This window comes from Pleurodeles waltl, chromosome 4_2, assembly GCF_031143425.1.
Source record: "Pleurodeles waltl isolate 20211129_DDA chromosome 4_2, aPleWal1.hap1.20221129, whole genome shotgun sequence".
NCBI lineage: Eukaryota > Metazoa > Chordata > Amphibia > Caudata > Salamandridae > Pleurodeles > Pleurodeles waltl.
This window is the reverse complement of record NC_090443.1, coordinates 321,348,706-321,492,884: the sequence shown is the minus strand read 5'-3', so window position 1 is coordinate 321,492,884 and position 144,179 is coordinate 321,348,706. Positions and strand designations below refer to the sequence as shown.

General features: G+C 44.9%; 2 protein-coding genes across 3 annotated transcripts; both read left to right on the top strand.

Annotated features, from left to right (window-relative positions):
- The first annotated feature begins 49,765 nt into the window (after positions 1-49,765).
- On the top strand, positions 49,766-50,631 carry MIURF (mitochondrial elongation factor 1 upstream open reading frame). The gene is made up of 2 exons (XM_069231292.1): positions 49,766-49,896; positions 50,403-50,631. Exon 2 carries the CDS (start codon positions 50,419-50,421, stop codon positions 50,629-50,631), a length of 213 nt encoding a protein of 70 aa, XP_069087393.1. The 5' UTR covers positions 49,766-49,896; positions 50,403-50,418.
- Positions 50,632-55,297: 4,666 nt separating this feature from the next.
- Positions 55,298-110,328, top strand: MIEF1 (mitochondrial elongation factor 1). Of its 2 annotated transcripts, XM_069231290.1 has the most exons (4): positions 55,298-55,441; positions 76,689-76,869; positions 85,405-85,661; positions 109,296-110,328. In XM_069231290.1, exons 1-4 carry the CDS (start codon positions 55,298-55,300, stop codon positions 110,106-110,108), a joined length of 1,395 nt encoding a protein of 464 aa, XP_069087391.1. In that variant the 3' UTR covers positions 110,109-110,328. The 2 variants fall into 2 exon arrangements, with proteins under 2 accessions (XP_069087391.1, XP_069087392.1); XM_069231291.1 differs by lacking the exons at positions 55,298-55,441; positions 76,689-76,869 and adding an exon at positions 84,001-84,217.
- Positions 110,329-144,179: the final 33,851 nt, after the last annotated feature.

Sequence of the window (144,179 nt, the reverse complement as noted above, 5' to 3'; positions counted from 1 at the left end):
AAAAGAACAAATACTATTGTAATTTGTGAGATTACATGTAATCAAATACATGTCTTCAGCCTGTAACCTAGTGTGATAGCAATGCACTGCTAGAGTTCTACTGGCTTTAACAAATGTTCCCAATAAATAAGCCAGGTCTACCGCCTTTGTCATAATGTGTCATAATAAACAGACCAGGCTTATGGCATAAAATTTCCCTGTGCACTAATCTGGCCTATAGGTGCTATCATTGGCTTGTCACCGTAACCAACTCAGGCCTATTGTACTGAGTATAAACTTGCCCACAAGGCAACCATCAGGTAAGCAGTCATACCATTTTAAATGCATACAAGATTACAGTTAGCAAATGGCTTACCATGAATTCTCATGTTGCAAATCTTTTATACCCATGGTTTGTCAGAGGGAGCGGCCAAAATCAAAACCCTTGCAGAGCTTGAAAAATCTGTTATGGCAAGTCTTATTTGATCAGGTCGAGCTATGTTTAGGACTTACTCGCCCCTTCTGGCGAGTTGACAAAGAACAGGTGTTCTGTCCAGCTAAAAGGTGGAGGGGCAATAAAAGATGCCTTTAAATCTTGTTCTTATGTCACATTTGTTCTGTGTTCACAGACAGAGGTAAAAAATCAGTTTGTCTTTGAATTAATTTTCCTTCTGACTGCAGAGTTCCAGGACTTAGTAAGGTGAACTGTGTGACCTTCTGTAAGAAGGAAATAGGGTGTCAGGTTTTTCCTAACACACAACATTTAATCAACTAAGTCAACTGTGCAAACATTTCAAAATATATTTCAGTAATTGTGAAAGCCCCTTTTTATATTTCTTTGTGATGAAAAAAAATGTTAACAGGATGAAAACAAATCAGAATACTTTACGTGTTGATGTACAAGGATATGTTTTCTGAAATCCAATTTTCACACATTGTTAATACACTATATAGTTTTATCAATAAAGTTGCAAGTTAGTGGAAAGGTTATTGGACATTTCTTGGAAATTTACTGTGTGTAGATGACAATATGCTACTACATCATAGTTTAGTAATATAGCTAATGAAAGTGAGTGTTTAAACAGACTGAGAAACACTCCTGCCCTGATGGCAATGCTGTTAGTAAACGTAAAGAATTCATGGATGATGTGTCTCCTATATGTGGGCTAGATTCTTGTGATACATGCAGCAAACTTTAGTCTATTTAATGAAACAAAAGAGGTTTATTTGTACCGCAGAAATGCTGTGCCCACATATTTGAACATGCAGTCATATGTGAGAATGAAAAAAAGGTGACTCGTTAAACTATTTGCCTATGATCACACAATTTGAGACCCGCTTACGGGTCAAGTACATTACAGTTAGGTCAAGTAGATTATTTAACCCCTTGGGTTCCTTGGACGTAACAGATACGTCCTTGGCAGCACCGCTCGGGTGCCGAGGACGTAACCGTTACGTCCTGCTCCAGGCCCTCCTCTGGGCAGGTATGGAAGGGAAGTCACTTCCCCTTCCACCCTGCCCGCTCCGCCAGTGACGTCTGATGACGTCAGCGTGAGATCAGACACTGACCTCATCAGAGGTCACCCCCATTGCGCTGGAAGCTCAGCTTCCAGTGCAATCGTAAGGGAAATGAAAGCATTTCTCTTCCGATGGGGTGTGGGGAGCGAAGCATCAAAGGAAAGGAAAGGCGTTTCCTTTCCTTTGATGTCTTTCTGAGCATTTCTGCAGCCCAATCGCATAGGGATCGGGCTGCAGAAATGCCCGCTAGCCACCAGGGATTTTGCATCTGTACATGTAAACAATGAAGGGGAGCGACCCCTTTGGCAAGGGTCACTCCCCTGGGGGGCAATTTTTCATTAGGCCATTTCTGTACCCCCCCGGCCCCCAGGGGCACATTAGCCTTTTTAAATTAGGCGGATCTTCCTCTCAGGGGAGGCAGAAGCCACTGGACACCAGGGATCATTTACTTATTTATTTTAGACGTGGGGAGCGACCCCTTAAGCAAGGGTTGCTCCCCAGTGGGGGCAGATTGTTTTTAGGCCATTCCTGCCCACCCTGGGGCAGAAACCACTAGACACCAGGGATTTTTTATTTTTATGTCAATTTCATGCAAGGGGAGCGACCCCTTAGGCAAGGGTTGCTCCCCTGGGGGGAGGCAAATTTACTTTGGGCCATTTCTGCCCCCCTTTGGGGGCTGATCAGCCTATTTTAATTAGGTCAATCTGCCCCACTACGCATCAGAGATTTTTTTTTTTTTTTTTTTTTACTAATGGGGAGAGATCTGTTAGGCAAGAGTCGCTCCCCTGGGGGCAATTTTTTATTTTACGTCTTTGGGGGCAGAGCCTATTTTTCTTAGGCCAATCTGCCCCCAAGGGGGGCAGAAACCACCAGATGGCAGGGATTTTTTTTTTTGTGCCAATTTCACACAGGGGGAGCGACCCCTTAGGCAAGGGTCGCTCCCTGGGGGGGAGGGGGGAGATTTATTTTAGGCCATTTCTGCCCCCCTTGAGGCAAATCTGCTTATTTCTATTAGGCTGATCTGCCCCCAAGGGGGGCAGAAACCACTTAAGCACCAGGAATTGGAGTGTGAGTGTTTTGTTTGGGGGGGCAGCCCCTTAGGCAAGGGTCGCTCCCCATGGGGCACATTATTGTTGGCCATTTCTGCCCCCCTTGGGGGCAGATTGCCCTATTTTTTTAAGGCCCAAAGCCCACCAGACAACAGGGATTTTTTTTTTTTCGAAAAGAGAGGGTGGGGGTATGGCCATACCCCCATCCCAAATAAATGGGGACAAAATTGTTCTGCCCACTGGTGGGCGGATGGGGCAATTATCCTCGATCCACTCCTGGGGGGGGGGGTGAAGAAAACCTATTAGATGATAGGGAATAAAAAAAATAAAAAAAATAGTGGGGTGGTGGGTACCAACAAGTATGGGCATGGTTATGCCTCCACCCCAACTAAAAGGGGTAACAGTCTTACAGCTTTCCCCCCGCACACTAAAAGATCTTACCACAATGGCAAGCAAGCGGACATTTGATTATTTTGGGTTTTGGTTTTACATTTGGGCGATTAGAGCTTGTCTAACTTTCAAAATCAACCCACTTGGAATGGTGAGGGCTGCACTTTTTGGATGTGGGGACGCTGCCATGTAGAAAAATCTACGAGACCTAGACACATCTGAAAACTATCTGGGTGAGTCTAGGGTGGTGTGCTTCATTTGCACCCTGCAGCATTTTCTTACCCACAATGCCCTGAAAACTTCCAACTTTGCTTTAAATCACACATTTTCCCCACATTTTTGTGATGAAACCTTCCGGAATCTGCAGGAATCCACAAAATGCCTACCACCTAGCATTGTGGCATCTATACCGATAGAAATTCTGCTCCACATGTCAGCCAAAAAATGTTTTTTTTTTCAAACTGCTCTTTTCGACCTGCTTTGGGTCTCTCTCAATTTCGACATGTTTTTGGTTCTTCCCTGTCACAGGCACTTAGCACACCTACACAAGTGAGGTATAATTTTTGTCGGGGGAACATTGGGTAGTAGGAAATTTGTGCCGGTGCAGTGATCCCACACAAAAATGGGGGAAACATTTGATTTTTTTAGCAAAATTTGAGGTTTGCTGAGGATTCTGGGTAAGAACACACTAGGGGTTCCACACAAGTTATACCTCCCTGGACTCCCTCAGGTGTCTAGTTTTCAGGAATGTCTGGGTTTGGTAGGTTTCCCTAGATGGCTACTGAGCCCAGGACCAAAAATGCAGGTGCCCCCGCAAAAACAGGTAGTTTTGTATTTGATCATTTTGATGTGTCCACGTAGTTTTTGGGGCATTTCCTGTTACAGGCACTAGGCCTACCCACAAAAGTGAGGTACCATTTTTATCAGGAGATGTAGGGGAATCCTCTGTAGAAAAACGTTTGAGGCTCCCCTCAGATTTCAGAACTTGACAGCACCGAAATGTGAGAAAAAAGTATTTGTTTGCCAAATTCTTAGGTTTGCTAAGGATTCTGGGTAACAGAACCTGGTGAGAGCACCACAAGTTACCCCATCCTGGATTCCCCTAGGTGTCTAGTTTTCATAAATGCACAGGGTTGGTAGGTTTTCCTAGGTGCCAGATGAGCAAGAGGCCAAAATCCACAGCTAGTCACTTTGCAAAAAAAGGTCAGTTTTCTTTGGGAAAATGTGATGTGTCCATTTTGTGTTTTAGGACATTTCCTGTTGTGGGCACTAAATCTACCCACACAAGTTAGGTACCATTTTTATCTGGAGACTTGGGGAAATGCTGGGTGGAAGGAAATTTGTGGCTCCTCTCAGTTTCAAGAACTTTCTATCACCGCAACGTGTGCCAAATTATGAGGTTTGCAAAGGATTCTGTGTAACAGAACCTGGAAAAGCACCACAAGTTACCCAATCCTGGGTTCCCATATGTGTCTAGTTTTCAAAACTGCACAGGTTTGGTAGGTTTTTCCTAGGTAGGCTAAGCTAGAGACCAAAATCCACAGCTAGGCACTTTCCAAAAAGCTCCTCAGTTTTCAATGTAAAAATTTGATGTGTCCATGTTGCGTTTCCTGTTGCGGGCGCTAGGCTTACCCACATAAGTGAAGTACCATTTTTATTGGGTGACTAAGGGGAACACAGAATAGCAGAAGAAGTGTTATTGCCCCTTGTCTTTCTCTACATTTTTTCCTTCCAAATGTAAAAGAGTGTGTAAAAAAGACATATTTTTGAGAAATGCCCTGTAATTCACATGCTAGTATGGGGAACCCGGAATTCAGAGATGTGCAAATAACCACTGCTTCTCAACACCATATCCTATACACAGTATACAATGAAACCCCATTGCAAGGTGCAGCTCCTTTATTGGGTCCGGTGACCTAGGGTTCTTGATGAACCTACAAGTCATATATATCCCCACAACCAGATAAGTCCAGCAGACATAACAATATATTGCTTTAAAAAATCTGCCATAGCTGGAAAAAGTTATAGAAGAAAATGTGGACAGAAATGGTTTTTTTTAACATCAATTACAATATTTTTTTATTTTAGATGTTACTTTCTGTAGGAAAACCTTGAAGGATCTACACAAATGACCCCTTGCTGAATTCAGAATTTTGTCTACTTTCCGGAAATGGTTAGCTGTCCAGGATCCAGCATTGGTTTCACACCCATTTCTGTCACTAACTGGGAGGAGGCTGAAAGCACAAAAAATAGTAAAAATGGGGTACGTCCCAATAAAATACCAAAATTGTGTTGAAAATTCAAGTCCGCCTGTTCCTGAAAGCTGGGAAGATGGTGATTTTAGTACCACAAACCCTTTGTTGATGTCATTTTCAGGGGAAAAACCACAAAGCTTTCTACTGCAGCCATTTTTACCTATTTTTTTTAACGACATTTTTGCTGTATTTTGTCAAATTTCTTGGTCGCCTCCAGGGGAACCCACAAACTCTGGGTATCTCTAGAATGCCTAGGATGTTGGAAATAAGGACACAAATTTGGCGTAGGTAGCTTATGTGGACAAAACGTTACGAGGGCCTAAGCGCAAACTGCCCCAAATAGCCAAAAAAAGGCTTGCCACCTGAGGGAAAAAAGGCCTGGCAGCGCAGAGGTTACATTACTCGACCTGCAAGTCTAATAACATTTTTATGATTTTTCAAGGCCTGCATTGTGTATTATGGTAGTCTGTGAGACACCAAGGAACACAATACCCACCTGTAGGCTTTTCTACAGAGAAATAACAATCCAGCTTCAATGCCTTTTGACTTTAACATATTCTTTTCACGTTGAATACAACAGGCCTAATGCTTTTTCGTATTATTTCATGATAAAACAGATCAGACGTATAGCCATGATCATTGGCTCTCCACCATGGCCAGTTCAGTCTTGTCGTATTGAGTGTAAGCCTTGCCACAACTGAAAAGCGCAACAGAAGCACTCTTTTCAGTGTAAGCACACAACTTCAATCCAAACAAATCTACTCAGGGAAACCAATATGGGGGTGGAGCCTAAGTCCCTCTCTTAGCAGTGCAACAAAAGCTCTTTTTTGGTGAGCACATAAAGCCCAGCATCAGCTGCACTGTCAAGTCAGATGTAAACTGCGCGTGGATTACTGTAGTCCTGGGCATCAGCAAAGATGATGCTACTTTAAAGCAAAGCTCTCAGGTTACTCAGTACCATGCATGAATATCTCATGCAATCAAAGTGGTTTTCTCTGCATCTAGGATGTATAGTTATTCTACAAATCAAAGAATTCAAAGAAAATTCCTGGACTGGGCAATCAACTAACTACACAAGGAACTGGGAAACCTGAGAGCATGGAACCTGTGTGTAGGAAGTTGGCTCTGTATGTGCTATTTCAAAGTAAGGAATAGCATGCACAGAGTCCAAGGGTTCCCCTTAGAGGTAAAATAGTGGTAAAAAGAGATAATACTAATGCTCTATTTTGTGGTAGTGTGGTCGAGCAGTAGGCTTATCCAAGGAGTAGTGTTAAGCATTTGTTGTACATACACATAGACAATAAATGAGGTACACACACTCAGAGACAAATCCAGCCAATAGGTTTTTATATAGAAAAATATCTTTTCTTAGTTTATTTTAAGAACCACAGGTTCAAATTCTACATGTAATAGCTCATTTGAAAGGTATTGCAGGTAAGTACTTTAGGAACTTTAAATCATAAAAATTGCATGTATACTTTTCAAGTTATTCACAAATAGCTGTTTTAAAAGTGGACACAGTGCAATTTTCACAGTTCCTAGGGGAGGTAAGTATTTGTTAGTTTTACCAGGTAAGTAAGACACTTACAGGGTTCAGTTCTTGGTGCAAGGTAGCCCACCGTTGGGGGTTCAGAGCAACCCCAAAGTCACCACACCAGCAGCTCAGGGCCGGTCAGGTGCAGAGTTCAAAGTGGTGCCCAAAACACATAGGCTAGAATGGAGAGAAGGGGGTGCCCCGGTTCCGGTCTGCTTGCAGGTAAGTACCCGCGTCTTCGGAGGGCAGACCAGGGGGGTTTTGTAGGGCACCGGGGGGGACACAAGCCCACACAGAAATTTCACCCTCAGCAGCGCGGGGGCGGCCGGGTGTAGTGTAGAAACAAGCGTCGGGTTTTCAATGTTAGTCTATGAGAGATCTCGGGATCTCTTCAGCGCTGCAGGCAGGCAAGGGGGGGATTCCTCGGGGAAACCTCCACTTGGGCAAGGGAGAGGGACTCCTGGGGGTCACTTCTCCCGTGAAAGTCCGGTCCTTCAGGTCCTGGGGGCTGCGGGTGCAGGGTCTCTCCCAGGCGTCGGGACTTTAGGTTCAAAGAGTCGCGGTCAGGGGAAGCCTCGGGATTCCCTCTGCAGGCGGCGCTGTGGGGGCTCAGGGGGGACAGGTTTTGGTACTCACAGTATCAGAGTAGTCCTGGGGTCCCTCCTGAGGTGTTGGATCGCCACCAGCCGAGTCGGGGTCGCCGGGTGCAGTGTTGCAAGTCTCACGCTTCTTGCGGGGAGCTTGCAGGGTTCTTTAAAGCTGCTGGAAACAAAGTTGCAGCTTTTCTTGGAGCAGGTCCGCTGTCCTCGGGGGTTTCTTGTCTTTTCGAAGCAGGGGCAGTCCTCAGAGGATGTCGAGGTCGCTGGTCCCTTTGGAAGGCGTCGCTGGAGCAGGATCTTTGGAAGGCAGGAGACAGGCCGGTGAGTTTCTGGAGCCAAGGCAGTTGTCGTCTTCTGGTCTTCCGCTGCAGGGGTTTTCAGCTGGGCAGTCCTTCTTCTTGTAGTTGCAGGAATCTAATTTTCTAGGGTTCAGGGTAGCCCTTAAATACTAAATTTAAGGGCGTGTTTAGGTCTGGGGGGTTAGTAGCCAATGGCTACTAGCCCTGAGGGTGGGTACACCCTCTTTGTGCCTCCTCCCAAGGGGAGGGGGTCACAATCCTAACCCTATTGGGGGAATCCTCCATCTGCAAGATGGAGGATTTCTAAAAGTCAGAGTCACCTCAGCTCAGGACACCTTAGGGGCTGTCCTGACTGGCCAGTGACTCCTCCTTGTTTTTCTCATTATTTTCTCCGGCCTTGCCGCCAAAAGTGGGGCCTGGCCGGAGGGGGCGGGCAACTCCACTAGCTGGAGTGTCCAGCTGGGTTGGCACAAAGGAGGTGAGCCTTTGAGGCTCACCGCCAGGTGTGACAATTCCTGCCTGGGAGAGGTGTTAGCATCTCCACCCAGTGCAGGCTTTGTTACTGGCCTCAGAGTGACAAAGGCACTCTCCCCATGGGGCCAGCAACATGTCTCGGTTTGTGGCAGGCTGCTAAAACTAGTCAGCCTACACAGATAGTCGGTTAAGTTTCAGGGGGCACCTCTAAGGTGCCCTCTGTGGTGTATTTTACAATAAAATGTACACTGGCATCAGTGTGCATTTATTGTGCTGAGAAGTTTGATACCAAACTTCCCAGTTTTCAGTGTAGCCATTATGGTGCTGTGGAGTTCGTGTTTGACAAACTCCCAGACCATATACTCTTATGGCTACCCTGCACTTACAATGTCTAAGGTTTTGTTTAGACACTGTAGGGGTACCATGCTCATGCACTGGTACCCTCACCTATGGTATAGTGCACCCTGCCTTAGGGCTGTAAGGCCTGCTAGAGGGGTGTCTTACCTATACTGCATAGGCAGTGAGAGGCTGGCATGGCACCCTGAGGGGAGTGCCATGTCGACTTACTCGTTTTGTCCTCACTAGCACACACACGCTGGCAAGCAGGGTGTCTGTGCTGAGTGAGAGGTCTCCAGGGTGGCATAAGACATGCTGCAGCCCTTAGAGACCTTCCTTGGCATCAGGGCCCTTGGTACTAGAAGTACCAGTTACAAGGGACTTATCTGGATGCCAGGGTCTGCCAATTGTGGATACAAAAGTACAGGTTAGGGAAAGAACACTGGTGCTGGGGCCTGGTTAGCAGGCCTCAGCACACTTTCAATTGTAAACATAGCATCAGCAAAGGCAAAAAGTCAGGGGGCAACCATGCCAAGGAGGCATTTCCTTACACAACCCCCCCCCCAAACGAAAGAGGATGAGACTAACCTTTCCCAAGAGAGTCTTCATTTTCTAAGTGGAAGAACCTGGAAAGGCCATCTGCATTGGCATGGGCAGTCCCAGGTCTGTGTTCCACTATAAAGTCCATTCCCTGTAGGGAGATGGACCACCTCAACAGTTTAGGATTTTCACCTTTCATTTGCATCAGCCATTTGAGAGGTCTGTGGTCAGTTTGAACTAGGAAGTGAGTCCCAAAGAGGTATGGTCTCAGCTTCTTCAGGGACCAAACCACAGCAAAGGCCTCCCTCTCAATGGCACTCCAACGCTGCTCCCTGGGGAGTAACCTCCTGCTAATGAAAGCAACAGGCTGGTCAAGGCCATCATCATTTGTTTGGGACAAAACTGCCCCTATCCCATGTTCAGAGGCATCAGTCTGCACAATGAACTGCTTAGAATAATCTGGAGCTTTTAGAACTGGTGCTGAGCACATTGCCTGTTTCAGGGTGTCAAAGGCCTGTTGGCATTCCACAGTCCAGTTCACTTTCTTGGGCATTTTCTTGGAGGTGAGTTCAGTGAGGGCTGTCACAATGGATCCATATCCCTTCACAAACCTCCTGTAATACCCAGTCAAGCCAAGGAATGCCCTGACTTGAGTCTGGGTTTTTGGAGCTACCCAGTCCAGAATAGTCTGGATCTTGGGTTGGAGTGGCTGAACTTGGCCTCCACCTACAAGGTGGCCCAAGTAAACCACAGTTCCCTGCCCTATCTGGCATTTGGATGCCTTGATAGAGAGGCCTGCAGATTGCAGAGCCTTCAAAACCTTCCTCAGGTGGACCAGGTGATCCTGCCAGGTGGAGCTAAAGACAGCAATATCATCAAGATAAGCTGTGCTAAAGGACTCCAAGCCAGCAAGGACTTGATTCACCAACCTTTGGAAGGTGGCAGGGGCATTCTTTAAACCAAAGGGCATAACAGTAAACTGATAATGCCCATCAGGTGTGGAGAATGCTGTCTTTTCTTTTGCTCCAGGTGCCATTTTTATTTGCCAGTACCCTGCTGTCAAGTCAAAGGTACTTAGAAATTTGGCAGCACCTAATTTATCAATGAGCTCATCAGCTCTTGGAATTGGATGGGCATCTGTCTTGGTGACAGAATTGAGCCCTCTGTAGTCCACACAAAACCTCATCTCTTTCTTTCCATCTTTGGTGTGAGGTTTGGGGACTAAGACCACTGGGCTAGCCCAGGGGCTGTCAGAGCGCTCAATTACTCCCAATTCCAGCATCTTGTGGACTTCCACCTTGATACTTTCTTTAACATGGTCAGATTGTCTAAAGATTTTGTTCTTGACAGGCATGCTGTCTCCTGTGTCCACATCATGGGTACACAGGTGTGTCTGACCAGGGGTTAAGGAGAAGAGTTCAGGAAACTGTTGTAGGACTCTCCTACAATCAGCTTGCTGTTGGCCAGAGAGGGTGTCTGAGTAGACCACTCCATCTACTGTACCATCTTTTGGGTCTGATGACAGAAGATCAGGGAGAGGTTCACTCTCTGCCTCCTGATCCTCATCTGTTACCATCAACAGATTGACATCAGCCCTGTCGTGGAAGAGCTTAAGGCGGTTTACATGGATCACCCTCTTGGGGCTCCTGCTTGTGCCCAGGTCCACCAAGTAGGTGACCTGACTCTTCCTCTCTAGTACTGGGTAAGGGCCACTCCATTTGTCCTGGAGTGCCCTGGGAGCCACAGGCTCCAGAACCCAGACTTTCTGCCCTGGTTGGAACTCAACCAGTGCAGCCTTTTGGTCATACCAAAACTTCTGGAGCTGTTGGCTGGCCTCAAGGTTTTTGGTTGCCTTTTCCATGTACTCTGCCATTCTAGAGCGAAGGCCAAGTACATAGTCCACTATGTCCTGTTTAGGCTCATGGAGAGGTCTCTCCCAGCCTTCTTTAACAAGGGCAAGTGGTCCCCTTACAGGATGACCAAACAGAAGTTCAAAGGGTGAGAATCCTACTCCCTTCTGTGGCACCTCTCTGTAAGCGAAAAGCAGACATGGCAAGAGGACATCCCATCTCCTTTTGAGCTTTTCTGGGAGCCCCATGATCATGCCTTTTAATGTCTTGTTGAATCTCTCAACCAAGCCATTAGTTTGTGGATGGTATGGTGTAGTGAATTTATAAGTCACTCCACACTCATTCCACATGTGCTTTAGGTATGCTGACATGAAGTTGGTACCTCTGTCAGACACCACCTCCTTAGGGAAACCCACTCTGGTAAAGATACCAATGAGGGCCTTGGCTACTGCAGGGGCAGTAGTCGACCTAAGGGGAATAGCTTCAGGATACCTGGTAGCATGATCCACTACTACCAGGATATACATATTTCCTGAGGCTGTGGGAGGTTCTAGTGGACCGACTATGTCCACACCCACTCTTTCAAAGGGCACCCCCACCACTGGAAGTGGAATGAGGGGGGCCTTTGGATGCCCACCTGTCTTACCACTGGCTTGACAGGTGGGGCAGGAGAGGCAAAACTCCTTAACCATGTTGGACATATTGGGCCAGTAGAAGTGGTTGACTAACCTCTCCCACGTCTTGGTTTGTCCCAAATGTCCAGCAAGGGGAATGTCATGGGCCAATGTTAGGATGAACTTCCTGAACAGCTGAGGCACTACCACTCTCCTAGTGGCACCAGGTTTGGGGTCTCTGGCCTCAGTGTACAGGAGTCCATCCTCCCAATAGACCCTATGCGTTCCATTTTTCTTGCCTTTGGACTCTTCAGCAGCTTGCTGCCTAAGGCCTTCAAGAGAGGGACAGGTTTCTTGTCCCTTACACAGCTCCTCCCTTGAGGGTCCCCCTGGGCCTAAGAGCTCAACCTGATAAGGCTCCAGCTCCAAAGGCTCAGTTCCCTCAGAGGGCAGAACTTCTTCCTGAGAAGAGAGGTTCCCTTTCTTTTGCTGTGTTGCAGTTGGTTTCCCAACTGACTTTCCTGTTCTCTTGGTAGGCTGGGCCATTCTTCCAGACTCCAGCTCTACTTGTTCACCCTGTGCCTTGCATTGTGCTCTTGTTTTCACACACACCAGTTCAGGGATGCCCAGCATTGCTGCATGGGTTTTTAGTTCTACCTCAGCCCATGCTGAGGACTCCAGGTCATTTCCAAGCAGACAGTCCACTGGGATATTTGAGGAGACCACCACCTGTTTCAGGCCATTGACCCCTCCCCATTCTAAAGTAACCATTGCCATGGGATGTACTTTTCTCTGATTGTCAGCGTTGGTGACTGTGTAAGTTTTTCCAGTCAGGTATTGGCCAGGGGAAACCAGTTTCTCTGTCACCATGGTGACACTGGCACCTGTATCCCTCAGGCCCTCTATTCTAGTCCCATTAATTAAGAGTTGCTGTCTGTATTTTTGCATGTTAGGCGGCCAGACAGCTAGTGTGGCTAAATCCACCCCACCCTCAGAAACTAGAGTAGCTTCAGTGTGGACCCTGATTTGCTCTGGGCACACTGTTGATCCCACTTGGAGACTAGCCATACCAGTGTTACCTGGATGGGAGTTTGGAGTGGAACCTTTCTTGGGACAGGCCTTGTCTCCAGTTTGGTGTCCATGCTGTTTACAGCTATGACACCAGGCCTTTTTGGGATCAAAGTTTTTACCCTTGTACCCATTGTTTTGTGAAGAGGCTCTGGGCCCACCCTCCTGTGCAGGTTTTTGGGGGCCTGTAGAAGACTCTTTACTATTTTTAGTTTTGGTTGTCTCATCACCCTTCCCTTGGGGAGTCTTTGTGACCCCTTTCTTTTGGTCACCCCCTGTTGAAGTCTTGGACACCCTTGTCTTGACCCAATGGTCCGCCTTCTTTCCCAATTCTTGGGGAGAAATTGGTCCTAGGTCTACCAGATGCTGATGCAGTTTATCATTGAAACAATTACTTAACAGGTGTTCTTTCACAAATAAATTGTACAGCCCATCATAATTACTTACACCACTGCCTTGAATCCAACCATCTAGTGTTTTCACTGAGTAGTCAACAAAGTCAACCCAGGTCTGGCTCGAGGATTTTTGAGCCCCCCTGAACCTAATCCTGTACTCCTCAGTGGAGAATCCAAAGCCCTCAATCAGGGTACCCTTCATGAGGTCATAAGATTCTGCATCTTGTCCAGAGAGTGTGAGGAGTCTATCCCTACACTTTCCTGTGAACATTTCCCAAAGGAGAGCACCCCAGTGAGATCTGTTCACTTTTCTGGTTACACAAGCCCTCTCAAAAGCTGTGAACCATTTGGTGATGTCATCACCATCTTCATATTTAGTTACAATCCCTTTGGGGATTTTCAACATGTCAGGAGAATCTCTGACCCTATTTATGTTGCTGCCACCATTGATGGGTCCTAGGCCCATCTCTTGTCTTTCCCTCTCTATGGCTAGGATCTGTCGTTCCAAAGCCAATCTTTTGGCCATCCTGGCTAACTGGATGTCCTCTTCACTGGGGCTATCCTCAGTGATTTCAGAGGTGTTGGTCTCTCCTGTGAGGGAACCAGCATCTCTGACTATTATTTTTGGAGTCAGGGTTTGAGGGACCCTGTTCTCCCTAGATAGGATTGGTAGGGGGGAATTGTCCTCCAAGTCACTATCCTCTTCCTCTGAGTTGCCACCCTCAGAGGGGTTGGCCTTTTCAAACTCTGCCAAAAGCTCCTGGAGCTGTATTTTGGTAGGTTTGGGGCCCATTGTTATTTTCTTTATTTTACAGAGTGACCTTAGCTCCCTCATCTTAAGATGGAGGTAAGGTGTGGTGTCGAGTTCCACCACAGTCACATCTGTGCTAGACATTTTGCTTCTAAAAGTTGGAATACTTTTTAAGAATCTACAACTGGTTCTAGAATCTAATTCAAACTTTTACAAACTTTTAAACTCTAAAAGAAATGCTAAACAGGATCTAACACAAGGCCCTAGCAGGTCTTTTAAGAATTTAGAAAACTTTTCAAATTGCAAAAATGAATTTCTAATGACAATTTTGGAATTTGTCGTGTGATCAGGTATTGGCTGAGTAGTCCAGCAAATGCAAAGTCTTGTACCCCACCGCTGATCCACCAATGTAGGAAGTTGGCTCTGTATGTGCTATTTCAAAGTAAGGAATAGCATGCACAGAGTCCAAGGGTTCCCCTTAGAGGTAAAATAGTGGTAAAAAGAGATAATACTAATGCTCTATTTTGTGGTAGTGTGGTCGAGCAGTAGGCTTATCCAAGGAGTAGTGTTAAGCATTTGTTGTACATACACATAGACAATAAATGAGGTACACACACTCAGAGACAAATCCAGCCAATAGGTTTTTATATAGAAAAATATCTTTTCTTAGTTTATTTTAAGAACCACAGGTTCAAATTCTACATGTAATAGCTCATTTGAAAGGTATTGCAGGTAAGTACTTTAGGAACTTTAAATCATAAAAATTGCATGTATACTTTTCAAGTTATTCACAAATAGCTGTTTTAAAAGTGGACACAGTGCAATTTTCACAGTTCCTAGGGGAGGTAAGTATTTGTTAGTTTTACCAGGTAAGTAAGACACTTACAGGGTTCAGTTCTTGGTCCAAGGTAGCCCACCGTTGGGGGTTCAGAGCAACCCCAAAGTCACCACACCAGCAGCTCAGGGCCGGTCAGGTGCAGAGTTCAAAGTGGTGCCCAAAACACATAGGCTAGAATGGAGAGAAGGGGGTGCCCCGGTTCCGGTCTGCTTGCAGGTAAGTACCCGCGTCTTCGGAGGGCAGACCAGGGGGGTTTTGTAGGGCACCGGGGGGGACACAAGCCCACACAGAAATTTCACCCTCAGCAGCGCGGGGGCGGCCGGGTGTAGTGTAGAAACAAGCGTCGGGTTTTCAATGTTAGTCTATGAGAGATCTCGGGATCTCTTCAGCGCTGCAGGCAGGCAAGGGGGGGATTCCTCGGGGAAACCTCCACTTGGGCAAGGGAGAGGGACTCCTGGGGGTCACTTCTCCCGTGAAAGTCCGGTCCTTCAGGTCCTGGGGGCTGCGGGTGCAGGGTCTCTCCCAGGCGTCGGGACTTTAGGTTCAAAGAGTCGCGGTCAGGGGAAGCCTCGGGATTCCCTCTGCAGGCGGCGCTGTGGGGGCTCAGGGGGGACAGGTTTTGGTACTCACAGTATCAGAGTAGTCCTGGGGTCCCTCCTGAGGTGTTGGATCGCCACCAGCCGAGTCGGGGTCGCCGGGTGCAGTGTTGCAAGTCTCACGCTTCTTGCGGGGAGCTTGCAGGGTTCTTTAAAGCTGCTGGAAACAAAGTTGCAGCTTTTCTTGGAGCAGGTCCGCTGTCCTCGGGGGTTTCTTGTCTTTTCGAAGCAGGGGCAGTCCTCAGAGGATGTCGAGGTCGCTGGTCCCTTTGGAAGGCGTCGCTGGAGCAGGATCTTTGGAAGGCAGGAGACAGGCCGGTGAGTTTCTGGAGCCAAGGCAGTTGTCGTCTTCTGGTCTTCCGCTGCAGGGGTTTTCAGCTGGGCAGTCCTTCTTCTTGTAGTTGCAGGAATCTAATTTTCTAGGGTTCAGGGTAGCCCTTAAATACTAAATTTAAGGGCGTGTTTAGGTCTGGGGGGTTAGTAGCCAATGGCTACTAGCCCTGAGGGTGGGTACACCCTCTTTGTGCCTCCTCCCAAGGGGAGGGGGTCACAATCCTAACCCTATTGGGGGAATCCTCCATCTGCAAGATGGAGGATTTCTAAAAGTCAGAGTCACCTCAGCTCAGGACACCTTAGGGGCTGTCCTGACTGGCCAGTGACTCCTCCTTGTTTTTCTCATTATTTTCTCCGGCCTTGCCGCCAAAAGTGGGGCCTGGCCGGAGGGGGCGGGCAACTCCACTAGCTGGAGTGTCCTGCTGGGTTGGCACAAAGGAGGTGAGCCTTTGAGGCTCACCGCCAGGTGTGACAATTCCTGCCTGGGAGAGGTGTTAGCATCTCCACCCAGTGCAGGCTTTGTTACTGGCCTCAGAGTGACAAAGGCACTCTCCCCATGGGGCCAGCAACATGTCTCGGTTTGTGGCAGGCTGCTAAAACTAGTCAGCCTACACAGATAGTCGGTTAAGTTTCAGGGGGCACCTCTAAGGTGCCCTCTGTGGTGTATTTTACAATAAAATGTACACTGGCATCAGTGTGCATTTATTGTGCTGAGAAGTTTGATACCAAACTTCCCAGTTTTCAGTGTAGCCATTATGGTGCTGTGGAGTTCGTGTTTGACAAACTCCCAGACCATATACTCTTATGGCTACCCTGCACTTACAATGTCTAAGGTTTTGTTTAGACACTGTAGGGGTACCATGCTCATGCACTGGTACCCTCACCTATGGTATAGTGCACCCTGCCTTAGGGCTGTAAGGCCTGCTAGAGGGGTGTCTTACCTATACTGCATAGGCAGTGAGAGGCTGGCATGGCACCCTGAGGGGAGTGCCATGTCGACTTACTCGTTTTGTCCTCACTAGCACACACACGCTGGCAAGCAGGGTGTCTGTGCTGAGTGAGAGGTCTCCAGGGTGGCATAAGACATGCTGCAGCCCTTAGAGACCTTCCTTGGCATCAGGGCCCTTGGTACTAGAAGTACCAGTTACAAGGGACTTATCTGGATGCCAGGGTCTGCCAATTGTGGATACAAAAGTACAGGTTAGGGAAAGAACACTGGTGCTGGGGCCTGGTTAGCAGGCCTCAGCACACTTTCAATTGTAAACATAGCATCAGCAAAGGCAAAAAGTCAGGGGGCAACCATGCCAAGGAGGCATTTCCTTACACTGTGGTAAATAATACAATCCAAGCACAAGAGTTCACTAAGGTGCACATAGGTGCATTACATAATTCACACGCGCCGTTTGTTGCTTAAACATTTGCTACCAAACAGTCAATGTATTATGCCGTACAGAGACCATTTCAAGAAATGCAGATCGTATTTGCTTTAATTATGTCCTTTAAGAGAAGTTCTATTAAAAGTACTTAGTTCTCAAGCGCTCGCACAGTGCTACTGAAAGTTCTTGAAAAAAGTGTATAGACAGAATGGAACACTATATGGTACATGTAAATGTTGGTACATAATTAATGATGGCAATCAACTGGCATAACCTACACAGACCATCTGGATATTCTAATTGCTTGCTGCGTTGACAGCATTTCAACCTGTAATTACTTAATGGGTCATTATCAGGACAAATTAGTTTAACAGCATAAGCCAGGTATATCTGCAAGGGTGAAATGCTGTTAAAAGCACTACTTGATGTATATGTGCAAGGGCAGTAGGATGATGGACATCTGGGGCAGAATGTGCCATTCAATGACAGGGAATGTGTGGTGGCATAAATGGGGTCCGAAGAAAGGGATGAAGGGAGAACTGCAGAATGTAAACTAGAATTTGTTTATAGATTTTATTGATATTCAATTATTACATATAGTCATAGCATGAAAAGCCAGGGTAATTGAGTACATTCACTGTGGCAGTTATTACAAAGATATCTGGAAGTACTAGCTGTTGGACAACCAATCAACGACGTAGAGGAGGAGGATTTCCTGTTGTGGAATACAGCAACAAGAGGTGAGGACAGTAGGCACAACATTAACTATGTGCATCATAATTCAATTGACAGCTGCAAGAAATCCGAAAACAGCAAACAGTATGGTAGTAGATACAGAAGACAATCACAGCCCCGTTTAAATCATAATTTCCCCACTCGCCCCATACGGGTGTATGATAAGTGGCAGTGATATATCCACCTCAGCCTCCTCCTCCCCCTCTCCGGTTTCTGATGACGGGCAGTGGAGGTGGAGCAACCTCCACTTCCCCGCCGACCGCCAGTATGGCTTCTGGTGGCTCTCCGTCCGAAAAAGGACGGAGGGCTGCCAGCAGTCATAATACGCCATGTGGCAAACCGCCTGCACTGGCGGTCTTCAGCACAGCGGTTCCTCAGTGGTCTTTGAAAAAGACCGCCGAGGTCGTAATGAGGCCCCTGGTCTGGTACAACAGGGAATCAGTTCCCTATATATGTCTGAATGCGTGCTGCAATACAGCATGTCAATGTGCCCTTCTTTTACCAGTATTAAGGGGCCACGGGCCCAGCAAATGGTGACACTCCACTTTGCTAGCATCAATCCCATGGCCACAAGCTGTCTATCTGATTTTGTAATGTCTTTGTCCTATCGTAGCAGGGCCAGTAATGGATCTCTAGCCAGGGTAAACCCCATAATGGCCTCCAGAGGCAGAAACATCTCTTCCCAGAATTCCCAAACTACCAGGCAGTACCAAGCAAGATGCGCAACTCCAGCATAATCTGCCTTACATTGCATACATTGTGCATTCTCTTGCAGTCCATATCTAGCAAATCTGACCAGAGTGTAGTATTCCCTGTTTATATACATGAAGTGAATAAGTCTATGCCTACTGTTTAGGGAGACAGTCTACATGACCGAGCAACAATATTGCTACTGAATGTCTGTTATGATGAGTTGAAGGACCCTTTGCCAGTCTAATCGGATTTTTGTCAGGCTTGGCCTACAAGCCTCCTGCATGTAGGCACAGAGCCTGGCCACAAGACGGATAGGGATGTGCGACTGGTTAAATCTGTCAGCTTAAGGGGTTCCTGGCATTCCCCTAGAAGCCCATGCAGGGCCAGCCTAGCCCTATAATAGTGGAATAGCATCAATGGAGTAGGCGCACGGCATGAGCCATGACCTGGTCCCAACTACGCATCACCTCTCCACCAAACAAATCTCCCATGGTGTGTATGTCCAGGGAGCTAGTGGCTCACACTGCACCTCTCTCTTGCCCCAGCAGAAACCATAAACACCAGATTAAGTGAATGTATGGGGAATACAAAATTGCACCTGCTTGTCTGTCCATCAGGCTCCGCCATGCGCAAACCGTGACATTTAGGGAGTCAAAGACTTGGTACCAGTGCACTGGCTTATGGAAGAGTACTTGTGGCAGGTCAAAAGGGGCTGCCAAAACACGTTCCAAGCATAAATGAGAAAGATCCTGCTGGCCACACATCCAATAATGGGCAAAACTACTCTGTGTCGCGTGATAATAGGCTTCCAGATCTGATGCATTCAATAATGTAAACTAGAGTTATCATGAAGAAAAAGGTGGTGTTGAAAACCAGGGAACACAACAGTAGAGTGCAAGGTTGTTAGATTGGGAGTGTGAGATGAGGGAGAATGGGGACAGAGGTATAGAAGTGCAGTGGTAAAGTATCGAAGACACTTTGGAGGTCATTATGATTTTGGTGGTCTTTACTGAAGACCACCGGTCTGGCAGCCACCAAAAGACCGCTGCGGAGGCGGTAAATCGTCTGCCGTATTATGAGTCACAAACACAAAACCGCTAGAAAGCAGCCACAACTCTGACACCGCTAGGCCGAGCTATGGCGGGAGAGAGGAGCTCCACCACCCTTGCCACCACGCCAAGAAGATACCGCCCTCCAAATGACGACCCACAAATCAGCACAGCGGTCATTCAACAGCGGTAAGCCATTGGCGGTGTGGACAGCCGCGGTCCAAATACTGACTTCCTAACAAAACTACCCATCATTGGCCATTTCAAATACAGCACACCTGATACACATACAAACACCACACACAACCACACACACAAGTGTTAATACACACACACCGACACATTTCACAATCCTCTGCAACGGAAAACAATTGCCACACAACTCACAGCCACTCACAATAAGGAACTGCACATATTCAATACAGCCTCCTGTACACCCCAAACACACATCACACACCAGCACTGCACACAAACATGCACCGCACAATTGCACTATAGACCACTAGTACTCAATCTCCCATAACCACACACCCTCCACCTCCCACAAAACACACCACTCTCTGCACAACCAATTCACCACACACACATCAACATCACCATGTCCCCACAAAAGCACCCCCATTTTACAGATGAGGAGTTGCTTACCATGGTGGACAAAATTGTTAGGGTGGAGCCACAGCTGTTTGGTGCACAGGTGCAGCAGACATCCATATCCAGGAAAATGGAGTTATGGCAGAGGATCGTTCACAAGGTGAACACAGTGGGAAACTATCCACGCACAAGTGACGACATAAGGAAGAGGTGGAATGACCAATGGGGGATGGTGCGATCCATGGCATCACGACTGCAGATTGCCATTCACAGGACTGGCAGTGGACCCCACCTCCTCCCCCAGAGTCAACATCATGGGAGAAGGTCTTGGCTATCCTGCATCCAGAGGGCCAGACTGGAATCACCAGAAGAATTGAAAGTGGTAAGTCACCTATACTCCCCTACTATTACGTACACCTGTATCGCATGTGTCCCCGTCACTCACTCCCCAATGCACCCAATCCCACACTGAAACCCACCCCCTAACTACCCATACCAATTTCCCCTGCATGTCCACACCACTAACCTAACACCTTCCTCTGCACTCACAAATATTGGTAAAGCATGTTCAGCATGAAGCACTGCCAATCCCACAATGCATGATCCTTCTCTAACCTAAAAATAAACAACACCTATCCCATAGGTACACCTACATAGGAAAGAATGACAAATACTACTGAATAAACAGGTCCCAAGAGCTAACCAAGAAATGGCAATGTCAGTAATACAAAAATATTGATATTGTATCACATATCAGATGTAATTAAATAAATTAAACTCCATTCGCCACAAAGCAATAAATAAACTGCCTACTGCCAATGCCATACCTGTGGAGCAACCATCCAGCACCATGTCCCTGGTTATGCAATGTGAAAATGTGAGGCACATGTGAATATCTCTTGTTGCTGTCCACAGGTACCACTGCTAATGTCAGCCGGCAGCAGGTGCCAAGAACACCCACTCCTCCACCAGAAGAAGGCCCCAGTGATGACAGCAACTCTGGATGGTTGGATCTGGAAGATCTCCCTTGCCCATCTGGCACCTCTGGCCAGTCACATTCCACAAGCCTCACCCAGGCCACGCCAGACACCGCAACCACTGAGGCAGATACTACATCATTCACCCAACGCCCCAGAACTGTGTCCCTAGGACACATCAATCAACAGTGTACCCACCTGTAGAGGGACCGGAGTCAACACCTACCAGGCAAGAGGATGAAGGACCTGGTGTAAGTGGGAGTGGGCACACTGTTCTGGGGACACATGCACAGGAGGCAAGGGCCAGTGGGAGGTCATCTGTGGGGCAAGGGGTGGGGCAACCTAGGGACCGACTGCCCAGAGGCACTATCACAAGTCCTAGGAGCATACCAAAATCCCAGGACAGGATGGGCCAGGTACTCACCACTTTGCAGGAGAACTCTGCATGTGTCGTCAACCAATCTGCAGGCCCCTTCCACTAGCCAGAGTGATGGGCAGTCCTCTACATCTGCTGCAGCTAGTGGACTGGAGGCCCTGCCAGAGGACTCACAGGCCACCAGCATCCCTCCCTCTGTAGCTGAGTAACCCCCCACCCCTGCAAACGTTCCCTGAGAGCAAGACATCCTTCAGAGACTGTAGCCAAGACCAAAACCACTGCCAGGAAATGATCCTCTCCTAACATGTCTCCCTTGTGTGCTAGTGACACAGCTTGTTGACTTTGGACTGCCATTGCTCCATTTTCCTATGGCCCCATGGACACTGGACCTGTGCTACCAGCTGCTTGGGCCACTTCACTGAAGACTTCGTCCACTATCAGCCCACTCTTTTGCACTATCCCTTCCTTTTTGTAATAAGAATAAACACACTTAAACAAGGCTAATGTATTTCTGCTTTTATTCAATCACTATTCAATGTCTGTACTACTATGTGACAGTGTAAATGTTACTGAACATCAGTTTTTAACCAAAGTAGTGTCAGCTTGTTGTACTCTTTCTCAGTGTAGGTGCTTGCTATCATTCACCATCCACCAATCTTAGTGATAGCAGTCAGCAGCTATTCCATGGGTACACAGTAGTGGCCACTGCAATGTCTGATAAAGGGGTAAAACATCTATGACATACACATTAGAAATAGATTATTGTCAAACAACATGATCCTGTGTCATATACCATACTAGATTCACAGGCCTCATGTCCTACAAATACAGCACTGTAATGAACTGTCAACATTGCTACACACATCACACAACCTCAGTAATGGCCTTAGAATGCACACCAAAAATAGAGCCATGCCATGTTGTCTGTATGGCACACTCTCCTGCATGGCATCCAGTGCTGGGGAAACTGTCAGGAAGACCCTAATCACAGAGGTGAAGTGTGAGGCCATCAGTACGGCCATAACACTACCAACAGCACTTCCTAACTACAGAGGCACTCTGAGTCAAAAATGTGAGTTGGCCAAACCAATCTGAGCAAGCATACAGTTAAAACATAGCAAAGGCAGGAGTACAGTAACCCCATATCTCCCTCCTGGTGCACTAACCTCACTGAGATGACTGAGGCAGCGCAAACCACATTCTACTGAATTGAATATAAGAGCTGCTACAGTGCACCTTACGAGGTGATTGTAACAAACTCGACCACATACCTACCTGACTGTCATTGGAAGTACTGCTGAATCAGCTGAGTTCTGGTGTCCACATCATCTTACTCCCCATCTTCATCACTGTCTTCTGTTCCCTCTGCTGCCACTGGTGCATTGCAATGCCCCTCCTCTTCCAGTAATGGCACATGCCTTCTGAGGGCCAAACTGTGCAGCATGCAGCATGCCACGACTATCTGGCAGACCTTATCAGGGGATTAGTCCAGGATCCACCGGACATGTGCAGACACCTAAATCTTGCTTTAAGAAGGCCACAAATCTTTTCCATCACTCTTCTGGTCCTTCCATGTACCTCATTGTAGTGATTGTCAGGGTCTGTCCTCGAATTCCTCATGGATGTCAACAGCCAGGATAGGTTATGGTAGCCTGAGTCACCTGGGAATAGCAGAATAACATATAACATATGTATAATAATACAGAGGAGAAGGGAAAGGATAGATGCTGTTACAGACAGTGAAAACAAACATCATACCCACCAATGAGTCAGCCTCTCTCTCTCTGTAGTTGTGCAGTCAGGTGTGGAACAATGCTGTTCCTCATAATGTAGGTGTCATGCACAGATCCAAGGAATTTGGTAGTCACTCGTGACATATACTGATCAGAGAGGCACACCATCTGTACATTAATAGAATGAAACCTTTTTCTGTATACCTGCTCATTTATCCTGGGAGGCACCAATGCAATATGGGTACCATCAATGGCCCCAATCACATGTGGCCCATTGCATAAAAATCTGCCTTAACTGTGGTCAGTTCTACACCATGTGGGAATTTGATGTAGCTATCAATGTGTTTTAGTAATGCAGAACGAACATCCTTCAACACTAAACTGAACATTGGTTGAGACATACCTGCTGCCAATGCCACTGTCACGTGAAATGACTCAGTGGCCAAAAAGTGGAGCACTGAAAGCACCTGTACAGTAGTAGGAATCGTATTTGGATGACGATTAGTAGGCATGAGATCTGGCTCCAATTGTGCATACAGTTCTCTGATTGTCACATTATTTAGACAATAGGTGAGCAGTACATGTCGTTCTTCCATTCTAGCCAGGTCAACTAGGGAGGGTACATGGGTGCATTCCTCCGCCTCTGCATTGGTTGGTATCTACACATAGCAAAAAATACAAGTGTAACAAAGAAAATACATATTGAGCACCCATTTTATCAATCAATGCTAAAATATCATCCTCACAGGCAACCTATTAGCCATCTATTCTCTGGTTGCTCCTACATACTGACAGACCTCTAATACAACCCTCTTTTATTATATTGTATGTCTACATTAAAGAATGAAGGCATGTGAAGATATGTAGGAAACCATATAGTACATAACAGTTCCCTAGGTCTGACAGTTTGGAGCAGGGTATTGATTGCGATACAAATGGTGTAAGGCATTATCATTTCAGATGAGTAACTTCACAATGTGTAGGGCCTGGCATGTAGTGTGCCAGATTGAGCTATGACGCGCATATAATTGGGAGCAATGATAAATAATAGCGGAAAAGGGCTGCCCCCTGTCCTGCATGCAGAGGACAGATGGAAGTGTCCTCACTCCGCCGGCGTTATTCGTCATGGCACTAGACGGTCGGAACTACTTTGCAACTCCTCATTGGATATTACTGATGTCTATGGGGAAGAGGGGCCAATGAAGATCACCGCTGGAGGTGACGATGATCACCGCTGCGAACATGACTGCCATTTTCCTAAACCCATTTCACTTGACTCCTGACTGTCCAGCTATCAAGACCTCCACTGCGTGTGTCCAGTATCTGGAAGCCATAAGGACATGGTCTACAGGGGATAGGGCCCCAGCCTTCACACCAGAAGAACTTGGGAAGCTTATGAATGGGGTTGTACACCTGTATGGACAGTTGTATAGGGCTCCAGATAAGCAGGTTTTCTGTATAGCAGTAGCATGTGTGTGCATGCAGTATGTCCTTTTGAGACTGTTGTGTCGTGCAACCTTTAGGTGCACATAGGTACGTGCCATGTGTAGCATGACTGTGATATGTATACAGTATGTAGTTCATTGCTGTAACTGGTTGAGGAGTCTACATAAATGTGTCCTTATCTCTGTGTCTCCCATGCAGGTCAGCGCCAATCAAAAGAAGGGATTGTGGTGAGCTATTGCCAAGGAAGTGCGGACCCTGGGGGTCCATAGCTGGCGGAGCATCCACTGCAGAAAGCAGTGGGAGGACCTGAGATGCTGGGCCCAGAAGACTGCAGAGACCCAACTGGGGACATCCTCCCAATGAGGGAGAAGTGTCCATAGGACCCTGACTCCCCTATGTAGTGGTATGTGTGTTTTGGCCACTGACTTCGTGTTGCACTACTTTGCACCTGGCTTAGCTGGCCACCATCACATTAGTGGTCATCAGTTACAGACTCCATTTTGTATCCAGCTTAGCCTTAGCTTCACTGCCACGTTAAAAGCTGCAAGTGATTTTCCACGTTGTACAATGTGCATTCTGTCTTGTTTTTTATCGTTTTTCCCACCAAGGGCTTTGACTGATAAGAATGTACTCAGACGGCAGCCTTGTTTTGGGTTGGCACCTTACGATTGTGGTCAAATCCCGACGTGTTATTTTCAATGCTAGCCGAAAGCAATCAGCATTTTTTTGAATAAATAAACTTCTGTAGGGAGAGGGAAGTCTGGAATTTTCCTCTCTTGTTTGTTCAAAGAATAGGAGGCTGAGACCAGATGGACCGGTGTCAGAGTAGGTCTCAGGAGCATTCAGGACGCTGGAGTGTGTCATCCTTTCCGTGATGATAATTGATCTCTCTCTTCTCAATTGATTCTGGGATCTGGCGATTTGATGCTGATAGGAGAGAGATGAAGTAGTGTTGCCCTTGCTCATGGTGATGCATACTTTTTAATTCATTATTTGCTTTGCATTATAATATAGATACATATATTTGCTATGTATATTGCAGTGGAGAATCATTCATGTATGTTTTCATTTCATTGCTGTGACCATTTTTAAACGTGTGCTTTCAGCAAGCTAATCTCCTTTTGGGAACCTTGTGTAGTGAAATAATAAATGTCTTCTTTGGACTAAGAAGCGCATTCCAGAGATTTTTGTCAGTGCATGAGTGTTTCAGCTCGGTCATTAGTGAAAAGCAAAACACCCTATTGACCTACATACTGGGGATGGCCTACCCAGAGTTGGATGGGTGCTTGAGGGCAGCACAGCAGCCACAAGGGGGTGAGTACTCACAGTGTTCTTCATGTAGGTATTGAGTTGCATAGTGATTGTATAGTTTCTAATAGCTAGTGGATACCTAAGTAACCTCTGGTCGGGTTTGTAGCTGAGGTCCTCATTATAATGCTTACTGGGCTGTCTGATAGGTAGTTGTGAGTTAAGGACATGGCTACATTTGTAGAGGGCTACATCTTGGGACTAAAGTGAAGACTGGTGACTCTCACGTACTGCTGTTTCAACTAGCTATGTGGTATGTCCAGGCAAATGCAGGTTGTCCTGGGGTAAGTGAAGATGCCCTAAGTTAATTCCCGCACAATGTTTAGTGAGTAGTCAAAGTCTGCTGCTGTATCAGTGTAGTGTTGTTGATGGAGGATGGTAGGGGCTAAAAATTGTATGGTCTCTTGTTGTCAGTAGCCATTCGTGTGGTCTGGTGTTTGGCACAGCATACTGTATATTGCTTGTGTATTGTTGTTAAGTGTGGCTCAAAAGTGGCATAAGTGTTGTAATTGACCATATACTCCCTTTCTTTCTCCCCCACCCTCCCTCCTTGTCTTGTTCTGTCCTTGTGTGCATTAGCATCATTAGGTGAAGGAGAAGGAGCACCGGCGAGTGGGGAGGCTGCAGCCCACGAATCCAGGAGGCCGAGTCAACTGACGCTGAGGGGACCAGTGGATTGGAGGGCGAAAGGAGCACCACGTGGGAGACAGGAACTGCTAAATTTGACTCTGATTCCTCTCCGATGGAAGCTCCCTGGTGGTGGTGGACTGCTCTGGGACTACCCTAGCAACTACATCGTCTGCCACCCCCTTTACCAGCACCGCCCTCCCAGTAGCTCCCCACCGATTTGCCCGCTCACCCAAGAAGGTGGGCATCTCCTTCGCCGCAAGCACCTCTTCCCCTGCCCCAGTCAGCCCTGCTGCCTTTAATGAGGAGGTTATTGACTTCCTGAGATCCATCTCTGTGGGGCAGTTAACCATGGTGAATGCCATCCAGTAGCTGGCATCCCAGATGCAGCAAAGCAATGCCTATCTAGAAGGCATTCACGGTGCATTGGCTGGCCTACAGAGATTGTTTCAGGCTCTGGCCTCCTCTTTGACGGCAGCCAGTGTCCCTACTTCTTCCGTCCCCCCTCCAGCTACCTGTGCCAAGTCCCAGAGCCCTCTCCTCCCACCCATCCCAAGCAACCATCAGACCTGCATGCACCCAAGGCAACAGACAAGACGCGCAAAGACAAACACAAACACAAACACTACAGGTCACATCACAAACATACACACACCCAACACACACCATCAAACACACAAAACAGCCCCTGGCTCCACTGGCTCCCCCACCACCTCCTCCCTCACATTCACATCACCACTCATACCTGCCAGCACCCTCACTCCCAGATCCAGCCACAAGTTCAGCCTTGCCAAAAGTCACCACCATAGCAGACATGCCCCCATACACTACATCTGCACTGACCACCATCACCATCACACCCACATGCTGCACACCCATCTTACTTGCAGACACCCGCTCAACATACATTCACACAACCTGCCTATCTTCTCCCAGCCTCTCTTCCCCCCTCCTAAGACACAAACGCCCCCAATAAGCCACCCAACAGTCATCCACCTCACACATGCACACTTTGCATGCACCTACATCCAAGTCCAGCACACCTACATGTCCTACAACTAATCCTTCTACCTCCAATCCCAAACCTGTTCTAATCCGCCCCACTGTTCCTAAAAAACTTTTCCTTGCCCGCCTTGACCTGTTCCCTCCTCCAGCCCAACCCTGTGTTGTCCCTAAGCGTCACGTTTGCCTCCCCCACCCCAGTCCCTCCAGCTCCCAGTCCTCCCAAGGCCCCCCTAGTGTTTCCCATGTCCCTCCCCCAGCCAAAAAGCCTCTCTCTAAGGCAAAAACTGTACCCACTCCCACCATTTAAACCTAAGCCTAAACCCCTACCCTCTCCCAAACCAAAGCCCAAGGACTCTGCTTCCAAACCTAAACCCCCGCCATCACCCCACCCGCCTACCCATTGATGTCCTTGCTCAGTGGAGGCCATGAGGCTGTCAGGAGTAAAGTTGGGGCAATATCATGCCCATGGGTGCATATTGAACTTGTTGGACTGGTCAATGGCCCATTCTTGTAAATAGTTTTATTATTCATTCATATCCTTCTCACCTTCTAATACATCTGCCCAACTGATGACGATGGTGTCGATTTCAGTGATTTGTTCGGCCTTTAATTTTGTGAGCTTATGTAATTTCAGTTTTTTTAGCCGCTTTTTTTTATCCATGTGTATGCTGTGTGTGTGCCATGTGTGTTGTGAGTGGTGTGTGAGTTTTGGTTGTGCCTGTCTGTGATTTGTGTGTGCTTGTGGCGCTCTGTGTTTATCGGGACAGGTATTTGTGTACGTGTGTATATGTGCGTCGCAGACTGTAGCGTATGTGTGTGTTGCATGTGGGTGTGTAACTCTCTCCTTCCCTCCCTTGGGGGCTAGGCGGCTGTACGCACGGTTGTCGTCTTAGTCATCGTAGCTGTTCCAGTACTTGGATTGTGTGCAGAGCATTGGGAAGACTTCCAGTTCTGGCTCCATGTAAGTCGCGGACTCATCTGTGTCCCTGGAGGTGAGTGTCACCTTATATACTGCTCGTTTCCGCCAGGTTTTTCGTGGTGGTCGGTCTGCCCTGAAAAACGTGGCGGTCGGCTGACTCATAATATGGTGGGCAGTGAAATGCTTTCCGCCGGACTGGGGATGGCAAATGCTGTCATCGGACCGCACTGGCAGTGATTTGGCTGTGTTTGGGTTGGTTCCCTGCTGCAATCGTAATATGGCGGTCTTCACCGCCGGCCTGGCAGAGAACCGACCACCACCATGGCAGTCAGGTGACTGCCAAAATCATAACGACCACCTTAATCTGCGCCATTTGTGAGCCCCTGAAAGTACAAGCTCTTTCCCATTGTAACCCTGATATTTTAAGCAAGTTCGTGGCACAACTTTGTGAATTAATTCAAATGATTAAAGTCTGAAATATCTGGAGGAAGATTGTGGGTATACAGAGCAGAATGTGACTTTAGGTAGAAGTGCTAATGGGTGAAATAGGGGGATCTAAGGTATTTAGAGGCAGAACATGGGGCTCGGGCAATAACAGACTTGGTAGTTGGGTATTTGTGGTGGAGTTTGTTGAAGCTTGAGAGATGGTGGCATGGATATAAGAGGGGTAACACAAAAGGGGCAGGATAAAGCTGCAAAGAGCACAAAAATTAAAGGACAGAATGGAAAACTACTGAAGATGGGGCAAATGAGGGGTGCCAGATAGACTAAACGGGGGGAGGTGCAGAAGTAAGAGGTGATGTCTGTCACAAGGGTGGAGTATATGTGCCCATGTCAACCAGATGTTTAAGGTTCAGCAGCCAAAACACAGTATGCTTCTGAGGAGAAACACACATTTTATGGTAATATGGCCAAGACGTCTTCCTCTGGAAATAACAATTGACTTTTTATCCTAGTTCTTCATTGAAGAATCACCTCTGAATGATTAAACATCAGAATACCTTTACCTTCATTTAGAACCGCAGACTGCGTGTTAAATGATCATTTATTTTATGTTTGAAAATGATTTCAGAAAGAAAATGTGCGTCCTGGGTCTTGCCCAAAGAAAGTCAGAAATAGGCAATGGTGCATAATTGCATCAATATTTAGATATACAAATATATTAAAAGTTGGTACTCTTCTTTAAGGAATCCAGGAGTTCCATGTTGTCTTAATACCTAGCGAGGTCAGTTTAGGCAGGTTCATTTTGACTGTAAGATCCAAGTACGAATCCAGCCAATTAATTTCCATTTTGTCTTGGTGTACTTTAGGGGGTACTGTGAGTTGTTTATGAATTCAATATAGATACTTTTGATAACTTTGACTACAGTATTAAAACAGTAACCTTTCCTTCTCTATCATGGGATCTTTTATATGAATAAATATTAAAACAGAATGCCAAGAATTTTCTTTGGAGGCAGGTGAACTAGGTTAATAGGAAGAAACAAGTGCAAATCTAAATTGTACAGATGCTCTGGAAGGACCGCCAGTCCCAATATGGTGTATCTTCGATGCACAACCAGTTTAGCAAAGTTTTTTAATGGTACGGACCAATTTCCAGGTGAACCCTCTGCAAATCTCAGAGATAATGCCACTCTCATGAGGGCAGCTGCAAATGCTTTTCCTTGGGTGTTTTACATTTGTGGATTGGGCTAAGGAGCACACCGAATGACAAGTTGTATTGTAAATAGGTAGTAATGGGAAAACTGCCCATTTAACTCTGGAATGTTTTTAGGGTTTTACATCAGTGTGGATTGATCTGTAGTTCACAAATTGTAGTATATCTTCAGTATTATAAAGGTAATACGTCAGGGCTCTTTTAACATTTAAAGTATAAAGCAGCCCTTTACTGTGTAGATTCAAAATGAGGAAGGGGATGAAGAAAAGTAAGTAAGTAATACTTAAATAATCTAATTCTTGTAAAGTATGAAACTACTTTTAAGAGGAAAGAACATTGCTTTCTTAGTTACCTTACTTATAGGCATACACTGTCCATGGTGTATGGGTATTGAGAAAAGCTACCTAACATGACGTGTCAGAACTGGCTTATGCATGTGTGCAAAAAGAGGAGGGGGACATCTGTCAGTACACATGTGTATACATTAACTCCGATGGGAAGAGGGGAAACGGGTGGCAATTAAGTTCATACACAAGGAATCAGTTTAAGGCTCTGTTTTGGATGGAAACGTCTCCTGCGTGGTGACGATCCCTGTCGTGAGTGACTCTGCCACCATAACATCTGGATTCCTGGTATTGTTTCTTGGTTATGGGCGAACATGGATCGTATGTGTGCATCATAATCTAGGCCTATCCTACAAAATTGCAGTCTATTAAGACTGGGAGGGGCACACCAAGTTCTACTTTTGTGAAGGTAGGGGGGCTGCTGCTTCTACCTGGAGTTAAGTGACACTTGCACTGTGGTGGCTGCATACTAATTGTTGTGTTCAGTAGAAACAGTAATGTGAACAGGCCTTGTTACCTGTGCCACTGGAGTTGGGGCCTACTGGCCCACATGTGTAACGTTATGTGGCTGTGTAATTGCAACTTGGCTTGCATGAAGTGTGTGTGTACCTCCGAACAGCCTATGATACTTGCATGTGTACACTTGAGTGCCTGTGGATGGTACATAACATGAAGGCTTATAGGTTCTATTTAGGAAACCCAGGACCTGGAGAGGCTGGAGAAATGATGACACTCTTTGACTCCAGAAACAGTAACTGATCAGTGGGTCCTTGGCTGATTGTCATGGAGGTAGTGGAACTGGTAAGGTTTCCACTACCAAGGAATCTGGTAGAGAGGAATGCTTAGCCCTCTGAATCTTAATGGGGGATATTTGAGTGGAAGCTGACAGCCAGGTGTGGTCACTGGTTACTCTCTTGGCCTGTGCTGTGGGTCAATCAGAACTGAAGTTATTCCTGCTGTGGCAGACTGTCCTTTTGACAAAGGGTAATGCACAGGAGAGGACACCACCCTCAACAAAAATTTCAAAGGCCAGGCACTAAATCTCACATGTGGCTGGGTTTGGACTGTAAACGTGGGAGCATGTGGCCCATATTTTGTTCAACAGCACTGTCTCATCAGGAGAGGGAAGATAGCAAACACTTCTTGCTGCTGGAACCAGGACTTGGAACAAGTTGTACCAGTCTCCGATCTGGGTAAGAGGCCATGACCTGGGAGCAAAGAATACTTGCTCTGTGCCTGGAGCACCAGCAGTCTGTCTGCCTGCCAAGAACAGTGGCCTCTGTGAGGAGGAGACAACGTAATAGCCTGTGTGCCTGTCAAGAGCAGCAGACCCTGTGGGAAGGAGGAGAGAGCCTAGAGGGATCAATGCCCAGCAGGGATCCTGTCATGTAGATCCCCGTAAGTACAGGATAGGGTGCCCAGTTCAGTTGAGACCAGTGTTGCGAGAGAGCAGAGTGCTTTCTTGCGAAAGTCTGCTAACCTTGTCAGGGCTGCTGTAAAATTGGAGGCCATTGCCTGGTAGCACTGATCTTGTTGGGGTTGTCACCTGTGTCTGTGACGCCTGAGTTCCAAGAGGAGGACACTGAGACTGTTGGGGCTGTCACCTGGGGGATCAGACCTGATCTGAACTGCTGCCCATATCTGTGAACCCCATATGCCAGGAGGGGGCCACTAAAATCGTTGTGGTTGTCAATGTGTCCAAAGAGTACCCTGACCAGCAGATTGGTTGGGGGTAAGGTAGAAGCAGGGTCATAGGACAGTGTGAGGTGTGCTTGGGCTCAGCGGTTGTCCGTGCCAAAGGCTGAAAGATTTTCAAAGCGTACGCCAAACTTTGATGAACGTCACTAGTCCGTGCAGCACTTGGGGTCACCTCCTAAAATCTGCAAGGGATGCAGAATATAGCAAGGAGGAGAGGTGGGAGTGAGAGGACCTGCAGGGGTCAGAGTACTGCCAGGACAAGTGCTAGAGAGCTAGCCATGAGGTGCTACTGTGTGGATTATTTAGTGTGCTTTTTAATTTGTGTAATAAATGGTCACTAGAGGGTATTTGGTATTTTGAGTTCTGAGCCCTCTGATGTCCTGCACCTACCTCCCTCTGAACAGTCTTGGACTGCTCGCTCCATGTTATCACTGAGAGTCTAGTGCTAAAGGGGTAGTACCGGGCCAAGTTACTCAGGACGCATAGTAAACTGAACATCAGGAGTTAAAGGCCACAAACTTCAAGGTTAGACCCAATAGCTCCTACTTGCCATGTGGCCTTCTAGAAGGGGTTCTGACAGGTCCTTTAGGAATTCTGTAATCAAAGCGATGGCAAAAAAAAAAAGATGTGTGGGATGGACGTTTGGGCTACTCATTAATTGCATCCAAATATTACAGAAATGGGAGGCCTGATGTAACTGAACATAGAGAAGAAAGATTAAAGGTTCTGTTCTTAGGTCAATCAGTGCTGCTTTGGACACCAACTGCATAACCTCTGCCTCCTGAAGGCTTGCTGTAACCTGGAGAAAAGAGATATAGCTTTGTTCAGCTCGTGACAGAAATATAGCTTTATTCAAACTTCACAGCAGTTTTGTGTGGCAGGTTTGTGAAGTTCATGGTGGTGAAGGATATTGGACGCCACCATGGACAGAAGATGCACCCTGCATGGAATCCTGCTACTTTTGGGAATGGAGAAGAGGGACTCTATGCCATCAACACAAATGGTCATCAATGAGGATCAACTTCATTCTATTTTTACAGTTGTATTATGAACTTAAGGACAAAAGGAATTTATGGCAGATAATTGGCTTCTAACAAGGATACCAAAATAGTACTCCCAATGGATTTATGCTCTGTTAAGTTATGGATCATCATCAAACACAAGGTTTATTCGGTCATGGTTAAACCATCAAAGCATGCAGAATACAAACCATAAAAATAATCAGTTAAAATGCATTAATAACTAAAATCAAACTAATAATTAAGTATAATTACCTATTCAAAGGTAATGTCAGCTTTACCATTTAAAAACAGTTGGAGCTGTGCCAGCCAGCCACCAAAAAAACGTACTAACAGCAAATACAATTGCGTTAGAAGTGTCACATTTTAAAATCACAAGGACAATTTCATACTGTCTGATTACTACATTTGTACATATTAGGGATATCCAATTTCACTGAAAAGCAGCATATGCTGAATATAAAATCCTATTGAAAGTTAGTATCAGCCTTTCATTAAAAAACAGTTGTGCCTGTACCAAGCAGCTACCAAAAACTTGCTGCCAGCAAATACAATTGTATTAGAGGTATCACACTTTAGAATCCTGGGGGCAATTGCATACTGTCTAATTCACAAATTCCAGCCAGTTGGGTGTATCCATTTCTGTCAAGAAACAGCATATGTTGGACAAAAAACAGAATATGGTCGTCTGTCTCAGGAGCTAAACCACCGACTGGATAGTAATTTGACACTGAGCCATTTTTCAAACAGTTCGTAAAAGACTTTAACGGTAAACATACATATCGAACACGAATATAAAGACTCTTTACAAAAGGTTTAGAAATGAAGTCCAAGAAAGGATCAAAGTAAAAATCCAATTTAAGTTTTTAAAAAACTGATTCAAAGGGCACCCATTAGAAACATTAACACTGTAACTTTCCCAGATATATGCCCAGTAACACGATTTAAAAGAATTTGGCCTGCAGTTTGTTGATGCTACTTGGATTATCCCAATAGCGCCGAAGACCTAACTTCAATAGCCAGGTAGAAACATGTTTCAACTATGGGATTGTAGACACATTTTGTCTTGTCAAAATATCCCTAAGAGAATCTCTGTATTCCTTAAATTCAGGAGTGGTCCATAAATGGACCCAATATACCAAGGGTTTCAGTGCTACGAAATCAGAGATTCTATTTAGGCATATATTAATATAAATTGGAATCAGGGGTTACTGACTGGACACACAAGTAAAGATCTAACAAAGGTGTTTTCTGCATCAACCAATCTTTGGACATTGGAATAGCCCCACATCTCCACTCAAAAGGTAGCTGCCCTCTGCACTTTAGCTTGATAAGCATTAAGGGCGGGAGACATTACACTTCTACTAGTGCCTCTACAAAAGTGCAGGATAGCATTAGACCTATGCTGGATAAGAAGGGACTCTTAACATGCTGGTTTTCCCAACCAAGACCATCAGAGATTCTTACTCCTAGGTAGCCTTGGACTAAACACAATAAGCTTGGTTTGCCAACATTTAAATCCAAATCTCTTGCCTTACAGAACAATAGGAATATATCTATAAAAATCTGAAGCCCAGTTAGAGTCTTAGAAATCAAAAGAGAGTCATCGGGGAAAAGCAGTATGGGAATCTTTTGATTATTTAAAGTTGGTGCATAGTTTTAGCATGAAGACAATAATTGAACTATCTCATTTATATATGACATAAACAGAGTAGGTGCCAGAACGAATCCTTGGCAGACGCCACGCTGAATCGGAATATGATCAGTGAACTCTCCTTGACTACCCCATCTGACCTGCACATAGGTGACCATGAACATCCGAGCTACAAGATATACCAGGTTCCAGGGTATACCCCTGCTGCATAAGACCTCCCACAATTTCACCCTGGGTACCAAGGCAAATGCCGGCCGCAAGTCAACAAATGCCACGTACAGTTTCTTTTTGGCAAGGAATACTTACTTCCAGTAGAGAATATCTAAGCAAAATACTTGATCACATGTACTAGTCTTGGGCCTAAAGCCGGCGTGAAGGGAAGACACCACACAATTTGAATCAACCCATAGTAACAGCCTACCGAGAAACTGCCTAGCAAAGACTTTTTGCAGGTTGTTGATAAGACTGATCGGCCTGTAATTGGAGGGGATATTCGGGTCACCCTTTTTATAAAAAGAATTATTTCAGCCCCTCTCCAGGAGTTAGGAACAGAGCCACAAGCATCCATAGCATTAGATATCCTATTATTATAACTAGCCCAAATCAGTGGCTCAGTTTTATACAAATCTCTGGGAATTTTATCAGGGCCAGGTGCTTTTGCTGATTTTAGCAATGCTATGGCTGTATTAGATTCTCAAGAGGAGAAAACTATTGGGTCCCTTATACCATCCATACCTCCCATAACACTGTTATCCGAAGGTTTGGCTGGGATCAGTAGTGAATTTAACACTGGGTGGAGCATACAAATTGGTAAAATGACTGACCCAGCTCTCTGGTTGAATATGGCAGTGGTAAGATCTTGCGTTATCACAATTACCATAGGAAAGAATATTCCAAAAGGACCCATTATCATTTGACTTTATTGTCTCCAACAGATCCTACTAGATAGCACCCTCCCAGGTCCTCTTGGCCTGTGCAAGGGTGTTTTTATACTTCATTCTAGCTTCTCTTATCACCACCTGTGAACAGTTAATAAGAGCAGTTTTTAGGACCCGTTTTGCCTCTGAACATTCAGTGTTATACCATTTCTTTTGTTGGTTACAACCAACTGTCTGGAAGATACCTTTTTATAAACAATGTCATGTAGTTTGGAAGCACGTGCCTCATGAATAATACGAATAGGGATGTCTTCTACATCATAATTTTCATATTTAGATAGAGCCGCCACAAACAGGTCACACATTTCCTTATACAGGTATTGGTTAGACATTACTTTTGGCCACAAAACTCTTCGATGATTATTAGCTAATATGGGCTCAGGTACTTCAGTGCTACATCTGTTGTCTAACCTTTGGAGCACCTCTTCAAACAGTGCAAGAAGTAAAGAGTTGTGATCACTGTTGTGGCGGATGTCTACCCTCATATCATCCAACAATGGCTGCAACCTAACAATAACGCTGGTATAGTGGCCACGTTTAAACGTGGGAGCTCTACCCAGATCTGAGCAGATATGGCCATTACATGGTGTAAGCCCTCGTACCACACAAAGCGCGGTCAACTGGAGGGCAGCACAAGAGCGTAAATGCTGCGGTCTCCCCAATACCTGAGAAATGCCCCAGAATTCGTCCTCCGAATCGGTTCGATCACTACTGTATATAGAGGGTTCAAAGGAGCAATTAAAATCACCCGCTCCTAGAATCCTAACATGATACTGAGTAGATTCTACATGCCCTTCCAACTGAGCAAGAGTCAAAGACTCTGCTCCGGATGTAACTGATCTACCATACACTTTGATCACCCTCATCATAAAACCTGTAGGGAAGGTGAGCTGAACACCCAACATATCAAAAGAATTTATATTTACTAGAGAATGAAAACAATGTAGCTTATTGCTGAACAAAATATGTAATCCTCCCTTAGCGCAGCCACTATTCCCAGTAAACTGGGCCTCAAAGCTATATGTTAGAAAACCTCCCACAAACATTGGGTCAGTGGCCCAAGTCTCCTGGAGCAGACAAATATCATGGCAACTAACAAAGGAGACCCTCTCACTGTCTAGTAGTTTATTCTTCACACCAGCAAAATTCCAGGAAATGATAGATAACTTAAGGCAGCTATCTTCTTCACTGAACTCACTCTGTGGAAAGGAGGCTAGCAGGGCCCCATCTAATGTATGGCTGGCCAACCAATTCCCTGAAACACCCAGAAATTATACCTGATTACCCTCCCCATTTTCCATAATCGGGGGCTGAACTGGTGCCAAGCTCCCAGTCGCTGGGATCCCTTTGATACCTGTTGAGATATCAATAATTAGTCAATCAATGTCACTTAAAATTGAGTTCGCATTAGGATTTCTTGATTCCTCAGCTAGAATATGAGCACAAGATGCATCAAAAACAAGATCCATCATAGAATTGGCAGAGAATACAGCATTCGGTGGTGATATCTTCAATCTTATATCAGTATTTTGTTCTGCCCTAAGATTACAGGTACGCAATTCAAAATAAATAAGGTGGTTGACTAGCAACTTGTCCTTCAGTAGCAGAGAAATTAAGTCATAATCAGACTCTTCCATACAATATCTGGGTGTAATCCCAATATCTGATCTTATAAAGGAAAAACAATTTAGTTTAGACCTCACCCAATGTATGACCTTGTTAATCAAGGAGTCCTTATTTTCAAAAGACCCCAATGGTAATTTGGGGACCTTGACCATAGAAATAATTCTTCCAAAGCTTCCACCTTCTTGTGATTGTAGGTTGAGGTCTAGGTACCCATTACCATGCTGTAGGAGGCTGGCCTGGCTTGTAGGTAGTGGGTACCAATGGTACTTACACCTTATGCCAGGTCCAGTAATCCCATATTAGTAGAGTGTAGGAGTGTTCTAGCACCTTAGGCTGATAGAGGTAGCTATAGCAGAGCAGCAAAGGCTAAACTAGGAGACATGCAAAGTTCATGCAATACCACTTGTATCGTATAGGTACTATATCATAAGAAAGACAACACTCATAGTTACTAAAAATAAAGGTAATTTATTTTAGTGACAATGTGCCAAAATATCTCGGAGGATATACTCCCTTAGGAGGTAAGTAACATACACAAAATATACACAACTAACCAAAATCAGGTAAGTAAAACAGTCAGAAAGTAGTGCAAACACTATAAAACACAATAGGATGTACTAAAAAAGTGGAATACAAACCACGAATGCATCCCTAGGCAAGTGTAGTGTGTAGAGGGTCACTGGGAGTGTGAGAAAACACTAAGGGTGTGAAGGAGACCCCACCCCAGGACCCTGGAAAGTAGGAGTAAAGTACTACTATTCTCCCCAAAACACACTAAAATCGTGATAAAGGATTTTGCAAGGACCACAACAGACTGCAAAGCACTGAAGACGGATTCCTGGACCTGAAGATCTGCAAAGGAAGGGGACCAAGTCCAAGAGTTGCTAAAGTGTCCAGGGGGGGCAGGAGCCCACTAAACCTCGGATGAAGGTGCAAAATGGCTGCCTCCGGTTGGAAGAAGCTGCAGGTTTTGCAACAACGAAAGGAGATAGGAGGTTCTGACTGTGGAGAAGATGTCCCATGGCGTGCTGGAGGATGCAGAGTTGTTTCCTTGGCAAAATACTGCTAACAAGCCTTGCTACCTGCAAGAGTCGCGGTTGGAGAAAAAGGGTGCTGCCCGGGCCCAGGAAGGACCAGGATGTCGCCACTCAGGTGAGGGGACAGAGGGGGCCCTCAGCAACGTAGAGAGCCCACGGACAGGAGGGATGCACCCGCAAAAGTCCTTGAACACGGGTTCAAGAAGACTGAACACAGCGGTCGTCTCAACACTGCAAAGAGAGGTCCCACAACACTAGGGGTCAACTCAGGGAGTTGAGCTTCGCAGGACGGAGTGCTGGGGACCTAGGCTCGGATGTGCATGCAGGATTTCTTGGAAATGTGCACAGAAGCCCTTGAAGCTGCAGATCACATGGTGCACAGGATTACTGTCTGGGGAGGGGAGGCAAGTACTTACCTCCTCCAAATTCGGACAGTTGGACCACTGGACAGTCTGGGTCACTTGGGTCCACCACCTGTGTTCCAGGGGCCACGCTCATCAGGATGAGAGGGGACCCAGAGTAACGGTGAACCTGAAGTTTGGTGCCTGCTGGAGCAGGGGGAAGATTCAGTCGACCCACAGGAGATTTCTTTGTGGCGTCCAGTGCAGGGTGAAGGCAGGCAGCCCACAGGTCCTGCACCACCAGGAAACAGTCGAGAAAGCCAGCAGGATTAGGCACTGCTATGTTGCTGGTAGTCTTCTGGCTACTCTGTTGCAGTTTTGCAGGCGTCGTGGAGCAGTCAGCTGTTGATCCTTGGCAGAAGTCGAAGAGAGAAGTGCAGAGGAACCCTGATGAATTCTTGCAAGTTGTAATCTGAGGAAAAGCCCACTGTAGAGACCCTAAATAGCCCTCAGAGGAGGATAGGTCAGGTATGCACCTATCAGGAGGGGTCTCTGACATCACCTGCTGGCACTGGCTACTCAGAGGCCTCCAGAGTGCCCCCGCCCCTCTGAAAACAAGATGGCAGAGGTCTGAGACACACTGGAGGAGCTCTGGGCACCACTCCTGGGTGGTGATGGACAGGGGAGTGGTCACTCCCCTTTTCTTTGTCCAGTTTCGCGCCAGAGCAGGGACTGGGGGGGGGTTCCCTAAACCGGTGTAGACTGGCCTATGCAAGTAGGGCACCATGGGTGCCCTTCAAAGCATTTCCAGAGGCTGGGAGAGGCTACCCCTCTCCAGCCTTTAACACCTATTTCCAAAGGGAGAGGGTGTAACACCTTGTTCCCAAAGGAAATGCTTTGTTCTGCCTTTCTGGGACTGGGCTGCCCAGACCCCAGGAGGGCAGAATCCTGTCTATGGGGTGGCAGCAACTGTAGCTGCAGAGAAAACCCCAGAGAGCTGGTTTGGCAGTACTGGGGGTCCATAGTGGAGCCCCCAGGATGCATGACATTGGCTCCTGAATACCTGATTTGGAATGGAGGGACAATTCCATGATCTTAGACATATTACATGGCCATATTCGGAGTTACCTTTGGGAAGCTACATATAGGTATTGACCTATATGTAGTGCACGCGTGTAATGGTGTCCCCGCACTCACAAAGTCCAGTGAAAATGGTTTTGAAATAACATGTGCCTTATTTCACACAGGCTGCAATGGCAGTCCTGAGTAAGGGTTTGTCTGAGCTCCCTATGGGCGGCAAAAGAAATGCTGCAGCCCATATGGATCTCCTGGAACCCCAATACCCTGGTTACCTCAGTACCATACACTAGGGAATTATAAGGGTTTTCCAATGTGCCAATTAGAATTGGTAAATTTTGTCACTAACCTACAGTGACAAATTTCAAGTCAAAGAGAGAGCATAAGCACTGAGGTTCTCATTAGCAGAGCCTCAGTGACACAGTCAAGCACTACAGACAACACACACATAGGCCACAAACTATGATCACTGGGTTCCTGGCTAGCAGGATCCCAGTGAGACAGGCAAAACACACTGACAAATAGGGTTTTCACTATGAGTACTGGGGCCCTGGCTAGCAGGATCCCAGTGAGACAGTAAAAACACACTGACATACACTCATAAACAGGCCAACAGTGGGGGTAACAATGCTAGAAAGAGGCTACCCTCTCACACATGCATGCAGAGTTTATGTTTTAAAGTGCTGCCCAGGGTCCGACTGTCAAATTATTTGCACATTCCAAGGTATGGGCCCCGGCGGAAAAAGTAGTTCATTGTTGGGCAAAATTAAAATCCTCTAGATAGCCAGCTTCCTAAGATTGCAATCAGGGCACTCTGAACTTGGGACATTGATTCTTACTCTCAATAGTACTACTGGTAGCCAAGCTGCCCGGATCAGTGGTCTTACTAGAAGTAGCAGTTCCTGAAAGAATTGTAGTGGAGAGCACCTTAGGTTCCTCCGAAGCAGTGGGGGATTTATCCCTACTGCTGGTGTTAGAGAAAGTCATTGGCTCCATCGAACAGGAGCCCTTGCACCTACAAATTGGACCCTGCTTCCCGGTTATTTTTCCCAGAAGTAAATGCATTAAACTTTTAATATTCTCCCTGTTCTGATGCAAAGACAGCACGTCAGGATTTAGTAGAGCCGTCTGCGCACTATTATCAGGGACCCTTGTGGCCGGATTCTTGCACGGAACTAGTATTTCTTCAGGTATTAAAGCAGTTTTATCCACATTTTTCTTCTCCACCTCTAGTGGCCCAAACCTGTTAAAGCATGGAATAGTCGGTGCTACAATAATCTCAGGACTGACAGCATACGTGGGTGGCTCAATGTAATTTGCATTACTTCCCTTATTGCAATGCTGTGAAGTAGTTCCTTCTGATGAACTCAAAGACTCCGATGGGGGTAGGGCTTTGCTAATGGTTTTATCCAGTGATAAATTAGTAGTAGAAGGCTGATCCTCATTCCCTTTCTTCCCTGCCAGCACAGATTTTTTTAAACATTTCAGATATTTTGCTTACACTGGCCCCATTGGCATGGATAGCTGTGGTCGTATTGCTATTATGAATAGCCTCCACCTCTTCAATGAAACAGTCAGTGTCCTTTAGATTGCTATTTGAGCTGCCCTCGTGAGGTTGTGTGTTTTTGCCACTGGCGGGTCTTTGTAGAGTGAACATCTCTCTCAGGATGGTATCCTGGAACTGGTTACTCGCATTCAAAGTGTTGATATTTTATATTTTTTGTAGTGGCAGAAAGGTAATGATCTTGATCCCCCATCTGGGGAAGACAGCTTCCAGCGCTTTGAAGTGCAACACTGGTGTGCGCTCTTTCAGAAAATTCTGCTGGGGTGCCTTGGTGTTTTGAAAATGTGTATGTTGAATGATTATTATTTGGAGATGTCTGGCTAAAACCCAGTGCCAAACCCTTTATCCTTTCCAAAACAGTCCTAGATCTTGTCCATCCCTGTTTGGTCAAGTAATGCATTATCATGATTCTTTGTGTTCGGTTCAACATGGAAGCCAATCTTATAGAATCCACAAAACACTTGAAAGCTAATTGGACAGCTGTCATTTCTAGCATACTGCTCCTTGGTTGACCACCTAAGAGCCCGACCTTGCATTGAGGAACCTGTCACAATTGACTATGGAGAAAGATATTTTGAGAAGTGATTCTATTATGCAGCAGGGTGGATGCTGGAGTGTCAAGGTAATCTCACATAAATCCATTCTGCAGAACATGGTATCTGTTCTATTGTTCTGTGGTGTTGGTGCTCTTCTGGTGCGCGACAGGGACAGCATCTTCTGAACCAGGTAGTGAATGGGTTAAAAACATGCACTGAATTCACTAATAAAGAATGGTGATTACTGCAACATGTTTTTCAACTGACTTGTTATATCTTACGTTGATGGGTGTTTACATAACATGTTTATTTTATATGTATAGTTTATGTATCATGTAAAATGTTTTGCATAACCTGTAGCACTGAAAGTATTGCTTGCATTGCATTCAGTGGGACAATGGCGGTGTCAAATTGTAACTCCGGATATTGGGATGTGTGTAAATGTCACACTGCTTGACAGTTAATTGTAAGGGGGTCTTGCAAGTATCGGGCTTCCTTTTTCCAGGGAGGCAGGCATCTACCACCTCTTTAAAATGTAAGTGTCTCTGCAAAGACAATTAAAGGCCACATTACTTTACGGCAAAATCTAAACCTGTTTCTTTCCATAGATTTACATTCGCAAATTGCATGTTATCACAAACAAATCTCCCACTGCTACATTCCTTAAAATCCTGCATGAAATTTTGACCGTGAAATAATTTTTTACTGTTTCCCTTCCTTATTTTTTAATGCATCTCTGCTTCTCTTCCACCTTTTGCATGCTTCTTATGTATGTAAGCTATTCTAATTCTCGGTTCATCTTGAGGTCTCTTAAAACCTAAACAAAAATGTACATTCCAGCAATTTAGCTTCTCACATAGCCCCCTTTAATGGTCATACCTGTTAATATACCACAAAGGAACTGAAGGAAAAGAAGAAATTACCGTAAAGGAGAAGCTATCCTTCAAGGTGACACGTTGGTTCCTCCTAGTGTGTTAAGGGGTAAACTTACCATTTTATCCCACAAGAGACGTGTGGGAGTGAGGGGCACAAAAAAGTTACAAACTGCCTCCTGGTGGATATATATGGGCAAGGATGTAGAAATATATTGAAGCACTGCACTATATGTAGAATTGCTGCAGAACTAGCAGAAGGCCTGTGGATAAAGTTTGGTATTGATTTTTTCCAGACCCATCAGTGCCTTTCATCTAGAAAAATGGTATGCTGTTGTACTCATAGATTATTTCAGCAAATGGGTAGAAGTTAAATTTGTGACCCAATGAAACACTATTGAAGTTATAAACTTCCTTAAGAATGTTTTTGCTGTGAGGTTTTTCCCCATTTAGTCAGTAACAATGGGGGTATAATTCACCTCACAAGAAATGTAAAATGTCCTCTATGTTAATGGAATTGAACATTATTAAATCATCTTTATATCATCCTCAAAGTAATAGACAGGTAGAAAGAGTCAATCGTCTCATTAAAAGAGACCATTAAAATGGCACACAAATGTGATAGCAATATTGAAGAAGCCCTACGAACCAGGTTATGGTTGCATCACGCAACTCCCCACAACACAACTAGCAAGACACCTTTTTGAGTTGGTCCATGCCAGACTTGCAATTACCCGGTTATTAGCTTATTGGTCCATGGTGTGGAATGAAATAAAGAACAACCCCCAAGGCATCGATATGGTCCAGTTGCACAAGGTGGAGGCAGAAAAGCAGTGCTAAACAAAGCACTTCTATGACAATAGGAATAGAGTAAAAGACCCATTGGTCCAATCTGGTGACAAAGTTAGGATTAAATATGCAGGAAAGAAAACAATGTTAGTAATTTCAGTGACCCAGTAAAGGTGGTCAAGATAAGGGGTACAGTTCATCCTTTGGATAATGGGCAGTGCTGGAATAATTTTTGTGTTGTGGTGTCAAAACCACTAGGATGCGAAAAACCACTGTGTTCCTTTGTTGACACCTCATCCTCCCAGGTGTATGATTCCTCTCATAGCAGTAATGCCTATAATATCTTCCTGAGTTCTAACAGCAATAGCTGTGCTTCTGATACAAGATCTGTTCTGAATAAATGTGTTCCTCATAACACCCTGGTTCCCACTAATTCTGGTCGTCCCAATTGGAATGCTGTACCTCCTTCAAGATTTAATTACTATGTTGTGAATTTGTTTATTTGAAAAGAAGGGAAAATATGTAGTACCTACATTTATTTGTAAATGTGTTTACCGTATTCCTTCTCCAATCCTTTCCCACCTCCCTTCCCCTTTTGTATGCGCGCAAGCTCCATGTGCTGAAATTGTATTTATATATTGCTTACTACTCTTGAGGAGGCACTCGTAATGTATTCAGCATTCTATGACGGTCTGTGTGACACTTGTTGTGTGCTTTTTTGTGAACATACACAATTAATTTGCCTAATTTCTGCACACAATGTCTTGTTTTTCATAGATGACATCATTCGTGATCGACAACGGAGAAGCTCTGTTTCCAAATCTGCGAAAACCCCCAAGAAATGTTATTACAAGACCGGAGGCTCCTATTATGCTTCCTTTTCTTGCTTTATTCTCAATAGCACCCAAGATAAAAACTCACACATACAAGAACTACATATCCCATGAATCAAGAAAACTAGATGTCATGCATGAAGTCATAAATAACCAATAGTAAGCCCCCAGCCCCAATAACTGTCTTAACTGTGAGCAACAAGTCCTCTTTTCTTGCTGCTCGCAGTCAAGATAAGTTCTATTTTCTTCATATATATATTTTTTATTACTGTTGATTATTTTTTATATTCTGTACTACAATTGCTTTGGTTTTCATAGTATGCTTCTTATGGTTATCCTCAGTGTTGTCGTGTGTTTTTCTGAAAACTGAACGAACGCCTTGTTCGCAGGTCGTCTTGAGAGCCGAACGCTCTTTCAGAACGTTCGGCTCTCCCGCCGTCAAACTTCTGAGGTACGCGCCTCACTCGAGCGCTTACCTCAGTGGGATCCGCTTCGCTCCTTGACAGCGTGCCTCGTCAGGTTTTTTCTCCTGGATTCCTTTGCCTTCCTAGGCGTTTCATTTCCAGCTCTACAGGCGGTTCATCACCACGTTTTCTTATGCTTCTTGCCCAATAGCCAATTCCTGTTTGGGCGGAGTCCAGGAGTGAGTCACACCTCCTCAAGCCTTTTGATTGTTCGGGGGAGTGTTTTTCATTCTTTACACTTCCCCTAACCACGCCCCTTGCCCACAACACTCTCTTTAACCCTTTCTTTACTGGTTTGGACTAAAATTACAATTTATTTTCAGTTTGCCTACCTTTTTTCAATTTGTGAGCTTTTCTGTCCCTATAATTTTTTTTGAACTTTTAGGAAAATGTCTACAAATATTTCTGAAGTTGTTAATAGTGCTGGTACTCATGATTTTCACGCGATTTGGACTCTTTTATACAAGAGACTGTTCAACAGGCTGTGTCAACATCCATGTTGCAGATGTCAAAAAAGTTAGAAATACCTTTTAAATAATTGGCTGCCCAAAATGCTAACGTTTCTGGGACAATTAAAGGAAAAAAACGTACTTTGTCCAAATTACAGGCTATGTCGGGCGCTGATGAGTCGCCCCAGCTTTCTGGTCCTTCCCCCCGTAAGGAGTTTCATACGGTGGAAAAGGGTCCCTCTCCCCTTAATACTACTCAGTTGAGGGACACTGATGATGATTTGGAGTGTGATGATGGGGAGGATGATGATACCCAGGTTTTTGATGACCTCTGGCAAGGGCCTCTGGAAAAAGGTGGAAAAGTTATCTTTCTGATTCGGATCTCTCTCCAAACATAAATGATTTTACTGTCCTTGATGCTTTGGGGGAACCAATGTTTCATCCTACTTTAATACACCATCCAAACTCGACTGAATGGTTCCCGTCTGAACATGTGGCGGATTATGTTTCGCTTCATTTAAGACATTCTTTGGATAAATCTATGAGAAATAAACTGTGTTCTGAATGTCCCCGTCCCTCCCTCCCTCATAACATCACTTCCACTCCTGTTATCGACCCTAATATGGTATTGTTTTTCTCCAAATATGGTAAGGACCCTAAAAAAGGGGTTGATAGGGCATGGTCCTTTTGCCAGGACAAACTTTTAGACCTGGTTGGTCCTCTGAGCAGAAATCTTGATTTGGCTGAAGAAGCCAGGTTGGAAGGCTCACAAATTGACCCAATTACCCTTTCTAACTGGGCCCAACGGGCAGGATGCACTTTGGGCAATGCTAACACCACTATTTCCCAGGAGAGACGAAAGAGTATTTTGTTAAAAATGGATCCTAAGTTGGGTAGCCTCGCTTCCAGAGAAGAAGGACAACAAGCTAACAGTCTTCTTTTTGGGGACTCGTTTATAAAAGAACTCAGTAAATACGTTTCTACATTCATGACTCTGGATAAGGCTCAGGTCTCATTGAAGAAGATTTTCAGCTCCAGGGTTTTTGGCAGGGCCGGTAAAGGGAGGAGCCGCTTCAGACCTCAGTTCTACCCTCAAAGAGGGAGAGGGTTCAGGAGCTGAGGCTTCTGTCAAATAGGAGGACAAGTCTCAGGTAAGAAATTTAGATTTTGGCCCTCTTCCGGTGGGAGGTCGTTTGGCGCATTTTCTCTCAAATTGGTACCAAATCACTGCGGATCCATGGGTTCTTCAGACCATTCAAGGGTATTGCATAGACCTGTATCAAGTTCCCCGCCAATCTCGTCCTCCTCCCCCATTAAGATTTCCCAGGAACAATCACGTTTAACCAAACTGGAGATTCTGTCTTTAATTTCAAAGAACGTAATAGAGGAAACGCGTTTTCACCCCTCAGGTTTTCTCAGCACTATTTTCCTGGTCCAAAAGAAAAACAAAAAGTTTTGTCCAGTGATAAATCTGAAGTCTTTCAACAACTATGTTGTTTACAATCATTTTAAAATGGAAACTATTCTCCATCTCAGAGACATTTTGATGGAAGGCGATTGGTTTGTTTGTCTAGATCTTCAGGACGCTTATTTCGCAATTCCTGTCCATCCTTTTTACAGGAAATTCCTGCAATTTCAATGGGAACGCTCGATTTTCCAGTTCACAGCTCTTCCTTTCGGCCTCGCTTCCGCTCCCTGGTGTTTCACAAAAGTGATGAAGCCGGTGGTAGCTTATTTGAGATCCCAGGGAATAAGATTGATCATCTATCTAGACGATTTTCTCATTATGGCCCAGAACAAGGACATCTTGTTAGAGCATTTACACATTTGCCTTCATCTCTTGCAGACCCTAGGTTTCCTGGTAAATATGGAAAAGTCTTCTCTTGTTCCCTCAACTCAAGTGGAATTTTTGGGGTTTCTTATAGACTCCAAAACAACATCCCTGTCTCTACCACAACAAAAAGTGAGTCGTATAAAGCATGAACTTCGGCAAGTCCTCACTCTTTCTGCTCTTTCTGCTCTCTCTCTTCGATCTCTGGCAATAATTGTAGGCCTCCTGGCCTCTTCCATTCAGGCCATATTTCCAGGTCCTTTACATTACAGAGCCCTTCAGAGGTTGAAGATTCATCATCTTCGCAAAGGTCTTCGTTATTCGGATATGATTCAGTTGGATCAGGACTCTCGGGCAGTTACAGTGGTGGCTCGATAATTTGGAGGCATGGAACGGAAGAGCAATTTTCTCTCCGGCCCCAGATCTAGTATTAGAATCCGATGCAAGTCGGACAGGTTGGGGCGCAAGATGTGGCAACGTCTCAACTGGGGGCGTATGGTCAGGGAAGGAGTCTGCACTGCACATCAGTTGTTTAGAGATGCTTGCACTGAAGACTTTCGCAAAGGACAAGGTAAGTTGCTCTATTCTTTTAAAGATGGACAATATTTCTGCAGTAAAATACATCAATCATCTTGGAGGAACGAAATCCAAACCTCTTGCGGATCTAGCCAAAAGCTTTTGGGAGTTTTGCCTTCTTCGGAAGTTGTTGGTCAGGGCGAAATATCTACCAGGCAAAATGAACACAATAGCGGATTGGTGTTCACGGCATGTAAAAGATTCCAGCGATTGGCGTCTTCATCCTTTTGTATTCAACAAACTTTCTTCGAAATTCGGTGCCATGACGGTAGATCTGTTCGCCTCTCGTTTTAATTCTCACCTTCCAAAGTTTTACAGTTGGAGGCCGGATCCTCAAGCTCTTGCTACAGACGCTTTTCTCCAGGATTGGTCTTTCCATCTCAATTATGCCTTTCCTCCTTTCATGATGATAGCCAGGGTCTTGGCCCAGGTTTGTCGTCAACGAGCCTCTCTGGTGATAGTGACTCCCTTTTGGCAAACCCAGCCTTGGTTCCCTTCGGTTCTGGAGTTGTCAATCGACCTTCTGGTTCTGATTCCAACCTTTCCCGAGCTCCTTCTCGATCCGGAGGGTCGTCCTCACGATATGATTCTCGACCATACTTTAACTCTGGTAGCATGGAAGATTTCGGGTCAGCCTGGAGAATCCCTGGAATTTCGGAGGAAGCTGCCCAGTACATCCGCCACTCTTGGGCTCCAGGAGCGACTAAGGCTTACAAGTCCGCCTGGTTGGTCTGGAGTAGCTGGTACTTGGACAAGAATTCAGATTCCTTTTCAGCTGATGTGACTTTAGTCATTAATTTTTTAGCTTCTCTAGCCTCCCAGGGAAAGGCATATAGAACAGTGAATACCTATAGATCTGCTATTTCTGCAGAACATATTCAAATAGATGGCAAACCTATTGGTGAACATCCTTTGGTGTGCCGCCTTTTGAAGGGAGTAAGATTTTCCAATCCTACTGCTTCTAGATATAATCAGTTATGGGATGTAAATTTAGTTTTAAATTTGTTTAATTCTTGGCTCAATAATGAATTTCTCTCTCTGAAATGCCTTTCAGCAAATTTAACAATGTTGCTATGCTTGGTTTCTTTGAAACGTGTTTCCGATGTTAGAGCTTTAGATGTATACGTGGTTCAGTTCTCTTCCACTAATGTGTTGTTTAGGGTTTATAGAAGGACAAAAACAAATATTTCCCTGATTCAATACCCGTTTGGAGGACATTCTTAGATCAGCAGATTGGTCTAATGTTTCCACATTTAGAACTTTTTATTGCAAACCAATTTCTTCTGTTGCCGATTCTGTTATAAACATGCTTTAAACAAGCATAATAGGAGCCTCCGGTCTTGTAATAAAATTCAGACTTTCCTAACTTTAGTGAAGGAAAGTCTAGATTTTATTAAAGACACGGAGGCGAGTATTATCCCACCGCTTTTATTAACCCTCCCATTTCTATTTCAATGCCGGCTCCCCCTGCACCACTCGCTTCGTCTTGAAGATGTTTGTTCTGTTTCCAAGACCCTTCCTCAGGAAGTCTCTCCATCTTACACTCTTCACGATCATCGGTTAATGCTTTCCTGTTGTTATGAAGACCACCCGCAGCCAATTCCTCCATCAGCCCTGGACTTTGCAAAATACCTTTTTACGCTATTGATTGCTTTTTCCATTATTTTTGTTATTATTCCTTTGTTTCGTTTCCCTTGACCTGCTCTCCCAAGAAAAGTTAAGACAGTTATAGGGGTTGGGGGCTTACTATTGGTTATTTCTTTATGACTTCATGCATGACATCTAGTTTTCTTGATTCATTAGATATGTAGTTCTTGTATGTGTGAGTTTTTATCTTGGCTGCTATTGAGAATAAAGCAAGAAAAGGAAGCATAATACTCGCCTCCGTGTCTTATAATAAAAGCTAGACTTTCCTTCACTAGGGCTAGGAAAATCTGAATTGTCTCCAATCATGGCACAGGAATTGCTACACAAATGTTTGTTTTATCCGCTGAATACCGTCTGTGGCAGCTAGCCTCGCATTTGCGAGCGCGTTTTGTACGTTTTTTGACGTCCCTCTTTTTTGGGAAGGGTCAAGCATAGGAACCACCGTGTCCTAAAGACTGTCTCTGTTTCGAACCACTTGCATCGCGAAATGAAAACCCGCGATGGGCAAGGGGCGCAAACACGGAAACGACCGATGTTCCAGAAGTACTTCCGGAGGCATGGGCAGAAGAAGGAACACCGGGAAAATAAATACTTCCGGGCTGCGGCCTGACCTCCCTTCAACCAAATCTAGGTGGCCCCGACCGTTCTCCACCTTTCTTCCAGAGAGGGAAGAAGAACGGCAGAAACGTTGGTAAGGTTGTGAAGCAGCGGTAGTTGCACGCGGTTAAAGTACGAGGGGCCAGATATCTGCGCAAAAACAGGCGTTTATGCCAGTTAGCGGCCCTGGACTCACAAAAAGCTTTGTAAAACGGCGAGGAACTAGAAACGGGGTTGGGGACGAGGTGGAAGGGGGGACGGCGCCGTTTTAGAACGTTGACGGGAGTGCGGGGGATGTGTGGACAGCAGAAGACCGTGATCAGGGACCAAGACGTGGAAAACCGCAGAATACGAAAGTGGGGCTTGGAGGGTGAGGGGGTCTGTGTCGGGCAGAAGTGATAAGGAAAGTGCAGTGAGTTGGAGTTGTCCTGCTACGATGTCTCTCCGGAAACTGTAATGTCACTTCAAATAAATATAATCTCACTGAAATGCGATTGTATACTATGGCATCATCTCATAACCCTGTGTAGAACTTATTTGTCTTTTGAGGTTAAAGTGTATGTTATCATTGCTCTTTTTTTTCCTCCCTCTCTCTTACAGCCTCCTCAGGTGGGCCATGGCGGCGTGGTCCCGTACAGCGGTACTCACCCTGTACCGGGCCCTGCTGCGAGCTGGACGCCAGCTGCAGTACACAGATCGTGACTTCTACTTTGCCTCTGTCCGCCGAGAATTTCGTCGCAACCAAGGCCTTACACAGCTGGACGAAAAGGCACGGCAACTGGAGAAGGGGCAGTTCTTTCTGCGCACCAGACTGGGAGGGTTGGTGTGAGCCGGGCTGGCGTTGCGCCTTCGGCTCACTCATTCACCCGCCTTTTGAAAACGTATTTGGTTATATCTGCCATTTAGCTGACTGCTTGCAAGTCTCAGGTGAGCAAGTGAACATGTGCTAGGTCACACTCAAAAGTGGTAATGAACAATAGAATAGACTTCCAGTGTGACCATATTGTGTGGTGCATTGCATGCGAGGCTCGGTCTTCGCTACAATGATGGATTTAAATTATTGTGAGATTTGGTGAGCACATGCAAACTGCCAGTACGTGTAATGAAGTTTGCTGGTAACTGGGCAGTGTATCTACATACCTTGTCCCGGTCATTACAAAAAGAGAGAGAAAAAAAGCGAAGCTGGTCTTCTAAATGCAGAACCCCCCCCCCCCCTCTGCTCTTCACAGCCTGTTGCCCCGTCCCTTTTACTTAGAACTGATAATAAACAGTTAATCTGTTTTTATTAAAATGTTTCTGCTGCTCGGAGGGGGCAAAGCTCCTCCATCCTAGTGGAGGAGCCATGCCTGGCTATTAACATTGTAAATTCCTAAAGGGACTTTTCTTTCCACATAAATTGAAAATGAAAAGTAAAACAGTTGACATAACGAGCCGATTCAAAGAGCCACGGCTGTCATGAGCGCAAAGGGGAGAGACAAAAGGAAAAAAGTTTGCTGGCAGTCAAACATTTCTGCAAAAGTGCAATTATCCATGTAAAAGGGTCGATGGCCAAGGCTGTACCAAAGCAGTCCCAAGTTGTTTTTATAGGATATAAAGCATTTACCAACGATAAAGGATTTTTGAAAGGCTAGCCCAGGAAAGAATGATAGTGATGGGCGTGGCTAAAAGCCCACAGAATTTACAAGTCAGAAAAGCAGTTGTTCTTCTCTGGAAGAAGGTGAGGAAAGTCTTATTTCTTGGTCCCTGTGCATAATGGAGTCCACTTTCTGAAGGAAAGCTACGTTAGGTTTGAGAATTAGTTTAACACAGTTGAAAATGAGAGCTGCGTAATAAAGCCCCCAATTCCTCTGGCAGATGCGACAGTGGCTAAGAAAGCCACCTTCGTAGACAAGTACTTCAAATATATAGTTAGAGACGCAAAAGGAAATTCCTGCAAAGGTTCAATACTAGAGGGAGATCTTAAAGGAAGAGGTCCTTGACCTGCAAACTTAACACAGAAAAGACCACCAGTAATCTGCATTCTAAATCCTCATCCTGGTCTAGCCTTTCCCTATAATTTCTGAATACCTTACTTGCGACTTACTGACCTCCTAACAAGGAGATAGACAACATCTTTTAAATCTGTCTGAAACTACAGGATGAAAAATATCTCAAACCTTTAGAGAAGCAACTATTTGAACACCAAGTCTGAAAATTCCTTAAATGCTTATCACAACCCTTGAGGGTAGAGGGGCGCCTAGACCCTGGAATAGCTGTAGGTAAGTGCTCCAATATTTCTTCACTCTGTGACTTAACCCTTTCAACCTCCAGACCGAGAGACCGTTTTGAAAGTGAAATAACCCTCCCATTCCCAGTGCACTAAGAGGAAATGGGGAGGCATTTTCCAAAAATAGCTAGGGCCATGCTCTTTAGAAGCAGAAACTAGGTTTTGTGGTGCCAGAAGCGAAAAACCATTTTTATTTCAGCTCCTTACCCAAGGCTCCTGATACAGGAAAGCGAGAAAAACACCCATGGAGTTAGGGGAGGTTTTGCGCTGATCAGAAGACTGCTCAATCTATCTGCTATCACAATGTCGTTTTTCACAGATGCATAATGTTTTCAAGGCCAGAAAATGAGTTTGTCATTACCACAATATTGACAGCTATCCGATTGAGAGCACGGGATCAAGTCCCTCCTTGTCTGTCTTGTCTGTACAACATTTTCCGTCCACAAGCTAAGGACATACTGTTGCACAAGATAGTGTCATTTCCCAGGATTGACATTGACAGCAGTGTCGCCCCCTCCACACCGTATTCTGCCATGCAGGCATCTGTTGTCTCAATCTGCAGAGTTCTTTTTCCAAAGAGGAATCACTTTCTGAATGGCTTGGTGCTGGTCTACTCTGTAGAGTTACAAGAATCTCCTCCAAGACAATTCATGTAGGCTTCCAGTGTCTGAGAAGATAAGTTGATAAAGCTTTTTAATTGCAGTCTAGCTCATTGTATCAGTGATACACAGGCTGACATGTGGCCCTAAGTGTTTACCCAAAGGCGCATGGTTGCCTGTTTTGCCGAAAGGAGTTGTGCCAGTAAGTCTCAGCTTGAATGTTATTTTCATTGGCAGGAGGACCATTCTAATGTCTGTTATGAGTTGTCCTTCTATGAAAGTCCTATTCATAAATGCTGCTTCTGTAGTTAAGGGAATTATTCTCTGCAGTGTCTCCATTTTCAATGGAGTTTTCTGTAGCTTTTTTTTTTTTTTTTTTTACCTTCCTGGGATCTAGAATTAGTTGATATACCCCTGAAGGTTTTGGTACAAGAAATATTTTCCTTTTCCTCGCCATTCTCAGGACTGGTACAATAGATTCTTTTGTTATCAACTTGTGGCTCGCCTCCTTTGTTGCCTTCTTGGCAGGACTTAGTGGACATGGTGTCTGAATGGCTTCAGTCTCTGGCAATAGAGATGAGAACTCTATCCCACACCCATTCTTGTGATCTAAAGTGCTGAAGAGTCACAAATAGACTTTTCCCCGCCTTCCTAAAGTGACAAATTTACTGGCAATATTTGGCTACCTTCGGTGTGGTCAGGAGAGGTAATTTCTCAATGTTGAAGGAGGTTTACTTTTCTGGTCTTCCTGAGACTTAAAGCCTTTTCCTCTTGGTTTCTTTGTAAAACTGAACTGCAATTGTGTTGACGTTCTTCTTCTAGTCTGCCAGGACATGGATGATTGTGAAAAAGAATTGGGTGTAGATGACGTCTGCCAAAATGAAAATGAATGTTTAGTTTTACTTCTAGGTCATAACCAAAGTGCTTTAAGCCCTAAAAGATAAAAAAGTACAGAGCTTCAGATTCTGAGCAGAATCCGTATGCCATTATCTTAAGTATGGATTCCTGCTATTTGTGTTCCTTGAGATAGCGCTACATCCTTACAATGTCAAAGAATGTATTAGAATCGAATTCAATAGCTTCCACAATTGTGGAACAGTCACAGCTGCTTTGAAGAGGGACATAAATTATGAGCTCATTGACTGACAGGCACAGGCTCCCTATACTGTCATAGCTAAGTGCGTTCTCGTATGACATTTTTTTTTTTTTTTTTTTTTTTTTTTTTTTTTTTTTTTTTTTTTTTTTTTTAGAAGAGTCCACCTTTTTATCTCGAGGGTCGTTTAAAGTGCTTTATTCCGACCAAACTTGCCCAAAGTACTTTTAACGAAACTTGCCACAAAGGGGTCCACTGGAACGGTTTACATAAATCTCTTATCCCTTTCTGCTAAATCTAGTTAAGTTTATCTTATTCAGGTCCTTCCACTCACTTAAGGTGGCCTGTTAATGAATGGATAGAACCATACTGAAACATGTTGTAATTGCCTTAACTGGTTCTGTACAAGTACAGGGTGAGTCTTTGACTGGCGCCTTATGTTATTCTTAATTGGAGACAGATTCTCAGGAGAGGCCTCTATGCATTCACATACTCCTCCCCACCTCTTCCATCTTTGGGTAATTTGTCTAAATGTTGTTCCTCGTTGTCAGAGCCAAAAGAAGAAAAGGGTGTCCGAGGAGTAACAGAATTGAACTGCAGCCATAGTTTCTAGGACAATTTCCCGAATTTTATCCTCCAAGCCATCCTTGGAGTTCTCGGTTCGCTGTGCCTTTTCATAGCGGGAGAAGGTAAAGAATGGCCTCCTCTAAATTATGCCACTTTCTGCTGTGCTTATCCACAGTAAAACTAAGGCAGATCTTACCAGTCTGAACCCCAAGCTCCTTGCTTACTTCCTTGTATAAATATTCTGGGCGCCAGTGAGTTTTCCACTGTGCATGCCCGAGAGAATGAACACTTAAGCATGCGTCTCAAGTACACCATGTGATATCCACATCAGTCATTCTCCCCATGTCAGCAACCAGGGAAAATGGGGGGCCTCACATATGGTTGATCCTCCAGGGATGGTGTTCTTCCCCCAAAAGACTGCCTCAGCTTGCTGCACTTCCTTTTCCCTTGGAAAGCCTCGTTGTGTTGCACAGACTGATCTAGGCTTTCCTGTTCTTGTCCTAGATATAGACAGGAGAAGCAAACGGGGTAAGTCCTATGGCATACACAATCTTTGACAACATTACTACCTATTTATTTCTTGTACAACCGCTGTAGACTTCTCTCTTTGTAATGACTGGGATGAGGGCACAGGATGTAGGGATGATCTGTTGTAAGGTTGCAGGGTTGCTTGTGCACACCAACACCTTGGTATCGCGACAGTATGGACATGATCACAGAGGTCTGCTATAAGTATATTATTAGCTATGGGGGTGAGGCTACATTTCATTCTCATGCCAGATTTTATATGATGCTGTTCTATGACATTATTTTCCCCCATATTCACTTCACCTTCTCTTTCTTGCATTCACCCTTCCTGCGTGCTTTGATGCTCATGAAATCTGTCAGATCTTTAGCAACACCGTGCCAGGTCTATCTGCTTTCTCATTGCAGGGCTCCGAAGACTTCTAGGAGCAGAGGTGAAGAAAGAATGGCTGGTGCTGGTGAGCAGAAGAATAAAAAGGATGAAAATGGTCTGGGAACAGCCATCGACTTTGTCCTTTCCAATGCCAGAGTGGTCCTTGGGGTCGGTGGTGCTGCAATGCTGGGCATCGCCACCCTGGCGGTTAAACGGGTGAGTGAGCATAGCAATGTGTTGCGAATGGAAGAATGCCAGCAGTTTTCTTTTTTTGTTTTTTTGTTTTTGTTTTTTGAAGCGCATGAGGCCATTTGTCCCCTGTAAAGTTATCAACAATGCAGGCACGTTGTCAAAGGCAACATGCATCCTAACATTGTTGCATCTCTACTTTTCTCCTAGGAAACGGTGTAAAACAGATTTTCCTAGGGCCTTAGGTTTATTTCAGAACAGAAAACCAAATATGCTTTGTTGCATTTCTGCTAGTGATTTATACTTTGTAGCAATCAACTGGGACGTTACTTGTTCATAGCAGTAGCGCCCCACCCAGGGCACACTGTCCATAGTCACATTTCAAATGCATTTTTGCCTTCCCTGAATACTATTGTCAAGAAAGATCTTTAAACACTTAGTGCCTCTTTATGGATTGGCCCAATTATATGTAGAATTGGCACACAAGGCAAATAGCAATCTATCATATTAAGTGGCTGTGCAGTTTTGGCACGATTCAGTGTTTAACTTCAAAATGGTGTGGTAACACTAACTGCACGTTTTCCCCTGTTTCAATGTGAGGATTATTTGTCTGCATCTTTTTCTTCTCAATTACCTGGTTAAAAAATGCTGGAAAAGTCCTCTGTTGTGCATTTAGCACCACAACTTTGTATCCCAGCTCAATTTACGCTTGCATCAGAGTATGCAGACACCTCATAATGAAGGCCTTGAGCTCATCTAAATAACGTGGTAGGTTTCTGAAACCTGGCATGACTGAGGATGCCTCAAATGCGTTGTAAATGAGTCTTTTGACTTTGTGTTTTGGTTTAGAGTGTAATCTGTATATAGCACATAAGAACCGCAACATAAAAATGGAATAAAAAAGCTGCTGTGCAGAATAGTCTCTCTTCTCTGAGCGAGGAGAATGACGTCAGAGGCCCTAAGCAAGTATTTACAGCAAGTAGAAAAATCCAGTGTTCAAAATACTTGAAAATGAGGTACTATAGGCTCATACGAATTAATATGTGAAAAGTTACCCTGCCTAAAGATTGGAATTCTCGAAGAACTCCATAGGTAATCCCGAGAGCCTGAAAGTTACAACATTTACGACATACTCAGTCGTAAGCAGCTACACATACATAACTGCCCCTGGAAAACCATTTCATATTAGAAAAAATTATTACTAATACATTTACCTTTTCTAACCTTTTCCACCGGGAAATGTTTTTCCTGGTAGAGAAGCCGCATCTCCTACAACTGCACAAATTTTAGGAATGTTTCCTCTTATTCTGTCACTGAGAACTGATTTTACTTCTGTCTGTAACAGGAAGTCTCTAAACATTTCTAGGATGAGAATGTTTATGAGTAGTTACCAATTCTTACATTTGTCAGTGTGCACAAACTCTCTATGGCATCCCCACAGTGGAATGCATACTTCTCACCCATGAGAGCAGATTTACTCCAACCTAATGTTACATAATACAAGTGTTATATTGTGTGTGTGTGTGTGTGTGTGTGTGTGTAAATTGAGTTAAAAGCTAATTCACATTCCACTTTTGTAAATCAAGCCCATGTACACAAGTAAGTTGAACCTTTACATGCAAATGACTGTGAATCAGGCAATGAGTGCTATGGGGCACATAAGCCTAACTTCCTGCTTTCCAGGAAATAATTTGACAAGTAAATCTCATGGTGCCCAATTAGGTGCTGGGAAAAGGTTTGCATTCAAAATATAACCGCAGACAAGGATGTGCACATTGATCCAGCCAAGGGTGGCCACTGTCCACGTCACTGGATACCGCAGTGGTGGTGCCCTGACCGGAATCACGCTGATGCTTGGTCCCCTTTCCAGTTTTGACTGTTTGGTTGTGTGACACAGCTGTTGTCACAGTGTCCTTTCCTTGGGATCTGCACGCTGCTGAACAAAAGGCCAACCTCCTAGTGTCACCAACTCAGAAGGCTATTATAGCACAGAGTTATGATGAAGCCAGGCGGCGGGGAAGGGAACTACAGGGAGAGAGATCTGAAAAGAAACTGTTAGAACAAATATGCATACATTACTTAATAACGGTATAACTCACATAGACTCTTGAATAAAGGTGTTTCCGTGATATCAGATTGAGACCCTTTGTGAATTGGACATAGCCCCTTCTTTGAATCATGGAACAAGAACAAACTGTAACCTCTGAACCTCGAGATGGCAAGAGCTTTGGACCATGGTCATACTCTGAATATCAGTCATGTAACAGTTATGCATTCATAAGATAAAGTTTGATCTCAACCTAGAAATTCTCAAAGACTTAAATATGTATCTCACATATTATGCTTCCCAAAAAACAATGAAACTATAATTTGCTTATCTCTGAAATGTTTTCACATTTACTACCTAGGCCTGAAAGTTTACTCCTTGAACTTGAAGCGCTTTGTTTGTTGGGCAGAAGCGCCTTGCTTGTTGTTCATGAAGCGCTTTGATCATCATACATGAAGCGCTTTGTTCATTATGCCAGAGAGCGTTTTTACTAGCTTTGTCTGAAGCGCTACGCTCGTTATGCCAAGGGGTGTTTTACTCATGTGTCCTGAAGCATTTTGATACTTGTGCCAAGGGTGCTTTACTCATGTGGACTGAAACGCTTTGATTGTCGTGCCAAGGGTGCTTTCCTCATGTGGACTGAAACGCTTTGTCGTGCCAAGGGTTCTTTACTCATGTGGACTGAAACGCTTTTGATTATCGTGGCAAGGGCGCCGTACCCGTGTGGCCTGAAGAGCTTCACTCTTTGTGCTAAGGGGGAACTTTACTCTTAAAACTGGAAACGCTTTGATCGTTGTGCTAAGGAGCACTGTACTTTAGTAAGTAACAACTTACTTCAAGATTAAGCTCATCAAGACCTTACCACTACGAGTACGACCTACTCGTATCTGAATTCACCATGGAAACAAGGATACTCCGACATGCTGTCCATCTGCCATGCAGGAAATCTGCTTCTTCAAAGGAACCCCCACGAGGTCTGACTGCATTGAGGTCTTCAAAATAGTGAGCAATGTGCTTGGGTGTGGCTGGGCTTTATAGGCCTGCCACGCCCCAAGGTGGCTGCTGCCTCTAAAAACCTGCGAATTGTAGTCCCTTCTTAAAATAGCACTGATAAGTGCATCTTGTCCACCAATGTCCTAATGCTGCAGCTACATGAGCTTTACCACGGCAGGCGACGCTGGTGACCACTTTTAGAACAGGAAGGGATGACAAGTGTTGCGCATGAAGCGCCGCAAATACGCAAGCGGAGTTTTGGGCGGGACCTGGACCGTGCACCGCCTTATTCCTGACAGACGTACATGAGAAATCACACAGACCTTTTCCAGCTGCTTCCGCTCCATTGTTTTTAGCTTGCTGTGCCTTTACAGGCTGGGAAAAACCATGTGAGAATTAATTTGACCCAGCCATTCAATGGACGTTCCGTTGGAGCAGCTGGGCCAGGGAGCGGTGCATTTTTCAGCTCCTCCGGCAAAGTAGAACTGTGCCAATGGTACAGTCCCCATATAGGTGTTTAAGATAAATTTGCAATAATTTCACCTAACCAGCAGATGACTCCATTTAAAAAAAAAAAAAAAAAAAAAATACAAAATACAAATTTGATAGTTTCAATCAGTACACATTGTTTGCAGTAAGAGATAGCAAGGGGCACAGCCCTGGTTACTTTCAGTATAACCCAACCATTTATTATCACAAAGGTACATAGGCCAGTTAACAACATGTAAGCCATGCAAGGTGGTCAAAACAGCATGCCTGCACCAAAGGTCTACAAGTACCCCCGGCCATCGGGGGTGTAGGAATGCAGAGTGGTAGTCAGACCGAAGTGACCTCTTAATTGATTATTCATAGCTGTGCAATAAGAGGAAAGGTTCAGTATTTTCATAAAGCATAAAAATTCATTTAATAACAATTGCAACTGGAGCCCTAGTCTGTAGTGTCCCTCACCTATACCCCAGTCTTCCCTGTCCAGCCAGGCACTCCAACACTGCAGCAGCAAGGCCGGGATAAGCATGGCCCACCCGGACCATGATGGAGAGTGAAGTTGGGTGATAGGGCCTCAGACAGAGCCAAAGGTGCTTGTCCAGACCAGCACAGCACCCGTGGAGATCACAGATCGGCAGCATTTCCTTCAGCCCCTTGCATCAGCACACTAAACTCATAGTATTGTGTCCCAGCTGGAAGCTAATGGGTACTTGCGCAGCCCCATGTTATCCTCCCTGCGCAATGCCACCCCTGCTGTCCACTTTAGGGGGGCCTGCATCCACACTTCAAGCGAGGGGGGTGTCAGGGTAACCTCCACCTTCTGGTGATAAGGCATTTAGCCATCAGAAGGCCTAAGTCTAGAAACCCTGAGTTCGCTTTGTTTCTGAGTGTAAGGAAATGCCTCCTTGGCATGGTTACCCCCTGACTTTTTGCCTTTGCTGATGCTATGTTTTGAATTGGAAGTGTGCTGAGGCCTGCTAACCAGGCCCCAGCACCAGTGTTCTTTCCCTAACCTGTACTTTTGATTCCACAATTGGCACACCCTGGCATCCAGATAAGTCCCTTGTAACTGGTACCTCTGGTACCAAGGGCCCTGATGCCAGGGAAGGTCTCTAAGGGCTGCAGCATGTATTATGCCACCCTAAGAGACCCCTCACTCAGCACAGACCCACTGCTTACCAGCTTGTGTGTGCTAGTGAGAACAAAATGAGTAAGTCGACATGGCACTCCCCTCAGGGTGCCATGCCAGCCTCTCACTGCCTATGCAGTATAGGTAAGACACCCCTCTAGCAGGCCTTACAGCCCTAAGGCAGGGTGCACTATACCATAGGTGAGGGTACCAGTGCATGAGCACTGTGCCCGTACAGTGTCTAAGCAAAACCTTAGACATTGTAAGTGCAGGGTAGCCATAAGAGTATATGGTCTGGGAGTCTGTTTTACACGAACTCCACAGCACCATAATGGCTACACTGAAAACTGGGAAGTTTGGTATCAAACTTCTCAGCACAATAAATGCACACTGATGCCAGTGTACATTTTATTGTAAAATACACCACAGAGGGCACCTTAGAGGTGCCCCCTGAAACTTAACCGACTATCTGTGTAGGCTGACTGGTTCCAGCAGCCTGCCACACTAGAGACATGTTGCTGGCCCCATGGGGAGAGTGCCTTTGTCACTCTGAGGCCAGTAACAAAGCCTGCACTGGGTGGAGATGCTAACACCTCCCCCAGGCAGGAGCTGTAACACCTGGCGGTGAGCCTCAAAGGCTCACCCCTTTGTCACAGCACCGCAGGACACTCCAGCTAGTGGAGTTGCCCGCCCCCTCCGGCCCCGGCCCCCACTTTTGGCGGCAAGGCCGGAGAAAATAATGAGAATAACAAGGAGGAGTCACTGGCCAGTCAGGACAGCCCCTAAGGTGTCCTGAGCTGAGGTGACTCTAACTTTTAGAAATCCTCCATCTTGCAGATGGAGGATCCCCCCAATAGGATTAGGGATGTGACCCCCTCCCCTTGGGAGGAGGCACAAAGAGGGTGTACCCACCCTCAGGGTTAGTAGCCATTGGCTACTAACCCCCCAGACCTAAACACGCCCTTAAATTTAGTATTTAAGGGCTTCCCTGAACCTAAAGATTTAGATTCCTGCCACTACAAGAAGGACTGCCGAGCTGACAAACCCCTGCAGAGGAAGAACAGAAGACACCCACTGCCTTGGCCCCAGACTTACCGGCCTGTCTCCTGCCTTCCAAAGAAACCTGCTCCAGCGACGCTTTCCAAGGGACCAGCGACCTCTGAGGACTGCCCTGCTTCGAAAAAGACAAGAAACTCCAGAGGACAGCGGCACTGCTCCAAAAGAACTGCAACTTTGTTACAAGGAGCAGATTTAAAGACCCCTGCAACTCCCCGCAAGAAGCGTGAGACTTGCAACACTGCACCCGGCGACCCCGACTCGACTGGTGGAGAACAACCAACTCAGGGAGGACCCTCCGGCGACTCTACGACTGTGAGTAACCAAAGTTGTCCCCCCTGAGCCCCCACAGCGACGCCTGCAGAGGGAATCCCCAGGCTCCCCCTGACCGCGACTGTCTGAACTCCATTTCCCGACGGCTGGAAAAGACCCTGCACCCGCAGCCCCCAGCCCCTAAAGAAACGGAACTTCTGTGCAGGAGTGACCCCCAGGAGGCCCTCTCCCTTGCCCAGGTGGTGGCTACCCCGAGGAGCCCCCCCCTTGCCTGCCTGCATCGCTGAAGAGACCCCTTGGTCTCCCATTGAAACCTGAAGGAAACCCGACGCGTGTTTGCACACTGCACCCGGCCGCCCCGTGCTGCTGAGGGTGTACTTTCTGTGCTACTTTGTGTCCCCCCCGGTGCCCTACAAAACCCCCCTGGTCTGCCCTCCGAAGACGTGGGTACTTACCTGCTGGCAGACTGGACCCGAGGCACCCCCTTCTCTCCATTATAGCCTATGTGTTTTGGGCACCTCTTTGACCTTTGCACCTGACCGGCCCTGAACTGCTGGTGTGATAACTTTGGGGTTGCTCTGAACCCCCAACGGTGGGCTACCTTGGACCAAAAACTGAAACCTGTAAGTGACTTACTTACCTGTGAAAACTAACAATAACTTACCTCCCCCAGGAACTGTGAAAATTGCACTGTGTCCACTTTTAAAACAGCTTATTGTGTTTTATGTAAAAAGTATACATGCTAAAGTAATGATTCAAAGTTCCTAGAGTACTTACCTGCAATACCTTTCAAAAGAGCTATTACATGTAAAATTTGAACCTGTGGTTCTTAAAATAAACTAAGAAAAGATATTTTTCTATAACAAAACCTATTGGCTGGATTTGTCTGAGTGTGTGTACCTCATTTATTGTCTATGTGTATGTACAACAAATGCTTAACACTACTCCTTGGATAAGCCTACTGCTCGACCACACTACCACAAAATAGAGCATTAGTATTATCTCTTTTTACCACTATTTTACCTCTAAGGGGAACCCTTGGACTCTGTGCATGCTATTCCTTACTTTGAAATAGCACATACAGAGCCAACTTCCTACATTGGTGGCAGCGGTGGGATACAAGACTTTGCATTTGCTGGACTACTCAGCCAATACCTGATCACACGACAAATTCCAAAATTGTCATTAGAAATTGATTTTTGCCATTTGAAAAGTTTTCTAAATTCTTTAAAGTCCTGCTAGGGCCTTGTGTTAGTCCCTGTTAGCATTTCTTTTAGAGTTTAAAAGTTTGTAAAAGTTTGAATTAGATTCTAGAACTAGTTTTAGATTCTTAAAAGCATTCCAACTTTTAGAAGAATAATGTCTAGTACAGAGATGAATGTGGTGGAACTCGACACCACACCTTACCTCCATCTCCAGATGAAAGAGCTAAGGTCACTCTGTAACATAAGAAAAATAACAATGGGCTCCAGACCTACCAAAGTACAGCTCCAGGAGCTGTTGGCAGAGTATGATAGAGCCAACCCCTCTGTGGATAACACAGAGGAGGATGATAGTGAACTGGAGGAAGAATCCCCTCCACCAGTCCGATCTAGGGAGAACAGGGCTTCTCAAGCCCTGACTCCAAAAATAATAGTCCGAGATGCTGGCTCCCTCACAGGAGGGTCCAGCCTCTCTGAAATCACTGAGGATAACTCCAGTGAAGAGGACATCCAGTTAGCCAGGATGGCCAAAAGATTGGCTTTGGAAAAACAGATCCTAGCCATAGAAAGGGAAAGACAAGAGATGGGCCTAGAACCCATCAATGGTGGCAGCAACATAAATAGGGTCAGAGATTCTCCTGACATGTTGAAAATCCCCAAAGGGATTGTAACTAAATATGAAGATGGTGATGACATCACCAAATGGTTCACAGCTTTTGAGAGGGCTTGTGAAACCAGAAAAGTGAACAAATCTCACTGGGGTGCTCTCCTTTGGGAAATGTTCACAGGAAAGTGTAGGGATAGACTCCTCACACTCTCTAAAAAAGATGCAGAATCTTATGACCTCATGAAGGGTACCCTGATTGAGGGCTTTGGATTCTCCACTGAGGAGTATAGGATTAGATTCAGGGGGGCTCAAAAATCCTCGAGCCAGACCTGGGTTGACTTTGTAGACTAATCAGTAAAAACACTAGATGGTTGGATTCAAGGCAATGGTGTAAATGATTATGATGGGCTGTACAATTTATTTGTGAAAGAACACCTATTAAGTAATTGTTTCAATGATAAACTGCATCAGCATCTGGTGGACCTAGGACCATTTTCTCCCCAAGAATTGGGAAAGAAGGCGGACCATTGGGTCAAGACTAGGGTGTCCAAAACTTCCACAGGGGGTGACCAAAAGAAAGGGGTCACAAAACCTCCCCAGGGGAAAGGTGGTGAGACAGCCAAAAACAAAGATAGTAAAGAGTCTTCTACAGGCCCCCAAAAACCTGCACAGGAGGGTGGGCCCAGAGCCTCTTCACAAAACAATTCTGGGTACAAGGGTAAAAACTTTGATCCCAAAAAGGCCTGGTGTCGTAACTGTAGTCAGTCTGGACACCAAACTGGAGACAAGGCCTGTCCCAAGAAAGATACCACTTCTAACTCCCATCCAGCTAAAACTGGAATGGCCAGTCTCCAAGTGGGATCAACAGTGTGCCCAGAGCAAATCGGGTGTCACACTGAAGCCACATTAGTCTCTGAGGGTGGGGTGGATTTAGCCACACTGGCTGCCTGGCCCCCTAACATGCAAAAATACAGGCAGCAGCTCTTAATTAATGGGACAAGTGTAGAGGGCCTGAGGGATACAGGTGCCAGTGTCACCATGGTGACAGAGAAACTGGTTTCCCCTGGCCAATACCTGGCTGGACAAACTTATCCAGTCACCGACGCTGACAATCAGACTAAAGTACATCCCATGGCTATGGTAACTTTAGAGTGGGGAGGGGTCAAAGGCCTGAAACAGGTGGTGGTCTCCTCAAATATCCCAGTAGACTGTTTGCTTGGAAATGACCTGGAGTCCTCCGCATGGGCTGAGGTAGAACTGAAAACCCATGCAGCCATGCTGGGTATCCCTGAACTGGTGTGTCGAGACTAGGGCACAGTGCAAGGCACAGGGTGAAAAAGTAGAGCTGGAGTCTGGAAAAATGGCCCAGCCTACCAAGAGAAAAGGAAAGTCAGCTGGGAAACCAGCTGCAACACAACACCAAAAAGAGAACCTCTCTTCTCAGGAAGAAGTTCTGCCCTCTGAGGGAACTGAGCCTATGGAGCTGGAACCTTATCAGGTTGAGCTCTTGGGCGCCAGGGGGACCCTCAAGGGAAGAGTTGTGTAAGGGACAAGAAACCTGTCCCTCTCTTGAAGGCCCTAGGCAGCAAGCTGCTGAAGAGTCCAAAGGCAAGAAAAATGGAACACATAGGGTCTATTGGGAAGATGGACTCCTGTACACTGAGGCAAGAGATCCCAAACCTGGTGCCACTAGGAGAGTGGTAGTGCCTCAGGGTTTCAGAGAGTTTATTCTGACCTTAGCCCATGATATTCCCCTTGCTGGGCATTTGGGACAAACCAAGACGTGGGAGAGGTTAGTCAACCACTCCTACTGGCCCAATATGTCCCAGAAGGTTAAGGAGTTTTGCCTCTCCTGCCCCACCTGTCAATCCAGTGGTAAGACAGGTGGGCATCCAAAGGCCCCCCTCATTCCACTTCCAGTGGTGGGGGTCCCCTTTGAAAGAGTGGGTGTGGACATAGTTGGTCCACTAGAACCTCCCACAGCCTCAGGAAATATGTACATCCTAGTAGTAGTGGATCATGCTACTAGGTATCCTGAAGCTATTCCCCTTAGGTCGACGACTGCCCCTGCAGTAGCCAAGGCCCTCATTGGTATCTTTACCAGAGTGGGTTTCCCTAAGGAGGTGGTGTCTGACAGAGGTACCAACTTCATGTCAGCATAACTAAAACACATGTGGAATGAGTGTGGAGTGACTTACAAATTCACTACACCATATCATCCACAAACTAATGGCCTTGTTGAGAGATTCAACAAGACATTAAAGGGCATGATCATGGGGCTCCCAGAAAAACTCAAAAGGAGATGGGATGTCCTCCTGCCATGTCTGCTTTTCGCTTACAGAGAGGTGCCTCAGAAGGTAGTAGGATTCTCACCCTTTGAACTTCTGTTTGGCCACCCTGTAAGGGGACCACTTGCTCTTGTTAAAGAAGGCTGGGAGAGACCTCTTCATGAGCCTAAACAAGACATAGTGGACTATGTACTTGGCCTTCGCTCAAGGATGGCAGAGTACATGGAAAAGGCAAGTAAAACCTTGAGGCCAGCCAACAACTCCAGAAGTTGTGGTATGACCAAAAGGCTGCAATGGTTGAATTTCAACCAGGGCAGAAAGTCTGGGTTCTGGAGCCTGTGGCTCCCAGGGCACTCCAGGACAAATGGAGTGGCCCTTACCCAGTACTAGAAAGGAAGAGTCAGGTCACCTACCTGGTAGACCTGGGCACAAGCAGGAGCCCCAAGAGGGTGATCCATGTAAACCGCCTTAAGCTCTTCCATGACAGGGCTGATGTAAATCTGTTGATGGTAACAGATGAGGACCAGGAAGCTGAGAGTGAGTGTAGGAAGTTGGCTCTGTATGTGCTATTTCAAAGTAAGGAATAGCATGCACAGAGTCCAAGGGTTCCCCTTAGAGGTAAAATAGTGGTAAAAAGAGATAATACTAATGCTCTATTTTGTGGAAGTGTGGTCGAGCAGTAGGCTTATCCAAGGAGTAGTGTTAAGCATTTGTTGTACATACACATAGACAATAAATGAGGTACACACACTCAGAGACAAATCCAGCCAATAGGTTTTGTATAGAAAAATATCTTTTCTTAGTTTATTTTAAGAACCACAGGTTCAAATTTAACATGTAATATCTTGTTTGAAAGGTATTGCAGGTAAGTACATTAGGAACTTTGAATCATTTCAATTGCATGTATACTTTTCAAGTTATTCACAAATAGCTATTTTAAAAGTGGACACTTAGTGCAATTTTCACAGTTCCTGGGGGAGGTAAGTTTTTGTTAGTTTTACCAGGTAAGTAAGACACTTACAGGGTTCAGTTCTTGGTCCAAGGTAGCCCACCGTTGGGGGTTCAGAGCAACCCCAAAGTTACCACACCAGCAGCTCAGGGCCGGTCAGGTGCAGAGTTCAAAGTGGTGCCCAAAACGCATAGGCTTCAATGGAGAGAAGGGGGTGCCCCGGTTCCAGTCTGCCAGCAGGTAAGTACCCGCGTCTTCGGAGGGCAGACCAGGGGGGTTTTGTAGGGCACCGGGGGGGACGCAAGCCCACACAGAAATTTCACCCTCAGCGGCGCGGGGGCGGCCGGGTGCAGTGTTAGAACAAGCGTCGGGTTCGCAATGGAAGTCAATGAGAGATCAAGGGATCTCTTCAGCGCTGCAGGCAGGCAACGGGGGGCTTCCTCGGGGAAACCTCCACTTGGGCAAGGGAGAGGGACTCCTGGGGGTCACTTCTGCAGTGAAAGTCCGGTCCTTCAGGTCCTGGGGGCTGCGGGTGCAGGGTCTTTTCCAGGCTTCGGGACTTAGGTTTCAGAGAGTCGCGGTCAGGGGGAGCCTCGGGATTCCCTCTGCAGGCGGCGCTGTGGGGGCTCAGGGGGGACAGGTTTTGGTACTCAGTCGTAGAGTAGTCCGGGGGTCCTCCCTGAGGTGTTGGTTCTCCACCAGCCGAGTCGGGGTCGCCGGGTGCAGTGTTGCAAGTCTCACGCTTCTTGCGGGGAGATTGCAGGGTTCTTTAAAGCTGCTCCTTTGGATAAAGTTGCAGTCTTTTTGGAGCAGGTCCGCTGTCCTCTGGAGTTTCTTGTCGTCGAAGCAGGGCAGTCCTCAGAGGATTCAGAGGTCGCTGGTCCCTTTGGAAGGCGTCGCTGGAGCAGAGTTCTTTGGAAGGCAGGAGACAGGCCGGTGAGTTTCTGGAGCCAAGGCAGTTGTTGTCTTCTGGTCTTCCTCTGCAGGGGTTTTCAGCTAGGCAGTCCTTCTTCTTGTTGTTGCAGGAATCTAGTTTCTAGGTTCAGGGAGAGCCCTTAAATACTAAATTTAAGGGCGTGTTTAGGTCTGGGGGGTTAGTAGCCAATGGCTACTAGCCCTGAGGGTGGGTACACCCTCTTTGTGCCTCCTCTCAAGGGGAGGGGGGCACATCCCTAATCCTATTGGGGGAATCCTCCATCTGCAAGATGGAGGATTTCTAAAAGTTAGTCACTTCAGCTCAGGACACCTTAGGGGCTGTCCTGACTGGTCAGTGACTCCTCCTTGTTGCTTTCTTTGTTTCCTCCAGCCTTGCCGCCCAAAGTGGGGGCCGTGGCCGGAGGGGGCGGGCAACTCCACTAAGCTGGAGTGCCCTGCTGTGCTGTGACAAAGGGGTGAGCCTTTGAGGCTCACCGCCAGGTGTTACAGCTCCTGCCTGGGGGAGGTTTTAGCATCTCCACCCAGTGCAGGCTTTGTTACTGGCCTCAGAGTGACAAAGGCACTCTCCCCATGGGGCCAGCAACATGTCTCTAGTGTGGCAGGCTGCTGGAACCAGTCAGCCTACACAGATAGTCGGTTAAGTTTCAGGGGGCACCTCTAAGGTACCCTCTGTGGTGTATTTTACAATAAAATGTACACTGGCATCAGTGTGCATTTATTGTGCTGAGAAGTTTGATACCAAACTTCCCAGTTTTCAGTGTAGCCATTATGGTGCTGTGGAGTTCGTGTAAAACAGACTCCCAGACCATATACTCTTATGGCTACCCTGCACTTACAATGTCTAAGGTTTTGCTTAGACACTGTAGGGGCACAGTGCTCATGCACTGGTACCTTCACCTATGGTATAGTGCACCCTGCCTTAGGGCTGTAAGGCCTGCTAGAGGGGTGTCTTACCTATACTGCATAGGCAGTGAGAGGCTGGCATGGCACCCTGAGGGGAGTGCCATGTCGACTTACTCATTTTGTTCTCACTAGCACACACAAGCTGGTAAGCAGTGGGTCTGTGCTGAGTGAGGGGTCTCTAGGGTGGCATAATACATGCTGCAGCCCTTAGAGACCTTCCCTGGCATCAGGGCCCTTGGTACCAGAGGTACCAGTTACAAGGGACTTATCTGGGTGCCAGGGTGTGCCAATTGTGGAATCAATGGTACATTTTAGGTGAAAGAACACTGGTGCTGGGGCCTGATTAGCAGGGTCCCAGCACACTTCTCAGTCAAGTCAGCATCAGTATCAGGCAAAAAGTGGGGGGTAACTGCAACAGGGAGCCCTTTCTTTACAGTGAGCCTCTCCCTGATCTCCTCTCATCAGACCCTAAAGATGGCTCAGTAGATGGAGTGATCTACTCAGACACCCTCTCTAGCCAACAGCAGTCTGACTGCAGGAAGGTCCTGCAGCAGTTTGCTGAACTCTTTTCCCTAACCCCTGGTCAGACACACCTGTGTACCCATGATGTGGACACAGGAGACAGCATGCCTGTCAAAAACAAAATATTTAGACAGTCTGACCAAGTTAAGGAAAGCATCAAGGTGGAAGTCCACAAGATGCTGGAATTGGGAGTAATTGAGTACTCTGACAGCCCCTGGGCTAGCCCAGTGGTCTTAGTCCCCAAACCTCACACCAAAGAAGGAAAGAGAGAGATGAGGTTTTGTGTGGACTACAGAGGTCTCAACTCTGTCATCAAGACAGATGCTCATCCCATTCCTAGAGCTGATGAGCTAATAGACAAATTAGGGGCTGCCAAATTCTTAAGTACCTTTGACTTAACAGCAGGGTACTGGCAAATCAAAATGGCCCCTGGAGCAAAAGAAAAGACAGCATTCTCCACACCTGATGGGCATTATCAGTTCACTGTCATGCCCTTTGGTTTAAAGAATGCCCCTGCCCCCTTCCAAAGGTTGGTGAATCAAGTCCTTGCTGGGTTGGAATCCTTTAGTGCAGCTTATCTTGATGATATTGCTGTCTTCAGCTCCACCTGGCAGGATCACCTGGTCCACCTGAAGAAGGTTTTGAAGGCCCTGCAATCTGCAGGCCTCTCTATCAAGGCATCCAAATGCCATATGGGGCAGGGAACTGTGGTTTACTTGGGACACCTTGTAGGTGGAGGCCAAGTTCAGCCACTCCAACCCAAGATCCAGACTATTCTGGACTGGGTAGCTCCAAAAGCCCAGACTCAAGTCAGGGCATTCCTTGGCTTGACTGGGTACTATAGGAGGTTTGTGAAGGGATATGGATCCATTGTGACAGCCCTCACAGAGCTCACCTCCAAGAAAATGCCCAAGAAAGCAAACTGGACTGTAGAATGCCAACAGGCCTTTGACACCCTGAAGCAAGCTATGTGCACAGCACCAGTTCTAAAAGCTCCAGATTACTCCAAGCAATTCATTGTGCAAACAGATGCCTCTGAACATGGGATAGGGGCAGTTTTGTCCCAAACAAATGATGATGGCCTTGACCAGCCTGTTGCTTTCATTAGCAGGAGGTTACTCCCCAGGGAGCAGCGTTGGAGTGCCATTGAGAGGGAGGCCTTTGCTGTGGTTTGGTCCCTGAAGAAGCTGAGACCATACCTCTTTGGTACTCACTTCCTAGTTCAGACTGACCACAGACCTCTCAGATGGCTGATGCAAATGAAAGGTGAAAATCCAAAACTGTTGAGGTGGTCCATCTCCCTACAGGGAATGGACTTTGTAGTGGAACACAGACCTGGGACTGCCCATGCCAATGCAGATGGCCTTTCCAGGTTCTTCCACTTAGAAAATGAAGACTCTTGGGAAAGGTTAGTCTCATCCTCTTTCGTTTGGGGGGAGGTTGTGTAAGGAAATGCCTCCTTGGCATGGTTACCCCCTGACTTTTTGCCTTTGCTGATGCTATGTTTTGAATTGGAAGTGTGCTGAGGCCTGCTAACCATGAGTCATAGGGAATATACCTAAAATGCATGCTTCCCGTGTATACAGTGCTGGGCATGTTGTGCAAATGGAGAGCTGGGCTGATATACCTTGCTAATAAGTCTGAAGAGTGGAGCAGGACCACATCATATGCTGTAGGTCTGCAGCGACCAGAGTGCATCCATGGCGTGCTTGCGAGCAGAGTGCGCAGTATAGTTGCAGCAACGTTTTCTGTGCCTCTTTACGAGCATGCACTGCTCTGCGGGGTCGTATTTTGTGTGAGTTTCATATTGTAAAAGTGCACCTTCCACTTACGTTAAGTCGCTTTTGTTTAATCTAAACATGTTCCACTGCATGCCCAAGCAATGACCCTATATGGTGACTTCAAATGCATCCCATTCAAGGAGCCTTCCTCCAGTGCCTCAGGTTGCAGTCGCCAAGTGGGGATGACTGGAACAAAATATTCCCATGTCAGCTGTAAATATTGTGGATTGTGACCGGAATGAGTTTGACCCAAGTAGTCGGTGTGCATCACAGTCGGTACCAGATTGTCAGTGCAGAGGATTCAATCTACTCGTACATGCAATTGGTGCAGGCAGAAAAGAACGAGTATACCCTCATCATGGCATTTTGCTGGCGCCAAATGTCTGTCAAATGCCAGTGCTGGAGCCAGTCTTGTAGTTAGCACGCAGCGTATATCGCAGGTGCAGTGGGTAATGGTGGGAAGGGTTGATGACACTATTGAAATCTCCACCTTTGAGCCACCGAAGGCCATTCCAGCGAGAGGACGCCAGACAACTTGTTAAAGAAGGGAGTTTGCACTGGTGCATAAATTGACCTAATAAGAGTGTGTGGCTATCTAAGTGCCCTCCCACAAACACATAGCGCCTTCGATGTCGATATCATGTTTGTCAGCCACGAAGTGAGTACCCGGCCTAATCCATATAAGAGCTCCCCTAGCATATGAGGAGAAATGAGTTGCAAATAGTGCTGCTGCGGCCTAGTGACTTCTGGGGGTGTGAGGTGGGTTTCCTCAATGTGTACGAAGCGTCTTTTGAGGTATGAGTACCTACACGCCGGTGTATGTATACCCCTAGCATCGCATGTGAGGGTGTTAGTTAGGGCCATTGGTGGATGGTGGGGGTTTAAAAATGCATATCCTCGCAGAGGGGCCACAGGGGTGCTCTACAGTCAGCAGCCAGTCTGCGGGGGTTTGCGGCAAAAGGCTGGGCTTCATACAGCAACAAACAAATGCGTCTGAAAACAAACATGTGCTGCAAGAGCAGAGACTAGGAATACCATAAGAGCAGAGACACAACCAGTATCGGCCCAAACTACTGAACTTTGTGGTCCAGCCTAACTAGGCATGAGAAAGAAAGTACCTATAATGAAGCTTGTCGAGGGAGCCCAACAGTGGAAGCCCCAGATACAGCATGTGTGCAGGCAGTAACAGGATATTTGGCATAGTGTGCTTCATAACGGTACAATGAGATTTATACGGGGTCTTAGCACTCAACTTAATCTGGTGGGAATAATGGGAGGAGGGATGGAAAGAGGTTATTTAAGAAAAAGGGAGGGGAGGAGAGAAAAGCAAGTGTGACATCCTGCAAAATACCTGACAATTTCAGGCAGTTAATTGCACATAAGTATAGTCAGGGTATTTGTGACATCAAGGAGTAACCGTGTAGGCCTACGTGTAGGGGTCCAGGGCAGCTTTCAACTCAAATGCTGTCTGCGGTGTCGCATCAGGCAGAGCCGCGGAATCTGTCTCTGAATGACCACGGCTTAGAGAGTCATTTTCTCTGCCAGAACCATCAAGACTCCCCCCCCCCCCCCCCCCCCCCCCCCCCCTTTAAGGTCTCTGACGCCTATTGCTTCTCTGATAGCTGCCGCAGTTTACAAGGCGCAGCACAGGTCTTGAATACTTTGTTCTAGATCAGGAGCGTGTCTTGACCGCGAGGGGGGATTCCTGCGGCATCCTCTACCTCGACCACGGCCAGGCTGTGACCCATGTTCTCCACTCTGGGTCCCTGGGATACCTGTTGGCGGGCCATGCCTGTTGACCAGCCACTCCCAAGCAGCTTCAGGGGCATCAGAATTCACATTTCCCTTGAGTCACAACTCATAGCCTCACAGGGAAAAGAAGGGAGTGTACTTCAAATTAAGGATTCAAAACTGGGGTTTCACAAATGGGAAGGAGCCCCTCTTCTGTATGGCAATGGTGTAGTCGGGGAACAACATAGCTTTGGCATTGTCTACTTGGATGCCCAAGAGCGCCCTCACCTCTCGTAGTATAGAATGCTATCTACATAGTGAAGCAAGCCGAACGGAAGATGTCTCAGATTCAACCCCAGTCATAGGGCCACGCTGGGACCCGGTGGGTTCTCTTGACCGAGAAGAACGTGAAATGTCGCAGAGCAGTTCATGTATCCACCACTCTACTTAGGAGACAGCATCTTCGCCCCCTACTCCCTCCGGGAGACTCACCACACGGATATTGTTTCTCTTGAAGCGTCCCTCTGCATCTTATGCTTTATGTGCCAAAGAATCAACAAGATCAAGTAGTGTCTGTACAGAGGTTTCCATCTGGCGAATCTTAGGGGAGAGCTCATGCAGGGTGTGTTCCAGAGAGCAAGTCTTGTCTACCAATTTGCTGTGGTCAACGTGGAAGCAAGGTGAGATCAGCAACCACTTTGTCAATCTTGTGCTCCAAGGATGTTGTAGTTTGGTCTAGGGATGCACCAAGACACTCCACAGCCACCAGGGTTCCGTGGTGGAGCTCTTAGAACCTGTCTACCATATTGAATCCAGCCCAGGGATAATGCAGGGCCGCCACCTCAGATTTGTGGCCTGCTGAGGCTGCCGCCGTCTCCCACAAGCACAGTCAGGCCCTGGCAGTGTGCACCAGCAGCACAGGTGACTTCGTTGTTGTGGCTCTCAGTCTGCCACCCACACCAGACACCCACAGGATCCCCTGGTCACTGTCCCAGCAATCCGCTGTAGTGCAGCACCTGATGCAGTGCTTGCAGGTGGATAATCGAAGGATAACCAGGGTTCCGTGGTGGAGCTCTGTTAGAACCTGTCCACCATCTTGGCTCTCCAAGCCACACCCCCACCACTAGCTGACTCCATAAGGTAACTTCCTTACACCGCCGGGCTTGGTTAAACCATATACCTTCTGAAGGAGAACTTGTACATCCCCAAATGCAAAAATATAAAGCATACAGCATTAGTGTACTTCTGGTGTGTAGTTGTAGAACACACAATGAGAATAAGCTAAGACAGTCATGTCCCTCTCATGCAGTGACTCAGCGCTGAGCTCTTAAAGTCAAAGAAGATGTCCAGAAATAGCCTGGTCACGTGACAGTAATATTTGTGTTTATTGAAGATGCAGTAAACTGCTGCTTTGAAACACATCAAGGTTGTGGTTATGCTGAGAGCGGATGTGTTCAAGTCTGTGAAGCATAAATAGATGTTGCGCCATCCAAAAAATTCGTAGTGCCTCACAAGTCATAAATAGGAATCATGTATTACTTTAGAGAAAATATCAACTCCTGTGTTGGAGACCTATACTGCATCATGTATACATAGTGCAGCCATAAAGATGCGTTCCTCTTTCAACCCCCATCACACAACTAATGCAAGGGCAATAATAATAAAATTATAAAGATCATTTATGTATTCCACATCAAGCATGCAGTGTCTCCTCTTGGTGCATGTTAGTAAGAGGAAGGACCACTGGAAAGATGCAGCTCTGTGACTGGCATATTCTACAGAGGGGCAGATCCATTGCTGAGGTCATCTAGTCACTTTTTAGTTGCTGACTCTTGTAGTCGTGTATTAAACTGGTACTAAGAAGGGGAAATCTTTGTTCAGACCATATTATTGTGTGGTAAATGACACACTCTAGCTCAATATCCTGTGATTCTGGGCAATTCACTTAATCTCCCCTTGCTAATCCATGTATCCGGGTTAGTCTCCAGGCTGGTAACAAAACCGCCTCAAGCCGAAACAAACTTAAAGCATTTACCAACGCCATCAATGGATTTTTGAAAGACAGGCCCAGGAACAAATGAGTGATGGGTGTGGCTAAAGCCCACAGAATAGATTACAGCATGTCGAGAAGAGCAGCGTTTGCGCGCTGCTATGCTCGACCTAATAAACGGGTAAGTAATGGAACGTTTTTTGGGAATCCTTTGTTTAGCTAACCCATCTACCCTCCAACCTGTCTCCCTCTTGTAGAATGTGACATGGAAAGCTCCACCCCACTGGATTGTAAAATCCTCTCCAGTTTATGAATTGCCTAACTAGAAAATTGCACTTTTTTTTTTTTTGCCATGCTGCACAGCTGTTTTCAATTGATAAGTCAACAGTGAACAATGTGAAGAGCCCTGACAATGCAGAAGGGAGCTTGGGCGTCATTTAAAAAGGTGAAAGCCTTTGAAGGGAAACGAATGTCGAGGACAAGCCCAAAGTGAATGAGGTAGAATGCTGGGCTAAGAGGATCAAAGGTGCTTCTACTCTGAAGCAGCTGTTTTGCAGTTTGGAGGCATAAGAGTTTCATCTGTCTGTGTGAGAAACCTGAATAATAGTTGACCCCTGAGTCAAAGCACTGCCGTACCTGCACTTTAAAGTGGAGAACTACAATTAAGAACATTATGTGCCTATGGGACTACGTTATGTAAACTCCCCTTTCCCAACACAGCGGACAGCTTGCACAGGGAAATTGCTATGCTTTTTCAGGAGCACTAGAAAAGCAGCTTTCACAGAAGCATAGTTACATCTTGTTTCTCATGATGAAAACATTTAAAAAGCAGGCAATAGTAAATGCTATAAAAACTTTCTTACGTTTGTCAATAAAGGCTCCATAATGAATGGCAGTATTCTTAAATTCTGGTGGGGTTGATTGTGCTACGTAACTAAAATGGCTTAAAGAACCTTTTTGGTGTGGGGGGCTCTTTCATCCCTCTTTGGACTGGAATCCAACTAGGTACAAACCTGTAGGTTCCTGAGATCTGTATTTTTTTGGAAAGAAAAATTTGCTTTTTGAAATGTTTATAGGCTTGACTGACAAAGCACATAGGGTCTCATTTAGATCTTGACTGAGAATACTTTGTCACAAACATGGCGGATATCCCATCTGCCGTATTCCGATCCCATTATATCCTATGGAGATCGTAATGCAGTAAACCGGATATCCGTCATGGTTGTGGTTGAGTATTCCATCTGCCAAGAACTAAACCAGGCCATAGTCTTTGCAGCTGAATCAGAGGAGGGCGAAAGGTGGGATTTATGTACAAAACGAAAATATGCAGACATTCTAAACAGGTCTACTCATCTACAAAATGTTTTAGGCCTGGTTCATTGTATCTAAGCATTCGAGTAAATGTGTGGGAGATCTTGGAAAGAATTTGGGCTAGCATAATTTGTGCATCAAAAGTATGCTTCTTGAGTCTTCTAAAAGTTGCTAATCAGCTGGCCTCCGACTCTGCTACACCTGCCCTTTTCCTTTTTATTTATTTTTCAAATGTATTTATTTCTTTGGCTGCATTTTGGGGTTTATTAAGGAGTCGTGGCACATCCCAGTTATGCAGGCTTTAGCCTGGGGTGTGATTTTATGTGATTACTGGTTTGATAAAAGTAGAGGAGATGGGACTTTGAGCATACCTTTTCATCCATGGGCTTGCAGCCACTGTCTTAGGGGACCAATGACGTACCGGAGAGGCGGCCTGGGTAGTTAAATGACCCCAAAATTATCTAGCTGGGAAACAGACACATGAACGCTACACTGCATAAGTTATTAGTAGAGCATAAGACCAGCTTTGTGGGCAGCAGTCCTTTGAGACACTAAAAGTTTCATAGCCGATGAGGGTTGGGTGAAAGACCGCTTGACTTGGAATTTTTTTGCAAACCATAGCAAAGGCATACCTTATGACCTGGGCCACTGGAATTGTGACCATTTTTACATAGTTGGCCATCAGCAAAAGGCACAATTTGGTGCCTAGTGCAACACAGTCTTATTCTATTTATTTTATATTTTTAGCTGCTATTAATACTTGGTCTGGTTTGGACTCCGGCCTCCGGTACAGTGAGTCAACTCTCTCATCCACTTTGGTGGGCTGGTTACCTACCAGTCATTAGGCAGTGGTCCCCCCCCCCCCCCCCCAACCCCCCAACAACTGTCTACAATAAAAGCAAGCCCCCTTGAATTCTGCAGTTTCTGATGACTTGAGCTTCTGAATTGAGCTGGAAATCTGTCTTGCAAAGCCAAAGTAGATGCAGATTGGAAAGACATATGCCAGGTGTGCCAATGCGCATGACTTTGAATTATTGCACTTGGTCTCATGTGCCTTTTGTCCTTCCCAGATGTACGATCGTGCAATCAGTGCACCGGCCAGCCCCAGCAGGGCAAACCCATCAGGCAAGAGAAGTTGGGAGGAGCCCAGCTGGCTTGGGTCCTCCTCACGACCCTTAAACAAGGATATGAAGGTTGGAATAAGCCGGTCCCTGCAGACGTTGCCTACCAACTCATCAGCTTCTGAGAGAGGTGAGGATTCCTGGAGATGAATTATCAATAGATATCAGGAAAGTCAAGGGTTTACTTGGTAAGAGGGTCAGCTGGATCTAATGCAAAGATAAGCTAGGCTGTTAAGTGCGGTGAGATAGAGGTAGGTGGGATAGATTGGCTAAGGTATCAATAGGTGGGCAATCAGACTCTTTGTTTCTCATTTAGCATTATTCCTTCCTCCCCGCTACATATCCCTTCACCCTCCAGCATTCCCATCTCACCGACGTCCCCACCATTGTCATACACAAATACATGGACCAGACTATGGGGGAAAATTGAACTTGGATGCTTTTTTGGTACTGCAGTGTGCTAGTTGACATATGTACTTTATGATGCCTGTTAATAAACTTCATCAGTGACTTCCTGTCATGTTCAACACAGTGGTTCCCCTCCAAACCTCCCAATATCTACAGCACCGTTAGTGGGTTGGCTCAACCTGGATATAAAATCTCAAAAAAATATGAACGAAAACTTTGAAAGACGGTGGACATGAACTTGTGACACTAGCTTTAAAAACAAGTACGGAAAGAGTATGGAGATGATCAAGAAAGCCGAGAGATCCTACTACTTGGAGTACATTTTGGATGATCCAGCCCATTTTAAGGGTCTCTTAAAAATCCTCTTCAAGTTCTGCAACTACTCACAAGTGCTTTGCATGCTACTAGCTGGTCTTTTCACTGCAACACCTTACATTCTGAATTCCCCATTTCAGAGGAGAACAGTTGGTGACACCCTATTTGTGCATATGCCAAGCCTCTAAACTAATTAACCAAAACTTTGTATATACAATGTACTACCCATAAAATACAGTTCTGCACTGAAGAAATGGTATGGAGAATAGATTAACTCCAAGTTGTTACAACATTTACTGGCTGTATTGTGTGTCCAAAGGACAATGATTGGCCCTTGCTTTTCAATATTTACCAGTGTCTACTCCCAGAAATCTTTGATACTTTCAAGTTTACATGCTATATCTGATCAGACAATGCTCTGATCATACTGGAGCTGGGATAAAATCTTCAGAGATGGACATGACGGCACTTAAGAGAAATATCTTTTTGGATGCTGCAGGATAACCTTAAGCTCAACTCCCCAAAAACTAAGTTCTCACTTGAGGAGCTGTCGAAATATGAAATCCTCTTAGTTTAGCTTTAGGGAATCGGACCATCCCAAAACATCTCTACACAAGTAATGTACTAATCCCACAGTATATAGTACCACCTCTCAGCTGTTACTCATATGAAAAGCCGGATCATTATAATGCGAGAATATCTGTTGAATCCTCCTTCAATGCAGGAACAAAACCAGAGACCAGCCAGTCTTGGGGTATAAAGAACGACAATTTAATACGTGCAAGGGAACTGATGGCTTGAGAGGCCAAGTCCAAGCAGTCCAAATTGCGGAACTCCAATACAATCTTTTATGCATGAAGGCCAGCAGAATGTGAAAATACATTATACAGTCAGAACAGAGGTAATTTCTTCATCAGTACATGGTGTGATGTTGATCTGGTGATGCATGGTATTACACATGTTCGATGGCATATGTTGCTGCAGATACACATGTTGAGCACAGTCCGCTGCCTGGTGTTGGGCTCGGAGTATTACAAGTTGTTTTTCTTCGAAGAAGTCTTTTTTTGGTCACGGGACCGAAGGACTCCTCCCTCTTCGGCTCCATTGCGCATGGGCGTCGACTCCATCTTAGATTGTTTTTTTCCGCTGTCGGGTTCGGACGTATTCCTTTTCGCTCCGTGTTTCGGTTCGGAAAGTTAGTCAGAATCTCGGAAGAAAGCGTCGGTATTGTTCCGTTCGGTATCGGGATAGTTAGGTACATCGACACCGATCATCGGAAGACTTTGCGGTAGCTTCGATTCCCCCATCGGGGCCTGGTCGGCCCGACCGCGTGTGACGCCGAAGCCGATGGAACGGACCCCGTTCCGTTTCTGCCCAAAATGTCACAGTAAGTATCCTTATACAGATCAGCACCTGGTCTGTAACTTGTGCTTGTCCCCCGAGCACAAGGAGGATACCTGTGAGGCCTGTCGAGCCTTCCGGTCCAGAAAAACACTCCGGGACCGAAGAGCCAGGCGTCTACAAATGGCGTCCACGCCGACAAAACAACGTTTCGACGACGAAGAGGAAACATTCTCGGTTCCGGAATCAGAATCCGGAGACTCCGACGTCGAACAACAAACATTGAGTAAGACGTCGAAAATAAAGACCATCGAAAAAACAAAAGCCCAGGGGACGCCACTGCCAACAGGTCATGGCTCGACCTATAAAACCGGCGACCCGTCGAAGGCGCCGAAAAAGGGCACGCCCATAGCGAAGACACCAGACTCCGGTCGAGGGACTGCCATGGAGCAACCTCGGAGCCGAGATAGCGGCTCCGAGAAGCAAAAACAAGATGCCGGCACCGAAAAACATCGGCACAGAGACACACTGCTGAAATCCACAAAAATTCAGTTGGTACCGAAACCGAAAAAAGATTCTCTCTTGGCGCCGAAAAGTTCCACACCTCCTTCCTACACAGAGGAACAAGGAATAAGTGGCCAGATGCACAGATTTGGACAAGAGCTCCAAAGTGTAGAATCAGACTACACACAAAAGAGACTGTACATCCAACAAGACACAGGGAAGATATCAACCCTTCCCCCAATAATGAGAAAAAGAAGGATCGGATTTCTCAAGGATGACGCACAACCACAAGCCAAAGTGGTTAAAGTCACGCCTCCGCCCTCTCCACCACAACAGGCATCGCCGGCACAAACTCCGCCACAAATGCACTCACCAGCGCAAACTACTATAAGTCAAGATAATCCGGAACAAGACGCCTGGGACTTATACGACACCCCAGTGCCGGACAATGATCCCGATTCATACCCCCACAAAGCCGTCACCGCCAGAGGACAGTACCTCATACTCGCAACTGGTGGCTAGGGCAGCAGAATTCCACAATGTCCAACTGCATTCCGATCCTATAGAGGATGATTTTTTATTTAACACCCTCTCGGCTACACATAGCCAATATCAATGTCTCCCAATGCTACCAGGGATGTTACAGCACGCAAAACAAATTTTTGAAGAGCCCGTAAAATCAAGAGCCATCACCCCAAGGGTGGATAAGAAATATAAACCACCACCCACAGACCCAGTGTTTATTACTTCGCAGTTACCACCTGACTCCGTAGTAGTAGGGGCAGCTCGCAAAAGAGCAAATTCCCATACATCTGGCGACGCCCCACCTCCGGACAAAGAAAGCCGAAAATTTGATGCAGCAGGAAAAAGAGTCGCATCACAGGCAGCCAACCAATGGCGCATCGCAAATTCTCAAGCGCTGCTAGCCCGATATGACCGCGCACACTGGGATGAGATGCAACTTCTCATAGACCATCTTCCCCAGGAATACCAAAAAAGGGCGCAGCAAATAGTTGAAGAGGGACAAACGATCTCGAACAATCAAATCCGCTCTTCAATGGACGCAGCCGATACTGCAGCAAGAACAGTCAACACTGCTGTCACCATAAGGAGACACGCATGGCTCCGCACTTCAGGGTTCAAACCCGAAATCCAGCAGGCTGTCCTTAATATGCCCTTCAACGAAAAACAACTTTTTGGCCTTGAAGTGGACACAGCCATTGAAAAACTTAAAAAGGACACAGACACGGCCAAAGCCATGGGCGCACTCTACTCCCCGCAGAGCAGAGGCTCTTTTAGAAAAACTCCATTTAGAGGGGGGTTTTGTGGCCAACCCACAGACACCAGCCAACAAACAAGAACCACACCCTATCAGGGTTCATTCCAAAGGGGAGGTTTCAGGGGATATAGAGGGGGTCAATTCCCAAGGAGTAGGGGAAGATTCCAAACTCCAAAAACACCTCCACCTAAACAGTGACTTTCAAGTCACACAACCCCTTCACTCAACACCAGTGGGGGGAAGACTAAGCCAATTCTACCAATCTTGGCAGCAGATTACAACAGACAATTGGGTACTAGCAATAATCCAACATGGCTATTGCATAGAATTCCACAAATTCCCACCAAACATCCCTCCAAAAACACGCAAAATGTCACTACAACATTTAGAACTTCTAGGACTAGAAGTTCAAGCACTACTGCAAAAGGATGCAATAGAATTAGTACCAGTACAACAAAAAAACACAGGAGTTTACTCCCTGTACTTTCTAATTCCAAAAAAAGACAAAACATTAAGACCAATATTAGATCTCAGGACACTAAATACCTACATCATATCGGACCACTTTCACATGGTCACACTACAAGACATCATTCCACTGCTCAAACAGCAAGATTACATGACCACATTAGACCTAAAAGATGCGTACTTTCATATACCGATACATCCTTCTCACAGAAAGTACCTAAGGTTCGTATTCAAAGGAATACATTACCAGTTCAAGGTGTTGCCATTCGGAATAACAACTGCACCAAGAGTATTCACAAAATGTCTAGCAGTAGTAGCACATATCAGGAGACAACAAATACATGTGTTTCCTTACCTAGACGATTGGCTAATCAAGACCAACACAGTAAGAAAGTGCACAAACAACACCACATATGTCATACAAACCCTTCACAAACTGGGTTTCTCCATCAACTATACAAAGTCACACCTCGAACCGTGTCAGACACAACAATATCTAGGGGCAACCATCAACACATCAAAAGGAATTGCCACTCCAAGTCCACAAAGAGTTCAAGCATTCCACAAGGTAATAAGTGCTATGTTTCCAAACCAAAAGATACAAGCAAAATTTGTGCTAAAACTTCTAGGCATGATGTCATCATGCATAGCCATTGTCCCAAACGCAAGACTACACATGCGACCCTTACAACAGTGCCTAGCATCACAATGGTCACAAGCACAGGGTCAACTTCTAGATCTGGTGTTGGTAGACCGCCAAACATACCTCTTGCTTCTATGGTGGAACAGCAACAATTTAAACAAAGGGCGGACATTTCAGGACCCAGTGCCTCAATACGTTATAACAGATGCTTCCATGACAGGGTGGGGAGCACACCTCAATCACCACAGCATTCAAGGACAATGGGACGTACACCAAACAAAATTTCATATAAATTACCTAGAACTGTTAGCAGTATTTCTAGCGTTAAAAGCCTTTCAACCCATAATAACACACAAATACATTCTTGTCAAAACAGACAACATGACAACAATGTATTATTTAAACAAGGAGGAACACACTCAACGCAATTGTGTCTCCTAACACAAAAAATATGGCAGTGGGCGATTCACAACCACATTCGCCTAATAGCACAATTTATTCCAGGGATCCAAAACCAACTAGCAGACAACCTTTCGCGAGATCACCAACAAGTCCACGAATGGGAAATTCACCCCCAAGTTCTGAACAATTACTTTCAAATTTGGGGAACACCCCAGATAGATTTGTTCGCAACAAAAGAAAACGCAAAATGCCAAAACTTCGCATCCAGGTACCCACACCGCGAATCACAAGGCAATGCTCTATGGATGAGTTGGTCAGGGATATTTGCATACGCTTTTCCCCCTCTCCCTCTCCTTCCATATCTAGTAAACAAATTGAGTCAAAACCAACTCAAACTCATACTGATAGCACCCACATGGGCAAGACAACCTTGGTATACAACTCTACTACACCTTTCACTAGTACCGCATGTCAAACTACCCAACAGACCAGATCTGTTAACACAACACAAACAACAGATCAGGCATCCAAACCCAGCATCATTGAATCTAGCAATTTGGCTCCTGAAATCCTAGAATTCGGACACTTAGACCTCACACAAGAATGTATGGAGGTCATAAAACAAGCTAGAAAAGCTTCCACTAGACACTGCTATGCATCTAAGTGGAAAAGATTTGTTTGCTACTGCCATACCAATCAAATCCAACCATTGCATGCCTCTACAAAGGACATAGTGGGATACTTACTACATTTGCAAAAAGCAACCCTCGCTTTTTCATCTATAAAAATACACCTCGCAGCAATATCTGCTTACCTACAAACTACTCATTCATCGTCTCTATTTAGAATACCAGTTATTAAAGCATTCATGGAAGGGCTAAAAAGAATTATACCACCAAGAACACCACCAGTTCCTTCATGGAACCTTAACATCGTCTTAATAAGACTCATGGGTCCACCTTTTGAACCCATGCATTCCTGTGAAATGCAATATTTAACGTGGAAAGTCGCATTTCTCATTGCAATCACATCCCTCAGAAGAGTAAGTGAAATACAGGCATTTACCATACAAGAACCATTTATTCAAATACACAAAAATAAAATAGTTCTAAGAACAAATCCAAAATTTCTACCAAAAGTAATCTCACCATTCCATTTAAATCAAACAGTAGAATTACCAGTGTTCTTCCCACAGCCAGATTCTGTGGCTGAAAGGGCACTACATACATTAGACATCAAAAGAGCACTAATGTACTACATTGACAGAACAAAGTTAATCAGGAAAACAAAACAACTGTTCATAGCTTTTCAAAAACCACACATAGGAAATCCAATCTCTAAACAAGGCATTGCTAGATGGATAGTCAGATGTATTCAAACATGCTATCTTAAAGCCAAAACAGAATTGCCTATTACACCAAAGGCACACTCAACCAGAAAGAAAGGTGCTACAATGGCCTTTCTAGGAAACATTCCTATGAGCGAAATATGTAAGGCTGCAACCTGGTCTACGCCTCATACATTTACTAAACACTACTGTGTAGATGTACTAAATGCACAACAAGCTACAGTGGGCCAAGCTGTACTACGAACATTATTCCAAACTACTTCAACTCCTACAGGCTAAACCACCTCTTTTAGGGGAGGTAACTGCTTTATAGTCTATGCTCAACATGTGTATCTGCAGCAACATATGCCATTGAACTGAAAATGTCACTTACCCAGTGTACATCTGTTCGTGGCATTAGTCGCTGCAGATTCACATGTGCCCTCCCGCCTCCCCGGGAAGCCTGTAGCCGTTTAGAAGTAAATCTTAAATCTTAAACATTTGTAAATAATTATTATAAACTTTTTATGTACATACGTATTTACTCCATTGCATGGGCACTATTTATAGCAAACCACTCCAGCCTCACCCTCTGCGGGGAAAACAATCTAAGATGGAGTCGACGCCCATGCGCAATGGAGCCGAAGAGGGAGGAGTCCTTCGGTCCCGTGACCAAAAAAGACTTCTTCGAAGAAAAACAACTTGTAATACTCCGAGCCCAACACCAGGCAGCGGACTGTGCTCAACATGTGAATCTGCAGCGACTAATGCCACGAACAGATGTACACTGGGTAAGTGACATTTTCAATATTAGGCATCTATCACAGTAGCAGCTTGATACAAGATGACCACAGGCTTGACCTGCACACTTCTCAGACGGTTGGGACTTTCCAAGGCGTCACCAAACCAGTCTCTTTATAACCTTTCCTCAGACCCATGTGGACATTCAGATGTCTGTCTGTTGCTGGGTGAATGAAGCAATGCATGTTGCGTGAGGTGTCTCTTTGAAGCAAGCCTTGCCTTATAAGCTGCCTTTCAGGGTTAACTTAGTAAAGGTCATCCAACCTTTTGAATATGGATTTTCAGGCCTATTGAGCATCACAGGATGAAGTCAGGCCTGGAGAAATAATAAAATGGATTCTTTAGCCAGTTTCCACACTGTGGGCATAGACTCTACCCACAAGTCCATGGCTAGAAGAATGTTGTGCAAAGCTTTCTGCTTCAGTCGCTGTTTGATGCACATAATGGGGCCAACATTCTGTCAAACCTACTTCCTAGGGAGGACTCTGATCCAGAATGGCTCGACCACAGCTCAGCCCCACCCAACTTAAAAATAAAAAAAAAAAAAAAAGTGAGCGATCATTCTTTGTATAGATTTGTAGGGTTCTGAAGATCCTGTCTTCTCCTTTTGCTTCATACTCATCATAGCAATGTGATGCAGAAAGACACTCCAAATGCTTAGGTAAGCAACGCTTGACATAGCTTGAATACATGAATCTCCAACCTCAAGCACTTCACCCTTTTAATGTCCCTGATAGGTCTTATCTTCAACCAACACTTTCAACATGGCACTATGATGCAAAACTAATTGCTTCATTGTTTCTATTTGATTGAAGGGCTGTGTAAATATTACTGCTCGGTCTTTCAAAATGCTTTGGTTTTGCAATGAGTAAGAAAGCTATGCACGGATGACAATATTCCTTTTGTGTAGTCTTTTTTTTTTTTTTTTTTTTTTTTTTTTTTTTTAACACTTTCCTTTTCCCGCATGTTTTCTTCAGGAAACTTTTCCTTTTCTGTGACCCTTTGTTCATCCTTCACTTATCTTTTTCAGTTTTTTTTTGTTATTCTTTATTTATTTTTTCCTTTTTTCCTTTCCCCTTTCCATCACTCCCTCCTTGCTTCTTTTCTTCTCCCTTGTTGCTTTTCTCTTCATCCTCCATTCTCTCATTCCTCCTTTTTTACTATCTTTCCTCTTCAGCCGAAACTCTCCGTTCCACACCCTCAAGCAGGAAAGGCCAAGTAGATATGAAGAAGGCTCGTTTGCGTCTGTCCATGCAGGAGAAGCTCTTCGCTTATTATCGCCAGCATGTAGCCATCCCACCAGGTGAGCAGGCTCTTGCCAAGCAAGCTGCTGTGGACATCTGTGCGGAGCTGCGCACTTTCATCCATGCTAAGCTCCCTGACATGCCGCTACGAGACATGTACCTAAGTGGCAGCCTCTACGACGACCTGCAGGTGAGACCCCATGACTGAACTGCAGAGCCATGCCTCTGTATGGATGTTTCGTATCAAGAACATTGGCTCTGAAAGGTGTCACTATAAATGAATAAAAAATGTAGTACAAGCTGTTACGTAACAATCTTGAAAATTATTTTGTTTTTTATATTGAGGGATTACTGATAGTTCCAAGTTCTTCCAGAAAGAAGCTAAAATGGATTTAGTAATGGTTACTAGGAATATAAAGTGATGAATGGAATGCTTGAATTGGTTTTGACCACTTGTGATTACTCTGGGCCACATCCCAGTCCATTTTTTTTTCACCATTATTCTACTTCAGATTAGACCCAGCCATATGCAAATCAGCTTTTGCCCAGTAGGAACAGTTCCACCTGAACTACTGTTTGCAAGCATTCCTCCCATCATCATTTATATGTTTGATGTAAACCCCTAAGTGGCCAATAGTATCCCCAGACGTGGGTCCCTGTGCTCACAGTGCCACTGGAACCAAGCCTCACCTTACTGAAGTGGCCCAACTAGGCCACAACCTGTTATGGGTTGCTTGTGTTCTGGTTCAGAAAGACCTAGCTTTGCAGCTAGAGATGGACTCTTCCTACTGGAGCAGGGTCAAGACTGATATACTTATGGCTGAGTCTAATCTGAGCTGATCTGTCACAAAGGGGCCAAGAAAAAGGGGGAGAGGTGTCCAAAAACATTGTTTTCTTCTTGTAATTGCCGTAGGAAACTTGGCTCTCCAATACAAGAAAAAAGTATCTAAACAGAATTACCACAAATTTTGCACAAAGGTAGAAAGAACTTAGTAAGTCTGATTTTTGTCATACGTGTGAATCATTTTTTGAGGAATTGGTGGTTAGATAGGGTCTTGGGCTGGGCATTGAGGGGTTAAAAAGCTTAGTATATCCGTATGATCCTGTGGGACCCACAATTTAAAAAAAAAAATTAACATCCTGACTGGCGGAGGGAGCCATTTTGGACCCATGGGAATGGGTGATTTGATCAGGTGGCAAACTGAGAAGAAAATGTTGCTGGTGCCACTAGATGACTTAAGGACTCTCTTCCTGTGTCCTAAAAAAGGGTTTAAAACTAAAATGTGCAATATGTACTGCAGTACTCCTATGAGACGCAGTGCAGCCGGCTCCTGTGAGGTACTTCGGTACTCGCATAGGATCCACTGTACAAGATTCTTCCCTGCAGCTTGTCTGGCTCGAACAGCAGTACAGCGGGTTGGAAATTTTGGGTGATTACCACAGTTAGACATCGGAAGGGAAGTGGATGGGTGGGGGTTAGGGGTAGGGGTTCGTGTGTGCAGTGGCGGTTTCTATACATGGGCGTCGGGGCTCCGCCCCTTTGAAAACAAAGCGATCATTTTTTAAAATTAAAAAATACCTCCTATAAAACTTTGTAAAATAGGGGGGCACTCACCCAAAACCAGCATTATTGTTGCTGGACAAGTGACGTGACGTCACGTGTTCACTTCAGCTGCTCCTGTGTACGTGTAGGCAAGCCCAAAGTGAGTCTATTGCCGGGCTGATAATCTCACAGCCCTGAGGACTGTGAGGTCATCAGCTCAGCAAAGACCCAGCATCAAGGCCTAGTCTCCACCCCCTGATGACGCAGAGGCCAAGTTAGCCCCAGGCGTTTTAATTCAAGCCCTGAAGCGCTTCGCCTCCACGTCAATCGGGGAGTGGAGAGCATTTGTCTCCCCACCCTTTCCCAACTTGGTAGAGGGCATGGTGGGACCTCTCACCCCGCGACGAGCTGGGAAAGGGTGTGGTAGGCGGGAAGACTTGCATCGCATCAATCTTTCACGAGAAAAACAGTGCATCGATGGATTGACTGAATTACTGAATGGAGGTATGTGAATATCGTCAATATTAGCCATAAATGTCTCTGTGAATGTGCTTTTGCAGGCTGTTTCGGCTTTTCTCCCTTTCTTTTCTCACAGTTTCCTCTACGATGAGTCATTATGAAGCTGTTCGCATTGACGTTCTTCAGCAGAAAGCCTCATTATTAGTCAATAGATATTTATGGTCACAAAGACAGACTGCCATAGAGTCGTTGTGAGTTCTCCCAGTGTCTCCTGATTTCACCCTGGTGACTCGTCTAGAGCTTCCCTGGCTGCATCTTTAGTCTCCTAATTTCACCCTCATGCGTCTCGCCCATTCTCTCTCCCCCCCTCCCCCCCCCCCCCCCCCCCCCGAGTTGCACCATTGCAGTCTCCTTATTTCAACCCAGGCTATACCCCCTTCTTCTACTGCCTCATCGTCTGTCGGTGATGTTGCACCTGAGACCCCAAGGGGAGTTCACTCCCAGTCTCAGGGCTGGTGATCCCGGGAGTGCGTGGATAGTAGTAACCAGCTGACTCCCAGTTTTGAGGGGTCACCATCTAACAACAAAGCCGACCAAGACACCTCCCTAGTCCCAGAATGTATTTGTTAAAAGTAAATACGAGTAATTATTTTTTATATATATATATATATATATATATATATATATAATTATTTTTTTTTTTTTTTTTTTTACCGTTCCAGTTTTATATACCGCTAACTCGACCCAGCGCGTTACATGACCACCAGTTATATTAAAAAAGGGCGCATTCAGGCACGGGGAAATGAAGTGATTTGCCCAGATTCACCGGCTGCTGAGCAGACACAGATTCGAAACTGGTTCCCCAGCTCCAGGGAGGGCAGCTCTGGAAATGGGGTTATCTAGTGATGCTCAGTGAACATGGCTTCTTGTTGCTTGTGGCAGCCAAGAGTTTTGTCCAGGATTTGTGTGTCCGATACGTCCCGCATCCAGTAGATTACTGCCGCAGTTTGCAGGTTTAAGTTGCTGAAAAGGCCTGTTTTATTTGAAGATTTTTCAGGGGCTGGGCAGCTGGCGGAGTTACACGCTCGCCGCTGACACATGCTATGATGTGCAGACCGTGGTTTCAGTGTTCGCCTTGGACTCTGTGCTTTTGAAGACCTTAAATCACGCGCCGGTGAAGCAAGAGGAGATCGGTGAAGATATCTATAAATATATATTTATGATATAGCGTTGGGGTGCAAGGAGCCCTTTAAGGCGGGTTTAGACATGCCAGCGAGTTCTGCCGTTGTGGTGTTTTTATAAAAATGTCACGAGTACTACGTGTTGTGTTACACACTTGTACAGACCTTGGGAGTTTGGGGGCCAATGTCTCCCCCTCTAGCACACCACAGAGTTTCAGAGTAGGGCAGCTGCAGGCTCTCCTAGAGGAAGTCAAGCACTGAAAGGGTGGGTGGATAGATTGATTGACCACTGGATGGATTGACGAGTGAATGAAAGGATGAATGCATGGATGAGTGAAAAGATGAATGGTTTATTGAAAGTGTAAATGTATGGGTGGAAGATTGGTTCTATGAGCAAAAGGGAGGATGGATGGGTGTATGTCTGAGTGAAAAGGTGGATGAATAGTTGGAGGATGAGTGAAAAGATAAATGGATGAGTGAGTAAGAAGATGGGTGAGTGAGAGTAAATGGAAGGGTGGATGAATGAAAGGATGGATGAATGTGTGAAGGGAAGATGGATGAGTGAAAAGCTGCATAGATAGGCGAGGGAAAGGCTGAATGGATGCCTGACAGGATGGATGGCTGAGTAAAAGGATGGGTGGATCGAGGGATGGATAGGTGAAAGGATGGAAGAGTGGATTGCTAGGTTTGGAGATGAGTGAGATATCAACCCCAAAACGTCTTGATGCTGTACACATTGCTAAAGAAGGAAGTCAGGCTTGCCTACCAAGCCAGGCCAATGGAAGCTATTTTGGTTCTTTTTATTTTAAAAAATGTATCTCAATTTTGTTAAATAGGATTTGCAGAAGAAAGGGAAATTGCTACTAACCTCCTGAAAAAATGCGTATGCACACCCCCCTCGCCGCCAAGCCCAGCCCCACCACTCGCAAACCTCACCAGCCGCCACTGCGTGTGTGCGCAGTGCCTTGCCAGGCAATATATTTGGGTACTGTTATAAAATCTTGATTTGCTTTACATAAATAAACAGATTACTGAAAAAAAGGCCAAGATTACAGTGAAAATGTCATTGGGTGTTAAGGTGAGTTAAAAACTAACATATAAAGATTAAATAAAACTGAAATTCACCAGTTATAGCTTACTGAGCTAACTATAACTTTCACCCCTGCCACACTGCCTACAACCTCACATGACATCACTCATTACATGTTAAATCACATCCCTAATCACATCCCAAATTACTCATCAAATCACTGATTACATCAATCATTGTGACAGTGTCCAATAGGGTTTATGAAGATGTTCTACACAAGCGTCCAATTTTCTATTACCAGTCACTTGATAATGCACATACCCCGTGGCCATCTGCCAAGCACACATCTAACTAACAAAATGCCTCCATAGACTTTAATGTCCCTTTAAAAAACAAAACAAAAAAAACCTTGCACGCCCTCCAAAAAGAGCTTGTATTCCATTCAACTTAACAGCATTACCTTCTTACAGAATTCACACATCCTGTAATTTTGAATGCATTTGCAGAAATACGTTATCGGATTTTCTTACAGACCATAAAAGTTCACATAACATATACATAAGTACATATTTAAAAACACAAATATATACAGCAATTCAATTGTATTTGTTGGAGACATTTCATCCTTAGCAGCTTGCCCACTCAGCTGTTGGCATATCACATTAACCCTCCACGGAAAGTTGGAGACCGCAAAACAGACTTCATGGGAATGCAGTTGTTGCAAAGAACAAGAATGCATGTCTGCACTGTCTAAAATGGAATTTCTGTAGTAGATTCTTTCAAATTTGTAGTCACTGAATTTCATAAAACTTTACAGAACAGAGTAAGGTGTACTGTGCTTTGTTAAACACTGTCACACAAGTAGTTAACCAATTTGGCCGACCAATCCCTCTCAAGGAAGAGAGATAAAATAGTGAATAATAAGTCTAATGTGGGGCAGCACAAGTCAGTGCTAGTGGTTGTAAGCTTGTTCCAAATAAAATTGGATATCTTTATTTGTACACAGCAGATTATAATGCTCAATGCTTGCCTTTGCATGTTCCTCAGTAAAGCTGTCCTCCTCGAACTTGTTCAGTGCCAGTTGTTAAATCTTAGCTTCAGAGATGCTAAGAAGGGAGGATAGAGCGTTTAAAAAGTTACCAAAGAGAGCCTTGATCTTTTTTTTAAACCATGGTATTCTCAAGGCATGATCCTAGGAAACGCAGTCTGCAATTATTAGCCTATTTAGAAGTGCCACAATAACTTAATGTGAATCTTAATGAGATCTTCTTTAAAAGAAAAAAAAAAAAGGGGAGTCCCAACCCTTAGATACACTATTCACACTATAAGGTATTTCCTTAAGCTTGCATTTTCTGCATGTTGTAACTTTGTTGACATAGCCCTGTACACCAGCCCCATATTGTGCCAATGAGGTACTACTGATAGTGCAGAGCTCTTTAAATGGCCTCCCCCTCCATGAGCCAAGGGCATCAAACAGATGTTGCAAACTTAGTGTCTCCGATCCTAAATTGATAACTTTTATCAGTCATGCCATCACATTTCAAAATGAGTTTTGGAAAAGTCAACTCTCAGATCTATCTCTGCCATCTATTCCACAGAATGATTAATCGAATTCTGTAATCTTCTTATGGTGAGTGCCGTAAGGACCACATCATCCACATACAATAATATGAGTATGGCTTTTTGGCCAATCTGCGGAGCATCATAACTTTTCTAAGTTCCGGCTGAGATTAATAATATAAAGGTGAATAGGACCAAAACGCATCCCTGCCGTACCTCCGTTTAATCTCTCATTCCTTGGTGCATTCTCCATTGATTCCAAACCTGATTCTGGCTTAGCATTCACATAAATGTGCATAATAATATTCACTAAAGGGAAATCAACACCCATCTTAATCATCAAAGGCCATAGTTTATCATGATTTACGCAATCTAATGCACCGGAGAGGTCCATGAATGCCAAATAGAAAGGATCTTTCCTTGCTATAGCATAGTTTCCAATAAGTAGCAGGCCTCTCCAAATCCTAAAAATGTTACTAGACCCGTGGGTCTAGTAGCTTGAATAATCTACTTGACCTAACTGTAATGTACTTGCCCCAGAAACGGGTCTCAACTTGTGTGATCCTAGGCAAATATTGTATTTTAAAGTTGCCTTTTTCTTCGTCCTCACATGAGTGCACCTTCAAAAATGTAAGTTCAGCATTTCTGCTGTAATAAAAATAAATAAATAATTAAAAACAAATCCTTGTGTTTGATTAAATACGCTAAACATTTGATGATGTATAATCTATGGTACACATGATCCATGCATGACTTGCCTCTTAGTTTACTAATAGCTTTGTCATCAGGGCAGTAGTGTTTTTCAGTTTGTTTAAACACTCACTTTTAACAAATCTATTACTAAAGCATGATGTGGTAGCACACTGTCATTTACAGACAGTAAATTTCTAAGAAATGTTAAAAACAAAAAAACAAAAAAAAACCTTCCCACTAACTTGCAGACTTGCAGCTCTACTGATAAAACTATAGTGTCTTAACAATCTGTGAAAATTGGGTTTCATAAAACATTTATCATTTGCACATCACCAAATAAAATGTTCTGACTTTTTTCATTGTCTTAAAACAAATTCATCACACAGAAGTAGAAAAAATGGTCATTCACAGCTACTGAAATATATTTTGAATTATTTGTAATGTTAACTTAGTTATATAATGTGTTAAACACCTGATACAAAAGCCTTTCATGTCACATAGATCAGAGAGGTCACCTTACAAAATCCTGGAACTCTGCAGTCACAGGAAAAGTATTTGCATTGCAAGAAGAAAAACTGACTTTTGACCTCGGTCTCTGAACACAGAGCAAATGTGACAAGAATAAGATTTAAAGGCATCTTAATCGCGAATTCATTTTCTGACTGAAAAGAACACCTGTTCCTTGTCCACTGGCCAGAAGGGTCGAGTGGAATCTAAAAATAGCTCAACCTAATCAAATAAAACTCACCATAGCAAGTGGTGGAGTAGATTTTTTGAGCTCTGAGTAGACTTGAATTAAGAGACTGTTCTACAGTGGCCAGCCCCTTTCTAAAGCCACATTGATTCATTACCGTGACAGTTTCCTCAGCCCAATCCTCCAATCTTGTGAGTATTATTCTCCCAGCTGTCTTTAATAATGAGTCCACAAGAAAATTGGCTGATAACAAGTTGGATCTCCCCTATCTCCTTTTATAAAAAAGAAATTGCGACAATGCATGAGGTGGACCAAGATTCAAAAGGGCCTATTGTACAGATCATACTTAAATTATTTGTCAGCAATGGCCCTCCAAAGCTCCAAATTACTTTTAAAGAGATCAACTGGCGTCCCATCTGGGCCCATGGCCTTCCCACTGCGTGTTCCATTAATAGTGTCAAAAACGTCCTCTAATGTAAAAACAAGGGGTGTTCTGTTAAAAAGTTAATTATTTCCAAGTTGGTTCCTGTTCCACTTGTGTGCACTCATGGAGTCCTGAGCATAAATGCTAGAAAAGTGTGCCACCCAGTCTTCTTGAGGTACCGCAGAATCTTTAAAATGTAGATTGGCAATTCACCAAAAAGTATAGTAGTTTACATGTTCTGGCATTAATAATTGCTGTCCAGCCCTCAGATTTAACTTCCTGTCCCCCCCCCCCCCCCCAATTGACAGTGCAGCCTTACATGCCAACCTACATGCAATTACTTACTGTAGGTAATCTGTTGACTGCCTCCTTCAGACTTTTTAAAGCTTTTGTACAGTTGTAATCATACCATCCATTATGGTTCCTAATCATCTCACTCTGTTGTGTGTCGAACTCGCTTTAACAAACCTGGCAATCCCTTAGAAAACATTTGTAATATCCCCATCCTTAGCATTATCATGAAGGCATATATTCACTTGTGCGTGATTTTCCCAGACTAAATGTGAAAGAAAATCCTCTGTAATGATGTTGCTCCATTGAATCCTGATACCATTTGATGTAGCCAGCTCAATATTATTGGTACAAACTGCGCTACTAGTCTTTGCCTTGTTACCCGGACAAGTAGTATCAATACTTGGTGCATTATCATCACTATGGCGGTTTTAGATGCATCCTAAAATTCGTAATTAAAAAGTGAAGCCACAGGTGACCTAAGATAAAATCAATAGTAGAGCTACACTCTACTTGTAAAAGTACACTCAAAAGGAGTCTGCAGGTCAGAGACCTCATGGGCAAAAGCCAAATCAAAATTTAAAAAATGCATGGTTTAATTTGTCGTCCTACTCATGACCAAAGTGAGAGAGACCCCAATCAGCTTCATTGGCCCCATCCTGCCAGAGAAATTTGTAGCTCAGACGAGTGTTAAAAATCCCCTCTTGCCCCCCAAAATCACCACATTATCGCTACGTGTCACTGACAAAAAGTGTTCACAATTATTTTACGATATTATCGATCACAACAACTTTCTCTTGAGTAAAAATGTTATAATTATTATTATAATAAAAAATACAAATGTGTGCTACTGGCAGTTTCAAGACCAATAACATGATCGTATGGTGAATTCTACTTTTATAAAAATAAAAAAAAATCCTGGTAAGTGGTATATAAGTTATTAGCCTTTCCTTTGCTCCACCTGCTAGGGAGGCAACTTCTGGAGTATGAATGTGGTGTAGTGGCTCATTTTTAAGTGAAAAAGTTGACAGGTGTGCATTTGCCACTGAAATGGATCTTCAGGCAACCCTCTGTAGGTTGGGAAAAATACTCTACACATATTCCTGAGTTAAGCACAGTGGTGTACAATACTGTAACAATGTCTACAGCACTAGCGTGAGAGTATCCACCTCTAAGTGAAACACACTTACATTCTGTTAAATTCTGCAATTAATGGATTGTCCGGGAAGTTCGGGAACTAAACATCCACAACTGCCACATGTCCTTGCTACATAAAATTTGTCTAACACTGTATTAAAACTACTGGTGGATGATCTGTCAGCGTAAGCTTCGGCCTTTCTCAGATTTTTTTGCCACAATCTTGGACTATTAACTATAACCTACTTTAAAACATACTTTTGCCATCCACATCAGACGTGCTCAGCCTTCACCTTGTTTAACACAGAGTATTACTTGCGCCCCAAACTTTAGTGATTTGGAAACTGTGCACCATACAGCTTTTAACATGCAGAATCTCGCTTGCCTCCAGGGCTTGCGATGTTTCCATGCTTTGCACCCATACATGTTAACTCAGTGCTATAACTACGGTGTCATCCGTGATGTCATGAGTGATGTAATATGTGAGGTCATAAGCAGTGCATGGCGGTGGCACAACTTAGTTAGCTCAGTGATATCAGTGGTGAATTTGAGGTTATTTTTTTAAGTTTTTAAAAGTGAGTTTTATCATTTTAATGTGTAACACAACACTTTAAAGATTATTTATGTACATCTTTTCCAAACCTTCAAGAATCATTAAAATATACTTCTCTTTAATTAAATAGCAGTAGTCCAAAAAGACAGTCTGGCAGTGTTAACAGAAATAACCGGGTTCCATTGTAGATATACTTGTTGAGTTTTCAGCCTGATAAGTAATGTGAGCAAAATTATCAACTATATTATATGTGCAATTGTCCATTGGACCTGCAAAAAGAAAGAAAATTATAGAGGCTCAGGTAGAATCTAATCAATTACAATGCTCTAGTTGGATAGAAAAAAGGAAAATGTTACCCTGCAAGTATCTGTTCTTAGTGTGTAGTGCTCTAGATTACATTCTTTCTATATAACTGCCATCTTGTGATATTTTCCATATGTGGCATGTTTGGCTATAGATACACATGCTTTGCATCAACTGTAAGGATTAGGTTACATACCTTATAAACAACTGTTTGTGGCATGTAGTGCTGTAGATTCACATGCTTTGCATACTCCTGCCATCTGGTGTTGGATCTGGATGTGTGCAACTTGCTTTCCTTCTAAGCTGTCTTTCGAGTCACAAGGTAAAGGGACTCCTCTTGGTGACAACATGCATGGGCATTGACTCGCTGTTAGATTGTGAGAATGGAGTACGCATCAGTAAAGATATGTTCATTTACATGAAATGGTAAAAAAGGAACTGCAACTCCCACAGGTGTTTGGGGAAGAGGGTGGACACGTGAATCCACAGCACCACATGCTACAAACAGATGCTTACAGGTTAAGTAACATAATCCATTTGAGGCATGTGCAGCTGTAGATATGTGCTTTGCACAGACTGTAAAGCAGTGCCCTTCAAAATCTGTGGCTAACCTATGGGTGTTGCATTTGTTTAGAAAAGTGTACATAGGACTGCCTGACCTACATTAGCTTGTTGGCGTACTAGAATATTCACACAATGTTTAGTGAAAGTGTGTGGTGTAAACCACGTAGCTGCCTTACAAATGTCAGCTATTTGGATATTGCTCTGGAAATCCATCGAAGCCCCTGTTTTACCGGTAGTGTACGCTCTTAGGGTTGTAGGTAAATCCTTTTAGCTTTGGTGTAACATGTCTGAATGTATTTAATTATTCATCTAGAAATTTCTGATTTAGGTATGGGCCTTCCTTTAAGAAGAGGTGAAAAGGCAACACCATTGTTTAGTTTTACAGAAAACGTTGGTTCTGTCAATGTAAATACATTAGAGCTCTTAACATCTAGTGTATGAAGGGCCTTTTCCGCAACTGAGGCTTGTTAAGGAAAGAAAACGGATAACAACTGATTGGTTAAGGTGAAAAAGGGAAACCACCTTTTGGAAGGAATTTTGGGGTAGTGCGAAGGTCTACCCTATCCCTGTGCAGTTGAAAGAGAGGTTCTTCCAAGGTAAGTAAGTACCTGTAGCTCACTGACCCGCCTAAATGAAGTGATGGCGACCTAAGATAGAAATTAGAGGGGGCAGTTATGGTTCAATTGGTGAGCCCATAAGTCTTGTCAGGACCATATTGAGATTCCATGTAGATGGAGGTGGAACCTTCCATTAATGACTGGTACTTTGAACAAAGATAAGTGTTTACTGGTTTATAGATAGGCTGGCACTGCAGCTAAATTCAAGCAGATTTAAGTGCAGGCAAGGCCAGAAAACTGTAAATGAAGAAGATAACTGACTCTGTTTTGCACAGTTGCATCAAATGGATCAATTTGCTTATTACAACAGAAAGTCAAATCTCTTCCATTTAGCTGTGTAACATGCACTAGTTGTGGGTCTACGCAACTCTTTAAGAATGGTCCTCTATTCAGATGGCCGGTTTAGGTAACTGAATTATATGACCTCAGGTTGGCAAAGTCTGTCTGTCCCTGTTCGGTGTTCCCCCAACAGATGAATTCTGTGACGTATTGCCCAACACCAAATGCTCTGAGATAGGTGTGATAACTGTAGAGTTTCATCTTTCTCCCCCCACACCCTCTGTTTTGTAGATTGTCTGGACAGACAATATGATAGCCATGTACTAAGACAACCTTGCCTATCAGGTGAGTTAGGAATGCTTTCAATGCCAGGTGAACAGCTTGAAGCTGTTGGTAGTTGATGTGGCGACCCTGGTGTCTGGTGTCCCGGAGACCCTGAACTGTGATATCTTGTAGGTGAGCTCCCCATCCTGTGAGGGATGCGTCTGCTGTTAGAATGATTTGTGGAACATGATCGAGGAATGGCTGCCCCTTTAACATGTTTTGTGTGTTCCACCACTGCAGCTAGTGATGTGTGGCTGTCTGTCAACATTAGATCTTCTAACTGACACTGTGTCTGAGACCACTGTTGTTCTAGAGATTCTTGGAGCGTATGTGTATTCATGCATGTGGCAATATGGCAGTGCATAACGCCATCATACCCAGCGGGCACATAACTGTTCTGACTGTTATGTGTTGATTGGTTTGAAATTGTGTTACCAGTATCTGCAAACTTTGAAACCTTGCTGCATTGAGTTAGGCTAATACCATTTGTGTTTTGAGAATAGCCCCCAGACACAGCTGAACCTGTAAAGGTTGAAGATGTGATTTTGGTATATTGATGGTAAACCCTAGTTGATGGAGCAGATGTATAGTGAGCTGCTACCACTGCTAAGCATTTGGTGACCACCTGGGGTGCAGAAGTGACCCCGAATCGGAGCAGTTTGAACTGATCATGTTTCCCAGCTATGACAAACCTGAGATGTTTGCGGTGTGCTGGGTGTATTGGGATGAGAAAGTAGGCATCCTTTAAATCTAGTGCTGACATAGTCACCTTGCTGCAGAAGTTGGATCACATCTTGGAAGGTGACCATGCAGAAATGCTCAGACAGGACGTAATGATATAAGGGCCAGAGATCTAAAATGGGCCATAGTGAGGCATTCTTTTTTGTAGATGAGAAAGTATAGGGAGTATATTCCTGATCCCTGATTTTGAAAAGGGGCAGGCTTTATAGCTCCTTTGAGTAAGGGACCTTGTGCTTTCTCTTTGAGCCAGTTTTGATGTTTCACAGAGTTTGTCTCTGCAGGATGGAATGTTTGGAGGTGGGCTGATGAGCTCCAGACAATAACCATGTTGGATAATGTCCATCGACCACTGATCCGATGGCATGGTTCACCAAGTAGGGAAAAAGTATTGTTGCCCCCTCCTACCAGCAGGTGTTAAGTGATCAGGGGGAAGGAGAAAGGAGACAGTGCTTAGTGTTGGATGGTGCACAACGTGAGGAGGCACCTTTGCCATGGCATTTGGAGTTGTTACTGTTACCCCTGTATGCGTCCCTGTAGTAGCCTTGTGAAGAGGAGGTCTGACTTTGCGGTTGGTATGAAGAGGCATCAGAAGATGCCGCTTTTACACCTAGCTTATGAGGAGCGGTGAAAGGAGCCTCGGGGAGTTGTGGTTTGGAGTGCCCCCATGGATTTGGCAACCTCAGTTTCCTTCTTTATTTTAAATAACGCTTGGACCACTTGTGGACCAAACAGGTGCTCCTTGTCAAAAGGACATTTAAAGGTGTTTGCTTGTAGCCAGATGTATGCAGCCAGGCATGTCTGTGCAGCAACGCACTGATATTAATAGTATATCTGGGGGATCAAGGGCACAACTTATGAAATTGTTGGAAATGAGTTTGCCCTCTTGTACTATTTCCTGTCCCCTTTTTTTATGCTCCTCTGGGAGATTCTGAAGGAGTTCCTCCCTCTCGTCCCAGTGGGCACCGTCATACCTGGCTAGTAGACGTTGTGTATTGGCAGTTCGCCAGTGATTAGTTGCCTGCACTGATACTAGTTTTCCTGAAACATGAGTTAGCTTAGTCTCTTTATCAGGAGGTGGGGTGTTAGCTGTAGTTTGTGAATTGGCATTCTTCTGGGCATTGGAAACAACCAATGAGTCTGGGGAGGAAGTTACCCTTGGGTGTAAACCGGATCTGAGGGTGTGGCTTTGTATTTTTGTGGACCCTAGAGTGATGATGCTTGCTCGCGCAGAGTTTTTAAAGATGTCATCAGTATGATGCAGCACGTCTTTTAGCATAGGGAGGTATTGGGAAGTCCTGTGGATAAAGTTTCAAAGAGAAATCCTCCTCTATAGTGCCTTTATGGAGAAGGGAGAGGGACCTGGTGGTAGGCTGCAGACCTGCTGATGAGTACTTGATATAAAGAGTTGTCATCAGGGGGGTGATGGTTTGGCAGGGGATAGATCTGTGTTGGTGTCCTCTGGGGATCAACGTCCTAATTTAACTAAGGTTCAATGGGCTGACTTGTCTCATAAGGATCATCTCACCCCTTCCCCATGCCCACCATTGAAGGAATGTGGGGATCCCGCTTGGTGCATAAGTAGATGGCCTCGGCTTTACTTTAGAAGCCTAGCCCAAGAAGGGTGGGGCATCTGCAACGGATGACCGGTGCCTGCCATGGCCTGCTGCCAGTGGTGGCCCATGAGCCATATGTTCGGCCAGGACTGAATGGTTTTTGGGTGGTAGGACAGGGGCTTTAGTACGTCATGGTACACTGACCCAGTGTCCTGCACCTGGAGGCCAATCTCTGTCGGAGCTGGCGTCTTCGATGGAAAAGGTCCCTTCAGCCACAGAGGCCTTGTGGTGAAGTTCCTCCTCCTCCTTAATATCCTGTTGACCAAAGATGTCTGATGTTGCTTCAACCTCACTATGGTGCAACTCTGTGATGCGCCTTTCGGTCCCGTAAGGTTTTCTTACATCAAATGATCTGCAGGCCTCGCAATCGTATTCCTTGTGATCGGGAGACCAGCACAGGTTGCAACTATGATGAAGGTGGGTACGCCGTTGCTTAGCGTGGCACCTAGGGCAGAAGCAGAATAAAGTTCCATTAGCAGAGAATACTAAGGTGAAGCTGACACGATACAAAGGTAGGCCCAAAAGAGGCAGTTGGAGCACGTCGATCCAACGGGTGATGGGTTTTCTATATTTTCAGAACACAAAGATGGAAACTCGATCAATAACAATACCGACGAGGGTAAGGGTGGATTTCTAACCGAAACTAATCCAATATGGTCTTGAACTGCAGTGCAGTAATACACGTCTGAACCCAACGACGGAAAGAAAGCAATCTGACAATGGAGTCAATGTGCATTATCACCAAGAGGATCCACTTTACCTTGTGACTCAAAAGATGTTTTGAAGAAACAACTTTCACACATCTGGGCCCAACATTAGATGGCAGAAGTATGCAAAGCAGGTGTATCTACGGCCACAAATGCCTCTAACAGCAGCTCTCTCCTGGCAGTGGCTAGCAGGCAGTTAGTACATCTGGCCCTTTGTTTCAAACATCTGTATCAACATTAGGAATACCAATTTCCTTATTGCGATTCTCTGAATCGCAATTAGGAAGTGTGTATTCCTAGTGTATGAAACTCTTTTTCTATTGGTTCACAAACTGACCTACCTCATGAATATTAATGAGGTAGGTCGCAGCTTGTGACCAATTAAGAATCAAAGCCATTACACGTCTGTTGGGTTCGGCAGACCACCATGTTTGTGATTGCTCTTTAATAAAGTAAACTATTTATTGCAGCCAGCTTTCATTAAAGGAAAATGTGGTGGGTTTAAAAAGAAAAAAAAATTAACTTTGAAGTTCTTGGGACCACTGCCTGCTTTAAAAAAAATATTAATGTTTACATTCTCAAAGAGGGAGGAGTCCCTTGGGGAACCCTTCCCCTTTGCCTATGGGGTACTACCAGTTTTACACTGAGAGTAAAGTATTACTGTTTTGCAACTGGAATTTGGGTGCAAAACAGTAATACATACCATACTGGTTCAGGGATGCCCTAAACACGTCTCTTCCAAATACCGAATCATATATGTGAATTGGTAACAAGTTACTGAATCACATTTTTTTTTACATAGGAGAAAACATTTTTATGGCCGGAAAGGTCCAGATTCTGCTTTGTTCATCTGGCCCCAGTCCTTTATATGATTTCGTCAAACATAGCTGCTTGATGAGCTAGTATGTCCACACAGTAGTGCGTTGTCAACTTGTGGTATTGATCATGTAGCTGCCTTGCGGAAATCAGGTAACAGGATGGCATGGGGGCACCCTTTCTACATATGTGTGCTGGGAATATGTTCAAACTTCGCATAGCAAGTTTGAAATGTATTTGACAATCCACCTTGTGATGGGGGAAGGGGGACTTCTAACCATTTTCAGACGTTGCATGAATGTCTTGACAAGCCTCAAAATAGAGGAATGTTTTCTGTTCTGAATGTATTGTACTATGGCTGCTTAATGGTGGTGTGTAGAGGTAGGTATGTGCTAGACCTGTCCTCTGGAAATGTAAAACGTATGACGTGATATCCTGCGCCTCAACTTTGAAGGGTGTTTAATTACTTGGAGATGGGGTAGTGGAAAAAATCCTTCCCACTTGGCTGCATAGAATGTGCAAGCAATAGGTCTGGGAATCTCTTGCAGGATTGCCTTACACTCCTGGGAGGCATAGCATCACCCCCCCCAGGGTGTGGGTACCTGAAGATGAAGCTTGGGACATCTTTCCTTTGCTGGGTTGGCGAAAACATTGATGGCCGGGCTCCCCCAGTGCTGGAAGTAACTTTATATGACTTGTGGGAGAAGTTCCCGTTCGTCGATTTTTTTTGTGTTCTGCTTAACAGGTCCACAAAGTCATTGTTGACCCCTGGAAGGTGTTCTGCCTGGAGAAAAATGTTGTAATGATTACCCACTGCTAAATTTGTTGTGCCAGGGCAGACAGTTCTCGTATGTAATACACTGCAGTCATGGTGTCCATTTTTACAAGGACTACCTTGTCACAAACCAGTGAGTAGAAGGCTTGGAGTGCTAAGTAGAAGCCTTGAACTACATGTGGTTGACGTGCCTCCCCTAATCAAGAGGGGTCCAGGTGTCTTGGACTTTTTTTTTTTCTTTCCCTTTTCTCTTTTTATTGAGAGTACGGTAAGAGCCAGGTAAACAATATCTCAGTAAACAGACAGGATAATCAATTAATTAAGCTTCACATATCACAAGACAATCGACAAGCCCCCTCCAACAACTATTTAGTCAACATTTGTGGAGGATCTAGGTGGGTCTGTTAGTGTTCCACACCGACCAGAGGAAACCGTCATTGCAGATATTACTCTGCTAGGTATTCCATGACCCTCAGATTTTCTACCATTTCCAGGGACAACCTAGTCCTTCGTAAACCACCCTCTCAGCCAACATGCACCAATCCATGTCCTGCTACCAGTCTCCCATCTGTAGGTGGGCGGGGAGATGCAGGAAGCTCCTTTCCCTTTTGGCAGTACTGCCCTGAGTTTGTGATGCACCTGAAGGTAATGGTAAACCTAGGTGCCTTTGACATTTGTTGCTACAATACCACAACGAATGAGCGATGCGTCTGTGGTAATGGTCACCTGCGGAAGAAGGGCCAAGAAAGGTGTGCAAAGCAACAGTTGTTACTGTTGCAGAGCGTGGACTGTTGGCCCTTACCCACACTAGATCTTTCCATTGACCCCTCTACTTGTGACTTGCAAGGCAATGTTGGAGTGGAGGCATGTGCAATCTGGCATTTGGTGCAATTGGTATACAAGATGCCATCATAGCAAGTCAAGTAGCTTGATTACAGTTTATGGGTTATTAGACTGAAAGAGACAGCAGCTGTTGACATGCCATCAGCCTCTGCTGATTGGGGTATGCTGTTCCATGACCGTGTTTGATTGCAGCTAGGAAGGAGTGGATCAGTTGATGTTGAAAGTGGGATTTCTTTACCTTTCCGTTAGAGTGCTGATCCTTCTGTGCAGTTTAGCCTTTGAGTGTTATCAAGAGCAGGTAGCAATGTCTAAGTCAGTCGGGAAGATATATATGCCTGCTCTGGGAAGATAAGCAGCTACCACAGCCAGGCATTTCATAAAGACCCATAGAGCTATAGTGACTTTGAATGGTAGCACTTTGAATATTAGTGGTGTCCACTTACCATGAACCAGAGGTACTGGAGCTGGACAGGTGTCTGGGTATGCCGGAGCAGATATCCTTGGTCTAATGCAATAGTGAAGCAGCATGCTGCAAGGTGAACGTCTTTTGGACTAGAGGGCTTGTACAAGGATGGATGTGACTTGATGCCCTTGGGCAGATGGTGGCTCATCTCTGAAGCCTTGTCTTGATGCTGACTGTAGCCTGAGGGTGGCGGTGGACTGGAGGCTGAGGCCTTTTTCTTTGTTGACTGTAACCTAGATGCCTAACACACAGGAAAGGTGGTCTGCCTCTTTGTAGGGCCTTACCTTGCAGTGGTACTTACAGCCCTCAGGATCATCTAGTTGCATGCTCAGGCCTAGAAAAATCATAAAAATGTTACTAGACGGGCAGGGCAAGTAACTTAAATAATCTACTCGACCGAACTGTAATGTACTTGTCCTGTAAACGGGTCTCAAATTGTGTGATCCTGGGCAAACAGTTTATAGAGTCGCCTTTTTCTTAATTCTTACATATGATTGCACCTTCAAATATGTGAGCTCAGCATTTCTGCAGTACAAAAAACCTCTTTTGTTTAAGTAGACTAAGGTGTGTTGCATGTATCACAATAATCTAGCCCACTTATAGGGATCCCATGACATGCTTTTAGTTTTCTAACCGCATTGCCATCAGGGTATGAGCGTTTCTCAGTTTATTTAAACACTCACTTTTGATAAATGTATTACTAAACCATGATGTGCTAGCATATTATCATCAACACAGAGTAAGTTTCCAAGCAATGCAAAAAAAACTTTCCACTAATTTGCAGCTTTACTGATGAAACTGTATAGTGTATTACCAATCTGCAAAAAAAATGGGTTTGAGAAAACATATCCTTTGCACATCAACTCCTAAAGTATACTGATATGTTTTCATCCTATTAAAATATTTTTTTAATCGCACAAATACAAAAAACAGGCCTTCGCAACTACCAAAATATATTTTGAAATGTTTTTACAGTTGACTTAGTCATTTAAATGTTGTGTTTTAGAAAAAACGGACACCCACCCTATATCCGTTTATTTTACAATCAAAACAGCAAGTCCTGGAACTCTGCATTCAAAAAGAAAAATAATTGTAAGACAAACTGACTTTTGACCTCTAGCTGTGAACACAGAACAAATGTGACATAAGAACAAGATTTAAAGGCATCTTTTATTGGCCCTGCACTTTCCGACTGAACACAACACCTGTTCCTTGTCAACTTGGTGAGTAAGTCCTAAAAATAGCTTGACCTGATCAATTATGACTCCTATAGCGAGTGGTCAAGTACATTTTTCGTGCCTTGGTGGTCATATTGATGCCAAGGGTTTATCTCTTCTTCCTCTGAGATGTTCTGAAGAAAACGCCTCTGGCTGGGCATGGTTGAGCTGCCAGGCTTCTGGATGGGCCTGCAGCCTCCTTGGTAATGACAAGGTCTGAATTATCTGATAATGGCCCACACTGCATTTTTAGTGTGCCCAGCCCCTCTTTTCCTCTGATATCTCAACATCGTATTGCAACAGATAATGAGCCAGAACTTGCATGTCAACTTCTTGTGATCTGGGAAGAGATGTAGATTGCGGATTTCATGGTGGTCCGCTCAGAGATACTGGCGTTGTTCTGTAAGCAGAATTAGAAAAGTATGTGTTCCATCTACTGACATCCTCCGAGACAGACCTCCGTGTTCGAATGGGGCTAGGGCTATTAAAGACCTAGAGCCGTCCAACTAGCATCAAGATGATTAATTGCAGTACAAATAATGGTACACCGTTTCGAGGAAAGAGCACAGTGAGTGGGTCCTGTTACTAGAGTTAAAGAGTTGTTGCAGGACCCAGATTTGCTCCAAGACACTCATCTGCATTAGTAGTAATTAAAGCTGATGGAGGAAAAAAAAAATAGATCAAAGGTGGAGTTGGTGCCTAAGTGCATTGTGGACAAAGAGAGGAGTTGCGCAACATCCTGTGACTCAAAACTTCTTCGAAGAAAAACAACTTGTAAAGACTGAATCCAAGACTAAATGGCAGGAGTATGCAAAGCATGTGTATCTAGACCCACACATGCTGCAAAAACATTATTTCACCCAGTAGCCCAAAAAGTCAAAGAACAATGCTATAGAAAAATTTGGAAATGTTAACGACCCTGTGGAGTTGTGTGCACCACATGCGGAGGTGGAAAGAAGCAATTCTACACTGCCAGGTTACCTATCTAATTGTAAGGGTGATCCGTAGACATTTGGTGACTTGCAGTTCTGAGTACCTTGCAGTGTTTGTTGCTCTCCTGACAATAATTTTGTACATCAAGGGTGTAGGTGTATTTGTGTCAAAACACAACATTATGGTTGTAAAACAGAGCAAGAAGATTCTAAATGGTATATTCTATAGCAGGAATTCAATAACCAGTACTACTTGGTATTGCTCAAAATTCGGTGTGTAAGGACAAGTGAGTATTTGTTTAAAACAAAAATGTCAAGAGGCAGAACGGCACAGCTCACTACCCTGCCAAGGAGTGCTGAAGTAGAAGAAAGAGGTGGCGCGTTAAATATGTTAGCTGCCAACTTATGAATGTGGCATGAGGATATGTTCTCCTAGCAATAAAGAATGGGTGATAAAGAAAAAAAGCTTTCAACACTGGGGTACAAAAGTTGGAAATAGAAAATGATCTGTCCTATAATGTGTACACCATCGGAAAAATTGTTTCTTTTGTAGAAACTAAGGACGTACCTTTACACTTGTCATATATGGTTTGGCAGTCTTTCTGTAAAAACAGACCATACATTTAGTAAATCTTTGAGACGTGTGTGACATTCATGTATAAAGAAAACATTAGTTATGCGGTATTACAATTAGTATGCTTATTTAAAATCAATTACTTGAGTTAGTGATAATGGCCACAAAATGTTTTAGGTGACCATTGAGTATAATGACAGACTTCTGAAAGATGTAATTTGATACAAAACCTTCAATTCATGTTTTATGGAGATTCTGTATGTGTTCACACATTGTCAAGTGGTTATATTGAATTCCCTATTTTAAGGAGAAAAAAATGACCATGTATATTAATGACTTTGTTCCACTCCTCTAGACTGTTGAGCCCACTGGCGGTGGAACTGCATCACTTTATCCATTTTTCACACATGACGATTGAGGATGGCACATAGGTCTCTTCCACGTAAGGGTGTTGTCATGGTTTCCGCTATTCGCCATTTAATGTTGGTCTCGTTGTGGCCCAGTTGATGTAACGTGTGACCAAGAGAGCAGTAGCTACTTTACATTGTATTCTGCTTCATTGTTGCCCTATTTGTATTTTTATTTTTGTATTGTTTTGGTCAAGTAGATGAGAGCCTAAGTTTACCAAGTACAGTATATTCCTGTAGTTGAGTTACGACTGGAATACTAGGGCAGTGATGATGTCATTGTGTCTGGAATCGTTAGTATTTAATGTGAAGTCATAAGAAGTACTGCTACCACACTTGTGGGGCTGTGATCGCTGTAGTATTTCCTAGCAGTTTGGTATTGTAGTGTCACCGAGTTTGCATGAGAAGTGTCTTAAGTTATGACGCTTTTGTGAGAATATCAAAATATGACCGAGACCCCTCAGACAAAGGGGGACAGGGTTCTAAAAACCAGAAAGCACTCCAGATTCCCCTTGATGAATAACTAAATTTCAGACAGTTACACATCAGCACACTCCAGCAAATTCAATACCATGGGAATTTGAAAAAATGTATGTAAGGCTTTAATTATATAGACATAAGAATTCATACATTAAAAGTGTTGTTGCAAAGTTAGTATATCACAACTGCGCAGACAACATATAAACCAATATAGGGAGAAACATTATAAATAAGTGGGAGAGTACTTATGACACTCCAGTTTGGTCAACATAAGCTACTACACTCCCACTGGATATGAAATCATATGTTCAGTGACCTATTGTAACTGTCCATGCACTGTGTGTCGTGTTTGTATGTTCCGTCGAGGAGGTTCAGTGGGGTCTAATATAAATATATATATCGCCTTCCACGGGACAAATAAACGTGTCTCCTCCCTACAAATATCTGTAAACCATTTAATACACCGCCATAAAACTAGACATAAAGACATATCAGACAAAGATACATAATCAAAAAGTCAATCCTTAATCATGAATGTTTAAAAATCAATTAAAACCAATTTAAAAACCAGCCAGAACCTCACTTCAACATCCCGTGGCATTGGATCATGTATGTCCGCACTCTTCTTGTTACTCTAGTCCGTGAAACACACCTCCAGCTCGCTCCGGTGTCATCCACATGTACCCTTTATACATCTATCGGTCACTGCACTACGCTTGATCTGCTGCCATTATCTCGACAAAAGTAGCAATTTCCTTATTCTTAGCACGTTTCGGTACCCCCTTTGCTGTTGTCCTATAGTTCTTCCTGATGGAGAAACCTTCCGAAAAACCTATGTAAATGATACGGGAATACTCTCATCATCCCACTCAAAACTATACAATGGTAGATAATATCCATTAAAGAAAAAAGAAAAGTCCTATTACTGACCTTGACTGTTCTCATTAACAATATCTGTCAAATCCAGATTACAAAAAAATCAACCCAGTGTAAAATAACACTGTCACACAGACTCACTCAGTAGTGCCGTCCTTCGCCCATGTGAGGTGTCGAGCCATGGAGTGTCTCAACCCTGTACCATACTTAAAACCTCCCAAATGTATGCTAGAAAACTCACTTTCCATAACGACCCATGAACACCCTTACATCCCGTTGTCTACCTCTGAAATGCGTTGTTCCAGTTATTGTTGTGTTATCTTTATACCTGTTTCGGGAACAACCTGCAGTGAAGGTCTTCCAGTTATATGAAACTCCTATGAGTATCTGCATAAACAAATACACTGTATTTTGGGGAGACTGACATTTACCAATTTGTCTGCCAATGGCTGCACCTACAGGACAAGCCACTAAGGAGCTCGCTCTTTATAAATCGTGACCACACAGCCATTCAGTCTAATTACTTCCAGCTATAAGCAGTTAGCGAATACTACTCGTCCTCTTATCTATGACCAGATCACGTGTTTGTGTTGATTGGGCAGATATTGGTCACATCCTCGATACTGAACTCTACCACGTTGATATACCTCCACTATTGCAGCGTGTTCCAAGCATCTACTCCCAATTGTCGCCTAGGACTACCATTGCTTGCATTTCTCAATCACGAATTGTGGCCATCTTGAAATAGAAACAACTAACATCTAATTATATTCAGTGGGTGACACTAAACACATCCTAAACTTGTCAGAGGAACATACAAACACGACCCACAGTGCATGGATAATTACAAAATGTCACGGAGCTCATGGTTTCATGTGCAGTGACGCTTGAAGTGGGAATGTGTTATTTTATGTCAAACAAATTGGAGTGTCATGAATACACTTCATCTTGTTTATATGCACATCTATTGTATAAATGTATTACAGGCTCAAGTTACATACAGTGGTACCATCCATCTGGTTCCTGAGCTGTCAACTGGCTCAGGCACCAGAAGTCTTCGTATAGTTTCACAGATTGCCAGGCCCATTCCTTAGCTGAAAAATCTTTAGGGCTGAGGCACTAGTCTTAACAGCTGAAGCCTTTGAGCTAGTTCTCTGACGCACGCTTGGCCTTCAAACGGCAGCTATCAGTCCAGTTCCACCAATCTCACAGGTGTACGCCCTGGAGAACAAGATCATTCCTCCAGTAACAGTTAAGATCCACAGACAGCAGATCTGTCCCTCAGGTTACACGACTTGCAGGCCTCAGTGAGCAGAACAATCTGTTGGCTTAGAGAGGTCAAGCCTCCAATAACGAAAGCTATTTCTCCATTTGCGTATAACATTCTGGTGCAAGGCTTGCAGCTGTCCCTTGTATTACAGTTATTAGAATGTCTGACATCAGCAGAGAATCCCCCATAGCGTACAAGGACTTTACTAAGTCAGGTCTTGGGCAGTGTAGATATACCTCAGGTTGCACAGATCGTACATGCTAAGTCCTTGGCAGAAGGATTCCTTAGGTCACAAATGCTAGTTAGGTGTCAAGCAGCAAAGTTATTGGTCAAGTTTTGCTGATGTGTTCAGACAGTTTGTGCCTTGAGCGATCACTGCTTTGTCTTTCATCTGTATAATAAATGCTGAACACTATATAACTAGTACTTCAAGTAACCCTCATCTCCCTTTTCTATAGGTGGTGACTGCTGATCACATTCAGCTCATGGTTCCCTTGGTGGTGGAGCGAAACCTGTGGTCCTGTGTGCTTGGTGAGGAGACAATCTTGAATTTGCCTGGCTTCTGCTTGGTTCGTCGGGAAAACCTTGAATATTTCCCTCGAGGAAGCAGCTACTGGGATCGCTGTGTGGTTGGTGGCTACTTATCACCTAAGGTGGTGGTGGAAAGTTTTGAGAAGTTGGTGGCAGGCTCAATCAACTGGCCAGCTATTGGCAGTGTCTTGGACTATGTCATCCGGCCTGTTGTGCCTTCAGAGACCCTGTCCTTGGAGGTGCAATATGAAGCAAACCGCCACCTCATCATTGACTTTTTGCCCTGTGTGGTCCTAGGTGAACGGCTGCTGGTAGCTCGGCCCCATCGCTTCACACAGTATGACTCCATGTGGCGGCTAAGCTTCCGATCGGCAGAGACGGCACGGCTGCGGGCTTCTGATCAGCAGGATGCAGGCTGCCGTTGTATTTGTCTCAAGATCCTCAAAGCTGCTTGCAAACGCCACCCAGTACTCTCCAGGCTAACTGCTTCCCAGCTTACCAATGTGATCCTGCAAGCAGGTGAACCAGGGCCTAGCTGGGCCCAGGAAGCCTTGGCTGACCGCTTTCTGCAAGTGCTGCGGGAGCTGGTTGATTGCTTGGAGCGGGGTGTGTTGCCCTCTGTGTTGGAGCCACAAGTAAACCTGCTCTCAGAATTGTCACCTGCAGAGGTGGATGAGCTGGGCTATACCCTGTACTGCGCACTGTCAGAACCAGAGATGTTGCTAAGAACTGACTCCTGATTAACAGGTCCCTGTAGTGTATGCTTGCATGAGGGGGGCCTCCTACCATCATTTAAAACATACAGAGTATCTGAATAGTTTATGGAAAGGGCAGATATTTTGATTCTCAAACGAATGTGGTGGGAGAGCCCCTATATCCCCTGGACAATCTTTATGAATTTGTATCTTATCTACGGCAGAGCTTTAATTTGTTATGATGAAAAATGGACTTTGGAACCTACACGGTGTGACTGTTCTTTAAGTATTTGTTTTTAGAGCAACAGTGGGTTTTGGGTTTCTGCCAAAGTCTTCCAGCTGTGGAGTGTGTCCCTCTAGTTGAGACACTTCATCTCATGTCTGTCTGTTTTTTTGTGTGTTTGAGTTAAAAGGAGCCCTATTTTTTTCAGTCTTCTCCACATTTTACTCCTCCTTGAGGCTTCTTTCTGTCTTCTCCAATGAGTTTATATACCTTTTGTGGTCTTTCTTGATGCCATTCCTTTCTCTTCCTAGACCATCTTACTATTACTCCTGTAGGGCTAGAGCGAAAAACAGATTCGAATAACTAGAGGTCAAAAGGTTGGGAACCACTTGTCTAGCTAGGCCTTACTGTACCCCAGGCCTTTCTCTGCAAAGGGGCTGTGCTGTCTCCACACTGCTTATTTTTTTTTTTTAAATGCCAAGTTGTGTACTAGGCAGAGACTTGTGCCCTGCTCCAGGGCATAGTTCTTGAACTCTTTCCCTCAGTCATGCTCAATGTTGCCAGCTGTCCGTGTTTTTTTTTTTTTTTTGGTAATACAAAAACAAACAAAAATATGCACAATTGGATTTTGTGGTGCTTGATGGTATTGAGGGACGAACTGGCCCAGCACCAACAAAGGATCTACTGATGGAAGAAACAAGTTTTAACCATTTTCTGTTCTAAAAGTTAAACTACCTTTTTTAAAAAAAAAAAATATATATATATATATATATATATATATATATATATATATATATAGTGTTTTGAAAACGAAATATTAAGAATATAGGTTGTAGGCAGGGTTTTGGTCTTTCAACTAGCACATGCTGCGGGCAGTGTAGAAGGTAAGCAGGCACACCAAGTTAAAGGATGGTGATCTTGTCTAGTCCAAACAGTAAAGTCCAATTGTCCATGGTGGGCAGATGAGGAAGTGTTGCAATGAGTCTTTCTGAGTAGATAAACCTACTATCACCAAAACTATTATTGATATCCCCCCAAACAAGTGTTGTCATTTTGGCACCCCGGGCTTCTCTGCTCAGCTAGGCAAATGCCGTTGGGTGGGTGGAAGCCAGTTACCATCCAGTTGAATTTAAGCTTTAGTCTGCTTTTGTAGATCTACTGTGAATCTCCAGCACAGGCTTCCTGAACTTGGATGCTCTAGAAAATCTGTTACTTCTATGATGTCTAGATCCTATTGGGGGGGTAATTGTGCAGAAGAGCCCAACTAATGATAGGAGGTGTAGGCAGATTTCTATACAAAATTTAAAGAAGGTGCCCTGTGGCTCCTCTACACAAGAGATGGAGCTTGGGTCTGCATGAGCAAAGTTGAGGTGGTTGGTGTCTAGCCTCTCTAAGAACACTGCGATCTAAGGTGATTGTATAGTCAATAGTATCAATGGCTGCTGATTTTAGAAGTATGTAACACAGTCACAGGCATGAAACATTAGCAGCCATAAGTAAACATTGAGAATGGAACGAATGTTCTCTAGTTTCACAAACTTGTAATTGATATGACTCCCATTTCTTTTCAGTAACCCAAGTCTGACCATGCTGAAAGCCAACTTCATCCATGTTCAACATTGTTAGTTTTGACTCATTCAGCGATCTGACTTTGCATGTTAATTCTGCCACCCCAGCCGCATGCCTCAACTGTGTTCTCACCCATTTCTATGAAAATGTGTGCTCCAGAAGGTGATCTTCATGAGAAGTGAAAGTAGGATCTTGCTATTTCACTCTCCTCTGCTTCCAAAGATGGGACCTTCAGTAACGATGGGACCTTCTGTGTTTCGTCACTCTCAAAGAGTCGGTCCCGCCTTTTTGACCATGTTCTAATTGTTTTAAAATAGAAGTAACTTTTTATAGTCCAGTATGATTATCTTGATTGCCTGTGCTTTGACTTTTTTTTTCTTCATCAATTCATAGACTTCTCTCTAGTGGTGTTCTTTTAAGTCTGGTCTATTTGTTATTTTTAGTGTTCGATTACTGCTCTTTACTCTGTTCACAGAACAGAAATTAGATGGGTTTTGTTTATTTTAAATTCCCACTGTTGATGCTCGGCACTTGTCTGTCCTGCCTTTGGTCAGGTCCTGCTTTCCAGATCACTGGTACATCAAGTGACCTATATACTATCACTGACACGCATTGCCAAGGCCAGTAATGTAGCCTTGTGAATTTGCTAATGCTGTTCAGAAACTGGATATTCAAAATGACACTTTGTTTTGGAGCAATTCCAAGGAGATGTAAAGCAGAATAGCTTTTTTTTTTTAATTTATTTTTTTAAACACGTTTCCCAATACATGCAATTGATTTAGGGCACACAGCTTGGCAGCTTCTTCAGAAAACATCTTACACGTAATTAGGAACAAAGACCTTGAGAGAGTAATTACAGCAGGAAGAAAAATGAACTGCAAACGTTTAGTTAGTTACTCTAGAAATACCTTTTGTGCGCTTCTGGGGCGTGAGAATCTCCTTTAGTCTTAATATAACATGGCTGTAATAAGAGCACAAGCCAAGGCGAGTTAAAAGATTGTTACTGATGACGAGGGAGACAAAAGCTCATCACTGTAATGTATGGTGAGAGAAAACTTTATGTATGACTAGATTGACAGCAACTTTTGCAACAAACCGAAGCATTTTACATATGAAAAAAATTCATGCTATGCTGAAATTACAAAGGTAGAAGAAAAATTTAAAAAGTCCCCATGGTGGAAAAAAAAAAAAAAAAAAAACTAAATGTGGCAGTGCAAGGTAGCCTTGCATAGTAGAAAACAACTTCAAATGCACTGTTAAAGAAGCACAGCTACAAGGGCTGACGAGAGAGGTCAAGAAAAAAACAGCACTCCCATGGAGTGCTGAAAGTAAAAGAAAAAAGTAGTTCCCTGAATGTGAGCAGTGGAAGAACATAGTCATTTGATCAAAAGGATGGTAAAGAGGCTATACCCCAGGGAAGGGAAAAACGCAAAAAGAGGAAAAAGTTATTGAATAAGAAGCAAGCAAATGAGATTAACAAGAAAGCCAACAAATTATAAGCGGTGGTATGGCTCAAAGCTTGCTGGTGATATTGGTACAGTACACAATAGGTCTTTGGTAATCCGACAGCTAAAGGCAACTCCTATTTAAAAAAAAAAAGTGACTACCGCCTATGTATTTGGAGCGTGAGGTTATACTCCAGCATGGTTCCAGCAAAGGCATACCACAAGTAGTTGTAATCTTGGGTATTTGTGTGGCGGTTCCATTTGGGCAGTAGCCCTGGAGAGCATGTGGGCTGTTTCCCCAAGACGTTAGTTTGAAGATAACATTATGGAACAACAGTATGTGAAGATGATTGTCCACATCCAGAGCCTCTATTCAGTCCCTATGGTCTTCAGGTAAAGCTTCACTCTGGGGTTGGGCTTCTGAAGCAACTGAAGATTGTATTTTAAAAATCTGCGACAGCTTGTATTGCCAGTTTATGCTCCAGTCTCCAAGCATTAGGACTGGGATATCAAGGGACAGCTTGACCGAGGAGGTAGCTACAGTTTGCCTGTTCTGTACATTTCTTTGAATCTGCTGCGGTACATACATGGTGGACAGAAATTCAGACAACCCCCAGTGTTGACAAATGTATTTGCCTTTAATTATGTGTTCGATGGCATCTGTCGCTGTAGATACGCATGTTCTGCAATAGCTCGCCATCTGGTGTTGGGCCGGAGTGTTACAAGTTGTTTTTCTTCGAAGAAGTCTTTCGAGTCACGGGACCGAGTGACTCCTCCTTTTGTCTCCATTGCGCATGGGCGTCGACTCCATCCTCGATTGTTTTTTTCCGCCATCGGGTTCGGACGTGTTCCTGTCGCTCCGAGTTTCGGAACGGAAAAAATAGTTAATTTCGGAAGATTTTCGTCGGTATTGTTGCGTTCGGGATCGGCGTACTTAGATTCAACACCGCATCGAAGATCGAAGAGCTCCGGTGCCCTTCGGGGTAGTTTTTCGATCCTCCGTCGGGGCCTGGTCGGCCCGACCGCGTGCTGAGGAACGCCGATGGAACGGACCCCGTTCCGTTTCTGCCCCAAATGCCACAATAAATACCCCTACACAGACCAACACTTGGTCTGCAACCTGTGCCTGTCACCTGAGCACAGCGAAGACACCTGCGAGGCCTGTCGTGCGTTCCGGTCCCGAAAAACACTCCGAGACCGTCGAGCCAGAAGACTTCAAATGGCGTCCGCACCGACAGCCCAACGGGAGTTCGAGGAACAGGAAGAGGAAGGTACCTTCTCGATCCAAGACTCAGACTCCGAAGGATTCGACGATACACAAACCGTGAGTAAGACGTCGAAAACCACACAAAGAAACATTTACAAGGCCCAGGGGACGCCACTGCCACCAGGCCATGGCTCAACCCATAAAATCGGTGACCGACCGTCGGCACCGAAAAAGGCCCAAACAGTGCCGAGATCGTCCGACTCCGGTCGAGACACCGGCACGCAGCCTTCTCGGGACCGAGAAAGTGCTGGAGACAAGCCTCGACACCGAGATGCCGGTGTGGACACGGCTCGACGCCGAGACAGCGGCACCGAAACAGATCGACGCCGAGAGGTTTCGGCACCGAAAAGGAAAAAAGTCACCTCGGAGCCGAAAAAACACGCAGACACAGTTTCGACGCCGAAACAAACTGCAAGCGACCCAGCTTCAGGCTCTTATACAGAAGAGCACTCGCTAACCTCCCAAATGCAGAAGCATAGGTTTGAGGAAGAGCTACAAGCAACTGATGCGGACCATACGCAAAAGCGTATCTTCATTCAGCAGGGGACAGGAAAAATAAGCACCCTTCCCCCCATTAGGAGAAAGAGAAGGTTGGAGTTCCAGGCGGAACAAGTACCACAACCAAAAGTGGTGAAAAGAGTTACACCACCACCCTCTCCTCCGCCCGTGATTAACGTTTCACCAGCACAAACGCCATCACACTCCCCAGCTCACACCACCATGAGCCAGGGTGACCAAGACCAGGACGCATGGGACCTATACGACGCCCCAGTGTCAGATAACAGCCCAGAGGCATACCCTACAAAACCATCTCCACCAGAAGACAGCACCGCGTACTCTCAGGTGGTGGCTAGAGCAGCACAATTTCACAACGTAAGCCTCCACTCAGAACAGGTCGAGGATGATTTCCTGTTCAACACACTCTCCTCCACCCACAGCTCCTACCAAAGCCTGCCTATGCTCCCTGGTATGCTCCGGCACGCAAAAGACATATTTAAGGACCCGGTCAAAAGTAGGGCAATCACACCAAGGGTGGAAAAAAAGTATAAGCCGCCTCCTACAGACCCGGCTTTCATCACAACACAGCTGCCACCAGACTCTGTTGTTGTAGGAGCAGCTAGGAAAAGGGCCAACTCTCACACATCTGGAGATGCACCACCCCCAGATAAAGAAAGCCGCAAGTTTGATGCAGCTGGTAAAAGAGTCGCAGCACAAGCTGCAAACCAGTGGCGCATCGCGAACTCCCAGGCACTACTTGCGCGCTATGACAGAGCCCACTGGGACGAGATGCAACATCTCATTGAACATCTGCCCAAAGACTTCCAAAATAGGGCAAAACAAGTGGTTGAGGAGGGACAGGCCATCTCCAACAACCAGATCCGCTCCTCCATGGACGCTGCAGATACAGCTGCACGGACAATTAATACATCTGTAACTATCAGAAGGCATGCATGGCTCCGAACGTCTGGATTTAAACCAGAGATTCAACAAGCAGTTCTCAATATGCCTTTTAATGAAAAAGAACTGTTCGGTCCAGAAGTGGACACAGCGATTGAGAAACTCAAAAAAGATACGGACACTGCCAAAGCCATGGGCGCACTCTACTCCCCGCAGAGCAGAGGGAATTACAGCTCATTCCGTAAAACGCCCTTTCGAGGGGGGTTTCGGGGTCAAAGCACACAAGCCAGCACCTCACAAGCCACACCGTCCAGTTACCAAGGACAGTATAGAGGAGGTTTTCGGGGACAATATAGAGGAGGGCAATTCCCTAGAAATAGAGGAAGATTCCAAAGCCCCAAAACCCCTACTACTAAACAGTGACTCACATGTCACTCACCCCCTCCACACAACACCAGTGGGGGGACGAATAGGTCATTATTACAGAGCATGGGAGAAAATCACTACAGACACTTGGGTTCTAGCAATTATCCAACATGGTTACTGCATAGAATTTCTACAGTTCCCTCCAAACATACCACCAAAAGCACAAAATTTAACAACACACCATTCCAATCTCCTAGAGATAGAAGTGCAGGCACTATTGCAAAAGAATGCAATCGAATTAGTGCCAAACACACAAATAAACACAGGAGTTTACTCACTGTACTTTCTGATACCAAAGAAGGACAAAACACTGAGACCAATCCTAGACCTCAGAGTAGTCAACACTTTCATCAAATCAGACCACTTCCACATGGTCACACTACAAGAAGTATTGCCATTGCTAAAGCTGCACGACTACATGGCAACTTTAGACCTCAAGGATGCTTATTTCCATATACCAATTCACCCATCGCACAGGAAATACCTAAGGTTTGTATTCAAAGGAATACATTACCAATTCAAGGTACTGCCTTTCGGATTAACAACCGCACCAAGAGTCTTTACCAAATGTCTAGCGGTAGTCGCTGCACACATCAGAAGGCAGCAAATACATGTGTTCCCATATCTAGACGACTGGCTAATCAAGGCCCATTCGTTAATAGAGTGCTCAAATCACACAAATCATATCATACAAACCCTCTTCAAACTAGGGTTCACCGTCAATTTCACAAAATCCAAGATTCGGCCACGCAAGGTACAACAATACCTGGGAGCCATAATAGACACATCAAAAGGAGTAGCCACTCCAAGTCCACAAAGAATTCAAAATTTCAACACCATCATACAACGCATGTATCCAACACAAAAGATACAAGCAAAGATGGTATTACAACTCCTAGGCATGATGTCATCATGCATAGCCATTGTCCCAAACGCAAGACTGCACATGAGGCCCTTACAACAATGCCTAGCATCACAGTGGTCTCAAGCACAGGGTCACCTTCTAGATCTGGTGTTAATAGACCGCCAAACTTACCTCTCGCTTCTGTGGTGGAACAACATAAATTTAAACAAGGGGCGGCCTTTCCAAGACCCAGTGCCACAATACGTAATAACAACAGATGCTTCCATGACAGGGTGGGGAGCACACCTCGATCAACACAGCATACAAGGACAATGGAACGTACATCAAACAAAACTGCATATCAATCACCTAGAACTTCTTGCAGTTTTTCAAGCACTAAAAGCTTTCCAACCAATAATAGTTCACAAATACATTCTCGTCAAAACAGACAACATGACAACAATGTATTATCTAAACAAGCAGGGAGGGACGCACTCCACGCAGTTAAGCATGTTAGCACAAAAAATTTGGCATTGGGCAATTCACAACCAAATTCGCCTAATTGCACAGTTTATACCAGGGATACAAAATCAACTCGCAGACAATCTCTCTCGAGATCACCAACAGGTCCACGAATGGGAAATTCACCCCCAAATACTGAACACTTATTTCAAACTCTGGGGAACACCTCAGATAGACTTGTTTGCGACAAGGGAGAACGCAAAATGCCAAAACTTCGCATCCAGATACCCACACAAACAATCCCAAGGCAATGCCCTATGGATGAACTGGTCAGGGATATTTGCTTACGCTTTTCCTCCTCTCCCTCTCCTTCCTTACCTGGTAAACAAACTCAGTCAAAGCAAACTCAAACTCATATTGATAGCACCAACTTGGGCAAGGCAACCCTGGTACACAACGCTGCTAGACCTATCAGTGGTACCCTGCATCAAATTGCCCAACAGGCCAGATCTGTTGACACAGCACAACCAAAAGATCAGACACCCAGATCCAGCATCGCTGAATCTAGCAATCTGGCTCCTGAAATCCTAGAATTCGGGCACTTACAACTTACCCAAGAATGTATGGAAGTCATAAAACAAGCAAGAAGGCCATCCACCAGGCACTGCTATGCAAGTAAATGGAAGAGGTTTGTTTGCTACTGCCATATTAATCAAATACAACCATTACACACAACTCCAGAACATGTAGTGGGTTACTTGCTTCACTTACAAAAATCTAACCTAGCTTTCTCTTCCATTAAGATTCACCTTGCAGCAATATCTGCATACCTGCAGACTACCTATTCAACTTCCCTATATAAAATACCAGTCATTAAAGCATTCATGGAGGGCCTTAGGAGAATTATACCACCAAGAACACTACCTGTTCCTTCATGGAACCTAAATGTTGTCCTAACTAGACTTATGGGTCCACCTTTTGAACCCATGCACTCCTGCGACATACAGTTCCTAACCTGGAAGGTGGCATTTCTCATCGCCATTACTTCCCTGAGAAGAGTAAGCGAGATTCAGGCGTTTACTATACAGGAACCTTTTATACAACTACACAAAAATAAAGTCGTCCTAAGGACCAATCCTAAATTTTTGCCAAAGGTTATTTCACCGTTCCATCTAAATCAAACAGTGGAACTTCCGGTGTTCTTTCCACAGCCAGATACCGTAGCTGAAAGGGCACTACATACATTAGATGTCAAAAGAGCATTAATGTATTACATTGACAGAACAAAGAACATCAGAAAGACTAAACAACTCTTTATTGCATTTCAAAAACCTCATGCAGGAAACCCAATTTCAAAACAAGGTATAGCCAGATGGATAGTTAAATGCATCCAAATCTGCTACCTTAAAGCTAAACGACAGCTGCCCATTACACCAAGGGCACACTCAACCAGAAAGAAAGGTGCTACCATGGCCTTTCTAGGAAACATCCCAATGCAAGAAATATGTAAGGCAGCCACATGGTCTACGCCTCACACATTCACCAAGCACTACTGTGTAGACGTGTTATCCGCACAACAAGCCACAGTAGGTCAAGCTGTATTAAGGACATTATTTCAGACTACTTCCACTCCTACAGGCTGATCCACCGCTTTTGGGGAAATAACTGCTTACTAGTCTATTGCAGAACATGCGTATCTACAGCGACAGATGCCATCGAACTGAAAATGTCACTTACCCAGTGTACATCTGTTCGTGGCATCAGTCGCAGTAGATTCGCATGTGCCCACCCGCCTCCCCGGGAGCCTGTAGCAGTTTGGAAGTTACCTTCAATTATTTATATATGTATCATCTCAACCTTAAATAAGTGCATACTTAGTCACTCCATTGCATGGGCACTATTACTACAATTCAACTCCTACCTCACCCTCTGCGGGGAAAAACAATCGAGGATGGAGTCGACGCCCATGCGCAATGGAGACAAAAGGAGGAGTCACTCGGTCCCGTGACTCGAAAGACTTCTTCGAAGAAAAACAACTTGTAACACTCCGGCCCAACACCAGATGGCGAGCTATTGCAGAACATGCGAATCTACTGCGACTGATGCCACGAACAGATGTACACTGGGTAAGTGACATTTTCATTCTTTATTATTGGTGGGAATTGTTGTATAGAGAAGTTATTTGGGTGGAACAAGTTCACCACTGTCTGTGTCCTTTAATGGCAGTCTAATCTGTAGATGTTTAGCATGTGGGCCATTCTCTTATTGGAAAAACACTTCTTCAGAATGGGAACTTTGTAAAATGGGATGTTAATTATTCATGTCACTAATCTGTGCATTTCATCTGCAGCCAGTTGACCTGGGTACTGCTTATCTAGTTGAGGAAGACCAGGGGTTTTACACAGTTTTTGCACAATCACTGGGTATGAGTCCTATGCAATTTATGCACACCCCGGTTTCAGGTTAGGGAGTATGAATAGTTTAATCAAAACCAACTGGATAGAAAGCATTAAGAACCATTTTCTCTGCTTTTGTTTACAGTCCGTCAAATGCAAGGTTATAGAGGGCAGGAATATTATGCACATCTCTGCCTCCATTGGGAAGGCATTGATAGTGCTTTGTGTAAACTGAAGTGCAGTAACCAGGGAAGTCATACCCAACACCCAATCTAATCAGAAAAGTGAGTCTTTAGTGCAGCTCTGCCTTCTATCCGCAGCTTTTGGAATGCCAGGCTCGATGAGTTATCAACAGTGTTTGCACAAGGAGCTTAAGCTGCTGCAGGGCACTCTTGTTCCTAATACGATCAGTATTTCCTCAGGGAGCTGGGGTGTCCCCTCCCTGCCTCCACACACAGAGCAAGCACCTCACTCAGGGAGCACAGCCTAGGTACTTTTGGCTCTGTATTCTGCACTGTCTTGCCTCGGCCATATGTGCCCATCATATGTGCTTCTTCGCATGACCCAGCTGTGTTACACGTACAGGGACAAAATAAAAGCTAAATGTACCTGTACAAACCTGTTGTATTCTTTTTGTCTTCCAACCACTTTTCGCCCATTTACGGAGTGGGTTGAGGTAAATATAGAGTAAAGCTCTTACTTTTACAGGTTATGAAAATGTCCGGCCAGCCGAAAGGATCTTCTTACAAACTTTAAACACCTTCAGACGGCAACAGAATTCAAACGTTTCTAGTATGGACAGCTACCCTTCAGCAAGGGACTAGCTACAACGCCTCTGGAAAAAATATTCAGGCAAATGCTTTACTTGACTCTAAAAAGTGGAATGGTTGGAGCGGGTGCCGGTGCATACGGAAAGGAAACCCATCACGGTAGGTTAGGAAAGGTTTCTTCTCTGTTATCCTAGACCTCTACAGAGGGTATATAAAAAAGTTGAATATCTCCTGGGCGGAACCTCTGGGATATTGCATATGTATGGAGGTATTCTAATATTTATGAATATTATTAAATATCCCATGATGGAGAAGAAAGTTACTTGTCAATATCATGGGTATCTTTATTGAATTCACAAACTTTTTAAACATTTCTATGCACATAAAGGATCCAGAGGGGGGGAAGGACGGGGGCACATGTGCGCATAGATAATCTGTTAGCGCAAGAATCCAGTGATGGAATTTTTTCATTTAATCAGGGTGGTGTCATCTTGGATCTGCACGTGTTAAATCAAACAGCAAGCAGTGAGGAGGAAACATGAGTATTTTTTTTTTTTTTTTTTTACTTTAGAAAGAATTTGAAATAATTACTTCTCCAGCTGAGAACCTGCAGAAATGTCGGTATCTAGAGTGTAATTTCCACTAAAAGATGGATGTTTTCCACAGTTACTATTCAATTCCTCTTGTGAATTTCTATTGATGTGCAAGCTCGCGGTACAATACATTCACCTCAAATAGTCCTTATCTTTACTCCACATGTACAAATACATTCTATATCCACGGCCTTGGCAACCCTCTCCTTGTACAGAGCACCTCCATATTACCAGTCTGTACCACCACCCCCGTCCTCTGCCCCCCCCCCCCACCCCCAACATTGGCTACCATCTGCAGTACCTCGGGGCACAATCTCATTTCACCTCTTGAATCGTAGCCTCTTTCCTCCCCACTCCACCAATCCAAGATCTGAAATCTGCTTAAACCGTGAACCACTTTTAGAATGTCCTAAACCAATCCTTGCCCAGCACGGCCACCCACACAAGAGACCAACAGGTTCTGATCTTTTTTCGTGCAAAAAAAAACCCCCAAAAAACAATTCATTCAGCAGGTGGAAAATAATCCGGAAAAAAACATTTCGTTTTAGCAGGTGTATTCTCGTACCCAATTGAACTCAATCCTGTGAGTGGTATCTCTTGTGGAAATGCCACTTCACACGATTTAGAATGGGATTGTTAGTGTCCGCAGTCTTTTTTGAGATAATACCCGGTGTATTAACATGTAACATGGGAAATCTGATTAAGGACTACAGAAATCTAGCTACAGTAATTTGTTCCATTCTTTTTAGGACAGTTTATACTTATTTGTTCTGTTGTCTGGGGCATTTTTCCAATATTTTTCTTCAGAAAGCTTAATACTGTCTTTCTCAGTCACTTATTACCATAAGCGACCAATTGGTTGAATGTAACACTAGCAAATTTTTATACATATACAAAAATGTGAACATCTGATTTTAGGTGAAATAAAACCACACCATTCGGTCCAACTTAAAATCGATCCTAAACTGTGATGCCACGTTTAGGGATATATGTGGGAGTGGAGCTGCCACATGAAACTTAAGGCCTAAAAAACAAGAAACATACCTGTTCGCAGAACACGTTGCACAGAGACATGGTTCACATAACCCACAATTGAGTCAAAATGGCTGCAAGTGTACCAATTCCACCAAAAGAAGGCAACAGTGAACTATCTAAGCAGTGGGACGCAAGATTAGTAATAAAATTACTGCATTTGGTTTAAATTCGCCTTTGATTTAAATTTTGGAAAGTTTGCATTTGTTCTATTTACAAGACCCACATGTCTGGATATCTGGCATAAGCGCTGAATCTTTGGAAGCTTTAATACACTGTGGCACAAAAAGAGAAAAGTAAGTAACTGAGGTCTGGCACCAGCTGGAGAAGCGATTATCATTTTATTCATAAGCAAAGTGAACTGTTTATTTTGGGGACTTTTTTTTTTTTTGTTTTTTTTTTTAAACAAAGGGTTTATCATTAGAACAGATTAAAAGTCCAACCACGGAGGTGACAAACTTGCATTTACGGCTCAGATATGTCATGAGAGATCTAACACAGCACAGTCTACTCTGATTCAAGAGAAGAGCATACTCCTCTTCATCAATACTGATTAATATTTAAGGTTTATGACTGTGAGAAGGAAGCCAAGGTTGGGAAACAGTTATCGCTCCGCTCCTTGGAATGAAATTAATTGCCCTTGGCACTATTTTTCAGTCTTGTCCAATGTTAAAATGGATAGAGCTGGAAATCTAAAATTGCAGTTACAGAGACGGGTGTATTAACCAATGATTGGACTTGAGCCTTTGAAGGTGCTGCATTTAAATAACTTAAGAGGAAACCCACAGACGATTTGTGAAAAAGTGCTGCCTTGTGGCAGTGGGTCTCTAGTGTTGGGCCCCTCCACAAATCCCTATGGTGCCTTGAAATATTCTCTGGCATCCTTGAAGATCCAAGGGCACTTTGAAAATTTAACACATTTGTTAACACTCTTGAGCAGCTGGATTTCAACTTCCAGTGGTCTGCCAGAGAGGCTGCATATGATCGAACACCCTTATAATCATCTTTGGTTTCTTTTAAATGTGCCAAGCACGAATGGAATCGGCAAGAGTATTGCACATGAATCTATGAAAGATTTCAATGCCAGAGAACTATAGTTAAAAGGAAGGTACTAGTAAATAATTTGCTTAGTTTTTTCCCCACTTAAGGTGCTATTACACAAGTACTTGAGGGAATAATAAAGGAGTATTTGGAAAGGTTTGTCAAACTAGTCATTTACTTCAACTCACGTTAAGGGAAATACCAGATGTAGGGTCCAAAACTGACTTATCAAGGGACAAGTTGTGCCTCCAACTATAAGCCTTCCAGTACAAAGTGTAGATAAAGTATTGTCAAACCCAAAACCTTAAATACAATGATTTAACAGGATCAAACTTTGAGAGTGAAGTTTATTCAAGTGAATGACATGGGAGCTCCAGCAAGATGTCTGACAAAATAATCTATGCACAGATAGTAATACCCTTCTCTATCCATTGGAATGTATTCAACAGTTCAGTTTTGATGCCCAGCAAACAGATGGGCATTCATTATTCATGTAACATCTTCCTGGTATACTGATACAATTTTGTTAAATAGTAAACTCTTTCGCTGCAGCTGAAACCTCAAGAGTTACTTGCAAATGCCAGAATTAGAACACCATATCTTACTCCCTTGTCTTCCAATGCCATCCAGAGCAGAGCTCTAAAAAAATACCCTTAATTGTTAGTCACTGAAGCTTATGAATGTGTTAGTGCAATAACACTGTATTCATGTGACTTGAACAAGATAGTCATTTTAGTTTTTGCATTAGTGACCCAGGTGCTCAGAGTATGTCCTATTGTAAAAGGATTGTGCTGCTCTGAATTCTTGCATTCAGTTTGATGGTAAAGTTAAATGTTGAAACTGATGATTTCAGAAGCCAGTCTGGTTGATGTGTGCTGGATTGCAATGGTGTCCCATATCATGTGTCTTGCGGCACAGATGTTGGTAGATGCGTCACATATGGCACCAGTGTTAGAGTGTTGAGTACCAAATTCACGTTTGTATGCTGAAGGCAGTGCTATCAAAATTCTCGGCCTCAGAAAATTCAAGCCTCCTTGTTCTTGGGTATGGCTGAAATTTGTGGTGTGGGTGGCATTAGTGTGATATGTAAACCTCCTAACCACTATAGAAGAAGCAAACAACATCAATCCTGTAGCCAGAAATCTGAAGATAAACATTTAGCTTTTTGTGTCCTTTCATAGAAAAGAGATCTACAAATTCTTGTTCACATGTAGGGCCGCAGTATGTTTGGCTTAAAGCTTCGCCTCTTCGGTTTTCTAGGCCTGGAAGAAAATTGATTGGCAGGTTTAATTTGGGGGAGGGGAAGTAGCCCCTGTGTAGATCAGGTGAATTTCCGTCAGTTTATTTCCATAAAATGTTAATAGGCTGTGGACTGATATACTTCATGTAGGTATTTCTAAAGTAGGTTAGTGTTCTTGCTGTAGACCTGTAAAATATGTTTGTCAAAGGCTCTTTTTAAGTCAAATGGAAGATCTCCCACATGCACCCATCATCCCTGAATAACACGTTGAATTTGTTGTATTCTTGTTAGCATGCTGTTGTCATGTAGCCAGCATAACAAGGTAAAGATTGCTGCCATAGAAAAAAACATGTTTCACAAATCACTTGTGGATATGTGTCACTGACTCATCAGGCATTTACGAATTTCTTCAAGCCATGAATGTATGTGATCTGTAAGAAGAGAATGTCTCAGAAGCGTATACAGCCAAAATACTTTGCAGTTGGAACCCTTCTGCTCCTAAGACATACCTTCATCTTGGGAAGGAACATCAGTTTCTCAGTAATGAACTCTGATGTTGTGAAGTGTTAACGATTTACTGCATATCCTACCCCGTATTGCTGTTTAGAGAGAGAATTAATCATCCAACCACACACCCTAAACCATTCCATTTTTTAAAGGCTATGTTTAAAGACACTTTGGGAAAATTCGCTATGGTTCTTTCAGCCTGAAATATTGAACACAGAACAGCAAAGTGTCTTGTCCTTAAAAAAATATGCAAAACCTGCCAGTTATTAAAATATTCTAAGGGACTTTGGAAAATTCCCTGTGTTTAAAATAGACCGAATTATTGCAGTGTTATAGTGCACAGTTTGCGTCCAATGAACAACAGGTTTGCATCAATTGGAATTTTCCCAGTCAACAAAGTATCCTGACTAGAGATTTTTCACAGTAGCAGGAACTTTGTCCGCCAACATCTTTAAACTATTTCCAGGAGTAAAAACATTCTAAAAATATTCTGTAAAATGTACATAACTTGTCTGTAAGGAAGGTCGTTCAGGACCGGAGTGTTTGTGCATGTAGCCTAGAAGAAAATATGATTATCTCCATCTACTGCAATACTGTCAAATGATCAAGCATGCAAGTTGAGACCGATTAAAAATGTAGCATTTGTTCAACTTCTACCAATTGTAAATATATTTGATTTGTTTTTCTCTAAAATATTTAATTCTATATGTAGACCTTTGGGGGGGGGGGGGGGAGAGAGAACCCTATATTTTCATTGTGGTCATCTTCATTCAGCACCAGTCGTTTCTTAACATTGTGCTTAGGAAAGTCAGGGGAAGAGATAACCCAATATTCCACAAAAAAGTAAAAGCATTCTCTCCCTGTAATAACTTTTTCTGGTGTGCCCGCACCCTCTGGTTATTGGGCTCTAATTACAATAATTTAAAGCATTTCACCTTTGGTGTCCTGGGGCTTAGCCTACTGTTGGACCCAAAACTGAACACCAAGTACAGTCTCTTAGCACTAGACCCTCAGGGTAGTGCGGTGCATGGGAGAGCAAGCCCGGGGGGACAAGGGCCCAAAGGCATCAAGACATAGCTTGCTGGTGCAGAGTGTGAGCCATTCTACCTGCACAGCTCCTCATAGCCCTATTTTCCTTCATGGATGGGTACCTCCAGCACTTGGCGGGCTCCTTCCCTTAAAGTGATTTCTCTGCAGCTCTTCCTGGCAGGTTGCAGAATTCATAGATTCCTGTGCCTGATTCTGGGAAGGGCATTCCACTACCCAAATCCAGAACTGAGATGTCTTTCTATGTCTGTTGGTGGAGGGCCCCTGGTACAGGTCAATAAGAAATCTAGGCACCTGGATCAGGGGGTCTCTGCACCATACTTGCACTCGGCCTGCAGAGAGAGACTGTTGATTGCTCAGGTCCATGTCAGTGACTGGTTTTAGACGGTTCCTGACTTTTTACACATTCTTCCCAGTTTTCATCCTCCCTCCAAACACCATCTTATATACCTTCCACATGCATATAATTCAAAATGAATTACTGGGCTGCAGCAGTGAATAACAGCACTTACATAGGGTAGATGTATGTATGTCAACCATGTCCAATATAGATTAGGAAAAGACTCGATTGTAGGGGACTGACAAAATTGAACCGAAGAGGCCAGTTGAGAACTCTCCTGCAGGTAAAATTAAATCTCCAGCTCTTTTAATTAGAACCACGCCTCACAGGAGGTGAGACACTATAGCAACAATATCAGTAATATACAAGTTAATGATTCACTGTTTAAGAAGCAGCAAATTAATCCACAGTGGGGTTCTCAGATTTTAGGCCAGCCTGAAAAGGGGAATATAGTAAAGTGGCGTTCCACCTAGACCTTTCACAAAGCTCTCTTGAAAGCCTATCCCCTTCTGAGTGAATCAACTAATCAGTTTAAAGTAAAACAAAATAAAGGAAAGGAAAGGAAACCAGTCTTACTGATCCAGAACTTACTTCTGTTGGGGTGGCACTGGTTCTGCATTCTCTGTTAATGTACAGAAAGTCCGGGCTCCTTTGGACATAATAAAATGCCTCAATTTTTTCCACACCATAGCTTTCCAACAGAATCTTCAACTAAGACACATTTTTGTGGAAAGGTAAAGACAGTGTTATCTGCAGAGGAACAACAACTTCCGTTTTTCCCCCATCTCATGTAATCTCCCCATAGCTCAAATAGGAGTTAATCGTAACATGAAGCCAATTTTATTTCAACAGGTTCCATACTAGTGTCAAAACCAAATGGTAAAGAGTCAATGAGGATGTAGTAACTTTCAGATATTGTTCCTGGATTTGATGTCAGTAAACTTAACCAAATTCAGATTACGATATCTTCACTGCTAGGTCACTCAAGCCAAGATATTAGGTTATTCAGTCAAATGAGAATTAAATGGCTCAATAAGTCTCCAAAACCAGGAGGTTGAAATCAAGCTTGCCAGGTTTGGCTCCCAAATTAAAGAGCTAGGGCAAAGACTTTCGAATATCATTATCAAAACATGAAAAAAGTTAAGCACTAATATCAAAATTAGAAGAGCATGAGAACTATTCTATAAAGTTTAATCTAAGGTGCATTGGTATGCCAAGTCATAGAAATGACTGAAGAAGTAATTACAGCAACTGTATGGCTAGGCCTTAAGAAAGATCATACACTACATAAAGCCCACAGAATGCTCATCATGGCAAATAAGAACAGACTATCCAGGAACTGTATTAGTAAATTGTGGTGATTAGCACAGTAAGGAGATACGTCCTTCCTTTAAAGGTGACACCATGTTTGATATACAGATCTCTCCTTTGAAACTTACAGAGGATACTGGAATTTAAGAAGATGGTTCCAATATTGAAATCTGTTAGTGCTCGGCCATGTTAACTCAAATTGTAAAGTGTTTGTGATACAAGATCATGATATGATTATGAATACTGTGCTCTAGGAGAAGGTTGAGTTTGTTGTGAGAGGTGAGTGAACGGAAAAGGGTTGGATGTGCTAAATATAAGAGGCCTTCTGAAGGGAGGATGGTAACTAATCTCCCTCAATATAGGCAGGGTTTAATTTGTAATAGAAAGAATGCCAGTGCCCAAAGCTCTGTTCAGAAGTCCACAGCAACCACAGACTCTAATTATGCACTGGCTATGGGTGTGAGTCAATGCACCAAGTTGAGCAGCACAGCTGATCGAGATATGGGACTGTACCTCATGTCAGCATGCAACTGGACTGGAACATGGTAGCTGCCACATAGCACTAGGATGTTGATGGGTTCAGGCTGGAGAAAGGGATGGGAGGGATGCAGGTTTCCAGGTAAAATACTGTTGGTAAACTGTTTTAGTTCAGGGAACGCATTTCAAAGAAAGATAAGGATGACTACCAGAATTGGTCACCATTTAAGCAAGTTTGACTTTCTTCCCCGTCTGCATCACATAGAAGGGTGGAAGCTCTGGTGGGGTGTGGATTGACTGGCCAAGATGGCATTCATACTCTGTAGCGGCTCTGGAACGAAGCCCCAATAATCCATCATTAATCTGACGGAAGACCAAGAACGGACACTGCAAGGGCAACAGTGGCTATGGTGAGCCCCGGACTGTGCCGTCTAAATGCTGTGGAAGCGGGCTGCAGCCGTGTCACAAGAGGAGTGGTGGTAACTGGGCCCACGCAGCAATAGGAGAGAAAGCTGAGGCCACGCGGGCCGGCCCGTGCAAGACTGGAAAGGCGAGGCCCGACCCAGCCCTGGTTAAGCCCCACTGAGGAGGTGAGATCGGCAATCGCCCACCAGAAGCGTGGAAGGAGGTGAGCGGTACACTGAGGGGGATGGGCACGGACTTGGGGGGACGTAGGTGCTGAGGCCTAGCAAGGACTGGAAGTCCCCTTGGCCCCTGCGGCGCCGAAGTGGTACCCCAATCCCCCTCTTAAGACATGGACAGCGAGGCAAGGCCCCCCCAGGCACCAACAGTAGGCCGGGCCGCGCTGGGCCCTGGCAGAGGCAATGAGAACCCGATCCTTCAGGAGCCCTAGACTGCAGGAAGGGGCTCCTGAGGGATAAAATCTGCAAATGTGATAGCCGGACGAGAGAGGCCACTCATGCTACTGTGCCCCTGGCCCCTTGTTTGACATACTCAGGCAAGCCGCGTACTGCTGGGCATTGAGGCCCCGGAGGCTGGAGCTTGTTGGCCTTCCCTGTCGTGGCTCCCCAACTGGAGGCTAGTGCCTACCTACCCCCACCCCGATTAGACATTCCTCCAGCAACAAGCCCCTGGGGTGGAGGGTGAAGAACGGGAGGCCTTGGAGCGACTACACCGGGGAAACCCGGAGACGAGCAAGAGCGTCGCAAGGAGCAAGACACGTGCGCGAAATGGCAGCTGCAGAAGGGGTAGCTGCTTGTGCTGCTGCATGCTCTAAAAGTCACCTGATGCATGCAAGTAGGCGCTGTGCTTCTAGCCCCCCGCGCTGTGAGGCCAGCTCTCTCACCTGTGAGTGGCTGCACCCGGAGGACATGCAGGAGACCATCCACAATTGAACAGGGGCTCCTGGACAAGAGAGTTTGTTGAAGGGCTGTAGAGCTTAAGAAACGAGCGAGTTAGTACTGCTCTGCCACCTACTCACATGCTTGGTTTTATCATTGGAGATGGCCAGGAAACGGCCAGGACCCCTACACCGTCGAAATGGATCGCCTCTGATCCGGGATGGGAAATGCCCCACAAGATCAGAGACAGGAAACCCCAGCCTGTAATAGCCATAAGCTGAATGCGGTTCGGGCTGCGGTGGAACGCATTGGCACAACACTTGACCAGACGCAAGCTTTGCTGGAGTGTAAAATTGACAAGGTGACCAGTGACCTGGCTGCTGCATGTGGACCACCGTAAGCTGTTGACAAGACTCACTTACTGGAGGATACATTGAGTGACCTCACCACCCTGGCTAGCCAGATGGACACCTCGCTAAGGGAATTGGTCTCCAGAGTGGAGGTGCTGGAGCACAGGGCAGAAGATGCAGAGGGGCGTACGAGGAGAAACAACATTCAAGTAGTTGGCCTTCCAGAGGGAGCAGAGGGTGATGATGCAGTTTCCTAAGTAGAGAAATGGGCTTCTGAACTGGTCCCGGCGGAAGTGCTCATTCAATTCTCAGTTGAGCGAGCCCATCACGTTCCGACAAAACCCCGGCCGCCGGGTGCGACCCAAGACCATTCCTGTTTTGAGTCCTACAGTTTGCTGTCAGAGATGCTATACTACGAGTGGTAAGGTCGCCCCCGGTCGCCAACGCTAAAGTAATGATGTTCCCAGACTACACCATTGCTGTCCAAAATGAAGGAGCTCCTTCTTACCCGTAAAACGTAAATTGCGAACACTTGGACTGACATACTCCCGCCTTTTCCCTGCCATGCTGCGAGGTATAGCCCAGTGGAAAGTGTGCTTTTTTGACTCTCCAGAGGACCACGTTGGAGTGGCTAGAGTCGTCTGGAAAGGTCTGCCAGCAGGAGCTGCCACCCAAAAAGAAGGAAGGAGCAATGGAATCTGGGGCCTCACTGGTGTCGGAACTGAAGACGTCATGAAACTTCCCCCGTGCGGCCAGGCCTTGTCCTGGACTTGGAGCAGATCATCCAGGAACAGTGCCGTGCACTGCAGACCGCTGCAGCTATCAGAGAACCAACAATTACTTCATATACAGACAAAGAACTTAATGACTCTGAAGCTGAAGACAACTCTTTTAGTGGAACTCTTTCAGACAGTGGCTTCGTGACTCTCCTGAGTGTAATGCCACAGAGAGCTGATGACATGATATGAGTCCGTCATGATGTAATGTGCTTGTTATTCAAACGTGTTGCTGTTGCCGCTGAAAGTTGTTTGATCTGGCAGTGCGGAATGGACTGTGTGGTGGCTATGGGCTCCGCTGTGCTGCATGCCCGATCTCCGTCTGCATGTGTGGTGTATTGGGGGCATTGCTGCGGAGGATACTGGTCGAGATAAACCCACCAACTTACCCATTTGTCTGTCACTACTTTCCTTTCCTATGCTAGTTGCGCCGGCAGGCGAGTTAGAAGGTTTGGGCAGATACCGGTTATCCCTCTGCTATGATGGTATTCCTTTGTTATGTTTTAGTGGCTATTGTGAGTTGGATGCCACACTTGTTAGTTAATGGCTGGAGTCCAGATCCCTGCTGCACCCCTCCCCCCAATGACTTGCCGACTTGCCCAGTACTACTCGCCACCTTAGAGGAAGGCGAACTTAAAGATTTTCTTCCAGCCACCCATCTATGAATCCAGTTAACATCCCCACATGGAATGTGAGGGCTATACACACACCAGCATGCAGGTACTCCATAAACTTATACCTTAGGAGACACGTAATACACATAGCGCTCTTGCAAGAGATGCACCTCACGCAGGCAGAATGCACGGGACTATAGCGGCGCTGGCGGGGACAACTGTTTGCAACTAAGCACTCCACATACGCCAGAGGGGCTCGAGTTTGGGTTAGAATGGGTACCCCATTTGTAGCAGAGGAATGGGAGGTAGACGCCGGGAGTCAGTATGCGTTTTTGCAGGGGCGCTTAGACAGCCGCACTTTATTGCTGGGGTCGGTGTATGTGCCAAAACAGAACAGGTCCCCTTCCTCCATGATCTATCTGGAGTTCTCTCCCGCTGGAGTGGCTCTTGGGAGGAGACTTTAACAGTGTTTTAGACCCAGATTTTAATCATTGTTTCCCACCATTGCCCACCGCACCTACGGTGACAGAAGCACACGCACTGTGAGACTAGCTCCAGCGCTGGCGATTAGTGGACTCGTGGCATCACCGCAATGCTGAGGCAAGGGTCTGTTCATTTTATTAATCTCCGCACCAACTACACGTGCAACTTGACAGAATACTGCTCAAGTACCCCCTATGTTCTGCAGTGCTACAGATGGATTACTGCGGACGAACTCACTCTGACCACAATCCCCAGCTCCTACAAATGGGGTGGGACAAATCCGTATCGGCCATTCCCCACCTGGCAGCTATGTCCGGAGATGCTGAGGAAGCACCCTTTAGGTCATCACTTGGCACAGCCATCATTGAATACTTTAACCAAAACGCAGCCACTGCTTTATCTGGGCTTATTGAATGGGATGCGTTCAAGGCCTACATACGAGTTCACAATCCGAGTACACAATGGAGCATGCGTAAGTCCATAACACATGTCTTATAACCAGTGGAGAAAGCTTTGATGCAGCACGAAAAAAACACAATCCAAAACTCACTAGATGCTCGCACCTTGGCTAACAAAAGGGCAGAGCATCTATCTTTGGTGGAAAGATTGCGCTGTCTGAACTACGCAGCTCATTCGGGTGTACACACGTGGCAGACGATAAATCTGGAAGATTATTAGCCTGGCTAATCTGACAGGATCAGGAACGCACTCCCATTACGGAACTGCGGTTGGAGACCGACACCATGCTCTACACTGAGGGGGAAATTCATGACAAACTGACGCACTACTATACAGCTCTATACAACTTGAGAACACAGGCAAGTCCTGAGGCTCTTATGGAGTTATTTTCCTCGCTTCCACTGCCGCGCCTCACAGAAGAGCAGCGGGAGGAGCTGAATGAACCATTATCAGAAATACAAGACTGAGTGCGTGCCTTAGCGATGCGCAAAACCCCAGGCCCTTACGGCCTCCAATCAGAGTTCTATAAAATATACTCAATTATTACTGCACCTTAGCTGTTACACCTGTATGAAGAAACGCTGTCGGCGGTATCCCTGAAGGTGTCTCAACGGCGAAGCATTGTTGATCTCCCTTCCTAAACCCTGTAAAACCCCAGCAAAGCGGGGATCATAAAGGCCCCTGGCGATACTTAACACAGATTACAAAATCCTAGCCAAGGTGTTTGTGACGCGGCTATTGCCTTTGATGCCTCACCTGATCCACCCTACCCAGAACGACTTTGTGCCAGCGCGCAGCACTTCTCTGAACATCAGAAGTCTTTTTTAGGTTATGAAATATTCCACGCAGTGGTGGCCCGGAGCGGGCTGCCTGGTGTTAGATTTGGAAAAGGCCTTCGACTTCCTGGAATGTCCCTTCCTATTTGCAGTGCTGCGCCGGCTGGGTTCCGGCCCAGGCTATCTAAGACTAGTAAAACTGCTGTACACAAATCCACAGTTCAGGGTCAAGACAGGTTCAGCTATCTCGGAACCGACTGAAGTAGGCAGGGGGAACTCGTCAGGGCTGGCCATTGCTCTTCTCCCTGATGATAGAACCATTGAGCCGGCTGGGGGAGGTCTGGAGTATTCTGGTGGGAGATGGTGGACATGTGTCTCTCTACGTAGACAATCTTCTATATTTTAAAGACATCGCCATGTCCACCGCTGACCACGTGGGAAGCATGTATCCTGGGCCTTTTCCCTACAGCTAAAAACACAAGGCATCCATGAGGTTCTTGGACCTAGGCCTCCTGACGGCTAAGCGTCTCATCACCAAGAGATGGAAGTCTGCAGAACCTCCTCGAATAGAAGCATGGAAAAGATCACTTATGGTATGGGCAGAGGGAGGGAAGACAGCTTGAAAATGCTTGGGAATAGCTGGGATGCAATGCTGCTAGAGCTGCGGGAACAAGAATGGGGGCCTGATGCGGCTGGGGTGAATGTGGACACTGTACTGATGGCAGCGAGTCAAGTCGGCTGAATGTGATGGCTTAATGCAGTCCTCTGCTGATGATGGGCTTGGCTTTCACTCGCCCCGTCGGAAGGGGAGGAGTGCTTAGCAGAACAAACCAAGTGGAGACCTGGGGCCGTGTGTTGATGTGTTGTGGCCTGGTGACTGGGTGCTGACATGGGATGGAGCAGGAGTTTTTTTTTTGGGGGGGGGGGGGGGGGGGACTGGGTATTAGATTTCCAGACAAAGTTACTGTTGTGTTGTTATATAGTTGTGTATGTGAAATATGCTGAATCTTACTTCCTTCAATGTATGATATACAACAACCACCTGCTGCGTAAAATGGATAGGATGCAATATGCCTTCCAAGCAGATAAAACCCTGCAGGCTGGAGATGGGGGTAACTATATAGTCCTACCAGGTGTTACTTGTACATCTTACCAGCTCGTTGATGAAAATGTCCTCGCCATCTAACACAGTTGATGTGAGTAATATGCCATGGACATTGCAACGCCTAGCCCTCCAATTACAATTGTTAAATACGCTTTCTATATCTATCTCTCTGTATTAAAAAATAAATAAAAAAAGATTCAAGCAAAAAATAGAGGGGTGGAAGTTCTGAGTGCTAGAAAATGAAATCCACATATTATAAACGTCACTCAAAATGAAGCACGTCGGTGGCCAGGTGGTGACAATGGAAGTAAATCAATATACTTTTACAATCCTCTATGGTCCAATAAAGGACGACTCTAAAACTTTATATAATGTAATTTATACTTTGTCTTCACTCCCTAGGGATTTCATTATTAGTGGAATTTTTAATTTGTTGCAGTCTCCCACTTTTGATTGCTCAAATCTTAATCAAAAGAAAAACACACTTTGCTGGAACTTTGATAACGTTTAAGGAAGTACTAGCTCTTTTCCATCCCTGGAGAGTAATGGACATCTCTCTTTAGCAGCTTGCCTATTTTGTAAGACATTTCAATTGGCCTCTTATATATGTTTTTAGTCCCAATCTTTCAACACAAAATCTCTGCTGATTTTATCTCAAATTGCTATTCTCATCATGCAGGGGTGGGCGATCAAATGATACCCAACTAGGACCGCAGGCTAAAAGTGATCATTGCCGCTCATGAAGGATTAACATCTGCCCATACAGGTATGGCGGCTACAGTTTCTTTAATACAGAAACGCTACTGGTGGCACAGTCTGTACAAAAAGACTAAACAATATGATCTCAGTTGTGACATTTGTCAGCAAATTAAAAGTTCCACCGACGCTCGCCCTCCGCAGACACCCTTCTTAGTTTCAAACAATTTCAATGTATCTATTTGGATCACTGTGGACCTCTACATTCAGATGGTACATTTAAATGTAGATTTTCCTAGTAACTTATCATGGAAAGACCTAATTTTATTAAAGACACAGAGGCGTGTATGATGTTGTCTCTTATCCTGCTTTATTAAACAGCATATGTCAAGAAAACTTGAAAGAACTACAAATCCCATGAGGCTAAAAAACATAGACCAATGGGAATAAAGAAAACGGATGTATGATGGAACAACATATGCATATATCATGCATGCCTTTACAGCGCGGTCTCTACAACGACCGCGTCTTTACCACACGTCTTTACCACACATGCATTTACAACAAAATGTTGTAAAAGCATGTTTGGTAAAGGAACATGCATGGTCAATTCTCCCCCTCCCTGCACCCTACACCTGACACCATACTCCATCCGCCCAACCCCTTAAAACTGCCCATTCCACCTCCCGCCCTGAGCCCTAATCCCCTGCCTTACCCTGCCCTAAAATCTATCCTGCCCTGGCCTAAAAACTACCTAACACCCCGCCCCAACCATAACCCTAAAACCTACCCAGCTCTGTCCTAAAAACTACCCCGACCCTCCGCTCCCATCCTAAACGCTACCCTGCCCTAAAACTTACACTTCCTTGTCCTAAAAACTACCCGACCCCCTCCATCCTAAACCGTAAAACCTCTCCTGTCCTAAAAACTACCCCTCCCTGTCCTAAAAACTACCTCAACCCCGCCTTGAAACCTAAAACCTATCCCGTCCTGTCCTAAAAGCCACCCAACCCCCGCCCTAAAAGCTACCCTGCCTTGTCCTAAAAACAACCCGACCCCCTGCCCTAAACTGTAAAACCTACCCTTCCCTATCATAAAAACTACCCCGACCCCCTGCCTCCACCCTAAACCCTACCCTGTCCTAAAACCTATCCTACCCTGTCCCAAAAATGACCCCGATCCCCCACCCTAAACCCTAAAACCTAACTTGTCCTAAAAATTACCCCACCCTGTCCTAAAAACTACCTTGAAACTCCTGCCCCACCCTGAACCCTAAAACCTGCCCGCCCTGTCCTAAAAACTACCCCAAACCCCGCCTTCGCCCTAAAACCTAAAAGCTACCTTGCCTAGTCCTAAAAACAACTCGACCCCCTGCCCTAAACTCTAAAACCTACCCTTCCCTATCATAAAAACTACCCGACCCTCTGCCTCCACCCTAAACCCTACCCTGTCCTAAAACCCATCCTGCCCTGTCCCAAAAATGACCCCGATCCCCCACCCTAAACCCTAAAACCTAACTTGTCCTAAAAATTACCCCACCCTGTCCTAAAAACTACCCTGAACCTCCTGCCCCACCCTGAACCCCAAAACCTGCCCGCCCTGTCCTAAAAACTTCCACAACCCCCCGCCCTCAATCCTAAAACCTACCATGTCCTAAAAACGACCCCACCCTGTCAAAAAAAAACTACTCCGGCCCCCCGCCCTAAACCCTAAAATCTACCCTGTCCTAAAACTTACCCCGCCGTGTCCAAAAAACTACCCATCCCTGCCCTTAACCCTAAAAGCTACCCTTATCTGTCCTACAACCTACCCCACCCCAAACCCTACCCTGTCCTAAAAACTACCCTGATTCCCTGCTTTAAACCCTAAAGCCTACCCTAAAACTACCCCACCTCCCACCCCACCCTAAAAGCTACGCTGCACTGTCCTAAAAAGTACCCTGCCCTATCCTAAAAACTACCCCAGCCCCCACCCTTGACCCTAAAACCTACGCTGTCCTAAAAACTAACCCACTGTGTCCTAAAAACTACCCCGACCCCTCTACCCCACCCTGAACCATAAAACCTAACCCGCCCTCTCCTAAAAATTACCCTGCCCTGTCCTAAAAACTACCCCAACTCCCCACCCTAAACCCTAAAACCTACCCTGCCCTGTCCTAAACATTACCCCGACCCAAACCCTAAAACCTACCCTGTCCTGTACTAAAACTACCCCTCCCTGCCCTAAACGCTACCCTGCCCTAAAAGCTACCCCGCCCTGACCTAAAAACGACCCCAACCCCCACCCTAAACCCTACACTGTCCTAAAAACGACCCCACCTGGTCCTAAAAACTGCCCGATGCCCGCCCTAAACCCTACTCTGCCCTGTCCTAAAAACCCTGACCCCCCACCTCACCCTTAAAGCTACCCTGCCCTGTCCTAAAAACTACCCCGACCCCCTGCCCTAAACCCTAAAACTCACTCTGTCCTAAAAACTAACCCACTCTGTCCTAAAAACTACCCAACCTCCGCTCCCACCCTGTGCCCTAAAACCTACCCCGCCCTGTTCTAAAAATGACTCGACCCCCCACCTTCATCCTTAACCTTAAAAGCTGCCCTGTCCTAAAACCTACTCTGCCCCGTCCTAATAACGACCCTGACCTAAACCCTTAAAACCTACCCTGCCCTGTCCTAAAAGCTACCCTCTCCTAAACCCTAAAAGCTACCCTGCCCTGTCCTAAAAACTATCCCGACCCCCCCCCAGCCTGCCCTAAACCCTAAAAGCTACCCTGTCCTTAAAACTAGCCCAACCCCTAAACCCTTCCCCACCCTGTGCTGAAAACTACCCTGGACCTCTGACCCTGTCCTAAAAACTACCCCAACCCCTACCCGCAAACTCCGGTCCCCCTTAACTCTCTATCTTCTGGTCGCTATTCCTTCCAGTTCTGCCCGGACTGCTCTCTCTCTGCCGTTACCACTCATATGCGTGATAAAGGTATGTGTGATAAATGCATGTTTAGTAAACGCACATGTGTGGTAATGGCGGCGTGGTCAATGCATAGCGTTGCATTGACCGCGTTGCTAGTGATGTTTCCCAAAGAAAACCAGAGTATAATGGACCAATCAGTGACAGAGTACAAACTATTATACCTAACTTGACTGCAAACCGCCCTCTTTTGTTGTGCGAGGAGTTAAATTAAGTAGTAAACATTATAAAAATTGAGCATACATTAGCAAAAGCTAATATAAATGCAAAAGTGTCCTGAAGAAAGTCCATCCAAATAGGTCCATTTGAGGAATAGGAGACCATGAAAGAACTGGGGTAGGAAGGAGTTGTCACCTTGTAGAAAGGTGTCGATAAGGCATCCGTGGGAAATTAGATCTTTTTATATGGATGTAGAAGCTGGTGTAGCAGACTGTTAGGGCGGGAAAACAACACAGAATTAATACAGTGTTGCTGAGGGATAATACTCTCCTCAGTGTCTTTAATAAAATGAAGACTTTCCGCCATAAATTCCTAGGAAAATCTACATTTGTTTGGCATGACCAGAGGCTGATATTATGCTTATTTAAAGCATATTAACTATAACGGAAGATGCAGTTTTAACAGGTTTGCCATAAAAAGTTCTAAAGATCATATAATTAGATCAGTCAGCAGATCCCAGAATGTCTTCTAAACGAGAACCCGCCCAGAACACTTTGGAGGTCTTAGCTCCCAGAGCAGAGTGGGCTCAAAAAATGGAGGTGTCAATACCCTTGGACAAGGGTAGGGGAAGAAATTGGACTGTGAGGCTTTTGGGAAGGAAATGAGAAGTTGAGTTTGAGAGGAGGTTCTGAGATGTGCTGTCCTTTCTTCATACACCTTAACCCCTTCGCTGCCAGGTCTTTTCCCCCTCAGGTGCCAGGCCTTTATTTGGCTATTTGGGGCAGTTAGCGCTTTGGCCCTCATAACGTTTTGTCCACATAAGCTACCCACGCCAAATTTGCGTCCTTTTTTCCAACATCCTAGAAATTCTAGAGGTACCCAGAGTTTGTGGTTTCCCCTGGAGTAGACCAAGAAATCAGCCAAAATACACTAAAAATTTTGTTTAAAAAAAAAATGGGAAAAAAGGTCTGCAGAAGAAGGCTTGTGTTTCTTTCCCTGAAAATGGCATCAACAAAGGGTTTGGGATGCTAAAATCACCATCTTCCTAGCTTTCTAGAACAGGCAGACTTGAATCAGAAAACCACATTTTTCAGTTAGTGACAGAAATGGCATGAAACCAAGGCTGGATCCCGGACAGCTAAACATTTCTAAAAGTAGACAAAATTCTGAATTTAGCAACTGGTCATTTTCTGTATGAAAACCTTGTAGGATCTACACAAATAACAGCTGAAATTAAAAAATATTGAAATTGAGCTGAAAAAAACTGCAATTTTTCTCCACGTTTTACTCTGTAACTTTTTACTGCAATGTCAGATTTTCAAAAGCAATATACTGTTATGTCTGCTGGACTCTTCTGGTTGTGGGGATATAGAGGACTTGTAGGTGCATCAAGAACTCTAGGTACCCAGAGCCAATAAACAAGCTGCACCTTGCAATGGGTTTTCATTGTATACCGGGTATATAGCAATTCATTTGCTGAAATATAAAGAGTGAAAAATAGGTATCAAGGAAACCTTAAGGTGTTAAAAAGCAGTGGTTATTTGCACATCTCTGAATTCCGCGGTCCCCATACTAACGTGAATTACAGGGCATTCCTCAAATAAACGTCTTTTTTACACATTGTCTTACATTTTGAAGGGAAAAATGTAGAAAAAGACCAGGGACAATAGCACTTGTTCAGCTATTCTGTGTCCTCCCAAGTCACCCGATAAAGATGGTACCTCACTTGTGTGGGTAGGCCTAATGCCCGCAACAAGAAACGCAACATGAATACATCACATTTTTACATTGAAATCTGATGTGTTTTTTGGAAAGTGTCTAGCTCATCCGGCACCTAGGGAAACCTACCAAACCTGTGCATTTTTTTAAACTAGACACCTAGGGGAATCCAAGATGGGGTGACTTGTGGCGCTCTCACCAGGTTCTGTTATCCAGAACCCTTTGCAAACCTCAAAATCTGGCAAAAAAAAACTTTTTCCCCCAGGGGTGGGTGGGGCAGAATGGCCAACAGTAAAGTGTCCCCATGGGGAGTGACCCTTGCCTTAGGGGCTCCCCCCCCCAAAAAGAAAAGCACACACACACCAATCACTGGTGCCTAAGTGGTTTCTGTCCCCCCACCCCCCCGGGGGCAGAGCGGCCTAATAGAAATAGGCTGATCTGCCTATTTTAGGGGCAGAAATGGCCTAAAATAAATTTGCACCCCAGGGGAATGATTCTTGCCTAAGGGGTCCCTCCCCTCGCATGAAATTGATGCAAAAAAAATCCCTGGTGCCTAGTGGTTTCTGCCCCCGTTGGGGGCAGGTCGGCCTAATAAAAATAGGCCGACCTGCTCCCAAGGGGGGCAGAAATGGCCTAAAATAAATTTGCCCCCAGGGGAGCGACCCTTGCCTAAGGGGTTGCTCCCCATCTGTAAAAAAATTAATAAAAAAATCCCTGTTGCATAGTGGTTTCTGTCCCCCTTGAGGGCAGATTGGCTTAAATAAAATAGGCCGATCTGACCCCGAGGGGGCAGAATGGCCCAAAATAAATGTGTCCCTCCAGGGGAGCGACCGTTGCCTAAGGGGTCGCTCCCCACGTGTAAAGAAGTAAAAAAGAAAAAAAAAAAAGACAGCAGAAATTATCAGAGAGACATCAAAGGAAACACCTTTCTTTTCCTTTGATGCCTCTCCCGCCCCCAGCACGTGAACGGAAGAGATATGATTTTGCATTTCTCTTCTGTTCCGTGCTGGAAGCTAATCTTCCAGCACGCTGGGGACGGCCTCTGATGAGGTCAGTGCGTGATTGCGCGCTGACCTCATGTGACTTCACGGGGGCAGTGGAAGGGGAAGCGACGGTGCTGCCAGGCCATCGGGGAGAGCGCTAACCCCGAGGGGTGCAAACAATGGGTTAAGATAATTGCCAACACAAAGGTTTGGCTGAGTGGGGAAATAAGGAACGAATGCCTGTGGGAGTAAAAAAAACGTGGGCAAAGGTCTAAAGCCTTAACATCAGATAAAACATTTAATAGAAATTAAACAACATAACATTGTTAGTTTGGCTGGAAGCATTTTCAGAGAAAAATATGTATTTTCTGGCCAAGAAACAAACATTTGCAAAACCAGGTTAACATCCCATACTTCGCTGTATTTTGGAATAAGAGGATTAGAAAATTTTACTCTATTCAATAGACAGATGAGAGGATGTTCTCCAATTGGCTTCCCGTTGATATATTTGTGATTGATGGAAATTGCAGAGCGATAAAAGTTTACTGAACGATATGTCTTTCCTGTACCCACTTGGGGTGCGAGAAAGTTAGCTATGAAGGAGATATCTGTTGGAAAGGGATTGACATATATTTTCCATGCACCAGCTATCCCAAAGAGACCAGGCTGATTTATAGACTTTGGTAGTGCCTGGGACCCAGGACTTGCTGATATAGTCAGAAGCTTCTGCCGAAATTCCTGGATAAGATTGGGGATACCCAAAACTCTCCAGGCTGTGAGGACTAGGGTGTTGTTGAGGACCAGATTGTGTCTGTGCCTCTCCGGACTGAAAAGAAGGTCCTGGAAAGAGGGAGAAAGTCTGTTGCCAATTCCAGAAGGGGAGAATACCATACCTGAGTTTGCCAGAATGGGAAGACTAGGACCACCGAAGTCTTCCAGAGTCGAATGTGAGCCAAGACCCAGGTGTTCATTTTGAATGGGGGGAAAAGCATCATTGAGGGCCTGGGACCAGAGTTGAAGAAAAGCGTCTGCTGCCAAAGCTAAGGGATCTGGACACCAAATGAAAAATTGGGGAACCTGAGAATTGAGGCGAGACGCAAAGAGGTCTATTTGGAAAGGGCCCCATTTGTGAACGAGAATATCGAAAACTGAAGGATGAAGTTTCCAAGCGCTATAATCATGAAGGTGACGAGAGTGCCAATCTGCAACAGAATTGAGAGTGCCTGTTCTGCCAAAGGTTTTGATTTGGTACCAACCAGATGATTTATGTAGTGGACTGCCAACAAATTGTCCATTCTGAGTCAAATGGAACACCGAATCCTGTTTTTTGTGAAGATTTTTATCGCAAAGGAGTCTGAAAAACTCTAAACAATTGATGTGCAATGAGGACTCCTGAGTAGACATCTACCGCCAGTCAATATTTGACCACACTGGGCGCCCCAGCCTGTCAGGCTTGCATCAGGTTCTAACACAAGCTCTGAAGCCGAAGCAAATTAAGGTCTGCCATTCCAGGCGTTTAAATGGTCTAACCACCATTGAAGTTCTAGTCTGGACTCTTGATCTAGAAGAACGGAGTCTGAATAAGCAAGACCTTTGTGGAGATGGTGAATTTTGAGCCTCTTATTTTCCTTTTTTACCAAGAAAAGTGTGCTTAAGAAACCTTAAGGATGAGGAAAAGTAAGTTGAATCACTCTTTTTTGCAACAGGGTAGCAATTTCTTGGGAGATGAGAGAAGACGTTTCAATTGAGAACTTGAGAGGAAGGAGAGGAGCAGATTGGAAAAGAGTTTCATAAAATTTTATTTGATAGCCTTGGACGATGTTCAAGACCCAAGGATCGGAAGTGACAGTTGGCCATTTGGTTAGAAAAAACTTTAAGCAACCCTCCCTATGAAAGGTAGGCCAGAAGGAAGACTTACTTGCTGGTTGTGAGGATCTGAAGTTTATCTGGTGGCGACCTCGGAAACTTCTTGAGCGTTGAGGATAGAACTGTGGTCAGAAATCTTGGTAGGTTGTTGAAAAATAATCTTTTTATCCCTGGCTTCTGGGAAATTGCCCGATTAAGTGGTTCCTGCCTCTACTGGCCCTGGCAAAAACCCGATTGGAAAAAACTTTTTGAAGGGATTGTTGGGCTGTGTTCAGGGAAGAAAAGGCTGAAACATATTTACTCAGCTCTTTAATGAAAGAGTCACCAAATATTAGACCATCAGGTTTGAGGCCTGGATCCATAGATCCCATATTTGCCAACTTTGGAACTATTTTTTTAGCGTCCTTTGCGACATTTGTGGGTAATAGAAGAACTAGGATTGCCCAGAAGACAGAAAGCTCCCTGAACACACACAGACATTTCTTCAGGGTCAATATCAGCTTTATCTAATCTGGTCTCTGCAATATCAAAAATGTGAGCCAAAGGACCAACAATGCCCAAAGGTTTGTCTTGACAAGTGGACCAGGCTTTGTTTTTGCTTTTATGAGGGTCCTTGCCAAACTTAGAGAAAAAGGTCAACATGTTTGAATCAAAGGAAAGGGTAGAGACGATATGGAAAGGTAATGAAGGTCTGGGACATTCTGATCTCAATTTCGCTCTAGTCTGTTTATCAAGACGGGGGTGAAATTTTGCAGCAATATATTCCCTCACATGATCTGAAAGGAGCCATTCCGTGGAGTTAGGGTGATGCAGGGGATCAAACATGGGGTTACCATCAGGGTTGAGAATTGTTTTGGAGTAAAAGGTATCTCTGAGGGAAAGGGAAAATGTTTACTTTTTTGCTTTGGGACGGACCAAAAATTTGCAACATCTCATGCATTAGGATAATTATCTGTGTCCACATCCCCCATGTCATCAACAGTATCTTGGATGTTGGAAATTACATTTTTTTTATAACTGTTCTGCGTATTTTTTGTTTTATGTTTAACACCAGGAGTAGAGGAAGAGTCCCTCTGCTTAGTAGGAGGCCTTGGAGGAACATCGTCCTCAATCAAATGTGAGGAATCCTCACTAGTCACAGGCGCAGAAATCTTTTTAGATTTGCTTTTTAATGACTGAGCTGATATGAGGACTTCCATAGCTCTGCAATTTCTGCTTTCCCCCGCAGATAGGGCCAATTTGGATTGTGACATCAAGTCCAGAACAGTATTTTTACATTGTTTAGCAACTTTAGTCATGGAAGTTGAAACAGCTTGTGCTACATAGGATTGAATAAAATACTTTAAATTGTTCTTAAAATCGTCTTCATTATTATTATTTGCCTCAAAAGGGAACAAATTATTTGATTCCATTTTAACAGTAATGAGGGCATAATGAATATGAGAATTATAAAAACAGTTCTGTAAAAAAAGGTTG

Excerpts from the sequence above, each read along its gene's own strand:
- MIURF (XM_069231292.1), top strand. The coding sequence starts at position 50,419 with ATGGCGGCGTGGTCCCGTACAGCGGTACTCACCCTGTACCGGGCCCTG.
- MIEF1 (XM_069231290.1), top strand. The coding sequence starts at position 55,298 with ATGGCTGGTGCTGGTGAGCAGAAGAATAAAAAGGATGAAAATGGTCTG. Across the intron at positions 76,870-85,404 it reads CTCATCAGCTTCTGAGAGAG|CCGAAACTCTCCGTTCCACA; the intron begins GTGAGGATTCCT and ends TTTCCTCTTCAG. Across the intron at positions 85,662-109,295 it reads GCCTCTACGACGACCTGCAG|GTGGTGACTGCTGATCACAT; the intron begins GTGAGACCCCAT and ends CCTTTTCTATAG.